This window comes from Aythya marila, assembly GCF_965140915.1.
Source record: "Aythya marila genome assembly, chromosome: 2".
NCBI classification, from domain to species: Eukaryota; Metazoa; Chordata; class Aves; order Anseriformes; family Anatidae; genus Aythya; species Aythya marila.
In genome coordinates, this window is record NC_139043.1 from 90398496 (window position 1) to 90531047 (window position 132552).

Below are 132552 nucleotides of genomic sequence, written 5' to 3' on the forward strand. Positions count from 1 at the left end.
GGAAGTTGAAGTCCCCCACGAGTACAAGAGCTGATGATTTTGCAACCTCTGTCAGCTGCCTGTAGAATTCCTCATCCATCTCCTCATCCTGGTTCGGCGGTCTATAGCAGACCCCGACCATTTTGAAATATACTTCAAAATAAAAGAAAAAATTAATAAAGTAAAATAAGAAACCAACATTTGAACTGGAAAATCATTATGGACAGCCAGAGAGATCTGATGTGGAGCATCAAGTCTGCAGCAAACAAGAGAAACTCAGAAACAAGAAACTCAGGCCAGCCGTCAGCCCTGTCAGTGTTTCCCCGTGCTGGCACAATTGTTACTTTCCAGGTGAGGGATTGGAGTTGCTGCACTCATTTCCTCAGCAGCTATTTTCCTGGAACTCAGCAGAGTATTTCTTTCTCTTTCTCCCCAACAGAAAAGCATGTGATGTTATTCAACGTGACAAGCCAGCTTTCCCATCATTTTAATTTCTTTCACGGCGAACCACCCCGCGCAGAAACACACAATGCCACACAATAGCATGTCAAAGGGCCTAACTGGGGTGCGGGCAACTCCTTCAGAGCGTGCCTAAGAGGGTGACATGTAATGCAGCTTTTTCATCATTTTCTTTTATTTCCCCCTCCTCGTGAGGCTTCCAGTCAAGTGACATTTTGTTTGATATTCACATCATTTCCCAATTACAGTTCTTCTAAATTCTTGTGAACAGCTGAATAATTCCTGGCATGGCTTTGTTACAGCTCATTTCACTGCATTAGCTTCCACTACCTTTCCTCTTTAGAGGCTGGATCTGGAGATTTAGTTCAAATCTCCCTCTCGCACGCAACCTTTCCTCTTCACTCCTGCTTTTACTGGAGCAGGTCTCTCATCTCAACTTCCATTTCACAATGTTTCTATCATGAGCCAGCTCAGTCTAATTCTCCCAGCACACGATAGCTAAGAGAAAGGTTAAGAGACACCCTTGTGATATAATTGTCACAGCTGCTCAGCACTGCTTACCTGAGGCACTCCTGAACAGGCAGAATCCTTACCAAGAAGAAGGATCAAGAGCAATAAAAATACTCTTAAGTTCAGGACTCTGCAGCACACATCCACAGCTGAAGGAGAGTAGTATGCTCAGGGCAATTCTTCTGGATCAACACATTTTTTATGCCTTTGAGAGGATGGATACTTGTTGAATGTTAGTCCTTCAAATATTAGTACTCACCAGTACCTTTATGCATATATCATAACCCACTGGACTCCACTGAGGCCCCTCTTTTGGGTTAAGACATTTACATGGAGTTGTTTTCTCTCCACACAGAGTTTGTTAGCCTAGAGGCCAACCTAAATGGATTCAGGAGCCAAGAATCTCTGCAGACCAAGTGCTCATCAATCCGATTTCTCAGCCTTCCCTCCCTCCAAACTAAGAAAATTTGAGCTGGGCAAAAACAGAGGGGAAAATGACAAGCTCATGGAGAAGCTTGTGGTCACGCAAGAGTTCACTAACGTTATGCCCACCCAACACAGGATTTTGTGACTGTCAGCCACAATCCTATGAGCTGTTTCCATTACAAGTGAAAACCAGTTTTGCATGCCAGGACATCACTGATGCTCAGTGGGGCTTTCTGGATCACCTCCACTTTAAACATGGCTTATGGCACAGAAGCAGAGATGGATACTCTCTACACATACACCCTCTATCTCATTGAAAAGGGAAACCAGGGAAGAGCCTCCTGCGGTGTTGATCCTGAAGGTCTCACCTCCATAGAAGACCTTCCATTTGAAAACCAGCTGCAGTTACGTGTCCTGGGTCCCTGCTAACATCCAAAAAGCAGTCACACGTGTACAAACAAGCAGAAATTAGAGTACTATAGCAGAACAAACAAGACAGAGGAGATCTTCAGCTATTTGCTTGTGTTTTTTTTTCATACCTCCAAATTCAAACCTGTCCCCAGCCCACCTGTGTGATCTGCAGCAGCACAAGGTATCCCAATTTGTGCTGCATGAACTATGTGTGGATGGGAACATTCCCTGAGAAGCAGATCAGGAGAAAACTGGGGCTGCCTCGCTAAGCCAGGCTACCAGCACCTGCACTCAGGTGATTTATTTTTTTTCCTGAGGAGATTGTGAAGAGCTTATTTGCCACCTGGGCCCAATGGAAAAGGCCCCAGGTTTGGGAGTTAGGAGCCTTCAGTTGCCATCTCAGCTGCACCATTACTGCTGTGCAATGATGCGCAAGCAGGATCCTGCAACTGTGAAGCTGAAGAACTGCAAAGACTGAGGTTCACACCAGATCTCCCACTCATCCCTCCCTCACTGCCCTCACAAAATGAGTCCCTCCTCCCAGAGCTTATGGCCCAGCTCACACCTGGCTGAGCAGTGGAGATCTCCTTCCTTCCCCAGCCCAGAAGCTAAGCAAGGGCTGAGCTCTATCACGAGGTCACCTTTGCAGCCGGAGGCACATTTCTGAGAATGCCCCTGACCACAGAGTCCCCCCCGTGCCTCGCTTCTGCTGCGCCGAGCCAAGAGCCTATAGATTTCCTGCTCTTAAAATACATTAACGTAATAAAAGTCAGAATTACACAGCCTGGAATTTGTGATTTACAGCCCTAGGCTAAACACAAGAAGAAATAAGAACATCCTGTGGCAACTCAAACAATCCGAGTCTATTATGCAGGGAGGTGAACTTTTTACCCTCAATGGAGGAGAAGAGCTATTGTGTCTATTAGAGCCAAAACAAAATTGACAGAGAAACATCTGCAATACTTTTCTTTTTCAAGAGAGGATAGATCAACATTACTAATGACTGGCCTCAGCAGCTGTCCTGTCTAATTACCAGCTGCTCTTAGATATTATTGTCTAATATTAATACCAGCGGAATCCTTTATTACATTCAGCGTATCATGATGTCATGTCTGGCTTCTCGTCTGTCTTCTCCACGTCTGCGTGGTTAACCTGGAGCAATATCAGTCCCTGCCTCCAGACTGAGGTGGAATAGTCAGAGGCTCTGTGCTGAAAATGGTTTTGAGAAAAGCACCACAGGGCAAGCCAGGCATTGTAGACGTTCAGTGTTCACTCTATGATCAGCTTTATTCTGTCCACAGTCTCTCCTTTTTTCACATCCACAACAGTATTTAATCTTTAATCAAGCACAACCCCAGTGACCACCTAATGAAGTCGAATTTTTATGGGGTTTGGCCTGAAGAAAATTGCTCTCACTGTCACTGACTCAAAGACTTAGATCAACATCCAGATCTAACAGCTGGGTAATGAACCTTTAGCACCCAAGAGAAGTAATGCAGGCAGAAGACCTCCTTTCAAGCCTACGTATCATCGTGGCAGGGCTGTGCTTTCCTGTTAGCCTCAACAAGGGAAAACAGGAGGGAATCTCACTGCATTTAAATGGACGTTTCTAACAATGTTTCTGAAGTGAGACCTAGGAGCAGTCCCATTCAGGGAGAGGTCTGAGGCTAAAGATTACACTGTACTATCTGTTTGAGGTATAAAAACAACAGGGAATTGTGCGCTGGGGTGTTAACTCAAGGTCTATGTGCTGTCTTGAAGGCAATGTAGGCTTTAAGTATTGCCTCAAGACTATATAAAAATAAAATATTGTACTAATCTCTAGATTAAACAAAAGGCAGACAATGGGAGCTTGTCTTTTCTTGCCAGCATGTTTCAGCAGTCAAATACCCTTACAGGTGCGTTCATCTGGGTGAGAGGGGAGCCGGGTCTTGTCTTTGAGGCTGAGTCACATTTTGTCTTCCTGCTGGTATCAGAGTCCTTGTAAAGCTTCTAGGAAACACGTCCTGTTTCCACAAATGTAGATATAAATGGGCACCCTTGGCTTGTTGCCACTGCTCATGGGTTTCTTTTTTGGAGAGATTAGCCCTTCATCCCTTCACCCATGCCACCTCAGCCCTCCTTCATCACACTTACAGCAGCTGCTGCTGCATCACTTCAGACACCAGGTCTTTCTCCCCCAGGGTACAAAATCCACGACCACCTCCCCCATCAGATAGGGCCACTTTAGTCACAGAAAGTGCTTCCAGGAAGACTAATGACAGGAAATGGGCCCAAGCAATGATGCTTTGCATATAGAGCAGCTCTTATTTTAAGGATCTCCTCAGCTCATCAACCAAATAATATTTGGAGGAAGTACTGCTCACAAACATACTCCACCAAAACTGGTAAAACAGTCACATTTACACTATTTGTGGTTTGTGTGTTTGTTTGTTTGTTTTTAAGTGGATTAAGCAGTAACAAGCAAAGAACAACTAAGTATTAAGACTGATCAAGAGCATATATGCATCTGAATGTTTCCTTTAGCTGATTTTTCCTTGCACAAAAAAAAAAAAAAAAAAAAAAAAAAAAAAAAAAAGCACTAAGATTCCTGCCAAACAACATAGAGCATGGGCATCATGGAAAGTAAAATGGGGAAGACAAATAGAAATTGTTTTATATCAACTCTCACATTTCAGTTCTTCTTAGGAAGCACAACAATCCCCCAGAAAGCAGAAGGTAAGGGTTTTCGTAACATTTAACTGTTTTCTGAAGCATGGTACCTAGACAAGAAGTACTGTACAGTGGTGAAAGAAAACTAAACCATGAAGCTGGTAGCAGCTGGAAAGTTCAACAAACCTGGCAAGGATTTGAGTTCAGCCAAAGCTCAAAGGGACTTTACACAATACTGGAGGCTGCTGGGTCTCCAGCCAGCACGTGGCAGCAGCACGGAGCTCCCTGCTCTCCCTGGTCCTGCATTTCTGAGGCAGCCACTGCACTTTTCTGCCTTGGTTCGTGGTCTTCCACACACCTCTGAGAGGATGTACTTTTAAAATGTTTACAGCTACTGAAGTAGTATTACAGAAGTAATAAATACCATTTGTTCTTTCCAATGATTTTCCTTAAATTTCTGAGTTCAGGACAGCAGCTGCAAGGCAGAGTGGCAATTATATATTTTTTTTTTTAAGGAGCAAAAGAACTGAATATCTCTGCAATTACTGAAGTCCCCATCACTAGTGTTTTACACTAATTTCAGTCCATCTTAACCACACTCAGATTTGTCATCTCCTTTCAGCACAAGAACAACGTGTGCCCCATTTGCTGAGGAGGGAGCACACCAGCAGTGCGAAGGGGAGCAAGATGCCAAGGTGGGATCAGCCATTTCATCCCCCTGAGCCCAGCCGACTCTGACCAAGGCCTCATGGCGGGTCTCAGGAGGTGAGGCCTGAGGAGCAGTGCTGCTTTTCTTCCCCCAGGGCTTCTCTGCAGGCTGGCAATCCTTCCCTGCAAGCTTCTGTGTTTGCTCCTGATAGCTGTGAGGAAAATCTGAGCAGGTGGGGCCGCTTACGGAGAGCTAAGGTATCAGCAATTTTCTGTCCTTGTGGATCAGGAAACTTTCCAAGGCAAAACCACCAGAAAGGCCATGAGCACAACTCATCTCAGCCACAGAGGAACATGCCAAAAAAAGCCACATCCCCTTCATGGTGGTTGGGTTTGCAGTCTTACACACAGCTACCAGACCTGGAAGGTGGCAGCAGTGCTGTCTGGATGGACCAGAAAGCATCCTGCTAAGGCCCATAAATCTGGGGAGGGAGAGCAGGTTCCTCCCTCCCAGCTCTAGGGCCCTAGCTGACCTCCCTCCCCACTCAAAAAACCTTGGCATGAAGAAGTCCCCTCTCCCCAACACAGCACTGTACTGCAGGTGTCTCTTTTGCTGTTATTCTCAATATTAGTTCCTCATATTAGGCCACCACATGAAACACCAAATGAGATCATAAAAAGCAGCCATGTGTGTGCAGCACAGCTAAAGGTCACTGCTGCATGCGAATTCACTTTTTAAAAATAATTAATTGAACAACAGCCTGACATTTACCCTGCGAGGGGATTTTTGAGGGTTTGCTTGCTGAAGCCTGATGTTCGCAGGCTGCAATGTTTACTGCTGGGGGAGCGGAGGATCATTGTTATTCTAGAGCAAATAAAAGAAAACTGATCAAATTCAACTCTGAGTAAAGGGGAAAAAAACAACACTATAGGCAAACCTTGCACTGGATTCACTCAGCTTTGTTCTTTTCCCCCCTCTGTGTTTCACAGGACTAGTGACTGCTATTAAAACTGAACAAACATTTCCAATGCAAAAAGTAATTTCAGTTTGCATATATCTTTCTTCAGAGCTAAAGCTTCAAACACCTTTTCCTACCTTAAAAAAAATTTAATTAACGTTAGTTGCAGGAACATGGAGTCTAGATAACGGTCAGGCAGTTTTTTTCAAGGATATGGAGAAAGGAGAAGTAGAAGAAAGGAAATTGTGTTCTCCTTCTTCTTTTTAATTGGTATCTTGGTTGTAAGTGTCTCGTTTCTCTGTTTCACAGGTGGGTTGAGCTGGGTTGGCTTAATCAATGTCAGCTGTGAGGTGCCAACAACCTAAAATGATTCTTTCCACATACGTGGTTTCTGCATGCCCATGGGCCACCAATTTCCAGCTGACTATGTGTGCCATTTCAAGCCCTGGGAGGAGCTGGCTACAGGCTCATTATCAGTGATGTAGAACACAGCAGTTGTTCACTCAGAATTTTGTTCAAGACAATGTTCACTAAGTATTTTGTCTCGCAGGGAAGCTAAAATGTGAATTTTCATTGTGGACTTGGGCCAGACTCCATTTTCAAAGCCTCTGAAATGTGAATGGTGAGTGCATCAGAGCATCTCATCTTTTAAACTGCTTTCAGTACATTTAAAAAAAAAATCCTCCAGCCCCACAACAACCCAATTTCTTTACTAAACTCTGGTGTGGAGCCTTGCATGGTGCTGTTTGGAAACCCACACACGTCCCCTCTACTGGACCCTCCTTATCCATGTACTTACTGGCACTCCATGGGACTCCAGGAGGCAACTCAGGTAGGGTTTCCCTTTAAAAAAGCTGTGCTGACTGCTTCCCACAGGCTGTGTTTATATCTATGTGATCTTCATAGATCACATGTGTGATCTATGCACATTGATATGTGATATCAATGATCTTCTTTACTATCAATTCTACCATCTTACCACTGCTGGGAGTCAGACCCACCAGGCTGTAGTTCCCAGGATGCCCTCTAAAACCTCTTTTATTGAGGGAGCTTACAACAGGGATTTCAACTCTCCTATAAAGAAAGAAGCTCTTCATGTACAATGATACTGATTTTAAGTTTTGGCAATGAAAATCTCAGTTCTGGGGTATGTTCTTTTAGTCATCACCAAGTCTGTGATTCTCAGCATGGTAGCAACTGTAAGTAAAAACTTTATTTTTCTTCATGTACCACGTATCTTGCCCAATCACCTGCTGTTTGTTGGGTAACACACAGTTTTAAAGGAAATTCATACATAGACTACCACATTGTAGCAATTGGCATTAGAGTATGTATGTAGAGACAACTTCTCCCAAATGTCAATATAAAGCATTTTTCTTTAAACAGCATATGATGTATTTGACATATTTGCATAATTAGCTTTTGTATGATTCATCGCATAAGTTTTAACTTCAGTCTGCTTTGTGAAGACACATCAATACACACAATGTCTTACTACAGACTGTGCAATGCAAAGATACCAATACCAGAGCTGGAAAGTCTCGTTTGGGTATCACGTGGTTACCAGGGAAGTCACAGGGGTACTAGTGGGACAGGGTGGTCCCTGCAGACATGAGATCTACTGGAAAATTGACCTTATTAGTTTGCAGCTAGCTCCAAAATTAATGGTGCAATTCTTATTGCAGCCTAACAGGCCAAGCTTTAGAAGCAGGTAGATTTGCAAATGTATTGCAAGTGCTTTTAGGTCAATTATTTTAAAAAAAATCATCCTGTTTTCTTAAAGATACCTTATGGACTAGCATGCCAGATGTACAAGAGGTCCCCAGCCACATCTTGACTTTGGATCCCTGTTCCTTTGCCTGTTGGCCAGAGTCATTTGTGCTCAGCCTCTGTGCAGGTGACAAACTTGGGTGCAGTCCCCAGTCATCAGGGCTGGGGACCTTCACAGGACATTTGCTTCTCAAGCATGGCTGAGGCACTGGCATAGCTGGCAAGTTTCTCAACCTTCAGAACTAAGATTTTGCAATCCCTTTATCTACACACTTCATCAGCAGAGCTCCTCTTGTTTATAGACTTGGATCCATCAAGTCAAGACAAGTTTACTGCCACGCATTTCTTACTGCTGGTTGTTCTGGTGGTGCTGTTTTGAATGCCAGCTGGCTGCTTTGACTCTGTCTTAGCTCAGCAGAACAAAACGTGGTGCTGATGTTCTGGTGCTTGAAAGGGCTGCACAGACCTCCTGTACAAGAGAGCTTCCAGGCTTCCTGCAGATGGTGGTGCTGACCACAGTGGTCAGACACAGCATGGGAAGCAGCACATCCCTCCCTCTATCTCAGCAGGGGAGATTGTGCTGGTCACCTTCACCGGATTTCCAGATTTAATTATCCATAACAAAGCTTCCTAAAGAAAGAGAGCTCACCTGAAACTGGGAAAAAGGCTCTGGTATGAAAACAGATGAAGGGCTGGGAAGGAAAGGGTAGGTCTTCGCTGTCAGTTTTGAAAACAGAGAAAAGTCAGCATAGAGGTTTCCCAGGAATCAGCGCTGAAAGTAGTCATAGACAACATCTTTCTCAAAAAAGGGAGCAAATAGTGGAACAGCCACCTTTTTACACAACATCGAGCTCCTTTTTCATTTGTCAATGCCAAAAAATTCAGAAGGACCCAAATAGAACTGAGCAGGCAGAAAGGCACCAGGTGAGCTTTGGTGCCAGTTTCAGCCAGGAAACACATCTAGGGAAAAAATAGCCTACCTGTGTCTACGTGATGCGAAACTTGGAAGAGGCAGTTACAATTCAGGAAAGATCTTAGAGTCATCACTGATAGCTCTCAGAAACTGCCAGATCAGCATGCAGAAGCAGGCAAAAAGAAAATATTAACACGCACTGAGCATCATCGTCAGGAAGGGTAATGGGAGCAAGACAGAAAGGACCATTTTGCCACCACTTAAGAAGCTGACGATCTACGTCTTGAAAATGGCGTGTTGGCTTGTGTCGCTGCATCTCAAGAAGGACATAGTGAAACTGAAGAAAGCTACAGAGAAGGACAGCTAAAGTGATCAAGAGGACAGTGCGGCTGATCTATGAGAAGAGATTGTAAGAGACAGGGACTCTTGAGCTTTCAAGCACTGTATCTCAAGAATCAGAACTAAAATTATAAGTTTATTCCACTTAAAAAGCTTGTTTATAATTGCAACACAAATAAACAGAAGTAAACACCTCCATGATCCTGTTAAATTGACTGTCCCAGTTAACATCTTGTGCCATCAAATCTGTTTAGATTCCTACAGATCAACTTTATTTTAGAGCGGTAGCAATAACAATAGTTACTTCACAGTTATCTGACATGGTAATCACAGGTACTGAATACGCATAAAATCGTATTGATGTTTAGTTCCAGAAGCAATAACCTTTCACAAAGACACCTTTTATTCCATTTGAACTTGTGACTTCTGAAAAAAAAAACAAAAAAACAAAACCTGTTTGCTTCATTCCAACAACCTTTGCACAAGTTAATTAGCGTTAATGATTGTCTAACAAAACACCTCACCTCCATACCACAATGATGCATTTGTGTGGGAGCAATATCGTGATTCCTCTTTAAGCTTCAAATTACACAAACTCCCCTTTACTCAGCCGCCAAAATATTTTCTGAGGAATTTCTTCAGAGATGAACGAACAGGTCAAAACAGGCTGCTGTCCAATGCTATCTGAGATAAACCCTTCTGCACATTCTTACCTAGAAACCTAGGCAGAAAAGGTCTGTTTGTATCATCGGGGCTGTTTGATGTGGTTGTGCACTACAGCATCCTTAACACACTTTCTATTTCAAAGCCTCAGAAGCCGTGAGGCTGAGCTGCAACCTTCTGCTCCTTTGATGGAAATTTGGATCTATGGGTTGTGTTTGGGGCCAAAAGAGTATGAATTGTTAAATTAAAAAATAAATAAATTAAAAATACACCTATAGCAACAGATATTTTCCATCCACAAGCCAAGAGTCTTTTCATCATTTCACTTTCTTGAACAGATTAGCTCTGATTAACTACCTTTTTTAGCAGCCTGTATTAGCACATCACCCTCTGGAGAAACAGGACCCTTCTGAAACAAATTCTGGACTATTTGAGCTGAGAAAAGCCAAAATGCACTAATCCTGCATTAAACACTCACTTTCATCCATAAGCACATGGGCACAATTGGCTGGTATAAATATCCACATGATATACGAACACCAAATTACCTCCAGCATGATGCACAGTGCTGGTTCAGAAAACAAGCTGGTTTGTTTAAACAACACTGACCTCAGAGCATGGCAACTGCTCTCAGGGATGTCCATCCTTTTTTCTATTTCCAGAAGCATTTTTTTGCCAGTCTGTTAAGCTTCCTTTCTCCCTTTATGCCTCTTGCCCTCTAAAGGACTTGGCCAAATACCTGGACAGGCTACGTATCAGCGTGCCAAGAAAAGAAAATCCCCAAACAAGGCGAAGAATTTGCAAAATGCAGAAAAAGGCCTTGGAGAGGAGGGTAAAAGGAAGACCATGCAAAGAAGTGCCATTTTCCCTCAATAACTTACTGTTACCAACTTTCAAAGAACAAAACTCATGGAGATTCATGGACGCCCTCCAAGGAAGAGGATGGGAGAAAAGATATGGTGGTTGAACGTTGTCTAAACAGATGCATGCTGACAGCCACATACATTCACACCACGGTCTGCACAAGGCAGATGATGTGTATTTGAGACAACCACCTGCTTCACCTGCTGGCATGTGTTGATGTGCATACACTCCTACTTGCCTTCATGGAGGCGATATAACCCAAACTGCCTTTTAATAAAACAACTCCGCTCTCATAAAGCTATTGATAACCTTCAGTGTTCTTACTATTCAAAACCTGTGCCATCTCTGGACACTTTCATTTAACGGGAGGCCAGAGCTGATTGTGAAGCAACTTCATTCTCTTCATGTCAAGCCAAGATGCCTTATCTAGTTAAAAGATGATCTACCTCCAGAACTAGCCATCTGATTTCATTAAGACTTCTGAAAGCATTTAATTAAGGATTCTTCCTCTTTCCACATTCCTGTGATCACAAAATATTGAAGACACCAGGTGATTCTCTCCTTTTAATTTTGTCCCCCGTAGCTTTCAACAACTGCTCGCTGAGCTGGCAGTCTTTCTGCTGGGTAATACCATAACCATGGCAATGCAATGTATGACAAGTGCACTTGTCTCTGGCACATAACCAGAAGGAGAAACTGCAGCTCCAGGGCTTTGGGGCACAATAAATAGGAAAAAGCCACCCAGGACCAGTGCCTACCTCCAATAGGCAGCATTTCTTCTGAGGCTTTGAGAGCGATGTAAAGGAGGTAATTGGAGGAAAGGCAGCAATCAAAGGAAAGATTTGATTTCGGCTCAATGTAGTAAACATCTGAACACAAACCTATAGACAAAGAGAACAAACACAAAGAAACTAATATCCAGATGACACCTGATTTAATCCAGTAGTTTGCTTTTCCGATTTTTTAAGGGCTACTTATAAATCTGACAAAGCTAACACCATTTCTGACTTAGCATTAATTCAAGAGAAACAGAAACAAACAAACAAACAAACAAACAAAAAAAAAACCCACGAGTTACAAGGTCCAGGACAAAGAAAGAATTAAGCCTGCAGGCCGTCCCTTAGCCTTCACTCCAGGATGCTCTCATCTCCAGATTCCTTATACCCCACCAAAAAATTGTGTGGCAGCAGCTGCAAATTCCAGGGTAGAGTGAAGGGGAATAAGGGCAGGGTGAAGGCATTGGAGCAAGAAGGTTTCCTGGGCCATTTAATGACAGGGACTACCTATGGAGTCTACCAAGAGACACACAGTTGTCCCTTGGAAAGGCAAATCAATTGCAGCCAAGTTGCACACAATCTTAAAGTCAAGATGAGGGAACACACATAGGACTTCAACACTAAAAAAAAAAAAAAAAAAAAAAAAAAAAAAGAAGTCTGTTAATTTATGAAATCTTTCATTGTTGCTGGACCCCAGAGGACCTGCCAAACTCTCTCACCTTTTACTTCTCAGTGTTTGTGCAAAATGCAGCAGATATATATATATATATATATATATATATATATATCACTATATAAATAGTGATATTTCAAAGCTCAGCATTGACATCACACCATCTTAACGTAAACTTTGCAAAATGAGGCACCTGCCCCATATTCCTCAATGTACAACAGACCAAAATGTATCAACCCATTACCTTCTTGAGAAAACACAGATGTACTTGGCCAAAAAAAAAAATAAAAATCCATCAAACTTGGTATATGCTCTGGAGATAAAGGTCTGTGCTGGGTGAGTTGGCCACACAATCAGAGGGCTGCTCGCTCCCCAGCCTCACTGCTGGCTCTGCAGCGCCCAGCCACTGACCACAGAGGACAGCTGGCTCCTCCAAGCAGCACACCTCACTCTGCCCAACGGATAAAAAGTCGCTGCTAAAACCTACAGCTGAGTCAACTATACATGCAGCATTGAATTGCATAGGAAATTGGCAAAGTAAATGGTGAAAAGATTATTCTTGATCCATTTGCATGCATGCGTGTTCACTTGCATGTGTGTGAACAGCAACCAAACACAGCTCCTGTTTAATCAGGGCAACAGATACAAGTGGACTAACAAGGGTTGCAACTAAATGTGTCAAATGCATTCAGTTAATAGAGCAATCTGCCAGTATGGATATACTTCGTTTTACAGGCTATTAATCTACACCCTTATAATAACCCTATTTGCAAACATACAGTTCCCATCAATAAATATGAACAGTGATTCAATTTTCTTTTTCTGCACGGAAAAGATGTTCCATGTGATACTAATCCATCTGTAAAAATACTCACCATTCATACCATATAGACACACATTATATATTTATATTTTTATAAATGTGCTATACACATATACACACACATACACACACTATATATGCATATATATATATATATTTAACATGCACACAGAAAAAAGCTTATACTGAGCATCCTTCAGCCATTCACCATCACAACTCCTCTTCAGGCTTTCCTGTGCACAAAATAACAGCTTTGTAACTCACACAAGAGACACTTTTCCAAGCACGTTCTGCCCCATGCTTTTCTCAAACATCAGACACTAACAAGAGCTGATGACAGGAACAGCTTGGGCTTGGACACCCTGGGAAAAATGAAGGAGTTGAAAGTCCCTCTGGTGTTGGGTCCCTCTGGAACAGAAGTGTTTAAGCAGGGTTTCACCCCATATGAAATGAGAACATGCTAGCAACAAGGAAGGGCCTAATTTGGCCAAGCAAATGACATTCTTTTGTGTATGTGGGGCATTTGACCACTGTAAGATGGCTTGGGGAGAAGAATATGACAGGAAGGAAGTCTCCACGAAGAGAAGATGAGAAGAACAATGTTGTGTTGAGTTTGTGACTGGTCTGGGGCTGATCTTTACCAGCCTCCCTGAAACTGCCAGGGCCTGGAAAGCAATGAGGCTGCAGCAGGAGCATCCTCCAGGAGGATGTGTTTATCCCTTGGTAGCTTGATTAAATTTTTGGAGGCTGCCCACGACCCCAAATGAAACTTAGGCTCCAGTGCTGCAATCAGGGCTGTCTGCCTCCAAAATCCTGCATTAGGAAGTCGTGCTGAGCTTAAAACAAGTCAAGCAAGCTACAGTGAGCTCCACAGGTCAAGACAATTTTACCATATGGAGGGGGGGGAGGGAAGAATTAAAAAAAAAAAAAAAAAAGTGCATGCAAAGGCTTACTTCATTTTTTGGCAAATGCAGAGTGGACAGAAATGATCGTCTCAAGCCCTGCTAGCTAAGGGGAATTGACAATCTGTCCGTAGCCTGCTGCAGAGAAATATGAAAAGCAAATAATATTAACTTTCAGTTGGACACTGTTACACAATTACGAGTTGGATGCCAGAAACAACACTAGTAAGTTGCAGGGGGAAGTTTCAAGCACTGAAAATTTATCAGGGAGCCCAGGGTTTATTGTCAGGAGTCTGTCCTGTAAAAGGAGAAAGGAAACTTGACACGGTGCTGAGTGAACCACCGTGAACATTAACAAAGCAGAAAATATCTGTAACCGTGCTTGGGAAAACAGTACCTTATCTTTACTGGCTTAAAGTAAGGATAGGAATGCTTGCTCATCAAGGCAAAAAGGAAGCCAAACGCCAAGTGCTTGAAGATAGAGGCCCCAAATACCTGATCGAGTTACAAAACGATGGCTACAAAATTACATCTTGCAAAGCTTTACCCTCCAAGTATTTCCCTACTAGGATGACCACTTGACTCAGTTAAAGACGTTGGAAAGCACAAGGAGTGACAATCAGCACCTCCGGAAAGAGCCAGAACACACAAAAACCAAGGCAAGTTTCATATGACAGGAACTGCATTAAATAACGAGGCAGCAACTGATAATGTGTGTTAGGCTAAACTGTGTTTGGTACAGCTAAATTTGGAGTGGATCTATGATATAACTCTGGTTTCTGGTAAACAGAGCACTTTCAGATGAAGGTCTGTGGTGGCCGTGATGCTGGAAGCTGATACGAGAGGAAATGAGGTTTTATGGATATGTGAGAGGTAGATAAAACCACATGGAAAGCTCTCTGATTTTTGGCTCCGGGTCCTGCCTCCGGTTTCCAGCACTGGAGGTATCGGTGGCTTCAGACAGCGGTCAGCACGTGAGCTTGCCACCCCAGAGAGGCAGTGAGAGGGAGCCATCCCCAGCTTATTTGAACACAGATGGTAGATTTAAATTTGTGGTCAGGAGCTTGTGTCATACCACAGCAGCCTGCAGGGCTGGGTTTAGCTGGGAAGAGATGGGTGTGCTATGGGAACACTGTCCTGGGGAGCCTGGGCACCTGCTTCAGGGCCCTGAGATAACAGCACTCCATGCATTTCACCTCTGCATCGTACACTGCTGTCTCCCCTGTAATGAAATATGGGAAATAGGGCAAGGGAGGAGAAAAGAGTCAGCAAGCGCATCCTGCCTGTTAGAAAAAGACAACTCCCTCACCAAATCCCTCATGCAAAACCATCGATAGCCCGATGACAGCACTGCCTGACAGTGGGAGGCTCACGGGGAGCACACTGCCGGTATCAGCATAACACCAACAGATGAAGAAGCTAAGCGAAAGCACTGCTCGTAAACAGAGGAACAAAAATGCAAGTTCATGTCGTAGCCAGTGCTAAGACCTCTTCTGGGAAGTTAGCTACTCTGAGTGGCTTGCGACCAAATACCCCAAGCACTCCCATAAGTCTTCTCTCTCTTTCTCTCTCTTTTTAAAATATTAGACATCCAGTCTTGCTTTAAAAAAAATCCAGTAAGAGCACAGCCATTACACTCCAGATTATTTCCATATGAAAGCTTAATTTCAAACAGATGATGGTCGTTATGTGAAGCAAACAAGGGTAAAAATCCTGAGTAATGGACTCTGAAATCTAATTATTTTAAACAACCTACTTAAATAACAGCTAGCCTACTAAATCCACACATGTGAGCTTAAGAAAGGGAAGGATGAAGGCTGAACACTCACACTCCTTAGTGCGGTGGTCACACTGCCACATCCAATGCACTGGGGGCACGTGCTCTGCTCCTCACCTCTCCTGTGTGAACTTTGGCATCATACAAACGTAGGTTCTCACCTCTCCTGTGTGAACTTTGGCATCATACAAACGTAGGTTTTGTTCTTGCAACAAAAGCCATATTGAACTTAAAAAGTCCAAGTCATGATCTGGAACAGCCTCCTGTCTCAGCTCCTTGGCAGAAATATACCACTGACAAACGATAGCATTTACAGCCATTTAGTCTTAGCTTACGACTTCGTAGCAGTATTATTATTTCTGGGTTAGCAGTGAACCGTGCTATTTTATTCAAATCCTTCTCCCTCTCTCTCAAAATATATTCAGCATTCTTGGTTCATCAGAAATAACTGGAAATGTACTTGCCTTCAGCTCAGAGATACAAAAGGTCACGTCAATTTTAGGCCAGTTCCTGATGTACAGAAGACCAACAGTGATGCTTCTAATTTACTTATCCACACAAGCAGAGGAGAGACTGCTTGACTGCTCGTCCACAGCACAAATTAAACCTGGAACCAGCTCTGCTCTTTAAATTAGGGCACTTGCCAGGCAAAATCTGCAAACTAGCTAAAAGCCAAAATTGCCATCTTGAAAGTTTTGTGTTCTCAATCAAAACATGGGGCCAGTTGCAGGCTGGTTTTGTGTAGCCAGATGCAAAGGTTTTGGTGTCACCTGGACAGCTGCTTGATACAAGCTTGAAAGACCTGCTTCCTCGTTGTTTGTATTCCTCTGCTTTTTGGACAGGGAATGGAGCTGAGTTCTTTGGACGACGCCGGTCCTGTACTCACCCCAGCACTTTAAGGCAGCTATGACAACGTTGACAGGACAACTGGTAGTTGCTTCCAAGCCAACAAGATCCTAAAATTTCATATCACAGAACTTACAGTGTTATTAGGCACAGGAAAGAGGCTGTAATTTCTTGTGTATATTTTACAGCTGCCTCTGGCCTCACATGGTTGTACTCACAGTAACAGATGCACCTGGCTATAACGACAAAAATAAATAAATAAATAAAAGAGGGGGGAGAAGCCAAAAATCTCTCCAACACAACCCCTTCCAACCTGTTTAAAACTATAAAATAGTTTTCTCTGAGATGGGACCACTTGTTGCTATGCAGAAGGTTTCGCTTGTGGTGCCCAGGAGTTTTCAGAAAGGTTTTCATTACACAGAGAAAAATAGAGTGTGCATCTTGGGAGAGAACCACGTTTCTATTAGGAAATTGCTAGAGACAGAGGTTTGACCAGTCCATGTTGGCCAATTTTTGAGTTTGCTCTTGACAGGCACTACTAGCTGGACAAAAAATATGCTGCTGGTCATCAGTGAGATCACTATCACCCTTACGAGCACCAAACCAAAAGGCACTTTTTTTTTTTTTCACTTGAAACTCTCTCAAGGCACATAACAACCCGTCTGTATCCAGTGCTGGCCTTGACCTACACCGCCCCTTTGCTCCAAGCTGTTGCTTTGGGAAGCAACGTGTGCCACAGGCAGGCACAGCAGAGCCAGCTCACACCAAGAAGGAGCAGACACGTGGCACGTGCAGGACTCCTGTGGTGGATACACGATGCTTGTCACTGCAGCAAGGAGGGAAGGTGGGGAGCCCACGTCGGGGATGCATGGCCAGCATTGGTGAGGTTTAGAAATGCAATGGTGCCGTTGGTTCCTGGCTGGAAGTCAGAAGGAGAGGGTGGGCAGCTGCTCCGATTTGCTGAGTGCAAACCACATGAAGCAACCGTCTGTAATGGTGCAAACAGCGGGAGGCAGAATTGCCGGAGTAATTACAAGTGAGGAAAGCGCAGAGCAGTGGAAGAGCAGCAGGACACCACACCTGCTTACCTCCTGCTCTGCCCTGGGATTAATCCTCTGATGTAACCACAGAGCTACATTTTTGGCATTCAAGACAAGGGGGGAAGGGAGGAGTGGGAAGAAAAGACATGTTGCAATGCCCACAAAACTGGGCTGGACCCAAAAAGGAAAAAGTTCAGTTGTCATCGTCTTCAAAATGCTTTGCTGATTCTTTACAAAATGAAGTGTTATATATTCTTCTTTAAGGGTAAACATTTCTAAATACTCAGCCATAAAGGCCTTTTCTTTTTTCTTTTTTTCTTTTAGAAAGCTGCTCTATGTATTTTTTTTCTTCCCATGCTAGATATTCATGCTGACAGCTGCAGAATCCTGACTAGCTAGGATTTCTGTCCAGATCAGTGGAGACATTTAAGACTAAACAGTGTCTCAGACTCTCTTCTTCCCATACCTGTACCTTCCCTTCCTACACAATGTTTTTCCTTTGACTGTTAGGCAAACCTACTAACCCACTCTATGCATGAGGGGAAAAGGGATTTTATATTGGTAAGCTCCATCAAGAGAAAGAAGAGCACTAGAGAAAGATGGCTTTGGGGGACATTTTCCCTTCTGCCGATGAAAATCGACTAGGAATGAGCAATGACCATAGTTGTTCTGGAGCAAATCCCTTTAGGAAATAAATGAAATACCATAACTTCAGTTCTGGAGCTTGTGTGCTGTGACCCTAGTGGTACACACTCCCAGCATTGGTGTGCCCACCTCTATGAGGATAACCCCCACACACAAATGATGCCATGGGAGTTACAAGGAGTCACAAGGAGCAAATCTTCAGTGGGATGTCTCTTCAGTTCACAGTGTTTCCTGCTCTTTTCCAGTTGTCATCGTGTCCTCTCAGGACAATCACCTGCCCTGGTGCCTGCAGGAGCACTCTGGAGCCCAGATGCCTGGGCTGGGCTCAGCAGCAGCCCAAAGCAAAAGTGTCCTGTGTTTGTGGCAACAACACAGAGCTGGTCTTTTTCACTGAGCAGATTATTGCTCACAGGGTTGACAGGCTTTACTTGCCTGTAAGCAGCATGTGAGCTCAGTACCCTGTTTCAGAGGAAGTGTTCAAAAGCAATAGGTTTAAGTTTAGATTAAACCTGTAAAGACATACCTTCTTCCAGTAGTGATTCACATATGCCTTTTTTGGCTCTCCTACCTTAAAGGAAAAATAATTTGTCTTTCCTAGGACTTGGATATATCTATTGTAAGTAACCGACAGAATGAATCCTAGGGAAGTGTAACTTGCCCCTGTGCTGAGCCTAAATATTTCTAATTTAGGGTAGTAGCATATACAACAAGAATTGGTTAAGAAGATATTCTGTCTTGGGCTTTAAAAGAAAAAATCCTGCTTTCAGTAAAAAGAGAAACATTAAAAACTAGTATTTGAGAAATCCAGAGAAGCAACATATTTTATTGTTCATCAAGTATTTTCCTCTCCCCTAATTGTGACAAGTTTTTAAAACATGATCTGGTCACTAACAGGGCTGGCTTTTTTTGGCTGGTCTTTTTTTTTTTTTTTTTTTTTTTTTTTTTTTTTTTTGGTGTGCCAGCAAGGAACAAGTCTGTTCGAAGTCATATTTACCCTATTACCTTTCGATCCAAGCCCCATCAGGTAGAACATGAGCTCCTATTCCTTCTCTCCTTGATTATATACAGCTGTCTTAAATCCATTTTAGCTAGTTAACATTCCAAGTCCAGGCACATCCTAAAAGAAACTGAGCAGAAATTTACAATCATCAAGCTACATCACAGGATGCAGGAACAATCACTTCATTAGCCTTTTGCAACAGCTTCATTTTCAATAAGCTTCATGCTCTGAATAATCAAAATGCTCAGAAGTCAAGGCTCACTTCATCAGTCTAAAAAAAAAAAAAAAAAAAGAAAATCATACACAAGTTTGCATTAAAGTGAGATTACCTCTAACTGGAGTTACCCAAGTGGCATAGCCTATGTTAGATTTACATCTTGTTTGTACATACACCAGTTCTTTATTTCTAGTATCCATAGTGGGGAAAATAACTTTCACTCTTTGTGGTGCAGATGTGACTAGAATCATAGAATCACAGAATATCCTGAGTTGGAAGGGAGCAACAAAGATCATCGAGCCCAGCTCCTGGTTTCACACAGGAATACCCAAAAACCAAACCCGACATCTGAGAGCGTTGCCCAACCACTTCCTGAACTCTGGTAGACCTGGTGCCATAACCACTGTCCTGTGGGGCCTGTCCCAGCGCCTTTCCTTATCCCCCAGTGCAGACCCTTTCCCTATCCCCCAACCTGACCCTCCCCTGTCCCAGCTCCATGCCGTCCCCTCGGGTCCTGTCGCTGTCCCCAGAGAGCAGAGCTCAGCGCCTGCCCCTCCGCTCCCCTCCCCTCGTGAGGGAGCTGCAGGCTGCCATGAGGCCTCCCCTCAGCCTGCTCTGCTCGGGGCTGAACAAGCCGAGACCTCAGCTGCTCCTCAAACACCTTTTCTGTCTTTGGGCTGAAGACCTCACTGTCTTTGTAGCACCATCAAAGATCCCTCTGAGCCACTTTGCTGATAAATCACAAAATGTAAGGACTCTTATGGAAATGGAAGGACACAAGGAACATCAGTGCACACATCTGGAGTAATTCCAGTTCTGGGTTTCTAACTGCTCTGTTATCAAAAGAGAGATGTACGGAATCATCTAGTGACTGTGCTAACACAAAGTGCTCCATGACAATAAATCACTTGTAGGAGGGTTTCTTCTCACAAAGTAACGTCACAAATTCCTTACCGGTGCTGTAGTAGCCCTAGGTGCTCACATCATCTGCATGGGAAGTGACAGGAAGGCTTCAACTGTAGTGAAAACCCTGCAGAGGAGGGGGATACTTCTCACTCTCAAAACAACCAGAGGTATGTACACCAAGGTGATCGTTTCCTTAGCCTTTTCAGTTGATATTGCTACCTTGGATGAGCTCATTTAAAGAGTCTTATACCATTGGCAAAGACAAAACCAAAGTGGTAACACTGAAGCACAACTTCCAAGGTGGGCAGTTTAATGAAAAACCCAGGCACCTTTATCTCAAAATTATATTACTCAAATTATTACAGTAAGAAATGTAAGCTGTATTTTTATCTTCTTTACCTTTCTGGCAGAATTTTTCATTTTTATACACAACTTCACAGACAAGTCACATCAAGGAATGGGTAGGATTCACCTAAATTCCTTATGAAGCTTTAGTATTATGGAATGTGAACATAGCAAAGGATAGAGAAACAAAGCAAGCAAACAAACCCCCTTACAGCACCAATGTCCATGAAACTGAAGGACAAAGCAGTTCCTACAGCTTTAACAAGCAACATTAAGGACTGTAGCAGCAACAGTCTGAAAATCATACAGAGATGCACACTGTATCGTCCTTTTTTCCCCATTGATGAGAGCATCCTGCAGGAGGAAGAGATGTACCCCACTAAAAGAGCTGTCTTGCACCTGTGCCCAAGATCAAGCCCAGGAGAACTGATAGGCACAGTGCACCACAGTTTTCCACTAAGAGGTCTGGGAGAAGGGACATCACTGAACAGCTTTGCGAAAGCTATAAGGGCTATCAATACACTCACCACCAAATCACATTGATTTTTAGTAGCGCCAGCATTCCTGTGAGTCTAGTTCTGTCACCTCTTCAACAAATGCAGAGAAGTTGAACATCATTCTTCCTGGTCCTACAACCAGAATCACATCTAATGAACCTCTTATAAATTTCCCACACAACACCAACAGGATTAAAACTAGTGTGTCTTATTGATGTCCAACTGAAACAATTAACAAGCATGCCCCTATTTCTGGGAGAAAGCCCGTTCTTCTTACACGATATATGGGAACTTGAACCCAATCAGCCCACACACCAGGATATTCAGAGCACGAAGTAAATGAACCACAAACAAATTTAAGACTCCATGCGTCAGTATCATTGGTCAATTGCTTCTGCACACAGAGCATTTTGCTGTCTTTTGGCTGTTATACCAGCTGGGTAGATTGCAGTCAGCTGCATGTAACATCCCAGAAGATACTGATGAAGAACTGTGCAAAAGCCATCACCTGTTCACCGTTCAGAATAATGCAGACTCTGCTCTGCCTTCATTAATCTATGAACTGGTTCTCCTCTAAGCAAACGCTTCATGTGGGAGCATCTTTAACTAGCTACCCAGGCAAACATGGGACAGAGGCTCTCACTTTACCAAGTACTAAACCAGTTCAACCACGGAAGGTAACATCTGGTCATCTGTTTGTGACCTTCAAAATGAAATCTTCCAGCCAAGCTATTGCAAGCCAGGTCTGCAAACCTCAGGCCTCTGTCCTGGGATGAGGCAAAGGTGGGCACTGCCACATGCCCACAAATTGTTGCATGGTGGCAGCACAGTGGTGGCAGCAGCAGAGAGGCACTTGTAGGCAGGCAGCTTCCAACAGAGGAGACCGGGAGTGCTGGAGTGATCTGGCAGCTCTGCGATCCACTCTGAGCCACTCTGAGTTCTCTCATTACAGTCCTGAGAAAGAAAAAAAATAAAAATCCCTTCTTTATTGACAAAGGGTAGTGGGTAGATTTTGGGGACCCTAAGGAAAATAATGGATTTTATTTATTTATTTATTTATTTATTTTAAGTGATATCAGGGATTACTTAAGATCAACCCTAACATTTTTCACAAACCTGTGTGAACCAAATGAGTGAATTGGATTACATAGATTACATCCAAATAGCATTTACACGTCCATGAGACTGGAAGATCACAGATCCAGTTGGAATGAAGCTCCAGAGAACCACAGCTTATTTTAGGGGACAGATCTTGATACATTCAAGACATGCAGTGGGCAAGCCCTTAGCCAGAAACAAAACAGACTTTGGGGGCCTGGTGTTTTACAAAACCCATGAATCAAACTAAAATATTACAATTTCCTTCAAGAGGTGTTTCAGCACAGTGGCACATGGCCAAAATGCATTTTTCAAGGCAAGAAACCCCCACAGAAAAGTGGAAATGTCATACAATGACTCCTAGCAGCCCAAAACCATGAAAAGGAGCTAGAACAATGAAGCATTTCAACTCAACAGGGACTTGACTGAGCAGGCTTGAGATGGCACTGACTCCATCGTATGCACCAAGCACGACAGGCAGGGCCAAGCATGCCTGCAACAGATAATGCAGAAGTAAACCAGCCTCTCGAGTGATAGGGAGCCCACTCTCCTGCTTTGGGACTTCGGTGTTAAATAGCTGAGCTGGTTTGGTGTGCTTTCTCTAAACTACTTCACATAAATATGCACCAGTCTGCAATTAAATAATTCTTTGCTTTTTCTTTTAGTAATTCACATTCAAGATCACAAAAAAAAAAAAAAAAAAAAGCCTAGACCAGATCAGAAGAATGATTGGCTTTGACTACAAAGGGTAATTTTTGAGAGCTGCTCCATTCAAGCAAGCCATAAATATGGTTAGTACAGAATTGGTTCCTGTGGTTTTCAGCATCTGGGAAGGAGAGAGAAAATTTGGGGTTTTAAGATTCATCTCTTGTTCATTCACCATATTAATACGGCCACATCTGAATGGAATTACTTGTGCAACTTGATCTCACTGTCTCAAGGATACATTTCTTTCATTGATTTAATTTCATTTCACATAGGGAGAGATTCTCTGCTCTGGTAATGGAAATGACACTTTCCATTCCCACCACTTCCCTGACTTGAAAGGCTACAGGAGTTGTGATGAGTTTATCAGCATTCAACAGGTCATCAATTACCATATCGCAGCAGTAAACCTGTCGTGACAACTGTTATATCCTGAGATCCTAGATCCTAGAATATTTACCACCAAAATGGTCATTTGAGCTGTGTCCATCTAACTGGCATAGAGCACTTTGCTAGTCTATCACACGGTTAGCTTCTTGAAAGCTAAGACGACCAAAAAGATCCATTAGAGACCCAGATGCCCCAATTAATCAATTCACGTACATCAAGACCATGACAGAAAACAGCAGCTAGAAAATTCCTCCCATTTTCGCAGAATTTGAAACACGATTTCTGTTTTGAAACAATCCAGATCTCCCCATTATGCAGCCAAGGCAACTACAAAGCTTGTTCTCAAATTCCTTGGTCTGAATATTTCCAATTCTGAAGTCGCCACACCAGCGAGGACTGGGCTTCCTTCCCACTTCCCATGGACTGGATGCAAACCCAACAGTTTTTCTTGGACCACTTAACAGCATAGGTGCCTTTCTTTGCCAAAATTAAGGTTTATTTCTAGAGGAAAAACTTATTTCTAGAGTTTAGAGGAAGCAGTGGTGGAGTTTCTTAAAAGAAAAACAGTGGTTTAATCTCATTTCTATCAGTAGTTCACTTCCAGTATGCAAACCATCCATGGCCAAGTGTTTCTTGCCCAGAACCAGGGAAGTGACATAGCACACTGTATCTGAATGGTACAGATTCATGAATAATTTGAGTCATGAATTTGGGCTAGATCTGAAGTTAAAGTTGGATTCTTATAGAAAAAAAAATGGGTTGTTTTTTCTTCACCCTCTCCTTCCCCGAGCTCTTACGGGGGAAAAACAAAAAACAAAAACCAAAAAACTGTCCCTGAAGTGGGTCCATGAATTAGTGAGTTAAGAAAAGGAAGTAGGTACTCATTTTCGTTAGAAGTTATTTGAGAAATTAGCCTGCAATGAAAAATATTGTGTGTGAAAAGATGAAGTCATTTCATAGAAGAAATGGAGCCACACTAACTGGTTGGGTAGGACAACTAGCTGGTCTTCCAGGTTTAAAGACGTAGAGAAGACTAGTTTGAAGTCCCTCTGTTTTGTTAAAAGCAGCACTCTTCAGGGGTCAATACTAGGGTCAATACCATTTAACAGCTTCACTAGTGACCAAGGCAGTGGCATGGAATACACCTCCAATAAATTTGTAGATAACAACAAACTTGGGGAAAGAGTAGGAAAAATATGCTCAAGGCCAAAGTTGTCACTCAGAGATCTCAACAAGTTTGAAAAATGCCCTGATAAACTTCCTGAAATTTAACAAAAGCATGTGCAATGTCCTGTATCCATAATAAATGCCATGCAGCTTCAGAGGCTGGGTACAAAGTCGTTCTTCAGAGAAGCACCTGAGGGTGCAAGGGTGAAAAACAAAGACAAACTGAAGTGATACCAGCAGAGGATGGTTTGGGAGTCAGAGCATGTGGCATGAGGAAAGGTTCATTTATTCAGTATTCAGAAGGATAATGAGGGAATGTCTACTAACCAACGGGTGGCTACAGAGGAGGCTGACTAAGCAAAACTCTTCTCAGAAATGAACAGTGTAAGGAGGAGAAGCAACAGAAATTGCAGGACAGGAGATTCCCAGCAGGTATCAGGGAAAAATCTTCACCATTAGCGATGTCAAATATAAACAGGTGGGCCAGAAGCAACCTGCTCCAACTTTGAAGTCAATTTTACACAGGTGTTTGGACCAGATGACCTGCAGAGGCCCACTCCAACCACAGGTATGAGTTTTATAGACAAGTAACAGTGGGCTCATCAGAAATCCATTAGTTAACCAGTATCGTTTAGTACTGAAGAAGTCGACATTATTTAAGATACCAAAGCTAGGTGATTAGACAGCATTGCAAGAAAAAAAAGTAAAAATCTATAAATTCACCTTAATGCAAAATGGGACAACGAATTAAGTCTACAGTCTAGTTTTATAAGTGGAATATTCAGAAGCCTAAAATACCACTATCACTTCATGAAAACATTTACTTAATGCACTGTCAGAGGGTGTAATGGATAACAGAAATAGTGTACATCTTTAATGGCAATATATATAGCACCTTCAATACCATCACCTAATCTCTTAAAAAACACACAAAACACTTGGAGAAGGGTGTTAATAAGGAGACAGAACTCCATGAGGTGAAATCAAGAAGTTTTGCTTGAAGAAAATATGAAGAAATATAAAACAGAGAATGAAGAGAATACGAAGAAATAGAAAACATGAATATCATCAAGGTTATTTGAAACTCCAAAAGACAACCATCCACTGAGGGGGAGATGATGCATTTAAGTCAGAATGAAAGGAAGTACTTGTCTTTTATGAGATGCTTTAGAGGCAAAGACAAGGAAACCAGTCACAATTATTTCAGGGGCAGGTTACCATCTATATCCTGAAATGATGCTATGGCAATTATTTGGTTTATTGTCAGAAGTAGCAGCTTGCTTTCATCTCAAAGGTTGCTTTTGACATGGACTAGCACCGCCTTGCTGAATGGCTCAGCATGGTAAGGATCAGTTGACTTGGCATGAAATGTCGGCAGAATGCTTGGGTTCAAGAGAAAAAAAAAAAAAAAAAAGTGAACAGTGTAGTGAGTTAGATTTTCATCTCTATGTCTACATTTTGTGTCTCAAGATAACTTACTAGCTCTTGTTCCCTTTTTGTTTCCTGTATTATTATTTTTTAAACATTTATAAATGCTATTTTATTATTCAAAAGGACTGCACAACACATGTATAACCTTCACAGAATGCCACAGTTATGTTTGGCCAAACAGTTCTCAATTATCAGGGTATTTAAGGGTCAGACATAAACCTAGCAACCTATTTGCCTGAAGATACTTATAAGTAATATTGTTATAGGCCTGAAAACCAACAGCACTCTGAGGCTGACCATTTTAACCTCACATATTCCTGTCGGACCCTAAGTCTCTAGTATTACAAATGAAGTTAAATGAGATATGAGGTAGCCAAAGTTATTAAAAACAAAAATATTCGGTGGCTGTTAAAAATTTCCAGCATTTTTTCCCACCACATTAACAATTCTTCCATGCTTTCAAATTAGGAAAGTTGAGTAACTATTTCCCAGTAAAAGTTATGAAGGTTACTTGCCTCTCCTTACCTGGAAGGGGAAATACATCCGAAGAACGCTGCCAAGGGTTTGCTCATCCCTGTGAATGAATTACATTACTTGAACAAATACAGGAACAAAGAAGCATTCTTCAGAGAGAGAATTTGAATGATTATCTTGCTTTTGCAGCTAGCTTGTAACAGAGAGTCTTTCTTTTGTTAATGATGTATGTCTCAGATTTTGTCCCCTGCTGTGATGATATGAAAAGTGACTGTTAAGCCCTTTTGTATAGTACGACCATAAAAATAAAGCCACTGAAATACAACTTAATTTCATCCTGGAAAAACTGGCAGAACGAGGCAACTTTGGCTGACAAAAACATTCACAGCCGTATGTACATGCAGATAACTGTTTTGTGACTTCCAGTATCTGAACATATTGAATACAATCTAATAAGATCTGGCACAGCACAGCTATCCAAAGGTCATACCGTAATATGCAATACATTTCAACTCAGTTAAAAGGCACTGGTGTTCCTCAATAAATGTCTTCCAAGAGCCAAATGAGAAAAGATGGAGAACAGAACATGATCTTTACAGCATACATTGAAACGTACACTAAACGCATGAAGGGCAGTACAGAAAAAGCAAAAAATAATAATTTACTGATTCTCTCCAACATCTGGCTACTGATCTTTTCACTCACTCTGCTTGTATTTGCTGTCAATGTCAAATAAGACATCAGTGGTCTTTTCTTCCTTCCATATTTGATCCGAACAAAGCAGTCACAATTGCAGAGGTGCTAGAGACCAGAGCGGAAAATCTGCCAGAAATTATCCATGTCCCTAATAACACAGGTATGTAATGCAGTAAGAACGAACGCAATGCTACTTTTCAGAACAGGTTAAATACAAACAGAATCACAGAAACATTCAGGTTGGAAAAGGCCTCTAAGGTGACCCAGTTCAACCTTAAATACTTACAGAGGTTCTAAAAATTCCCACAGGCCATGTCCTAGGCACAACCAGCCACTCACTAGTCAGCCCCACCATGGGCCTGGCAGAGCCAAGTGCTTTGAAGCAAGCACCCAGAGGCTGCAGGTGCGCTCCAGCTGGCTGCTTCCCTCCCTGTGTTCAGCAGGGAAGCATCAGTAGGGTATAGGCTGGAAAGCAGGACTGCTCTTTCAGCTTTCCAAACATGACAGCTTGATGCATGGGCTTTTTGTTGTGCAATGATTTTTTATCACAGTATTATTAACCAACACATGACTTGTTGAATTAATGAGGGTCATTTGGAACCTCTTTTCTAGCAACGTTTTTTTAAAGGGATGTGTTTTGAGCTTGGGAAATTGTTTCTGAACAAATATATAACCCCGTTTTTACACCCCTCCCATGCTCACCCCCCCCAGGCTTCTTTGGTAAGATAAACTAAACTGAAATCCACAACATCACACACTAATAACACAGCAGAAGACTGCAAACAGTATTTTGGTGGGCTGTCATGCAGTCTCAGCCGAACACAAACTGTACTTCAGAAGCAGTATAAAACCAGGAGGGACCACAGAGAATTTAAGGAGCAAGAAAAAGGGTCAGCTACAAGTCAACTACCCATCCCATCCTCTTCACCAACCATACCAAAGGAATAAGTCCCCTCATACAACCATTAGGACAGACTTTTTTGTTTTAGTCCTCTGGGCGCACTTCAATATCTTTCTAATAACCGTACCATGCAATTACTTTCATAAATCTTCTTCTAGCTCATGACATTTGCACAGCTTTCCAAAAAGGAATTTATGAAAAATATCTATATATCTCGATGATTACCTGATTAGCTCCACATCATCTCACCCTATGGATAGATGTATCAATACAACAAAAAAAAACTGCTTTAAAAAAAAAAAAAAATCCCTTGCTTTGCATATGAAAACTCCTGTGTACTGCTGCAGAAATAATGGAGATAACACTGCCTAAAGCAATTTGGAGTAGCTTGGAGTAGCAAATATAAACTGGCAGTAACAGTCAAACATAATTCCACACAACTTTTGCAGGAGTCTAGATTTAATTTGCTTTACAGGACAGTTGGCCAAACAATGACATTTATCATAAAAATATCCTCTCCATTAAGTAAATCTCATTTTTCTTTCCAAAAGAAAATTCAGCATATACTCTGAGCATTCAGTAGCTCATTTTCAACATCAGCCCACACAGATTTTTCTTAACAAAACAAAACAATCCAGCTTAAAAAAATGCAGACCAATGTAATGACACAGTCATATTGCTTTTGGCTAGGTTAACTTTAAAAAACATGCCAATTTAGCTATCTTTCTTTAGGTTTTATTAGAAAAAAGCAGCAGATCAACATTACAATTCAGAGTCTAATCTAAATATGCACTTGACAATGAAGCACATCTGAATATGGAGTGAAAAAGGATTCCAGAAAACCTTCAGTTTTGCCAATCTCCTGCTACCCAGATCATCCTATCTTTTCTTCTGGCTTTCTGATGACTGAAATCAAACAAGGAACAAAAGATTTATTGCTATGAAAACAAAACCATAGTACAGTAGTATGAGTTCTGGGTGCTAAGCATATTCTGTCAAGTTAACTTAAGAATTTCAAAATGTACTTAAATCTTTTGTTTGGCCATGAAAGTCCATAAGCTGACTGACCCAGGTATAAACTGAAATGTCAGGTCTGGACAAAAAGAGTTAGACAGCATGTTAACCTCCAGTTTTCAGACAGTAATAAAAAGATACAATTCCAACAGCCAAGAAATTAAAATAAAAAAACGTTGATCTGACATTCAAGAGCTAAGTTTATTCTTACGCTCATTTTATTTGCACCCAAAATAATTTTAGACCCACCAGGAAAAAAAAAATAGTATTTATGGACTATCACACAATTGAAAAAGAGAAACAATTGTGTTTTGACTTGGTTATTTTTCCCCCACTGAGGTATAAAATCTACATATAAATTTGATACTTCACTATAACAAATTGTACTTCTCGTAGTTCTGATTTAGTTTCCATTAAACCCTGTTTACTTTTTCCTTTTTAAACCACATAATTCTTATTTCATGTTATTGAATCCGTTTTCCAGCTCTCTGTTTATTTGTGGATCTATATTTAGTAGCCTGGTTACCACTACTAACCAGGAAAAAAAAAAAACAGTCTTGGAACTTTCTTCATCTCAACAGCACTTTCAGCAGAGCTTACTGATGTGCAAGCAAACTACAATGATATGCAGCTCTTCAGAAAGAGTATTTCATTGATTATGTTTCCACTGTCCCAATGTTCTCTAAATTATTTGCTGGAAGAAACTCGTTCAATCCTGTAAACATCAGTGGGCGCAGTTTCACTAGTATGTGTGGTAGTTTCACATCCTTATACAGGAAGGCTGCTTCACAGCTACTGAAAAGCTGCAGGAGTTCTAACAGCTGATGAACTGTGGATTCTGCAGAGAAGTTTCCTTCTGTTGCTACTTTAACAGTGTAGCCAAAATATTAGCCGAGGTAGCCCAGTCAATCCTTTCTTTTCTTCAGAACCTCTCAGAATATTTCTGGAAGGGTGACATTGCGAAGTAGCCACTGCTGGGAGCGGCTGCCGTTGCAGTCTCTGATGCTGGGTACCTGGCTGTCCTCTTCGGTGGCTTTGTCCAGGCACTGGTTACTGTTCACATGCAACAGGGTTAATTTCTGGAAGGCAAAATAAAAAGAAATGAGTTTCAGGCAGAAGACAACCTTTTTATTAATAGCCGTCACAATTCCTCTGTAAGCAAATGGGAACTAGACAAGGCCCCCTTGGTTATCAACTCCAGATCCCCATTCTAAAGAGTACGTAAATATGTTGTCCTGTACTGTGGGTACTAAACACACTAAGCTTCACAAAAAAAACAGAATGGCCTGAACCTTTTAAACGACATACTTTCTTAAGCAATATCCACTATCCCATAAATAGGACCGTACTGCTGGGGATTTTCAAGGAGTTTGCAATTAAAGTCTGTTAAGATGTACAACTTTGATTACTAGTTACAAAAGTAGTTTTCAAGAGATCAGAATGAATTCAACTCACGTTGAACCTTTTTTTTCCTCAGTCAGGGACAAAACTAACCTAAAATTATGTTCTTTTAGAACAATGTTCCTTTTAAAAACATGCATGTGTACAAGTGTACATCTGCGTACAAAATGCATATAAAGATGGATACATATCTTTTCCAGCATCTCCTGATCTTCCTTATGCAACCTTCCATACATGACCCCATCTACCTCAGTGCTGTTCTTATGGGAAAGAGGAGGTATTTTGGAAGTTGCATATCCTGCCACTGTACTCCGTATACTCATTAGTCCATCAGCCTGTGTATGGCACTGACTGGCATTAGAATTGGTACTGCTTCTCTCTCAGCAGCACGGCCAGGACACTGCACTGACAAAAAAATGATAAAACATGCCCTATGTGCACAAGCAGCAAGAAGTTTAAAAAAAGAGCAGTTCAGTGTGCTGCACTCATGCAGCAGCTGGAGAATGAAGGGACCTGGAACACATTTAAGCAGACAAATGACTAACACACAACTTGCTTTTTTTTTCCCCCCCCGTAGTATAAACACCTCCTGAACAGAGGCAGAAGGAAAAAATATAGACAAATCACCCAACTATATGAGCATGTGTTCTTGCTAAGTATTCTCTAACTTATTTTTGTGCTTCATTAGCTAGCTTTCAGTAAAGTTCTGAAGATTATTTTATCAGTGGAAAGCCTAGGTACAAAGAGAGAAAACACATACAGTCACGTTTATGGCTAGGGTTAGGCACAGGAGAAGTTTCTTTTATGGGCTGCAGCAATCTCCAAATCTGGGAATTTGGAGAGGTCCCGGTAGACTGGAAGCTGGCAAATGTTGTGCCAATTTTCAAGAAGGGTCAGAAAGAAGACCCTAGCAATTACAGGCCTGTCAGTCTCACGTCAGTGCCTGGTAAAATCATGGAGAAGTTGGTTCTCGGACTTATTGAGGCGCACCTGGGGGACAAAGCAGTCATTGGTCCTAGCCAGCATGGGTTTGTGAAGGGTAGGTCCTGCCTAACTAACCTGATTTCCTTTTATGATAAGATCACCCGTATGGTGGACCAAGGGAAACCAGCTGATGTGATTTTTTTGGACTTCAGCAAGGCTTTTGACACGGTTTCCCATAGGATCCTACTGGACAAAATGTCCACCATACAGCTAAATAAAAACATCATACGATGGGTGAGCAATTGGCTAACGGGCAGGGCCCAAAGGGTTATGGTAAATGGGGCTGTGTCAGGCTGGCGGGTGGTCACCAGTGGGGTCCCTCAAGGCTCCATTTTAGGGCCGGTACTTTTCAATATTTTTATAAACGATCTGGATGTAGGAATAGAGGGTATTTTGAGCAAGTTTGCTGATGACACCAAACTTGGAGGAGTTGTGGACTCAAATGAGGGCGTAAAGGCCTTACAGAGGGATCTGGACAGGTTGGAGAGCTGGGCGATCACCAACCGCATGAAGTTCAATAAGAGCAAGTGCCGGGTCCTGCACCTGGGACGGGGAAACCCTGGCTGCATGTACAGACTGGGCGATGAGACGCTGGAGAGCAGCCTAGAAGAGAGGGATCTGGGGGTCGTGGTAGACAGCAAGTTGAATATGAGCCAGCAGTGTGCCCTGGCAGCCAGGAGGGCCAATCGTGCCCTGGGGTGCATCAAGCACGGCATCGCTAGTAGGTCAAGGGAGGTGATTGTCCCGCTCTACTCTGCGCTGGTGCGGCCTCACCTCGAGTACTGTGTGCAGTTCTGGGCACCACAGTATAAAAAGGGCATGAAACTGTTGGAAAGTGTCCAGAGGAGGGCTACGAAGATGGTGAAAGGCCTGGAGGGGAAGACGTACGAGGAACGGCTGAGGTCACTGGGCCTGTTCAGCCTGGAGAAGAGGAGGCTGAGGGGAGACCTCATCACAGTCTACAACTTCCTCGTAAGGGGGTGTCGAGAGGCAGGAGACCTTTTCTCCATTAACACCAGTGACAGGACCCACGGGAACGGGGTTAAGCTGAGGCAGGGGAAATTTAGGCTTGACGTCAGGAGGGGGTTCTTCACAGAGAGGGTGGTTGCACACTGGAACAGGCTCCCCAGGGAAGTGGTCACTGCACCGAGCCTGTCTGAATTTAAGAAGAGATTGGACTGTGCACTTAGTCACATGGTCTGAACTTTTGGGTAGACCTGTGCGGTGTCAAGAGTTGGACTTGATGATCCTTAAGGGTCCCTTCCAACTCAGGATATTCTATGATTCTATGATTCTATGAATCTTTGCAAGAGAGACTACTTGGTTCCTTCAGCTGAAGGATACATACTTCTGTATTCTCCGCAGAATCTGACAAGCCCTGCTAGTTTTGTTTGGATCAAAATCTAATCTATAATCTAATAGATAAGTGTTAAAAAGCATTCCCCTCTTGAGACACGGAGAGGGAAAACAAACAAACCAACCAAACAAAAAACCCCACACCCTGACCTGGAACTCCTGGGAAATGCTAGTGATTTTTTTTATCGAGATACCATCTTCTCCTTCAAAAAACAAACAATAAAAAACACTTACTCTTGGTATGCGTAGATCACTGCATACAGTAAGTAATACTACTCATGATATTTACTTAAGTCAGGTAAACTGACCATATAAAAAAGAAGGAATGGTTTCTAAGACTCAAATTTAAGCATTCCCATTAACATTTCTACCCAATCACAATACTGTAAAGAGCTTGCAGATCAAACCATTGATCAATGGCCAATGATTTCTAGATCTGGAGTGCGACATAAGAATTTCAAAATCAGTTTGAATGTTATGGAAAAGATGATGAAAATAAAGCTCTTTGAAGCATCTCTACCTTAAACATACCCAGATTAGAAAAGTAAAACTTTTCTTATGATTTTATGATGCTGAATTTTTAGTTACAACAATATTTCTTTTTAATCTTTTGAGACACAAGGTATCAGATGCTGGAATTGAAGAAAGAAAATTATTTCAGGTATCTACAGGACCAATAAGAGATAGTGCTTGCTAAGGATCTTGTTACAGTGTCACCTTAACAGAATAGGCAGTCCTTCAGAGAATCTGGAAGTGTACTGAAAATATTCTTCTTTTTTTTAAGGGCTCCCCAAAACGTTACTAGGTAATTAAATCGATGCAGATGCTCATCAAATGACCATGAATTAATGACAGAGGGAACATAATCGTGACTTATTTCCTTGCTTATTCAACTATCAAATAGTGGTCCCACGAAGGATTTTGTTGCTGTGTAGGCTCACATAAAAACACAAGCTATCTTACTTTAATGTCACAAGTTATTAGAAGACTTACCACTGGGTCATATTCCCAAAGCTGATTTCCTTTTAGATGATGGCACTTGAGCATTGTTACTGGGCCATTAAGTTTGGAGACATCTAAACACAAATCATCTGTTCGAATTTCTTTGTTGGCAGTATATGAGAAAACCTAGACAGAGAAAGAATGAGAGAAATTGAGAAAAAAAAAAAAAAAAAAGCATTCAACCAAAGAATTCCTGGGGATGGAACAGTGTAGGGGGTAGTACTGTCGGGAGGCAGGGGGAAAAGAAGTAAGGAGTGAGAGTTAAGGGGAATATTTGCACACATTACTTCATTAATAACCACTGAACTTTTTTATATTTTAGGGGTACAAACACTATAAAAGTTCTTCAAACAAAAGAGATGTTTTCAAACCTGCATACTGTTTCTTGCACAGGAACAATATGATCCTCAACACAGGTAATCTTTGTATTTAACAGAGTTAATAAAGAATTAACAAAATGAAAAAACAAATGTAAACAGAGTCCAGAATTAGCACACAGCCATGCGCATTAAAAGCAACATGTCAGGAGGAGGCATGTTGTTTTGTTTTTGTTTAACTAACAATGCGAACCAGCAGGTCTAAACACGAGATGGTTCCAGAGAATCTACAGGAGGTAAAGTGTGGCTCATGGCAGTCTCCTCTCCTCATTTCATTTTTGACTTTGTAGTTTACCTAAAACATGTTGCAATCAGTCCTCAAAAACTTACAAATGAGAAACCAACAGATCTTCTCATGCAATCCCTTTTACGGGCTTCTTCTTCAATAAGGTTTCCCTAAACTTTACTGTTCAAGTAAAATGTAATGATCACTATTGGAAGAACTGAAAAGATGTCCTGATGAGTAGCATTCCAAGTAACTCAATTCATTAACATCATTAAGAAAAGTCACCTGATTTCCACCCATTCCATGACAGTTAAAGATTCCAACTTTCTCATTTTCTTTTCTTGCCATGTTATCCAGACATTGGTTTGTCTCCACGTTTCTTATCTTGGATTGAAAAAGAGCACATCACAAAAAGCTGTTATTGTTAGAAAAGAACTAGGCCCATATCAAACCACACTGGCAACAATTCTCTTTTATACATGCAGGGATTATTTGAATGAATTGTAAAATGTATGAATGGTACTACAATGAAAAACACACTCTCTGAGGCTCAAATTCCCAGGCAACTGTTCAAGCTACTAGGTTAAAGATGTTTCTTTGCTTTCATTTGGGGATCTTCCCATATTGCGGACCCTACTTCCACAAAGACTCACCTACAACAGAATGGACACAACTCTGTCTCCAGCCCCAAACTACCAGCAGTTTCAAAACACTCTCCTAGGCACAGTAGGTTTAATTCCCTTTGAAGTCAGGGGAGATTGGGTTCAATTTCCTCACTTCTTGAGTTACAGCCTTAATCCCCATATTACTATACAGTAGACAGCATGAATATCGGTCTGCTGATATCCATGCAGCAGCCTGAACGCCTGCCCTGTTTTGTTAAAAATGTTTTTCTTTTACAAACAAACACAGTATAAAATCACCCTACAAGAGGTGAGATATTTGGCTCAGCATGACTTGTAGCAGGGAGTAGGGCCTACTTATTAAGGACAGCATCATCTGTGCTACCTCTGCAGTCACTGAAACTAAAGGAAGACAAATGTCCAGCAAAGCTTAGGGATCACTGGAATTTGCTGGTCACTGAAGAAGATTCTGGGGGTAAAGTTCAGAGTAATGTTTGATTTGTTTTTTTAAACAAAGTCCTTGCTTGATCTGGTCTAGTTTTATTAAGCAAAACTGTATGTAGAGAAATTTATACACAAAGTTATCCATAACTATGAATTTCTGAAGGACTGTTTCTAAAGGCCTTTTATGTGAAATTTAGCACTGTAATAAAGAAGGGAAAACCTTTCAATTACAGTATTGTATAACAAATTTTGGTCTTCTGTCTGAGAAGCCAGATGTGTCATTTTACAGATGATGGGAATATATGTGCAAGTTACTTGAACTTTGCGGGAGGTTAACTTGTTTATACTATTCCATTCAGAATACAAACAACTTGCTGTGCAACATACTTTTACAAACAGTAGACAAATACGTAGGGTAAAATCTTACCTCCCCCAGAGAAAAGTAATGGCGTGGAATTTGGGAATCGGGATAAACGTTCTCCAGGTACCAGGAAAAAGGCTTGCACTGGAGCTTGCGTCTCAGTCCAAGTCGTGAAGATATGTCCCCATAATCAACTTTAGTAACTCCTAGAGATAAAGGATAAAAAGTTTTATTTAATTGTTAGCAGAGGATTTGTATATAATTCCATTTAATACAAAGGTGATCTGTATAATACATTGCTTGCAATCATCCCTACACACAAAAAAACTTTTTTTTTTTTTTTTTTTTAAATAAGTCCAGCATTATGCTTTCTATACTCACTGTGGACAAGTTGATCAGTACCCCTGACATTTTCTCCTGATAACTATAGAAAAGGTTGAATCAGGCCATCTATAGTATACATGACAACTTCTGAGCTATGGCTTGTGGAAGAATATGAATGCAATTGCTTACTTAGTTAGAGGAAAAGGCTGAAACTGTTACATTCACTAACCCCATTCTATCCCCAATGCCAACTGGAGTGTATATACACTATGCAGCATAACACAGCAATCTCCTTCTGTGGAGTAAAAACTGCATTTTAATTTATTTCTCTAAGCCAGATACTACCTGCTGAACCTTTCATCATCCATCTAACTGCATAAAGAAACAGACAAAATGCAGCCATCACACAGGGAACTAAGCATTTAATAATTTAGTGTTTGTTCAATATAACTGCAGCAGTTGCAGGAACTGTGCTCACCATTAGGCCAGTTACATTTTTTGTGGTATTTTGCCTGCCTTTTTATTCTCTTTTGTTCCTTATTTATTGAAGTGCTATATTCTTCCTGGATCTTCCCACCCCTTTATGGTGGTTTTAATTTCTTCCGAACATTAAATGGTTCAAATCCCATCTGGAAATGGGATGTGAAAGATATGCACGACCAGTAGGTATTTTTAATTCACTAGAATTAAGCATTCATTAATATTCCAATAACATTAATTAAAGGTAGGATAATTTCCAGTTTTCAGGCATCACATTTTACTATCCATACTACACTTCAAATCCCATAGGCCAAAGAAATACATTACCACACACACACAAAACCCAAAAACCACTCAATTTAAATTCCCTCCACAGACAGTTCAGCTGGCCACTACAACTAAAGACCTGCAGTTACATGCATTTTTCAGAAATCCCTGCACCTAGAGGATGGTAAGTTACTTCTAAAATCGTTCACCTTTTGAAATTGAGTTTGAGATATTTTGAAGTTGGTATCCCGTGTTGTTAAATAGAGCTGCCAGTAGATGGTGTATTTCTACTCAATTAAGACAGATGACTGCATTACTTCAGCTGTTTGTAAATATCAATAAAATCATTTGTAATTTCAATATTCTAGAACAAAAACAAATCTGACTAGTATTTTTCTATATTTCTTTAAACTTTAGAGAATACTTTTTTGACTTTTGAAAAGCTATTCTGGAGAACTATACTAATAAGTGAATAAAAGCAAACGAAAGCTTTTCTGTTTTGATAACATTTTCAATAATGTGAATAAAAATAAATATACAACAACAACAAAACACACACACTCAAAAAAAAAAAAAAAAAAAAGCAAAACCACTACCTTTTCTTCGCCAGAGCTAAGATTTATGTACATCAAAAAGAATGCTCTCTCAAGAAATGATGAAGAGAAGACAGGCTGCCTTGCTAAGCCAACCAGAGCTGAAGCACAGAGTCATGAAAATGAAGCTGATGGATAAAAGCTATCATGCCATCCTTGCAACAACCTTGTGGCATTCAAAACTCATTCATCAACAGAATTTGCTACACTGACTTTCAGAAAAAGAAGAAATAGGCTTTGCCATTTTACTGAATGGCATAAGAATTGAAGTCTCAACCATACAGAATTAAGTACCAAGTGACACTTAATGGTGTACAAATGTGTTATTCCTTAAAGTAGTTTTAAATGTCACCACGTACAAGAAACGTGCCAGCTGATTTTCACTCCATTACACTGAAATAAAAGGTGTACATTATATCCACTTAACCATTTTGAGCGTGACAGACCTGAAAAAACAAAACCCCTCTGAAGTCATGTCTGCTCCAAACCATATACTGGCATGCAGATTAGAGTTAGCATCAGCTTTGCAGCTGGACTGGAGAGCAGAAAGAGTACAGTTTGACTTAGTGGTGTTCTTTAACAAGGCTAAGTTACTCTGTTTTCCAGGTAAGCAAGTCAATATCTTCAGTGCTTCTGGTACCTTCTCTATATTACTCAAAAATAGCTTGAGTATCCCTATACTTTTGCACTACACCGTGCAGGCACAGTTACTAATAGGTAACAGTTTGTGGTAGAAGTAGAAGCAAAACTAGGAAAACTGCAATATAGAAATCATACAAACATTTAACGTCATTTCTGAAACATTTTCTGCACACAGTAGTAAAAGATGATGTAAGCACTGAAGTCTTAGATATGTCTTCCAGTGTTTTTATACTTGGTTTTAAAGGTTCAGATAAAAAATAAAATAAAATAAAATAAAAAAAATTAGATTAAGTCTTCCTCCCAGATAGCTATTATGCCAGATTGCACAGGTAGGTATACAATGAGGACAATCATGTCCACCAGTTATTTGTTTTAATACTTGGGTTTTGTTCATGAAAATCAGAAACAGTTTTAACAGCACTTGCTATCCACAGTTTTTCCCTCCCCAAAACAAAAACAGCAAAAAATACAAACCCTATTTTGATTACATTAAACACCTGCATCTTCCTGATGATTCTTCTTGTCACCTGGCTTGCTGTTTGCTGTGTGACAATTGCACGCATTTTTTAAGTGTATTTGTTAAAAAGAAAAAAAAAAAAAAAGTACTCAAAATCCTGATAATGCAAACTCATATCAAATAAACCCAGCACACCATCACCAATCTTTTGTACAAATTTAAGATTCATCTAAGATTCATCTCAGCACTTGCTGGTAGCGTTAGTTTTCTTAAAGAAATCTGGCATGCAGTACCAGGCTACTCCGAACAGAAAAGACCATTACACATTACTAATCAATCAGATCTCTCGGTTATACTTACACTTTTACTCAAAAGTAATCAAATTCTTTAATTTGACAAATGCACACTTCTCACCCAAGCAGCCATTTCTGCAATTTGGCTACTAAGCATCAGAAGAAATGTTTAGAAGCTATTCAATGCTATCACTATTTTCTGAAAAAATTATTCCTCTATTTTTGAGAGATAGTTCTATTAGACTGGGAAGGAACCGTTTCAAAATTACTAAATTCTCCACTCTTTTCGCTATTACAGTACAAATAGCCCACTGCTTTCGCATGCAAATAATGTCTATCAGTAGAATACTCCTTCAGGGGTTTAATTATTAAATTATTACTTATTAGGCTTCCCAGTGGCCATGTTGCAACAATTTTACTGTCCTCGAAATTTCCAAAGAGCTGAAGATTTGCTTGCCAAGTTCAGTGTGGCAATATATTTATGCTAAACTGCTTTGAAAAATGAGAAGCATGATGTTTTCATCATGATTATAAGCCACTCAATCATTTTTCAAAAGCGCTGCATGAAAGCTGTTTCATCCAAAACTGGTCTTCTGTTAAAAAAAAAATCATAGAACTTGTTTTTATTCAGTATTATGACACTTGGTAAGTAATAATCATTAAAATAAATTCAAGCAGTTATGTATTTACATCTCCAGTTAATGCTTACAGGGAGTGCTAGCTGAAACGTGACTGTCTGGAATCTCTCCATATATATTTTGAAGATAGGTTTAGCTACATTGCAAGATCAACTACCATTGACTCAGTGCCTTCTCTGTCCTCCCCACCACCCAGAAATAGAAACGTTATCCTAGACTTACCATGCTTGGCTAGAGACGGGCACCTGCGGTGATAAGAACCTAGGCTTACTGATCCAGTTCTCAGGATAACACACCTCTGTCTGCCTCGGTGGTTTTTGCTTAGATAACGCTACAGTGCTGTCTGTCTTTTCAGGCCTTCTACCTCTTCAGTTCAGCTCCAGTGCAATCAAAGATACATTCTGGGTAAAACTTTTGATCAACAATATAATTAATTTCCATACACACTAGATGAGGCTCTACCCAAGCTCATTAGAGCTGCTTTTTGGGATGCCTGGAGCGTACCAGCTGGGATACGAGAGGCTGCTGAATGAGGGCCATGCATGCTGGCCCAGGAACAGGAGGCTGCACGAAGGAGCTGCAACCCAGACTCACGTGCAGCACGAGGAAACCACAGCGTTTAAAGCATCTTTGCTTCACATTTAGATGGGAGATAGCAGAAAATGCCACTAGGGTCAGTTTACCATTAATTAGTAGTTATAGGAAGGTGCGGGGGAGGGAGCTGTGGTAAGCCGACCTCATGCTCTGCAGCTGCTGCTGCGGAAAGGGGCAGTTTCCCTTGCTCAGCTTCAGATTCCTGCTGCGCTTCCTGTGCTGACACAGGTGCTCGCTTAACCAGTAGAAGGCCAGCCCAGAGAATAAAACATCCCCAGGAGTTTATGTCAGCTGCTTTGACTTGATAAATGGACAATCAACAAGCGAGGGGAGGACCTCAGCCCCTGGCATGACAGGCAAGGTGCTCTCCTTGCAGCAGACTGTTAGATTGACACCATCTCACCTCGGACAATCCCGTCGCAGTATTTTAGACTACAGAAGGAGAGGAAAGAGCTACACTAAAAATCGTAAAGCAGCAGCAAAGCCTGCAGAACAAGCTAACAGGAGCCTGTGCCGGATTCCAGCAGGAAATGGTCTGGGAAACAGCACCCTGCTGAAACACGCAACTGTGAGAAAAACTGTAGACTAATGCAGAAAGACGACAGCTAGTGCCATTACCGTCGTGGAGAACAGCTGTTGTGTGCAATGAGATCGGTTTGATTTTGGCTGAGCACAACCTGCTGCAAAAATTGCCCTGCCCAGCTTCCTGCTGTACCTATCTATTTCTAAGCAGAACGACGGCTTCTAAAACGCATGAAAGCTTAAAAGAGACAAATAATTCCTACTAGGTTGTACTTATTAGAGGAAAAAAGGATTACAGGCTTACTTTTCAAGAGCGCGGCTTTCCATTTAACTACATTATATCGATAGTAAAAAGTCTCCTGAGTTCTTATCAGTCAAACAGTAAGCCATTTTTTTCAGACAATTCAGATTATATGAAGTGGGAAAAGCTACCTGAAAATCTTAGGTTTGCTTTCCCGGACCAATCCCTCTGTAGTTCACTATCTTAAGGGAGCAGAAGAGAAAGGATATAAAGGAGGAAACAAATTTCTTGTTCGCTTGGCTCAATGACGCCTGTCAGTATATTAGCTCCTTCAAAACCCAATTTCCTCATCCATGTCAACTAAGGAGAAAAAACATGGATGCACGGAGGATTGCCTGCTTTCCTTTCTCATCTGCACCCAGGCTTGCAAACCAGCATCAGCCTAAAAATCCTCACCTTGCTCTTTGCAAGAAGTTGTGACACTGTCACAGTAATACTGAAAGTACACACTGCACTAGTAAAGAGTTTCACAGTCTGCATGCTGTAGTCTGCCAGAGGGTCGCTACACCATCATCCTGCAAGAACTAAACATTTAATTTTTACATTAGAAGGATGGCTTGGAAAACCAGAACATGGCTAAGCGAGTCAATGCAGCAGAGATTCACTGAGCTGGCTCAGAAAGACATACTGAAAAGTTACAGTGATATTTGCTGTCAACAGGTAAAAATAAGCAGTTTGCACACCTCGTAAGCCTGGAGATACCAGAATAATAACAGTAAGGGATCTGGGGACTTTCCCAAATAATAATTCATTCTAGATAATACCTACTGGCTCTAATGGTTCACATGGATTTGGAGGAAAGAATGAGCAGCACCGAGTATAAGTTCATTCTTAAACAAATGTTATAGCTAAAAGAGAGCCACCACAGTACTAACCATTTTTTTTTCACATCTCCCAGCAACCAGCCAGTTTCAGAATAACCCAACTTATTCAGGTTCTGTATGATCCTACGGTTCTTAAAACACTTGGAAATTCTAGCATCAAACTTTAGCACAGCATCAGTATGGATATGGGTATACAGAGACTGTGCACCAGTTGGCAGGTGCAGATGCTCTAAGAGCAGCTTAGAGCTCTTGGCAAGAAAACATCCATATCCACGAAATGTCCAGGCTATTAGCATACAACAACCTATGCAGACGTGCATCTTTCAAAAGGAAAGAGAACGTACAGTGCAATTACAGCTAATTGCTGAAGTTACTTTCCCCATTTCAACTTTTACTGATTTTCTAAGTGAAATTCTTACACTCCTTTTCTCCAACAGGAGGATGCATTTATATTCCACAATGCTGCAAACCCATGAAAGCAAGCCCTATCAAAACAGTAATTCTACAAAACGAAAACACTAACTTCCTTTTGTAGCTTATGGTTACCACATGAAATGGGAGCACTACAAAGGTTATATATATATATATATAAAGTAACACAGCCTTACCACTGTGTCGAGTAATTCAGGTTTGTTTTCAAGAGCTTATTTTTATAGTCAGGTGTTCATAGCTGCTTAGTACATCCAAAAATCTAGCTTGACATGGATCTATAAAAGCAATCTTAGCCAAAAATAATTGCAGCTATTTATATACAACTTACCTCAACGATATATTTATACACGTGATGTTTGAACTCATAATGCTTCATTAATAAAAACACAGGGCGGTAACCATAAGCTATTAAGCTTTTGATTTCACCTCAAAGGTTTTGAGTAGTACCAAGATTATTTTTTTTTTTATTATTTAAAAAAAAAAATCTTACATGTCTTAAGTAATGTGTTCTCTTAGGAAAAAAAAAAAAACAGTAAAGAGAAGCATGGTCATTTGTTCTCACGAGTATTCTCAAAACCTGTAATCTAAATTTGACATTGTTCAGACTCATGCTATATTGTGTTATAGGTTTTAAATTTCAACATTTATGCAGGTTTAATAAGCAAGTCATAAGGGAATACTAGTTTTTAAAAGTACTTATTTGAAAAGCAGATTCAGCATATAAAACTACTGCATAGTGTTTGAAGTGGAAAGTCTCTCCATATCTCAGGTAGTTATGGGTGTCTGTTGCTCCCCAAAGTTTGTCTCTCGTTTGCTGGCTTTTTAAACAACAAAACATAACCTGCAGAGGACGGTAATAATTCAGTATTTCCCAGCCTTCCTTTCCTTTACTGAAACTTTCTTTGCACAAAGTTTGAGTTTATGGGAAATCTGCTTTCATATATTCCATTTTCATGTTTTGTTAACATCCATTTTCCAGAAACATCATAAATAACACCACAGTCAAATATATTGGCAACTATCCTACACTCTGGATAGCGAAGCGCAAACGCTACCAAGCAAATGACGTTAAGTTTTGCCGCTCCTGCTACAACAATTCACTTAAATCATTTCTGATCGATGCAGCCTCGAATGCCTACAACACAGAAGCCAGAGGCCAAACACCAGCACATTATGAGATGCATTCGGATGGCTAGCTTTCAGCACCACAATTGAACTCTTTGACGTTCTACTGAGCTTTAATTCCCTTGCACAGGAAGCTCATTCATAAGTCATGTTCATATTTAAAAAATAATAAAAAAAAAAAAATACTTCAAAGACTTCAGGGCACATCTCTGGTTAGGCTAACAAAATTATTTTTTAATTAAGGTCTTCCTTTTTGTACATCTTACATGAGCTTTGTCTTACAAACTTCAAAGCGATAACATTTTTATCTAAATGCTCATAATACTCATGTTCTTTCCCAGTAGTAATTCTCTTAAATTCTTAATAGATTATTTCTCATAACCAAGGGCTTGCTCACCTGGGGAAATGATATAAAAAAAGTTTTTGAATTCATCCATCCAAACTTCTGCAAGCCGTCTGTTATTTTTGTTGATTATTTGCCCCGTACCTCCTGGAAAAGTGTACGGTGTTGCTTTTCTGAACACATGCCCAACATGTGAACAAGTTACAATTTCCAAAGTGCCACCACACTGCCAGATCTGAAAGTGAAAGAACAGTTACTGCATAGCTGCAAATGGATAAAAGATATATATTTAAAATTGCAATTATTTGCTTTTGTTCAAATTGGAGAAATATTAGATAACGTGTAAAACATACACATACAGCTTGGAAGAGGAAAAATAAGTCTGTTTCCTGCTCCACAGGTAAGAATGCTCACAAGTGTGAGTACGATAGCATAAGAAATAGTTTATCAGGCCTCACAGCATGGAATTACTTTAGAGGACTGGGCAAGCTGACAGCAAAGGAAGGAAAAGGCTCACATGAATCACAGAGAAGCAACAGGTAGTAATTTGTCCACACAGTCTACTATAAAATAGAGTCTCCATGTAAAAACAAGATACATTCTGAAAAATTTTACTTGGAAAGTATTTTCAGTTTTATTTTGGACCTCAGATTCAGAAATGGCAGATTCAGAAACTTTTACAGAAGCGCCCATCTACATACTCTGAGATGACAAGCAAAACAAAAGGAAACAGTTCTATTTGGTAGCAATGAAAGTGAAACAACAGCGGTTAGGTCCACATCCAAATGAAAACATGAAATCACTAAGGTAGAGCACAACAAGAAGAGAATAACAAAGCTGCTGCACTGATGTGCTAAACATCACTAACAATATTATTCTTAACTTATGCTTGCCAAGTGGATTTTCTAAGTGAATTCTTTCTTGAAAAAAAAGCACATGTATTTATTCAGGATGAACACTCTGATTCCATTTCTGTCATAAGCCTTTCAACTGCTCATCATACACTTTTCCTCACTGATGGGTACAGTTTTTGCCCATCTCCACTGGAGGAACTTGACAGAAGCATACCACTAACAGCAAAAGGAAAGAAACATGTTGCAGGCATCATATCTGTATTTTGCAGAACTCGAGATGCCCTGACAGTAATAAAACACTGAACAGAGATGAATTTTTACCTACCCTGAAAGAAATTTCTAAGTTTTCTCCACCCCAAATATCCATTCCAGCATCATATGTTCCAATTTCCTGAAAGTAATCTCTATCTATTGAAAAAAGACCTCCTGCCATTGTTGGTGTCCTGAAAGAAAGACAAAAAAAAAATAAAAAAAAATAAGCATCAGTCACTATGAAGACATAATTAAATACATTTCATGCTTACACTGACAAAATGGCTTTTTATTTCTCCAGTAGGTAATTTGTTCCTTCTCAGTAGGTTTCTGTCCAAATTCAGTTACCATTGATGCATTTGCTAGCTCAAAATTTTCCAGAGGAGGAACAGCTAGTGACAGTTGTTCTTGTTTTCTCACTTAAGTTTGACTCTGTATAGAGAAACAGCCCCAAGTAAGCTGCTACCGTTCCTGGAAAAGGAGACTTCTGCCTCCAATGATGGTAACTCTCATGAAAGGGAAAAGTTTCTTACAGGAAATTTATACTTCTGTCAACTACTCTTGAAAAATTACAAAAGGCTGTGAAGTGGCCTGCTTGCTTTCACTAGTATTACTTAACATGAGAAAATTGTACAATCGGAGTTACAACCAGATTTTCTTTTACAACTTCCTTATTGGTAGGAAGTAAAGTAAGACTGTGCTAGTTTCTCCTAACTAGCAACACCTAGTTTCTCACAGCAACACCTCCCAAATTCACTTAAAAAAAAAAACAAACAACGAACTACACGTTCTGTTGCTATAATTTTGTATTTCATGTCTACAAACTGTTTTTCCAACTTTTTTTTTTTTTTTTTTTTTTTAAATGACCAACCATTTTTCTGAAACACTTTAAGCTTTTCCTGGAAAAATGTAATATATAAGCTAGAGTGGTAACAGTCTTTAACTAAAAACCTGTGTGTTTTTCCCCTAAAATGGATACTGGAAAATAATACTCCTTTAAGCACCATCCTGAGAATATGCTTAACTTCTTTAGCCCTCAATTTCATAAATCTTCATAATGAAAAAACAAATAAATAATAATACTGAACCACATCCTCACCTTTTTGGTTAGTATCTTTCTTTTCAGAAAGATAAGGCCAGAAAATGTAAATTTGGGGTTGTTAAAAAGTACATATTACAGACAACTTACCTGCGTTTCTCATTATATTCGTTATAACATCTACATGACATGCTAAAATAAATTTGCCTCCCATCCATGCATTTTGAAGACATTAAGTTTATGTATGCACACAGAAATATATATATACACACATGCAAAAAAAAAAAAGACTCATATTCAAAATAGTGTTTACTTTCTTAGAACAAAAAATAAAAATGAGGCATGATTCAGTAAAAATCCGTGCATCATATAAAAACTAGCAAAGAGCTAGCAGCTAGCTGGTAACTAGCATAACACACAGAAATATTTCCACAGTGACATACTGCTAGCTTCCTTCCCTGTTTCCAGAAGTTACCAGCAACTAATCCATGTAAAATAATCTTCGTGCTATTTCTTCATACAGACCAAAATAATGCTACAACGCAATTCATTAATTACTTATAGACAAGAGTAACCTAGAAAAGACGTGTAAACACCAGGTGAACATTTCACCCAATTTAATCATTACCTAACAGGAAGGGTTCGATCTCCTTTCCGTCGATCCATCTCTCTCTGAGGAACTGGATACCAACGAAAATTCAACTTCCAGTTGAACCCACCATAGGTCATATCAGAACCTGCCATGTATTCAAAGGTGTCATCGCTAATTACATCGATGATGGGACACACTACTGTTCTCCTAGAAAGAGGAAAGAACCAAATCTTATTAATTCAAGTGTTAGGAAAAAAAAAATGTTATTTTCCATTTTTAACAAGTACAGAGTTTAAAATTTCAAATGCTATCTTTTAACAACCTTACTCAACATGCATTCAGACTGTTACCACAAAAGATATCAAGCTCTATCTTGCTAATTAGAAATAATAAAATGTCTTTTTCTGACCCATTTTTGGCACTACTACTTTTTTTTTTTTTTTAAACAGTATTTGAACTATTATCAGTAATAAATAATCATCCTCCTGCAGATGGAAAATGTGATCATAGCATATCTCAATGTCACACAGCAATTGAATGTAAAAGAGAAGAGGTTTTATTTTCTATTTAAGTGCTCAAAGTAAATTTTTGAAGTAACATTTTGAAATTAAGACGCTGACATTAGCCCAGGGGAAGTACTCCAACATGCCATCAGGACTAAGAGACGATGGCCATCACGAACAAAGTATAGCTACTGCAGCAAAGTCAACATGAAGAGGTTTCCTTGTTCACTGTCCTGACATCATTAAGGCATATACTTGGAGATAATAATTCTAATCATCTTAAAGACACTTAAATAACTGTCCTCAAGCAGGCTTCCTCTCACGGAAAGCTCAGTAAAGATTCAAGGATTGAAACTAAATTCAAAGGTTTTATTTTGTTGGGTTATTTGCAGAAATTGTAACAATAATTTACAGTGTCTGACAAAAATTTCTACTGATGATAACAACTTAAAGGTTACCATTGTGCCTTTGCACAGTTCTGTACAGATTCATTAGCTGCAGCTTTGTCATAATGTTGTATTTCATAATGTTAGCATGTAAGTGATTTTCACCTATAGCCTCAAGAACAAAACAGATCTGTAACACTGTGCTTAGCAGCCAGCCTATTTAATATACTGCTTATTAACAGACTAGTCTGCAACTACAGAGTTACTGTTCAGATATACGAATGTTTTATAAAGCAAACCAATTCTCTTTTTATTTTTTTTTCAAAACTCTGAATGCAGTTTCCATCATGCTAACATGGATGCAAGTGTTGTGAGTATAGACTTTAGAAATACAAAGCTATGTTAGTGCAGTGTACGTCAGTGTGATTCCAGTAACTACTCTTTTTCTAACTTTGGAAAACACAACCTTGAGGACCAAAGTCATATCATAGAAATCCACTCATTGACAAGTAATCCACAGCATGAATATATTACAAAATAAAGAAATCACATGGAAAACCTGAAAACAGTAAAATTTGACCGTTCTTGTTTACATTATTTATTTTTGAGATAAGGGCTCCATTTATTTCTTAAGGCTATCTTCCCAATTTCATGAAGGAGATCAGGCAGAAGAGCTCTAATTCCTCTGCTCTTAACCCCATTCTTACTCAGATCTCTCGTGCATTCTAATATAGGTTTAATTTTAAATTATTTACTTTTTAAAAACTGTACTGACTTAGCCTTTTATCCTTACACCAATGAGAAGTACGGGACTTATCTATCCCTTCAGAAAGTAGATACCTTCCTTGTAGGCTACATCGTAATACTTAGAAACTTCTCAATAACCTTAAATAAGAAGAACACGAACCAACAGATAATTACCTGTCAGCTTTGATCCTTGCCAGCAGCGGTTCAAGCCAGCCTACCGTACATTCACAATGAGCATCTAAGAAGGTGATGACCTGGCCTTTCGAAGCAGCAGCCCCCTTTAATCTGGCTCTGATCAATCCAGAACGCTGTTCCATTCGAATCACATGAACAGGAACTTTTAATTTTTTCACATAACTCTCCAGTGGTCTTTTCAAAAAGTCTGCAAAGAAGGATCAAATGCATGGAAACTCTCAGTTACAAAATACAGCTTTTGTGTTTGGTGAGGAGACTTGAATTAAAAGATAATTCCTCGCTTTTCTAACTCTTTCCTCTTTTCTCAGCTAGTTTCCTCTACTGCTTATTCTTCATTTCATACTATGCCCTTTTACACCTCTGTGTTTCTCTTGCTAGAGGAGAAGTTCTTCCTTCTCCTCTACATTTCTTCATTAGGGAAACAAAAATGAAGAGTGTAGGATGCTTACATAGAAACTTGATGAGATAAGACAAGATTTTATTATGGAGTAGATATGACTCTTACTTTCAAAAACCCATGCATAAACATTCTTGGGCATATAATTATCTACCATGAAAGTAATGATAATGAGCTGACTAGCTGAACAGAATGAATTAAATCCTACAGTAATGTAACTTACAGATAATTTCTTTGCAAGCAGAGTTTAAAACCTGACCAAATCCATTTTTCAATTCTGATTTCTCTATATTTGTCTGGCTAAGGTCTTTCTTATTAAGTTATCACTATAACACCCAAAACCAAAAATAGACATAATCAGCTTTATGTAAAATTACACCTGTATCACAAACAAACCTGCTTATTTGATGATCAAGTTAATCAAAATACAATAGCCATAACTAATGACTACCAAATGCCTATACTCATAATTAGTTGCAGTACAAACAGGTGACAATTAACAAAATTTCCAATCACTTAGTACAGCCTTTGTCCATCACAGAAAAAGATAAGTAACACTAAATGAAGAACAACTGAGAGTGAATGCAATTGACGCAATTGATATTGTGTATGTTTATATAAGCTTGTCACATAAGCTTGTGTAATAACATAGTACAGATTTGAAATCAGTAATCATATAGGCAAAATAAATACTCTTATAAACACAGCTACAGAATGTATTACACGATATGCTCAAAGCACACAAGAGTTGTACAACAGCGCACAGCCTATAGTAGGATTTAATCTAAGAATAAGTCCCTCATGCAAGAAAATGTATGATACCAGAGGGAAAGAAGCATGGCATGAACTCTTAGTGGCTGTCTTGTAAATCTCAAGAGGCAGAGCTGACCTGGGGGTGATTACCATTCCTTACTGTTGCTCTGGTTGAACAAGCTAATTCCCCCCTCATTTTTTCCTTTGCATTCTTGGGCTGTCAGTAAAACCCATAGAAATAAGTTGTGACACATCTTGGAAGCTGAACTGTGCTGAAAGAGCCTAACAGTTTGATAGATCTTAAATGTTTGTTTCCAGAGAAACTCAAAACGAGTTAATTTTTGTTGTGCATATTAGCACAGTCGCAAACAAATGGTTAGTAGTGCAAACCAATTTTCTTGCCTGAAAATTTTGCAGGCCTTCTGGGGTTTAGCAGAGTTCATTTGGTTGACTGAGTCTGCAACAAATATAGTCTCACCTGTTTATTACACAGCTATCCAAAGTCCCCAGTTTAAAAGAACTAGCATCATGGTAATGTTTGTAGCTTAATGTGTATGGCCTCCGTGATTGCACTGAATACAAAGGTGAAGCTTTTCTCTCTGTGCTAACCTCACCAAGTCACAGAGATCTACATGTTCCTCTGCACATCTCAGGTGTAGTACTGAATATTTTAAAACAGTCTCGGCTTGAAGATGAATGAGTATGAGCTGTGACATTGGTCCTTGAACACAGTTACATTAACGGAACAATGGTAACATTCTGCCAGGAGGAAGAGAGAGATTTCAGCAATACAACTGCTGTCAATCAAGAACAAGCATGAAAAAAAAATGTTTTAATTACACCACTGGAAGTCATGCTCAACACAATGCATATAAAAGTCTTCAGTCCTACCTACATTTTCTGTAGAGCAGAAGTATTTAATGCTTTTATTAATCCTTTCAAGTACTTTTCAGAAAATTTTCTTTTAAAAGCAATCAGGAAAATGTGTGAAGCGTACTAACTATGGTGGAAATAGGTTTAAGAACAGTCCGTGCCCAATTTTTACCCATGTCCATAGAAAGATTATGAACTAGCACCTTGTTCAAAAAAGTTCTGTTAATAAGATTACTCATTTAAACTGGTAAGTTTCTTTTAAGGGAAGACTTGTTTTTGTTTGTTTTTCTTTTTTTTTTTTTTTTTTTGCTTATCAAAAAAGTATTTAAAGTCTTTTAATGCATATAACAGTTTGGCCTACTAAAAATGCCAGAATTAAGCTTTAGAGATTATTTATTTTCCATGCAAAGCAACTGGCTATATTTATACTAAATCCTATGTTAAATGCTTAAATGAAAAGTTTTATGCATGACAGTGTCAGATGTTTGAAAGTGGCCTTTCAGTGCCAGCTGAGTGTCTAAGTAAGTTTTTAGCATTGCCTCACGCACTTCAGAGAGCAAAATTCTGATAATTCTGATAAAACTAGAAAAAAAAAAGAAAAAGAAAAAAGCCTTCTACTTCCACAATAATTCATATATTTTCAGAGAAATAGGTTTCATTTAACTCTTTCTGCTGGTTATTCCTCTCATAAACTTTCAAATACATCCAGTAAAAGTCAAGTAAGCGTGTAAGTTAAAAAATAACTGGACAATTCTATTACTGAGTCGCACTTGCGTTATTAGAAATGAAACATTAAGTTTCAAAGCATTTTTATTAAGCTGCAATAAAATACAGATTTACCATATATAACCATGCATACACATATATAAGAAATGTGAATTGTTTAGGAAGACATTACTTTCAGAAATTTAGTTTTAGATATATTGTTTTGACATGCATCTGTATAACTAACTTCTCTGGGTATATTCTGTCCTGAAGTGATCTGCCTACCACACTTGGCCATTCGATGCTTGACCTAGTTTGAAGTCCTGACTAATTCTGATTTCTTCCTTTAACCTTTTTTTTGGTGAAGTAGCTAACAGATTAACATTTGAAAACAAAACAAGCAATTCTGATCAGTAACTAGAGAAGAAATGTTAGAGTCATGCCTTGTTTCTCCAAAGCTTTTCTTTGCAGTGTAAATAAGTGTGTGATATTATGTAAATTCACTCTTCTAAGAGCATGACACTGACAGGTACAAAGTGTGCTTCGGGCAGACTGAATGCTTACTTTATTCCAATTAAATCCACTCTGATGCTGGAATTCAAAATACACTACTCAGGCTGAACATTTTATTTTTCTAGAAAAAAAAAAAAAGTCTGCTGTTTTAATTCAACACAAACAGAATACTTAAGTAGCATATGCTAAAGCCTTCATATTTTCAGGCATCACACTCTTCAGCTCTGTTTAATGTAAAAGCACGTTTACTGGAAACATAAGTTTTTGGAAAACAAAGCATAAAAAAACAGCTTTCAAGTAACTGATGAAAATAACTACAAGTAAAAGATGCCTGAGTGATCACAGCCTTCAAAAATAAATATAGGAAAGCATTCAATAACACCAACAAGAAGAAAATCTGAAACGTTATGGCTTTCAGTTTAGAATAAAGCTACCTTAATTTTATTACCTACCTCAAACCAGAAACAGAAAATATATCTCTAAAAAGCCACACACATTTTTAAGTGGACTATAATTCTACTTCATAATGAAGACATAACTAGCCCTATCATAAAACAACTTGATTTTATTTTTAAAAAGAAATTGAAGGCTAGTTATGTCTGTGTTAAAAATAGGATTGTTCCCCAGGAACAACTAAGAGAGGTGAGCAGTTTCACATGTATTAGAAGTGAAGAAATCTAGAACTTTTACATAAGGGTTGATTAACTACAAGAAATTGAAGGGTATGGTTGCAAATTTCCCACAAATGAAAACAGTGGAAATTTGACCCTTCTAAAAAAAGCTAATCACAACTCTCATCTCATTCGGAACACATTCATGGGGTACCTTGCCCTTTGCATGGGCATTCCTCTCCTTCCACCAGATTGCAATTGCTTTTCAGGCCCCTGCTCCTTTTTCCAAATGGCACTGATATTGGCTAAAGAGGTTAAAGTTAGTATCAGGTGAGAGACCAAGAGTGAGTGTGAGTGAGAAGAAAGGAACATGTGCTAATACAAGTGCAAACACAACCTGAGTGCATGAGCTCCTTAGGTAAACAGGTTGGTCACGGCTCAGTTAACTGCCATGATCTTTCTTTGCTCAGCTCCACAACCAGTTCGACTCTAGAGCTATGTGGCCTGGAATAGGTCAGTCAATATGCTAAAGCATCGTACATACATAAATACATGCAACCTGAAGAAGAAACTCATAGTAGAAAGTATATGAGGTAAGAAGTGCCAGACTCCAGCCCATAAATTCGTCCTCATCTATGAAGTTCTTCAGCTAAACATGCACTAAAACCCTCATTAACTATTGCAATCCATGCACCATAATGCTTCTTATACCATATGACCTGCAATCCAGTGTCTCTTTTCATACACATATCATTTGGACATGTGTTCAGACAGTCACCCATCTTTTTCTAAAGTTGGAATTAACATAATAAGCAGAACATGGATTTTGCAGTATTGGAATTGGAAGCATCAAGCTGAGATGTCAGCATACGGGGTGCAAAACACCTCTAAGTTCTCCAACGAAGGCAGGGGAATTATTGCTGCTACAGGTAACAGCCTATAACTGGTGGCTGCCAAGATTTTTCTAGGGGCCTAACAGCTTTCAACATGGAAATTTATTTGAAAACGATGGCTTTAACATATAAATATAGAAATACTTTCGGTAAGAAAGACATTTCTCATTCCCATATGTAAACACAAGAAAACAATATCCCTCAAGTTACACTTTATAATCCACCCCGAGAAAAATCAATCAAGAAACAAAACAGCTATAAAACAAGATGAACTATCAACTAACGTCTAGAACATTCGTTTTATTTCTACTATACTGGAATTTACAAAAATATTTGAAAAGCAAAATCTAAATGAAGCTATTGTAAGAAAATCAGCTTCAAGTTTTGTCCATTAATTTCATTAACATATGTAAAGTTCTATTCTGCATGGAGTTTTCAATAGCCAGTGCTCCAGATGAAAAGGGAAATCTCTCATAGCCTAGAAACTGAAATGCAGTTTCCCACGAACTGAAAAATCAAGATTGATCACTCTGAGCACCAAGTTTGATGGTGGTACTGATAGGAAATCTGGGTATGTGTGAAGAATACAATTGCCTTTGCTATTATTCATCCGGTGACTCAAGTTTTCAATGCCCTCCAGCCTTAGGAATGTGTTAAAAGTCCAAATGCAAAACATGGAAGCTGTAAATGGGACAAACCCACTGGAAACCACAAACTCTACAATGCCAACAGAAAAGATAACAGACACATAAATTTGCATTAGTTTTCAGAGCAGAATGGCTCCCCTACAACTGAGAATGGGCATTGCTTACCATCTCTCCACCCCGTCCCACCTCACTATCGTTTTTTGTTGAGCAGAGGTAAGCCCGTAGAAAGCCAGCTTCAATTTTTGAAGTAAAAGGACTGCAAGCTACAATATCTGTAAGGTACCAACATTTGTCCTTACCTCTTTCACTGGCATCATCGACGAGTACAATTTCTTCCAGCATATGCCGCGGTGACCGGTTTATCACACTATGAACAGTTCGTAGAAGTGTGCTCCAAGCCTCATTGTGAAAAACAATGACAACACTTGTTGTGGGAAGGTTGTCTGCATACACCTTTGTTTTACACCTGTGAGCCAAAAAAAAAAAATAATAAATGTGTATTTTGTAAAGGTCAAGCCTTCAGTTAGAACTGCAAGTTTGATGTTAACTTCTAAGTAACAAAAATAACAGTATGCATGCAAAGTGTGACAAAGGAAGAAGTGGTACACAAATTAATATTTACACATTAAAACCCCCTTTGTTTATTTATGTCTATACATTTATGTATTCCATCTTAACACTCAGAAAAGAGAACCTTCATACAATAACCAATACTGGAAATGAAAGGGATATCCATACTACTAACATGCACAGATGACAGCAAAGTATTTATTTCCTACTATTTATTTCCACTACCTCTATTTTATGAAGAGTAGCATGTCCAAATGCTAATTCAGGCCACTAATTTAGGCCTGCATTCCCTTAGAGGGCAAGAGAGAAACTCTAGTACTATTACGGGGATAGAAGCGAAAAGGGAAAGAAATACACGAGATGAGAAATGGCAAACTTAAGAAATTATGAAAGAAAGAGTAGATATTGAACAAAACCCAGGTGATTCACAACTAAAAGAGGTAAAGAATTGTGGACACGCTCGATGTTTGGGAAAAGCCAAGAGTACATGCATGCTACCTATAATACTGGTGACTGAAGTATATTATGTGATTTAATGGGTATAGATATATTACACAGAGTGCTTTTTTTCCCTTCCCCTTCTTATACATGTTAAGAATGCTATAAAAGTTGATGAAATTAAAGAATTATATTCACATTGTAAAGTTAGCATGGGAGACCACAGGTTGAACTCTCCTAAAAGCATACACAGGACGTGCAAAACATACACACTCATTGAGTAACCTCACATGCAGTCAGTATTTTACACACTGCAACACTACTCTAAGTGATATTTTCAGTATCTCATAGAAAAAAAAAAAAAAAAAACAATTTGAACATAAAGTGCTTGTAACAATTCTGGAGGCATGATTCTGCTCTACAAAACAACCACACCAATTTGTGGGTTCCTTGCACAGACCTGTTCTCCCCACCTATTCAAAATCAGACAGACACTCAAGATGCGATGCTACTGACTCCCTTAAGATTCAAAGTTAGAGACGCATACAGATCTCAAACTGAAGGAGCAGCCTGTCAACACAGGATCACAGTATCAGCATCTATTCCCACCCTTTGGAAAAACCGGTGACACCATGAATGTCAGCCAAAAGCAAGCTCCCAGCATTAATATTTTATTTGCTGGATAACTTCGTTAGCCAGAGAGCTCTAAGCAAGAGCAGCTTTCGTAACACACAGGCATTTCAGCTCTGAGGTACTGACAAAACCCCAACGTAAGCCAAGATCCCAGAAAAGATTAATAAGTCCAGGTGTAATTTTGAAAGTATCTGGAAGATCCTCTGTGGAATTGCGCTTCCCTTCTGAGAACTGAAACAGCAATATCTTTGAAACAGCCACTGTCCTCAATATTATACTTGTCTACAATCACCACCGAATTTAATTATTCATCACACTGAAGTGAGTGTCAAAATCTTTAGAGAAAGTGCTCTCAGATCCCTGTGATTCTCAATTTAATTCATGTATTAAGAAAATTTGTGAAGTACTGCGACAGATAAAGTATTATTTCTTTAGTATCACTTGAGAAGTACAATAGCTTTTGGCAAAGATGCTATGACTTTCAGATGAAAAATTCAATACATAGGACTTTTTTTTTTTTTTTTGTCTTTTTCACTTCTTCACCCTATTTTGCTACTCTAAAACCAAATTCTCAATATTTTATTCTTTCTGCAGCATTGTTCCCTAGACCAGAAAATTAAGTTTCCAATTGTAGACCTTCAGCCTCAGTAGAAATGCAAATCTGCCAGTTGTTCCTGCAGCTTTTGACAGAATATTTGTAGAGAAGTTGAGAGAAATCTGTTGGCTGTTCTCTGTGAAAAAGCATAACAATGTCTCATTCAACAGGACTACCCTCCTGGGGTGGGCACAGGCTCTGCCATCGCCATACTAATATTAAATCTCAAATCTTCAGCCTTGCCTAATTTGCTTTTACACAAGATTTTATTTTACTGAGCTCCAGACCAATGAATTCGTATAATAGAAACTAGCCGAGTGATGAGGCATTACCATGCTAATAAGCCACTCCATCATTTTTTCAGAATAAATATATTGAAACATTTAAGAGCCATCCTTGAAGGGAAACCTTTTAGCACTAACAGGCCTGAAAGATGTGGAGGAGGTTTACAAGAACACCCTCTCAGGCAGCCCCATTGCCCGAGAAGTGCAAAAGGTGAACACCCTCACTGCCCCTATCCTCAGCCAGAGATCAGCCCTTTCTGAATAACACTTTCAGAGTGACCTAGACTGCTTTGTCTACCAATAGGTAAAAAGACTAGCACAGGTGGCAACAGAAGCATGTTTCATAAAAACTGGTTTGGAAGTTTTTGCTTGCTAGTTTAAATAAATTGTGTTTGGGTTAAAGCTATTCTGAGATGATTCATTAATGCGAGCAGGACAAAGGAAAGAACAAATAGCGTGGCATCTGGTTTTTAATACTTCTTTCGCCCACTTTCCTATATATATGCTTTTTCTATGTATTTGTACGTATTTGTATGTATTCACAACAATTAAAGCCTGCTTTTAATTTTGAAAATATTGTCATACACTGCTTCCCTGCGGGAACATCTTGCTGCAGAACATAGGACAGAAATAGAACAGTTGACACCTGTGATTAGAGCATTAGCCTTCTATGCAAAACTCACATCTTCTCCTTACTAACATTTAAATTAAGAATCCCTTTTGTCTCTCATTTAAAAACAAATTACTCCAGAAAGGGATTACTACAGATTTTAAAGTACAGCGTTAGTTTCAACCAACTGTTAAGCAATATTACTAACCATCAAGGGTGTGACACATAGGGAATGAAACAAGGGAAATCTGAATTTTAATTCACTACTAATACATTACATTCCTTTCGTCAGATCATTCCTCAAATAATTTTAAAATTGAGTGCATAATGTTAGGAAGGCATGCCATCTCCAGCAATTTAATGAAGAATTCAAACAGCAGCTGAGAATGTCTACTTCATATGAAACGCATCCTCCTTTCCTTAATCTATGGCATGCACCATGCAAGCTCCTGGCTAATGCAACTCCATACATTATTTAGGTTGTGGAAACTCCCTCAAAATGCCAGATATTTTAAATGCAAGCAATGACTTACCGCCGTATCACCCAAAACCACAAAAAGAGTAGGCCAGACTACTACAACATGATCAAGACAAAAATCCTGATCAATCTCATTTGTTGACATACACATTCCAACGCTCAAAATAGTAAGGATGTTCTTTATTCCACATCTAGGCTCTTTCTCAGAGCTAGAATCCCCAACTTCAGCTACACTAGGTCTCATATTCCTCCCCAACGTTTGGTTTGTTGCTCTTGTGTAATTAGTAAAAAGGAGAAAATTAATTAGGAAACAAAATGAGAATTATCCAAGGTTTTTAATGTCCACATCAAAATCAGATTTGAAATAATAATAATAATAATAATAATAATAATAATAATAATAATAATAATAATAAGCTTACAAGCTACACTTTTGAAAGTTGTTTTTACAAAGAAGCCACAGGTCAATACTAGACATGACTCAGCTCTGATCCCTGAAAGATGCATACACATAAGCATTGTTCATTGAACTTTTTGCAATTTTGTGCCATATATTAGAATTCTTTGGTCTGGTCCCTTTTAATTAGTTGGTTACTCTTAGGTCTGTATCTCCTCAAGAGCACAAGGCAGTGCAACAGATCCATATCCCTCATTAACTTGAAGTTTAACATACTAAAAGCAAAGGAAGGAAGACAGACCATAGTGCATGTGTGTACAACATTGCTAAAGAGCAAGAATAACATAGAAACAAAGGTTGTCCCTAACACCCTGTAGCATGATTTCAAAAATTTTAAACCCATTATGCAAGTTTTCATAGTGGAAGACTGAAAACAACTATCAGTTGTGTTATTCTTCTCTATTGCCACAACTTTTTGTGAAGGTGTTGAGTCATACATAGAAGATACACGCTTTAGATAGGGAGATGTATCTAAAAAAAATCCTAGAAAATATTTATTTAGTAGATTGTGTGTAGCCACTTGATAACAACCTGATACTATTCCAAATGCATCTGAAGAGCTTCTGAATACGCCTCTTTCCTCTTTTCGCTTTCAGTTCAAGCTACAAATAGTCTGCAGGAGACATGACAAAAATAGCCTCAAAGTGCCATCAATTTTATTTGGACAGAATTGCCTTACTTCAGTTGTTAAATCTCAGAACTTAAAGGCTGTTTTGGCATAATCTTCCAAGGAAAGAAAAGACAAGTCCTATTAATTGAAATAAATTTCCCGTTCCACCTGCCAAAACAACTTTGGTCAAGGACTAAGTGTCCACCACAACACTTTGAGAAACTGTGTAACACAGGACTACAATTAAAACTTCTACTTGATGGTTAAAAATAACAGCCAACGAGGACATTTCTGTTAAAAAGTATCAATGGTGCAAAGCTTTGGAAGATTTTTGTTTGTTTTAGCTTTTCATTCTATACTAACAAATATTCAGTATACTAAATCTACAGTTTACTAACATCTAATCCATCAACAAAAACATCCTTTCAACTCAGAGGAGTATTTGTATGCTCCATGCCCACTTCTGTGGGATAAAAGATAAAAGAAACAAGCAACAACAAACACAACTTATTTCTACCTTCAATTAAATGTAAAAAGGACTATTCAGAATAGTTCAAGACCTTATAAAATGCAGGTTTTCCACAGTATCCAATCTGCGCCTGTCAGATTACAGACTGAAGCATCTCAACGTTACCTCTTCTCTGATGCCACTGAATAAATGAGGAGAACATACTTCACCACTGGGGCAGAAGAAATCTACTAGAGCATCTTAGACAACCCTTCATTCGCATTCCTAGGAAGATGAAATTCTTCTGATAACTATATCCTGCTCTGCTCAGTGCCTGACCCCAAGATCAACAAGGCCTTTGCTGTCCTAATACCACCTCTTTCATGTTACTGTTGGGACTTTCACAAATACTTCAAATATTATCTTAGCAATGCAACTCTGCAACCATCTCCTTGGCATTTTATCAATACTATAAAATTGGACAATTTATCTAGAAATTATCCCTAAACCTCAAGATTGAGTTCTAAATGTGCTATACTGTCGTATCTCAAAAGACAAATATTTACGACGTTAGCAATGATCTGCTTGTATACCCTTGAAAGTCATGCCAAATCTTTTCAGAAAGTAATGCAATAAAAGGAATTTAATATCCTAATTAAACTTATGTGTTTGTGTTTCATAGACTAAAGAATTGCAGCCAAAAAAAAGCTACAAACATGGTCTTTTATGGAATCAGTTATGTACTACTATGATGGATTAAGAGGCAATGAAGAAAGCCTCCTTCAGGGAGGCAGAACATTACAGGTTTTGGTCATTTTCTAGACAGATATCATACCTCTATTTTCATTAGAAATGCATGTTAAATACTATAGGTCAGATCTCTACCTCTTCTGACCTGCCAATATGCTATTCTCCACAGAAGAGCAAAGAGAGGGCAAATAACAACAGAATATACATTTTTTAAAATTTGGAAATGTCAAAAATTAACTAAAAACAAAGAAGGTCATAGACTCAGATGTTACCCAAGCCGCTATTCACTATACCTGGCATCAATTTTATGCCCAGATTTCACCATCTTTCCATTAGAAAAAGACATGACCAATAAAATAATTTTCAGTAGGTCAATAACATTAACAGCAGTTAGAACACTTGTGCAATCCTCATTTTCCAAACCCAGCACACACAACCCAGAGCACGCTGACGAAGGACAGAGATGGGATGCAAGCAAAAGTATCTGTCGCACACTGAGCAGCCCCTACTAGAGCTCTGAGCAGAGCTCTCATGTGCACTACACTAAGGCAGTGCCAAAGCATTTTTGCAAGTTGCACTAGAAACAAAAGAGGGAATTAGGGGGAGATGTATTTAGTCATCCTACAGACTTAGTGCAATCTTTTATCTTGCACACTACAAGCAACAGTTATGGATAAAAACCGCGGTTTGAAATCAATTGTCTCTCAGAACTTAAATTTGACAAAGGAACAGAATCACACAATCATCTGAGTTGGAAAATGCCTTCAAGATCACCAAGTCCACCCTTCAGCCTGGCCTACTGAATCCCGTCACTAAACCATATCCCTTACTCACACATCCCCAGGCCCCTTAAATGCCTCCAGGGATGGGGATTCCACCTTATGTTCCCTGGGCAGCCCATTCCAATGCCTGACCAAATGGTAAGCCTTATGCTAAAGGCCAAAATTTGCAAACATCTTGTGCTGAAAATCACGTTAGAGCAGAGTTTTTGAGGAAATGCTACACAATACAGCCCCTAGAATAAATCTGTTTAATATTACTGGTGCAGTATGAAGAGCATAATCTTTAGTACTGAAATCAACTGGAATCTCTGGGAAGTAAACATCAGTATCCTTAGGCTTTAAAATGCACTTCTTTTCTATTGAGGTTACCAAAGTTAACGACAGATCACTAGAGAAGAAAATATGAGTTCCTGTCATAAAACCCCAGGCTTTAATTAATATCCACCCCATCTTGCTGCAGTGCTGTAAAAATATCAACGCTCAGTTGTTTATTGGTCCATTTGCCTTAAGTTATGCTCTGCAACAAGTTAAGGTAACAAAGCTGAGGCACAGCTCTGCACAATGCAAAGAATACCTGCTTAAATCACAGGTGAAAACCGGTTTGAAAAAAGATTCGGCCTCACCCTGAAGCTGCTGATACTGACCTACATTTCCAGCAGAGAATAACACCCCTGCAAGCAGAGGCAGCAGCAGAAGTGCCAAAACACTACAGAGATCGAGAGTCCTGTTTCTGGTAAACAATGACTTACTCTTTCCTGAATATAAGCAGCAGCCTCATGACATCACCAAAAACAAGGGCATTAATAAATCTGCTTCCAACATAAATTTTACGAATACCCCAAGTCCCCAGACTACAGACAACTGAGTTGGATAAAGGTCTAATTTTCACACAGAGGCAACACAGCTAGAAGGGTTAAAAGAAATCACTATCAGAAGACACCACACCTCTTTTCAACACAGAGTTTGCATACAACCACAGCTTTAACTTGTGGCTGCACAAAGAAAAAGCACTGCAGACAGGTTTGCAACAGATCTTCTCACTTCTCCCGAAGAAAGCTGCTTCTTCCAATTAAATCAGAACAATTTGTTTTAAAATTAGATCGTAATTTCTGTAATTCATATCACGACTCCAATTAGTCTCTCTTAATAGGTGCCTTGAATGCAGGCAAATCCCTTACTCTTATTTAAGCATTTCCATCCAGCCTGCTTAAGTGTCTGCCTTCAATAGTATTACATAATTTACCTGACATCAAGAGTATGAAATTTTCCTTTCTTCTGATTTCAAAGATTTGGATATAAGAAAGGTCGCATTATCTCATGATTCAAGTAGAAATCTTCTTTAGACCCTGGAAACAAAATCCAAAATGGTCCTTAAAACCATTGTGGTTACAGAATTCAAGCAGAAGTTCACAAAAAGAATTACCTGCAAGTGACTATTTTTTCTGATCTTGAAGTGACCACAGGAAAGCACTTTTTGAAATAAGAAAAAAAAGAGTTCTGTCCTCAAAGACTGAAATTAAACCTTAAATTCCCTAGCCAAGTTATTTTTTGTACTTAACCTATCCACTGGCATAAAGCTCACAATTGTAATCCACAAATGGAAGACACCTGTAACTATGAATGAGATTGTCAAGTTTGCATAGATAAGCATGCACCTGCATAAATGTGTGTGCATATGTATATGTCTATGGATATAAACAACAGTTTACACAATGCAAGCACATTTTTAGCATTTTTTTTTTTTTTAACTTCATCTAAGAAAAAGATTTATAGGTAATTTATCCAGCTAACTCATTAAATCGGTGTGAACAAGAACATTTCCAAATGTTGATTCTGCACTAGGCCAGTAACAAACTAAGGGCAACGCAAGAGCCAGATGAAAATTGTCCCTGCTTTGAAAGACAACTGTTAAGTCTTTAATGCCTCATGTGCTTTCAGAGTTTCAGCATCACTTTGCTGAAACTTACACAATTTTTCAACAGATCAGCAGATTTCCTTTGCAGACGCCAGGTTAATTAACAGTCCGGATTTCTAGCTTGTAACAAAACATAGGGCAAGTTTCTGAAGTTTTCCACCACCTATCTTCACAACTTTGCTCTTTTTGATTCCCTTTTATGTCAGTATTACCTGAGTTAAACGAATACCGAAAATTCACAAAGCATATAATTTATGAGACTATTTAAATCCCTGTTTTAATACACATTTTTTATTTTTTTTCCCTCAGTGTTCCACCTAAAAAAGGTGGAACTGTAGGCCACAGCTAAAGCAGTAATCCCCCTTTTCTTCATCACAGCTCCATCCCATCCCCTTCTTTGCAAGGGATCTGGCAACCCTACAGGGGCTGGGCGTGTTGCTGCAGTTTGCTGACCAACAAACACACACGCACACACATACCACCCCCGCTGGAGTGCAGGCCTCCATTCAGTCAGTGAATTGTTAGGCCACACAATTGCTGGATCGGTATCAAGAGAAGCAGTGAGAAGACTTCTTTTGGCCACAATCCACGTTTATACCCGATTATATAGAATATAAAGCTACTCCCTTAGCTCTCCTCCTCAACTGAATTAAAAGAGAGCACACCTTCACAAGCCTCACATAGTCAATACTCAAGTGCTACCATTAAAAAAACACATAAAACTTAATACACGTGACTTCCAAGAGCATACTACTGCATGTATGACTTTACTGGTTTTACCAGAAATAGGTGTAATCAAATAAACTGTTTTCCTCTCACAATGATTGTGTAAGTTTAAGAACTTGTGTCCTGCTATGAGTCAACTAGAGCAACTTAAAGTATACAGCAAAGCCCTGTAGTCAGGCCAATTCGTGTTTTGAGAAGTTAAAAAACTGAACACTGGTATATTCTCAAATGTCTGTTTCAGCCTTCAAATCGACAAATTTTTAAAGCATATGTATGAAAACCAGACCGCAGTCTCATAACTGAAAGCATTATATTGCATCACACAATAACCAGGACCTGATGCACCCGAAAGCCTAGATATATACAGGTCTTTCCAGGCAGAGAGATGAAGGACGAGAATTAGCTGTAAGAGTGACTTGCTCAGAAGTGAGCCCAGAATAATGGCTATGAACTCCACAACATTCATGCAAGTTAGATTTAGAAGAGCAGTTTTTAACTACAGTGGAAAAAAAGAGTCAACTTCCTCCAGTTTGTAAAAGTAAAGCTTGAAAGCAGGAACTGAGCAGGGTAGTTTGAGCAAAAATGGCCTTCAATAGTAACTTACTCACCACAGAAGTGTACTGATTAAACATTAAGGTCTTAAGAGATCTGCATCTTAATTTTTTAAAATAAATTACTAAAGACAGATTTTGTATGAAAGGGTGCTAAGGTGCCCAAGGCTATCCACACTCCTCTCCTTGCTGCTGGTGTGCCTGAGGGAGCCCATCATCTTTCCAGGAAACCTCAAGCTGCACAATATGACACCCTTCTAGCACCGCAATGTCATCTCCGGGGGGGACCAGAGCTTAATGACACTACACGACATCGTTCTGTCCAGCTATGCCTCCACTGCTGCCAGCCTGGACCACTTGCACCTGGAAAAGAAGGGAGTTTTATGGATGCTCATTTCTAGAGCAAAGAGGTCAGAATTGGGATTAAACTCTCAAGCCAGGGACACAAGTGTCTCCGTAAAAGCTTTATACACTCCACAAACCTTTAAATACACGACTACAGGCCTGGAAACCTCAGCCTTAGAACACAGTACTCATTTTTCAGTTTACAAAGCAGCTTCAAAACCACCTCAAACAGAACTGAGACCAAAACCAAGTCACAGGACACACACTGCATGCATCTAACCGCACCGCTTTCCAGCCAGAACACCCATCTAAAACATGCAGGCACAGCTGAACGCCTGCTTTAGTCATCACCACCTATTTTAGCTGTTGCCTCCCTAATCTGCAGCAAAACCAAGGCAAGGCTCCGGTGTTCCTCATCACCCATCATTTCACTCTTTGCTGTCATGTCAAGCCCACAGCTGCGTGATTTCCTGGCAAGTGTGAACCAACTCCCACTTTGATGACTGATTCACAGACCCGAATAAGACATGCTTACAAGAAATATTCTATTAACTTAAAACCAATCTGCCCACCCCAGCTGCTTGTTCCCCCACAACATCCCTCCAGAGGCTGCGGCCCTGCTGGTTACATCAGTTCGTCAAACTAACGTGCTCTGGTGCAGAGTCATGGAAATACCCAGGTTAATAAAGATGACTTTTCATTTACCTCCTGCCCCCTTAACCAACTCCTTTAGTTGGGTCAACGAGAAGAATAAGTAGAAAAACGTTCCCTCTTGCAGACATAAGACGACTACCGATTCAGGCATATCTTAATTATCTTATAATTTAATGATTTTATCTATTTCACAGAATTTCACAGAATTTCTAGGTTGGAAGAGACCTCAAGGTCATCGAGTCCAACCTCCAACCTAACGCTAACAGCCCTCCACTAAACCATATCCCTAAGCTCTACATCTAAACGTCTTTTGAAGACTTCCAAGGATGGTGACTCCACCACTTCCCTGGGCAGCCTGTTCCAATGCCTCACAACCCTTTCAGTGAAGAAGTTCTTCCTAACATCTAGCCTAAAACTCCCCTGGCTCAACTTAAACCCATTCCCCCTCGTCCTGTCACCAGGCACGTGGGAGAACAGGCCAACCCCCACCTCGCTACAGCCTCCCTTGAGGTACCTAAAAAGAGCGATAAGGTCGCCCCTGAGCCTCCTCTTCTCCAGGCTGAACAAGCCCAGCTCCCTCAGCCGCTCCTCGTAGGACTTGTTCTCCAGGCCCCTCACCAGCTTCGTCGCCCTTCTCTGCACCCGCTCAAGCACCTCGATGTCCTTCTTGTAGCGAGGGGCCCAAAACTGAACACAGTACTCGAGGTGCGGCCTCACCAGAGCTGAGTACAGGGGGAGTACTTGGCCTCAGTAATTTGGGGCCAAGTAGTAAAAGTAAATATCAGCCTATTAATATGACTGGGGCGCAGCTCAGCACAACACAGATTTTAATTTCTGTAGGCATCTGATACCGAGGAGTTCCCTTGAGCTGGCTGAGTGCCTAGACGTTATTAAGAGAGCCCACATTTTCTCTCTTCAAAATGTCTTTGCCAAAACACAAACAAGTTGCCCCCAGTGGGTCCTGTACAGAGATGAAACGATCAACACCCAGCCGCAGAAGCGCAAGACAGAACACGGAGCCCATTCGGGTACGAGATGCCTCAAGGCACCAGGGGACAGGGCAGGTATAGATATATGGATATATAGATATATATAAACCATGCTTGCCTTTGTACACAGTACAGGGGGGGTTGGCAGAACTAGAAATTAATGTAAATGCCAATGTAGATTTGTGCAGAAGCTGCTCTCTGGCTGATAGGTTAAGCTGTGCTCTGGCTGATAGGGTATGCCATTAAATTCATGCAGTAAATTGGTCGCGGCACACCTAATCTCACCAGCTTTTCAATGATTAGCTGTTAGGCAATCCTTTACAGATTTCTGTATTTCAGAAGAACTGACATGGCCAGAGAGTTATAGGACTTGAAATGGTCACATCTTCCCCGCATACCACATTAAAGGAAGCAACCCACAAAACCTGTGAATAAGCAAATTACATGAACAGCTCAATTTGAACATATCCTGCGGTTTCAAAACCTTGATTAAAAGTATTATTAACAGCTGTTCTGTAAGCACACAAATGCGGCAAGGCATGATTAGGAATTACACTCTTTCCTTCTCCCCAAACTATCTCCGTAATAGCGGGGATATAGACAGAACGAGTTACAGCAGAAGCAACTCCACCAACACAGCAGAAAGCATTCCTGACCGTGTGAATGTTCTGATTGAACAGATAAACACTTTTATAAAACAAATACTTTTACAAGACATATATACAACATCTGTGCATATTTATAGGTTTCTCAATTCTGGAAGTGGCTAGTGTTCTTGAAAAGAAGTATTACACACACACAGATTAAGATGCCCTTGCACTGCAAACACCATGTTCCAAACTTTGCTCAAAAATTTGAACACTCCCCAACTTCTTATCTAGCATGACCTTATAGAGTACATGCTGAAAAGATCACAAAAGGAAGAGTTTTGAGGGACCATTTTTCTGTCAAAAGCTACTCACACATCAAGTGAACATTAGCAATTTATGAAAACAGAAAAGTACAGCTCTGTTCCGAGACCTTGCCTACTAAGATCTCACTCTCACACACAAAGTGTTGCAGTAGGGTGTGGATTTTTTTTGACCATCAAAATGTAAAAGGTGAACAAATGACCAGACAACATGACTAAGTTTATAATGCATATATTACTGCAAAACACTGTAATTACAGAGCACGGCCAAGCATATAAAAAACACTTGTATAGCTGAACTTGATTTTAAAATTGTAATTTTACTTGTCTGCAAAAGGCTGAATGGTGCTTATGTAAGAAGCACAAGGTATCATATTAGTTTACTCACAATTTTTTTTCCATTTTTTGTTAATTCGAAGTCTAGACTTCAAAACTTACAATCAAGTCAATTCTTTTTAGATCCACACGGAAGGAATTATTTTTCTTAACTTTGTACTTACACTATAAAAATGGTAGAATATATACAAGCAAGTTTTCCGATTTGAATCCTGATAACAGAAGATGTTGCTGAATTTTCTCCTTAATTCCATGGTAGTAATGCTAAAATTGCCAATGTTTAACTTCTAAATTAACCAACTGTTTTAACTTATATTTCCCCAAAGTTTTGTTAATTCCTTCTATTCTGTTCTTCCAGAAAAAAAACAATAAAACCAAAAACATACCGAAGTCACACCAAACTAGCATTCCAGCTGTGACAAAAATCTCCAGAGAAGCTCATAATTTTCCTTGCAGCTAAAATCAGTTTAGAATGTTAACCAGAAGTTCTTAACCAGAGCTAGTTACTGCTTCACAAAGAGACAATTTCTTTTCTGATAGTAGGTGTGATATAAGGCTCATACACCACATATGAAACTGCGTGAACATCAGGAGAGATCCACTGGCAAGTTCGAACCATGATTAGAGCAATAAAGTGACAAAAGAAACGGATATCACCCCCACAAATAAATAAAGAAAGAAAAAGCCAGTTTCAAAAGGAGAACCTGCAAGTTCATGCTTTGCATTCTTCCACTATACTGAGAAACACACAAGTGATGACCATAAAACCTGACCAATAATATAATTGAAAATCAATCAAAAAGTTAGATAAGTTCAAACTTAGGAAATCTTATTTAAAAATACCTTAATTATTAAAATGATCTGTACTACCAATAACTCGTATGCTACACAGAACCACATTCATTACTATAGGTGAAAGTACATACAACACAGCTATTTATCACCCATTAAAAATGAGAATCAGTTAGAGCTTCAAGTCACTCCCAATATCACCTTGCAAGGCAGGAAATGATAAACAAATTAATCCAGCAGTTCGGTTTTGTGCACACAGAAGCAAGAGCTGAGCTTCTACAGAAAAAGAGTTTCCCTAACATCTGATTTTTGCAGAAGACTACAGATAATTGATTGGGAAAATCTTATTTATGAGCTCTATTTACCTTGAGAGTTCCTTTCCTAACTAAAGCAGGTTAGAGGTGGGGGGAAGTCATCAGCTACCCGTAGAGAGTATCCCCAGGAGAGTAAAGCAATCTTAGCTTTATTTAAAACAAGGCTACAATTTTCTTTTTAATTACTCAAATAGCTTTGAAAGAATCAATATTTCAGATGCAAGATCAAAAATAAACCAGATGGATATGAGAAAACATTATAATGCAATCTAAATGAGGCTTTGCACATTTCATTAGGTAAGAAATGTTTAAAGTATTTAGTTCTCATCATCAGATCTTTTCAATTTCATATAATGCAGAATTTTAGTCTGCCTCATTAAAAGCAAAGCATGAATTTTTCAAATAAGTCATTTTTTCCTTGAAACACCAAATCTTAAATTAATCTGGTTGAGGGAAAACAAAGTTAGTTTCTATTCCCTGAATGGGGTTGATACTTGTAGTCAGATTCATACTTAAATAACAATGGAAAAAAAACTGGTCTCTGCTGTTCAAACATATTTTGCAACTAAGTACCATACACACAGGAAATCCTCCTACTTTTCAGTGTTAATATCTTACAGAACTGAAATCTTGGTTTGGATCACTTGTTTGCACCTTCTCCATTACAGCAGAGTATATTTTTAACATAACATAAAGCACTTACCCTTCTAACCGGACATCAGGTAAAGATCTGTTGAGTGCAATCATTTCACTTGCCATTAAGTTAAATTGATTTATTTTAAACATTTCTTTCATTTTTTCTTGCTCCTCTTTTGGAATGACCACAGGCTTCCCCATCTCTCCAGGTCCTTCATGTGGTTTTTGTATGGGTTCTGGAACTAAAAACAAATAAAACACTGGTAGCTACTTTTATATTTATTTACTTTTTTTTTTTTTCCACACTGTAGACTGTTCTTGTTTTGAAATGGAGTTGTAAAGACACCGTGTTTTGGAAGTGAAAACAAATCTTTGTGTATGGGAGTTTAACAGATGTAGTTAGATGCGACTCAGAAACCACAATTAATTAAAAAAAAAAAAAAAAAGTAAGGGTTTATGTCAATCTATCAACATATTCTGGAACAACAGACATTTATGTAAGTAAGTATTCAATCTTCAGAGTCTATAACACTTGACATGTTTAAAACATAGAAAATTTAATATCAAACATCTGACCAAGCTGGAAGAAAGGGAGGAGGAGGAAAGGAAACCAAACTTTTAAAATAAGTTTTAAAAGTTTGTTTAAAAAAAATAAGTTTTATTGGTTTTGTTTGGTTTGTCTTTTTTTTTTCTTCCAATTAAAAAACCAACAACAAACATTTAAAACAACTATTTGTTAATTTTTCTTTTTAAGTATTCATTCACTTTTCTCATGAACTAAAATACTTTAAATGTTCAAATACTGGATTTGAGATATATTACTACCTTACAAGTTCAGCACAAGCTTTAATTTAAAAAATAGTAAGTTAAAACCTAAACAGAAGAGCAGGAAATATTTTAAAAATTAAGTCACCCAAGCCATCAGTAATGGGCCTAGCTTGAAATTATCTTCAATTAGTTGCTAGGACAGCACACTAAAATTATATCTTATGCCAAGAGCAAACAAGCATGTAAAGGATAAAAATAATAAAAAAAATAAATAAAGTAAAAGCCCAAGGCTTCCATCCTTGCTGAAACACTGAAGAACTGAAATATAAACATGCCAATAGTTAAAACATGCACACACACTAGTGAAACACGTTGCTGGTTTGCATTTAGCATTAATCAGTTACAGCCATAATGCGTTCCATATGAGAAATTTTCAAGTCTCTTAAGCAACTACACTGAAGCAGTAGCATTTAGCAGAGAAGGTCCTCTGACCACAATGGTGATTTTTTTTCTACCATACTCCCTTTGACTGTGAGTTGAGCTATACAATGCTGGAAGTTGCCAGCCATCCAGTTGTACACTGAAAATTGATGGAGTCATTATGTCCGAGTATATCCTGAGAAGACTGGATTTAGGCATGTGCTTTAACCATGGTCTAACCTGAACAAGCAGCTTGTTTTGTCTTGTTACTTCTTAAGAAAGTACAGGTTTAACTTCATTGCTTCAAAAACATCTAAACTTGCTCATTTGCAATTGTATAAACTTTTAAACTGGAATTTATGCTTTCTTAGGTGGCAATTAAGATAAAATAATATACAATTAGGCAATTAGTTGGGCTTAAGCTTATGTACTCAGCTTTTTTATTATGTAAATATTAGGCAATTATGTTGTCATAATTGTATTTTTATTAACTCTACAGAACTTTATTTCCTGTTCAGATGAACCTATATACTGAGTGCTTAACACACCCTATTAGCTTTTGTTTAATCATTTTAAGTATCGTTACATAAAAATATGTTTTAAAGTACCAACAGTATCTTTCAGCATTCTCAGGAGTGAACCTTATCTGAGCACATCTGTGATTTCGCATTAGAAAAATAAAAATAAAAAAAAAAATCTTGTTTCATTTACACTTTCACTTGTTTCTTAACTTTGACTAAACCAGCCCAACTGAGCAGCTAGCTTAACTGAGAACTCTGATCTCTCACATCTGCAGATCTTGCAGTCAGATGCTAATTTAACACTTCAGTGACCTGGATCCAGGCGCACAAATCTGTCAAATTCTTCAGTCCAATTCTTAAGTTTCATTAGCGAATACATACAACTGAACGACACATTTTACCTAAAAATTTTTCCCTTTTCTTTCCCTGGAGAAAAAGCCAGCACCACGGTGTGCAAGCACGGAGATGACTTTCCAAGGAGAGCTTGCCATGGGCTCTTTCACGTTTCTGCATTTACAGTCACCTGTTTTCTTACAAAAGCATGTAGTACGTATAAATACAAGCCAGCAACATTCTCCCACAATGACTAACAGGTGTTGTTAAAAAAAAAAAATCCAAACTGAAGGGCTCTTTTGTCAGTTAACTATGAAAAAAGCCTTTCCTTCAAAGGAATACAGACACATACTAATGACATACTGCCAACAGACCATTAGGCTATAGTTACAAGTTTCAGCCATGGTGGAAGGGATGAGCAAAGGCTTAAACCTATGACTACGTCATCCCATGCTATTCCAGTCATAGATGCCCTCCTGCAGGAGCGAAGTAGCTCCCAGTACACCCCAGACCCACCCCAGCTCCCTTTCCCCTCAGCATCTCCACACGCTCCTCTTACAGGCTGGCAAGGGCCCGTCCCCGTTGGGCTTCACCTTTTGGGCCCTCATCTCCACATCTGCACCATTTCAACTACCAGCCCTTTGTGTCTCCAGTCATGTAGACCACTACATGGTCTACAGTCACGTTGCAGGTCCCCGTAACCATCTGCACTGACTTTCCACAGACCCGCCAGTCAGCACCCCAGAGCCCAAGGCGATATATCCAGCGACACTACAGACACGTTCTCGGTTGCCCTTTGACTCTGACAGACTGAGAAGGAAAGCAGGCAGGGCCCTCTCACTAAATCACCTCAATTCATCTGCTCTTCTGACCAGCAACAACTGCAGTTACCGACAAAAATACCCACATTCATTTACTGCTTCTTATTTTGAGCAGTTTGCAAAATACAGCAGTGGTATACATATGACCCAGTATTAGACACATCGGGTGAAGCTCATAATTTAAGATGCTAATATCTTATGCCATCAGTACCAAGGGGAAAGTTTGTTCCTCAATGACAACTTAGAGCGTGTTTTTAAGCCTTATTCAGGAAAATAAACTCTTTCCATTTTCTGCATTAGAAACCAAAGGAAAACATCCTTCTAACTTCTTGAAAGCCTGAGCTGGCCAAAATTGTCCTCAAAATCCCCTGCTCCTACTGAAATATCTAAAGATTAAATTTTCCAACGAAGCAAGCACAGCTTAAAATAAACCTACACTCTCTTCAGAAGAACTTACTCATATGTTCTGTAGGTTCATTAAATGCCATACAATTCTTCCACAAACTGCTAAAAGAAACTATGTCGTAGGCATAAACAACAAGACTATCAAATTCAGAACACTTCAGTAATTTATGCTGAATCAAGAAAACTAAATCCACTATGGAAATTAATAGGATAAAAAAAAAAATAGTGAGAAAGTAGATTTTTATAAAAGCTTCACAGAAGAAGTAGTTCCAGTGTTATTCGAGGATCTTCTAGGCACTGAGTGAGAATAAATCCACTAGACTCTAAGTCAGTAACCTACTGGAACATAGGAGTATCAAAAATCAAGCATGCAAGTAGGTAAAATAGAAGTGTCACAGTATCAACTGCAACCACTATTTCCAGCAGACTTATTTCTGCACATAACTTAGTAAAATTTAGTTGTTAAAAAAAAAAAAAAAGAAAAAGAAACATGAAAAAAAAAATTTATACAAGGCAATCTAAGAAAATACAAAGATATGAAGAACTCTAACATACGAAAGTTAGGGAAAGGCCAGAATGAAGACTTTACTCAACTAAGTAAAATTAACATTGCATAGGTAAAGTCGCAATGATAAGCTTTAAAAACTGCAGATTTTTCCGTCATCTGATGGATTCCTTTTAATTCACTGGAAGAAAAATATGCTCTGGAGAGAATTGTAAGATTCTCAGTGTGTCATCTGGTGCATACTGCTCAAACCTAGCTCAGCATTCACTAGATGTTTAACCTGAAGCCAAGGTATCTTAATTTTACTGTTGATGTTGGAATACTTACTGGAAGACTTGAATTTATATTATATACATATAGCCCCAATGGGTAAACTCATCTGAACTTTCATCATCATCAATATATCAAAAACAGGTCTGATGATATACATCAACTTCAACTGCTGTTGGTCAACAGACAAAAAAAATCCTGTTTGCATGACAACTCTAAAGAACCCTGCTAAAATTTATATGCTTAGCATCACATAGAAACTGTGTGTGAATCCAAAATGTGGATCAATTCCTTAAAAACACAGTATCAGTCTTGTTCTCAAGAAAATTTCCCAACTTCCCAAAGCAATGACTGAGTTCCGAAAAAGGACATGCTTTCTACATAACCCTAATTCATTTACTGAAAAAGAAATCCAAAAGATACAGCGTAAGCAATAAGTCCCTTCTGAAAAAGCTGGATGAACTAAAACCTCTGAAATGTTTGCATGCAGTTGTGGAAACAACAGTTCAGCGTTACTAAGCACGGAAATTCTACATTCCTATACATTACTATTCTCTGTGGACATTTACCAGCCTCTTTTGAACATGGGGGAGTAGGGATGAAGAACATTTCCTTAACATTTCCCTAATGTTATTCTGTAATAGAGAAACATTGTATTTAAAATATTTCAGAAAATTTCACAGGGAGGTCAAAGTTGTCCATACCAGACGTCAACGGTGGAAAAAGCTTTTGTGGCAGAAATCACTAATTATCTTTAATACACTTGGCTGACTAGACTAAACATTCAGCATCACCGCATCAGTTCCTATAGCTGCGGTGAGACATACAGACATAGCCTTTCCAGTGAAAGAGAGACCATACTACAAATGCAGATGTTTCACAAATAAACTGGAGGTGGTAGCTGCCTGCAGTTCTAAATGCCTATGCTAAGACATTGCAGAGGTGAAATCTGCTTGCACAAACCCTTTTACCCTACATAATCAACAATGACATCCCTAAAACAAAGTTGGCAAGATGAATGGCACTGGTATTCAAAACAAAACAAAACAAAACACACAGCTGGTACCTGAAAACTAAGATGACAGGAGCAAAACAGAAAACTGATATGAAGAGCTTTAGTAGTGAGTAACACAGCTCACTTCCAAAAAAATAAAAAGGATGAATGTGCATTTGTACATGCATATATACTCACACAAGCTCCCCTCATATTTATCACTTTTATATCCACTTTTATTTTAGTTGTGTAATAAATTCTTTTTCATTACAAAATAATTTGGTAAGAGGATCACTGTCCTTTATTACTACCTTTACTGACCATATTTTTATTTTTTTCTGTGTGTTTTTGTTTTGTTCATTTGCTTTTGAGGTGGGGAAGGTGATTTGTTTTATTGGTTTACCACCAAGTCTAGTGCAGTTAACAAAGCTTTGTTTCACTCATAGAAATGTGGAACATGCTTTTTATTACGTTAACATTAGCTGGTATTTCTGAACTGCTTGTTGCTTAATTTCATTATTATTTTTTATATACCTTTATGCTTAAAATTTTACATCTTAAGTAAGCATTTGAGTCTGCAATCTAAACCTGAGACAGAATGTGCTTGTTTCCCCAGTCATTAGAAAAACACTGAACATTCTGCAACACCTAAATGCTTATGATACTATATTGATGTGATACAAACATAAAATGGTTAAAATGAATGTAACAACCATATTTTAAAGATTACTTCAGCAGAAAACTTACCATCTCCAGCAGGCAGCCCTCGTTCTTTTTTCTCATCACATTTGTTGCATTCGCTGAAGTAGAGCAATAGGAACATATCCAGAAGGACCCAAACCAAAGAGGTGGCAAGGACCACCTTGCAATATGCAAATTTTTTCATGGCACTTTAAGTCAAATACAAAAATTAAAAAAAAAAAAAAAAGTATAAATAAAAATATCAACAGGTTGCTTTAATCCAGTTTGAGAGACCACGTTCTATATCTGGAAAGAAAAAAAAAGAAAAAAAAGAAGTAAGTCACAAAACGTTACCTGAGGACAGAAGCTAAAAGCAGAAATTTAAACTACATTTTAGAGGTAACCTAAGTTAATTACCAAATGCTGTATGTATCAAAATGAACGCTTTGGGACAATGAAGGCAATAATACTCCAGTCTTTTACTATGGCAACACTCAGAGCACAAACCATTAAAATGAGTATCCAAAACAAAGTGCTCTGCTGAGTCACTGAAAAGGAGAGTAACCATCTAAAGAAAATTAAAATGAACCCTCTGGACCCTTCAGAAATCTGAACAAGATGAATGAATGAAAACTAGGCACACCTGAGGAAGCAACGTACCAACCAGGGCTGAGCTAAAATCTCTGGTGCTTCCCTAATGTAGTACGTGCTGACTTTCTGTGCCCATAACTAGGAATTCTTGTCTACAAACGTCAGCATTTTACATACACCCCCATGGCACATTGGACCTTAATTGTGAAGACAAATGCTTTGCTTTCAGCAAGTCAAAAATAAACCTCCTTTTTAGTAAAATGAACAGAAAGCAAAGTGAAGAGAGTACCCACCAGCTGCTGTGTTCACTTACTAGATGTTCAAAGCTAAAGACTTCAGCTGGTAGCTTTGACAATTAAAATTACTTTAATGCTCAAGTATAGAACAAACTGCTATGCATTTTTCATTACATATTAAAATTTTAGAATTCAACCTTGGAAATTGTTTTGTCCGACTTGAATTACAACAACATTTTGTTACAAAAACTGATTATTTTCATAAGTGACTTTTCTGGGAGGAAAATAAAGAACAACTTTATACATGATTTCTATTTATGTAAGTGAATAAGTATGGCTTTTTTTATTATGATTGTTTTTTTCAATCAACATTGTTATTGTTTGTTAAACCGGGAGGTTCCATATCGGTGCTGAGATGTTTCAATATAAAGTACTCCCAAAGTTATTTCCACTGGGAATACTTTACTAGTTAAACCCTGAATTACAGATATTCTTAACTTGTGGAATAATAAACTGAAAGTAAGTCTCCAGAAATAGACTAGAATTTAAGCTTATTAACATAAGCACATCGTTTCTCATATTCTTTCAGCATAAACTGAATAATTTATCAGAAATAAGAACTTTAAATGTAAGCCATAATCATGGAAATACCTCACCAAAAAATCTATATCAAAATCTGTATCCCTTCCTTCAGTATTTCATGATCATGATTTGGTTCCTGTTCCCACCCACCCCCTCTTCTTCCTCAGGGTCAGTGCTGCAGTAACTCTTTTCTAAATCATTTATATTCTCCTTGTATTGGCTGCAGACATATCCATGTCTACATCCATCCCTATACTCTTAAATGGCGTAAGTTTCAATGTCACAGCAATGTAGGAGCATCTAGTCTTTTGCACAAGTACAAGGGCATATATCCCTTTTCTTCCCGCACAGATGTGCAAACGCCAAGAAAGGGTTTTGTTTGGGATAATCTCAATTGTTTGGGATAATCTCCATTTACATCTACACAGTTTTGGTAATACTGGGAGGGCTACTTAACGTGAATGTATCTGCAAGTAATAACTTGATGATAAAGAGTAGATGAAATATATCATTTAATGTTTTGGTTACGTTAAGAAAAAAAATATATACTTTTTTGCAGATGCAAAGATGGGCCTAAACTCTGGATTACAGAGTTGCACTATAAAGTTCTATAAAATCATCAGCATGGTGATTAGCAGAGGTGAAATCAAAACTGTTATCAGTTAGTAAGAAAGCAGAACCCAAAACCATCATGCCATTACATAGTATCTGTCTTCTCATCTTGAGCGCTGTATGAACATCCAGTCGTGTAAAATCAAAAAAGAATATAGAAAAGACAAACAAGAGCAAAAAGGCAATGACCACAAGAAATAGTTGCATTACAAGATGTAAGTGGAGAGACCTGGATGTAAAAGAGGTAAACCTAAACAGGTAACAAGCCTATAAAATCCAAAGCCGTATAGAGATGGTACACAGAGAAATCTGTTACCCATTTCTTTCAGCACAAGGAGGAGGATGAGTCAGGTGAGTTTAGCAGTAAGAGGCTAAAAACCAAGAAGGTATCCAGTGGAACTCCCTGCAGCAGTTCCCTGCCAGTGCTGCAAGTCTATTAATCAACTATTAAATACCAAATCTTCACCCCTAGTTGAGGGGCTTCCTGACTTCACATCACTGCACACTAGGAGACTGCAGTGAGGAAATAACAGTACAAGTTCCCCTGTTTCTTCCCTAGACAGACACTATCAATCACTGTCAGAAACAAAATACTGTATATAGAGACAAATCTGTCTGACATGATATGACTGCAGCTAAACTCTCCATGGGACGGGTTTCTTCTTCAGCTCTAATTTGGGACACCATAGAAATAGTCTGGAAGAAGAATCAAGTTATACTATTACCCTACTTACACCTAAAGAAAAAAATGCTAATTAAACTAACGCACTTTAAAGAAAATACATTCTTATAGTCTCAGACTATAAAAAGATATTAGGCTACAAAGGAAAAGTATAAAATGGGCAAGAGCACAGTGCTTATGGGTCCTCATTTTGGACACGTGGCACCAGATGGGCGGTATCTGGGAACGCTGAAGGAGCAGGCTGAAGCATGACCTGAAGAAGCAGACTGTCAGGTGGCTGAACTGCAGGCCGGACCACCAGGCCCTGGGGGTTTTGACCAGCAATATGAAGTCCAGATGACAAACACTCACTCCTGGTGTCCTTCAAGGATCAGAACTGGAGCTAAGACTGGATAACGCCTTCACCACAAGGCTTTGGGGTGGGACAGTGTCCCCTCAGCAAGGCCGCTGGTGACACCCAACAGGGTGTCCTGGGACCTTGGAGGGGTACCCCGGCAGACAGCAACTTTAACACAGATCAGCATTGCACCCTTACAGCAAAGGTAGCCAACTGCATCGATGGCTATTTTAAGCAAGAATAAAACTAGCAGGTTGGGAAAAGTGCCTCCTCCCCTCTGTTTGGCACGTGTGAGCTGAAAGCGAAGTACTGTGCCCATCTGGGGCTCCCCAGGCAATCCTGCAGTGTAATTTACCTCTCTTGCAAGTTTGGCAGTGAGCCACGGAGACTATTAGATGGGGTTAAATGATGTAGTAGAAGGTTGATAGAACGAGTTTTCTTTTTTTATACTTTTAAAGGAGAAGACTAAAGCAGGTATTTAAAGGTTCTGAAGGTCCACAGCTACCCAGCAGGAGGATGCGGAGAAAATGAATGCAGACTTCGTGAAACTACAGACAATGACCACAAGCTGGAACATGGGAAATACAGAAAAAGTCTTTTTCAAGGGAAAGGGAAGATGCCTGATCCCACTGGACCTGCTTTAAGCAGAAGGCTGGACGACATAACCTCCAGTCATCCCTTCCAAACCCAATTATTCCATGATTTTAATGAGGTTAATCAGGGTCATAAAGGCATGAAAACCCCCAGAGAAGCAGGGTCGATAGCTTCTCCGCATAACTTTCCAGTGTTTGACCGACCTTGTGGTGAAACATTGGTCCTTTAGGACAAGGTGGAACCTCCCTTGTTTTAGTTTATAATTACTGTCTCGTTCCCCTGCCACACACCTCAGAGAAGTGCTAGGCTGTGCCTTCCCAACACCCTTCTAATACCTAAGAGAAGATTAAGTCCTCCTGAAATGAGCTCTTCTCCAGACTAAAAAAGCCCAATTCCCTCAAACTCTGCTCAACACCCTCAGTCCAAGCCTCAGCCATCTCAGCGGCCTTTGCCTGAATCCCTTTATGTTAAGAATAGCTGGGGGAAGGGGAGGGTGGACACAGGATTTAAGATGTAGCTGGTGGAAAAAATTGTGCTATCATATGACAAAGCGGATTGAGGAACTGAAGTGGATTAAATATAATCTCCCCCCCCAGAATAGTTATAAGTTTCCTGAAGTTTTTAACTTTTTACTTTGTTGGGTTCACAATGCACTCTACACAGCAATTCTGTCAAGAAGTGACAGGGAAATGATTTACAAGCTTAATAACTCAAAATCGTTCTTTTTGTCAAAAAAAAAAAAAAATGCTGGCTTAAACAATTTAAACAAATTACCACATCAATAATACCAAACTGTTTTAGTTTAATAACTGCATTTGCTACTGTGTGATCCAATAAATGGAAGAATTTTGCAAAAGCAGGTATTTTTCCTCCCTTCGAAACACTGGATAATGTTCACATGAAGTGCATTGTTTCACATTGCCACCTATTTTTTTCCAACACAGCTGGCATGAGAGGAAATGGTTACTCTTCTCAGTATAATGACTGCTGCATAGTCATGTATTTTTAGCTTCAGACCATCTTCATTTTTGTTTATACTAGCGATCAGTCTTCAACACAACTCTTGGTAACGGAGACTTGACAAAGGACTTCATTGCCTTTATTGAACTAAGTCAGGATTCTGCACTAGATGCAGCATCTAAGCCAAAACAAAGCTGATCTAAAGTTTGTATTCCAAACTTTCAGATACGAATAAACAGAAGTTGGCACAAAGTAAGGGCTCATCAAAATTGTGACACAATATTTGATATTTCAAATCACATAAGGCATCAGTATTGATTCAAATCACATGGAAAGTGATTAACTGAAATAATTTTCCTTATAAGATTGATAGCTACACAAAACTGAATGCTCAGTTTTTAAATATATTTAGTAATGTGGTAGAAAAGACTGACATACTCTAGGTAACATATAGTAGGCTTATGTACAGGTTTTTAAGCAAAATTTAAAAAATGAACCAAGTGCAAATTGGCAGCATGATTGTCTAAAATTCCATGCATCTGAACTATTAATGAGGTCTATCCACTTGAGTGCATCTATATTTGGAAACAGAAGCGATGCCAACAAGAGCCTCAAGTTTTAGGATTTTATCTCCCGTGCCAATACATTTTTTTCTTTGTTACTGTTCCATGCACAAAGTGTTAGTGGCAATACTATTAAAAGGAAAGGTAAAAAACATTCAGATCAAAGGGGCAGCCCATCACCTGTGGAAAACAGGTGTATTTACGTGAAGTGTCATCTTCACAGAAACATAAGTGAATTTAATCAGAAAAGAAAAAAAAAAAAAAAAAAGATAGCGTATGCCAGAACTCCCTTCTGCTCATACAAAGAGCTACTGATCAGTGGACTATACTCATTTGATGGATTTTGAAAGGTTTTAGTATTCAAGTCATCTGTTCTGTACAATTCAGCAACAGCAAGTTTTGAAGAAGTGATGAGAGAAAACAGATCATACTAGTCTGAGCAGTAAGAGAAACATTCTTTAAAAACAAACCTAGTCTTCAGAAAAGTCTGAGAAATGTAGGTCTGCATAAAATCAATTTGTCTTTGCTTTGTGTAGAAAGATTACATTTAATTCAGACAAGAATTTTCAATTCAGAAGTCAATTTTTTTAAATTAGCCATTTGCATAAAAACAGTTTCTAAAACTGGCAGTGCTTGGACTGAAGGAAGAATAAAAAGGAAACATAGGAGTAGGCGATTACACTTTTGCCAAGAATGAACTTAATACACAAAGGCAGAAGTTACTACTTCAAAAAGGCTTTCCTACAAATAAATTAGAAGGTACTAATATGCTTATAAAAATAGATGCTCTCAAGAGATGAAGATCCGGCTCATCATACAGAAAAGCAATGTCATAAATGGAGCAACAGATAATGCACTCAATCCACAGTTTTGTCAAAGTTTGCAACTAAGTCACTGTGTACTTGAACTCTAATTCTCCAAATTATCTAAAGGGTCTTTACCTCACCTCTAAACCTTTATGATAAGTTCAAAAGGCTTCCAGAAATATATATATGGAAATAACATTCCTAGATTGAATAGAAAGTTTTCAAAACCAAGCTCTTTCTGTTACAAGAAAAATCATTTGAAAGACATAACTATTGTGGTACTTATCCTTTTCAGAAACGTTTTACAATTATTTTCCTTCTGAAAAGAGTTTATGGTTTTTCAAATTAGAGCACTTAACAGTTTCTCAGATAAGTTTGTAAGCAGCACATATTATCTTGATTAAAGCTCAGTATTTGAGAAATCAAGCAAGCATTTGGTCAACACTTCCAAGTAGCTCACAGCACTATAACAGATCCTCCTGATTCTCTTCCTAATCAGTGCTATTCAAACAAAAATACCATTTGCAGATTAGGAATAATATGGTATAGCCTAAATATTAATTATGCAAGAAATATAGTTTACCTATCTAAGAAAGATGAAATACATTTTTTTCCAACAAGGGTAGCGAAATAGAAGTGATCAAACGCCAAATGGAATAAGAACAACTGTGATTACCTAATCTAATAAAAGCAGGATGGCCTCTGTAATCCCTTCTGTAGCATTCTGAGACAACCACTTTGTGAAATTTTAAAGCGTGATAGCAGCAAAGTCTCATAGTACATGAATATAAGATGTAATAACCAAATGATCTGAAACAGGCATAAATGCAAGAATATTCAAAAGGACAGCAAGTTGTCCAGGCATACAGTTTAATAACATATAGTGTATATTAATACTGCATTAACAATTTTCTTTCTGAGAGCTAATTCTATTTAAGGTGAGGATGATGAGGATTAATAAAGGAACTGATGTAGATAATGTGATCACAAGAAAAGCTGTAAAGGTTTATAAAAGGACTTATTAGGCTGATGAGAATATTGCTCAGACAATCTGGGGAAAAACTATTGAGTAACCTTGGTCCTAGATCTAGACGGACAATCTTGACACTTTTACTGTTAAAAATGACAAGTGATAAGGTAGGAAGAAAGAGATGATCTTGTGAATTGGAGTAAATGAATCAAGATGACATTTAATAAAACGTGTGTAATAAAATAGCATGTATTTGTGTATGAACCACAGTAGCTCTGCTTTCAGCTGGAGTTTCAATAAAGGTAAGAGTCAAGAGGGACACTGTGAACTGCCACTGTCACCCAGCCACATATAAAAGAGAAACAAGATTCCTGGATGTATCATGTAAATTATTCTCTTTCAATAAAAAAAATAAATAAACAAACCAAACTTGACCAAACCACTGTATAAGCACCAGTATTTTGAAAGGGAAGGGAAGGAGAATTATGAAGTAGATGTTGCAAAGTAGAGCCCCATGGCTCTATAAGGGACCGCTGCAAGGGACTGGACACAGTGAACCAGGCAATTCTTTCCCCTCCCAGTCTTCCAGCCTGGAATTCATAGAACAATTATGAACAGAAATGAAAAGGCCTGTATCAATTGCTGCCAGTAGCAAAGCAGATGCTGGATCTTTGTCATAAGGCTCTTCCATACCAGATCATTGTTTGTGGGGCATTTATTTTTTTCTTGGTCATTTAAAATGGAAAAAAACCAGCACGCTCCCACATAACCACACTCATGGATTCCCCTAATACCAGATGCTCCCAATAGATGGTTTTTTTTGAGCATAAAATAAAAGGTTGTTTACAGAACTCCTCAAACTAAAGTCTTTGAAAGGCTTTCTTAAAGTTACTTCTTTTCCCCATGCCAACAGATATTTGTTAGACTGACTTCAAGAAAGCTCCATCTTGCTTACAGAAAGAAAGTGCAACAGACAAGGTTTCAAAGGACTGCATGAACAATATTTTAATCAGATAAAAGTTCAAAACCAATTTATTCAACTTTCGGAGTTGCATTCTCTTCTACAACAAACTTTGCTACACCAGAAAAAAAAAGAATAGACCCAATGGGGAGACAAAATATTCCCTATCAGAACATCACTGTAAATATTACAAGAGCTCAAGAGGATTGCTAGAATTTGGAAATCAAGAATGCAATAAAAGTACAAAGACTACTGCTGTCATTCGAACAGCTGAGATTCACTAGACTCCTATGATTTTAAAGTAGCTTTCAAATGACTGAGCCAACAATTGCTCTAATTTTTCTGTCTGCTCTCCAGGTTGAAGGAAAATTAACTAAAAATAGACAGATTTATTCAGGAACCCTTCAGACATTTCCATTCTCTCCTCAACTGCTTTGTGATTTAAAATGTGCTTCTATTATGCCCAGTGAACAATCAGTATACATTACTTCATATGCCAATCCTACACACAAAAAAAAAAATTACACATATAAATCTTTTTACAGTACAGCTTCAAGCATCAGGAGCACATAATTAGTCCAATTTAATTACAACACATAACAACTTGAATACAAAGATCTGTAATACCTTGAAGCTCATAGCAGTAACTTTTTGCACAGGCATTCAGCTCTTAGGTATTACAGTACTGGCAGGTAAATTCAAACCACCATCATTCAAAGCTTTTCCTTCCTAGGTCGAACACAGCCTGTCCTGACAGCTACAGAATAGGCAATCCTTTTAGGAAAGCAGATTTATAAGCCAACAGACAGTTGTTTCCTTTCCCTGCAACAACCACAGTCTTAAATTGGGCTACTGACAGCTCAGATGCTAACAGAGAGGCAACGTGCCTCGTCAGAGCCGGAGCTACTTCGCATGCACGCTCTGGGAGGGCTACTGAGTGCGCTTGACTTGGAGTAACAACCAGCCAGAGAATACGGGCAGTGTCTTCATCAGTGAGCACCGCAGGCAGCACGAAGACAATAAGTAATTCACGAGTGAAAAGCTTTTGTAGGCAGCAGCAGCAAGTGAGGATTTCCACCTCAGTGCTAGGAACGCACAGAGCTCATAAATCCCTGGCACACACCAGTCAGTGCCTGAAGATGTATCAGTGAGATTTATCTACCTGTCCGAGCCTTCTGCTCCCCTTTACCTCGTACTTGGCTTTTCCACTAAAGCAACACCCCTCCTCATCAGCATCCCAGAGCTATAAACTGACTCCAGCCTTTGAGAAATCCCTAGAGAGCTGCAGTGGATGGTATTCCAACCCCAAAACTGCAGAACTAACAGAGGAAAATCCAGTTCCCATCACCTCAGGTGTTACAGGTGACCACCTCCATTTCCTCAAGAAAATGAATCTTGTCCTGTGGGCTACAGACCTTGCAAGTTTACCATTAGTCAGAAGACAGAATTACTTAAAAGAAAGTAATTTTGGTTTCACTATCTGAGTCCCTGAAGGTCTTTAAAAGACGTTTAGATGTAGAGCTTAGTGATATGGTTTAGTGGAGGACTGGTTAGTGTTAGGTCAGAGGTTGGACTCGGTGATCTTGGAGGTCTCTTCCAACCTAGAAATTCTGTGATTCTCTGACAAATGCAGGCTTCAAGGTTCTTTGCAGAAAAAAGCTTCACTATCCAGAATTGATCGTACAAAGCTGTAGTCTCACAGTAGTAGGTAGAGATGAGGCCATTAGTATATTCACCGTTTACTGTCTGCTACAGAAGTTTGTAAACCTTTCTACCTGTTTTAGATCCTCAGACTTGTGACACGATGTAACCACAGCATGAAGGCTTCTAGCCAAAAGAAGCGTCACTTGGCCTTACAGAGTGTATGTTCATTAAGACCAAATGTATGCAAGCACTCAGGGATTTCTAAGAATCGAGAAGCTGAGTCACACAATCCAAAGCAACTATTTTAAATCATCTGACAGGTGCACGATGAACTATAAAGTAGAACTAGCTAGCTGACAGGACTTTTTTTAAAAGTTGAAATTCCCGCTTAAAAAATGAGATTTTCTATTGAAAACAACCTTCTTTAAGAAATCACATGCACAAGACTAGACTACGTAGTAGGAAAAAACACAGAAAGCTGTTCCGCATTCTCAATGCTCATATCTTCCATTTTCCTTTACAGTGTTTCTGCAGTCTGGAAAAATCAAATTGTATTCAAAAATTTTTTTTAAGTTCTACGTTAAAGCATCAATCTGAAAATTCAGTTTTTTACCAGCTGAGACTGAGCTAAAGTGAATACTCTCCTCTTCAATAGATCACTCTTCGTACAGATGTGTCAGATACTCAACAATTTTCTGCAGATGATTTTCTTCAGTTTGCAGATGTCAACAGTTACAAATGTCAGGTAATATTCGCTTCTGAAGTATTTTGAGGAAATACGCGGAATTCTTCTCGACGCTGACAAACACAAAGCAGGGTGTTATTTACTCTATATTCTGCTATTAAGGTAGAAGTTATAAGGGAAGAAAACTAAAACACCCAGCTCAGCTGTTAGCAGTGAAGAATCACAAATTTCAAGGCGAAATTTTTGACTGCTGTCAGGTCAGAACTCACTGTCACCAAGCTAGCTATACATGTTTAAAAGATGGCCAAAGACCTAAGCAGACTATGAAAAATCAAGTGAGCAAAGCTTTTACAAGACCTTGAAATCACCCTCGCATGTTAAGAGAAAGTGTTAAATCTTACAAGTCTCAAATGGTTTAAAATATCCAGCCTCTATAAGGCTTACGATTATTTAGATATGTATCGAAAACAAAGCTAGAGTGGAATAAAATTGTTCATTAATTCTTCAAAAGCTTTTAAAGATAGCATAAAATTACATTGGCAAATAGTCATTAAGGATGAATCACTAATGGCCAAGAATTTGAGTGAAAGAAAAGCAGAGTCAGCTGATTAGAAGAAAAGATTATCGAGGAGATTTCTGGAAAGATAGGGTAAAATGCAGAGAACAGAACCAAGTGCCTTTATGTGACTAACTGTAGAAACCTTTAACCCTGAAAAGTTTCTGTTGTAGACTAATAACCCCGCAGGGGAACCTGAAAAAATACAAAATATACTTGAACATTTTCCCTCTGCACGCAATATTTGTGGAAAATACACAAAAATATGCAAGTATTGTAAAATAAATGAAGATTTGAAAACAATACAGATAAAGAAAAATTGATGTTACACATAGGGTCAACAGTGTTCATCTTAGAGCAGCTAGCTGAATTCTGCTTAGAGTAACTGTAGAACTTACTAACAAATTACATGCATGCAAATAACAAGTTAATAAGTGATGAATAGTATGATGCAAGTGGCTAGGCATCAGGATTTGAAGAATTAGGAGATATAATTTGCCAAAAAACAATCATTTAAAATACAGTAGATTAGATTATCTTAAATAAAATGAAGAATGGTACAAAATTCAAATGTTTTGTTAACATTTTACTTCCCACCCCTTTAACAGTGATGCCAGAGATGCTCTAACAAAAAAAAAAAATACACATTTATGCCTAGAAAAAACACCAGAGTTCTAACAAAGTAGTTCAGCAGGATTGCAGGGCTGAACATTTTTTGAAATATAGAGAAAACAGTTCTCCATACCAAAGAAAAAATCTGAAGAAAAATTTTTAAAGATTTTTTTCTCTCTAGAGACAATGCCTGATCACACATGGCAAAAAAAAAAAAAAAAAAAAAAAAATCTATCATTTTCCAGCTTCATGCAATCCTTGCAGTGTTTCTCACTAAGCCTGTTATCCTTTGCTACATCCACATGCAAATATAAATTCTACATGGAAAGCAAATGGCTGCACTTATGCAGACAGGCCATACAGCTTTTAAGCATATATTAACACATAGAAATCAATTTTCACATCATAAAGCTGTCCACTCAGCAGGTAACTTCTGCTGACAGCAACTATTTTATAATTTTATACTTTTTTTTTTACAAGCACAGTATTGCACTAAGGTCAAGGTTCTTCTCATCTGCCCTTCTCTTTCCCTCTTATTCATAGTGGCTTTAGATTTAATTTCTCCCAATTCTGTCTTCCCAGACATCTCTGGCAACACACAGCATGATATTCCTCCGGATTAAGTTCTTCATTTTGTCTGTCAACCCAAGAGGATGCACATGTGGTATAAAAAGAACAGCCACAAGATTTTCTTCAAGGACTCATGAAATTGTCCACAGAAAGTCTGTCTCTGAGGTAGGCAGTCTTTGTATCAAGGGGTTCTACCTTGGATAGTTAAACAAGGAAAGAACTGTCAGATGAAAAGCAAAACAGGCAGATTGATAAAGCAGAGTTATGGAAGTCCTTTAAAATTTAGAATTGTTTGTAAATGTGGACAAGCAAAAAAAAAAAAAAAGATACTGAAAGGGAGAAGCAGCTAGAATAGTTTGCAAACAGCCTGATATAGCAATGGGTTGTGTTCAGGACTAGAGTCCTGGATACTTTTTTGTCCCCATGGCACCCTGGTCTTCAGCACAGGGACTGACATTTCTACAGGACCAGAGCTTAAACTCCACAATTCAGACTTCAGGTGAGCAAAACGGGATTACATGATGAAGCACTTGTGATCCCTAACAGTACAAAGGAGTTTACAGAAGTATCAGCATCATTTTGAACAGTTGCAAAGGCTACTTTGAAGTCTGGGGACATTCACAACGAGTCTACTCTTCCTTTCCATTGCCGAGCTTTTTCTCTCTCCTTGGACATTCAAGCAAACTACCCCTAACTCTCAGGCAGGCAGCAGCTCTGACCAACGCTATTTCAAGCAAGCTGACGCTCTCCTTTCCCCTCTGCTCTTCCACCTACATCTCCTAGGTTGCTACCATACAAAAAAGCATGAAGATAACAGGCAAAGTAGAGCCCAGATGAAAAAGTGCCCTTCTGTTGCTGCCAGAACCAGGACTGTTTAACGTGAGAAAGAGGAAGGGGGAATGGGAAGAAAGGAGTTTAGACGCCACCCATCTAAGAAATATACAGCTTCCCATGTGATTCAAAAAGCCCTAACCACACAGTATTCAGCTATCCACTGAATATGCCTTTCTGTAAGGGCTTAAAGAGGTAATTTTAAATGATGGAAGCTCATAAATTACCAGCAGGCACAGCTTCCATGTTCCCTTAAGCGGAAGGGAGAGAACTTGCTTTAGGCCAGGTCATATGCTAATGCTAATAAATCAACCAGTTTTTACATTAGTAGTCCCTACAAATATGAACATGTGAAGAGCTGAATTGACAGACAAGAAAAAAAAAAAGCCCAACAGAATAGCCACGAAGGCTGGCAGAAGCTTGATGGCAAATAAGAGGCGATGTATGGCCAGCCAGCAGCATCAAACCACTTTTAATTGGGGAATACAGAGACTTCATAGGAAAAAAACTCAGACTAAGAAGGACAAGAAATCCAGCCTGCTAATTTCATTGTGAACTGCTTTGTCTTTCCTCCTCCAACCAGCCTGATTTATTAGATAACCTCAGGAAAAAATAAAAAATAGACAGCAAGATTTCATTTGCTGGTCTTTCCACCAGACAAGCTAAATGCTGGCTACACTGAAGACTCTTCTTAGACATCTCCAATACCACAGTAAATATTTTAAACCTCTTTATATTCATTAGAGCAGTATTTCCAAATAATTAATCAAAAATATCCACTAGTTAAACTTGATTTGCTGAAATTTAAAAACATGAAGGACAAGAGCATGCAGCATTTAAAAATCAGACAAGTATGACAAAAAAATGCATTTTTTCATTGTCAGAATGAACGTTCTTCTGCACTCTGGACACTCCATCATAAAAAGCATACCACTGTTGATGAGGGACAATGTAACAAGAAGGAAAGAAGCCTACATCACACATGGATGTTATATATAAGAAGCTCTTGGGTATCATGATTAAGTCATTGCAATCGTGTTTGTGGAGGGAATTCCAGTTTGGAAATCCAAAGGTTAAACTGATCCACTGAGCAGACTTTCCGACTTTTATTTCATCAAAAAATACAAAAAGTTAGCATTCAAGGTCACAATTGATTGAAAGCAGTAGCATGGAAATGTTGAGTTTTAAGGAAAATAGCAAATCTGATTTGTTAACTGCTTCAAAAATATGTTTTTTTGTTGTTGTTTTTAAACAGGAACAAAACCCTTATATTTTGAACTCCTTTGAGACAGGAAGTGCTAGAAAAATTTTTACTAGTGCAAAACATTAATTTGGACATAAATCTGGGAAAGTATTTAATCAAAGCCATTTTCAGAGGCTTTGAAGACAACTACATCTTCAGCATTCTGTAACAAACATTTTTCTAATATTTCTGATTTTTTTTTTTTTCTTAATTGTCCAGAATAAAAAGAGCAGATTCACTCACATGTTAAATTTCAAGACTTATTTCAAGTAAGTTGTTGCTACTCCGTCTTTTCTCTCATCATAGCATGCTGGCCAACAAACACACATGCAGCAATGCAACAAAGTCAATCAAGGAACTGACACAGCAGAAGAATGACCAAAGAACGCAGACTGATCGAGTATCTCCCCCCAGCAGCAACTTCCACTCATTCCTGTTACCCAACTGAACACACCATTAGAGCCAACAACCACAGAACAAGTGCCTAGGCTACAGGGAACAAAACAGCAGTGGAGACACCTCTTGAGACACAATAAGCAGTAAATTCAGAGATAAGAAACGTACTCTGCTTTTTTATTTTTTATGCTAAATTTTTATTCTATGTAGCTACTAATATTCAACAGTATTAGGAAGTAACTTTGGACAAATTTTTCCCTCTCTTCTAACGTGATGTCTGTTCAAGGGATACTTTTTAAGCATTAGGAGCACATGTTGGATCATGGTATTTTGAAGTTGTCTGGAAAAGGATCCACTTAGACCTGAAACAGGACTTTTCCTTTTTGTCCCCACTGAACCTGAACTTCAAAGTTGGCCCAGATAAATTCTTCAGGCTAAGTCAATGAAAATTACCTTTATGAAAAACCCTGACAGGTTTGTAAGAAGAAAAAAAATAAAAATCAAGGCGAAACGAATAAGCACAAAACGTTAATACCAAGGATAGCAATGGAAGACATTTGATGCACTAAATCCAAGTCAACTAGTTCATTTTTTCTGCCAAGAAAACAGAGCTGTCTCATCACAGTTTTGCCTGTTTGCTCTTTTAAATTTTGGTTCTTCATCTTGTTTCAATCGAGATTAAAAAAGCAGTAGCAAGAGGGAAATGCACACAGACAGAAGGATTGGCAAGAACGTCGCTGTTAAACGCTGCATCGGGCAGGCAGCAACTGCACAGCTGTACTTTAATAACTCATCTCTTGTACAACAAGGATGCTTTAAGGAAAACTGTGCTTATGTAGAAAAAAAACAAAACAAACAACAAAAAAAAAAACGACAACAAACAAACAAACAAAGGTTTAGTTGCTATTCCCAGAGAAGTATGTTTCTGTTAGAAGCTACAGCACAGTTCTCTGTCTGGAGGACTGATCTGAATGCTGGCTCACTGGCCTAGATTGCTTTTCAAGATGATACCATACTGTGGGAGTAGGGTTTAGGAGAGCTAAAAATGGGGTGCTTGGACTCACTTGGACGTGGAATTTTCCTTTACCAGCAGACAACTGCAGTAACCGATGAATTAGGTTTGTGCAATTATCTAATTATCTATTATCTAGGTTCAGACAACTGAACGGGTCCACCAGGACCCTGAGTGAACAGAACTAAGGAATACGGAATGGCAAATTAGCAGCACACATGCATTCTCTAACTGCCTCCTTCACTCTAAGGTTCATCCAAACCAGAAAAACCTGACCAAAGTATAAAAAAAAAATCCTGGATTACGTTTTGCACTAACCTCCTCTGCAGATTTACAGCCATCTGGATGGTCCACAAGCACTGGTGGTGAAATCCCACTGCATTGCTGTAGAGCACCCGTGGTAGGAACCATAGAGCAACAGACTGGTCTAGGCCATTCTGCCATCAACAGAGAAGCCACAGAGGTCTTCCATCCACAATGTCTTAAGGCTGTCCTAAAAGAAGAACAGAAATTCAGATAAGTTCCAAATTCAACTCTGGCAAAGCTTGAGGTGAAAGGGGAAGGTCGGGAAAGTTTCCCAACTATTTAAGACTGCAAAATCCTGAATACTGTGCAAGGGAGAAGGAGCCAAAAGACTGCTGCTAAAAAGAGCCTGTGAGGAAAACAACATATGCAGGGTAGAGTAGAGAGGTAGAACAAGTCATCAACATTTTGTAGCCTTTCAGATTATATGATTTGAGTAGGAGGACTGCCTGTCCTCCTAAATAAGCAGTTATCTATTTTTGAGTTCTATATATGTCGCCCTCTATCCAATCATGAGCACTTAGCACAACAAACTGGGAACTGTTCCCCATAAGGCTAGAAAACAGCCTCTTCATGGCACACATGCACACGAGCAGCTCTCTAGAAGATCATTCTTTTGGGCTACATTTTTCCATATGTATTGTGGTCTGCAGATGTATTTTCCTACGTTCTTTCATCTCTCACCCACAGTTTAAACATTAGCATTCATAATGGCAGCTCGGGGGGAAAGCGTTATTAAACTAACCCCGACGTGATGCTTAAGAGCTGATGATTTTTCAAATCTAAAAATGTGACACCTGAAAAATGATCTCTGAGGCTCTCCAAGTGTAAGCTGTTAAAAATTTAGCAACATCGCATGGAGCAATTCTTTCTAATCTCTTCCTTGGCTCGGTTAATGCGCCAACACCTGAAGGAAATTCTAAGCAGCTGAAAAGAAAACAAAACATCTTAACAGAGGCAAGAAAGCAGATTTTTCAATTTTTAATACACGCGTAACTCACCTACACTTAGGTAATACTAGCCATGTGTTATGAGCTTATCTGTGTTTGTTGTATATGTGAACACAAAAAAATAAACTTGAATAACTTACTATCTGTTTAAACTGATAATTTTCTGTATTCCCAGCCAGATAAAAAAAACAGGTACGACAGAAAAAAAAAAAAAAGATGCTGTAAGCACTATGATAACATAACAGCATGGATGAAATACATGGTAAGGAAAGGTAAGATTGGCAGTGAAAGAAAAGGTGTTTGTCAACTGCTTATTCCAAAACAAATTATTACTTTACCTGCCTCAGTATAGGGACAACTATAATACTTGACAGTTTCCTATTTTTTTTGCGTATCAAAGAAGAAAAGGCAAATGTATCAACTCAAATTTTGTCTGCATTTCAGAATAAATTACCACAATATCGGTACTATTCCTATTCTATCTGCATGCATTAAGCAGATCTGCATTCACAGAAGTAGCTTGCAGTCCGAGTTTTAAAAGAACTGATTCCAGATCTTCTGGGAGTAAAAAGAATACCAATGATCCTTTAAAAAAAAAATAATAATAATTCAAAGAGCCAGAAGAATAAGCTTCCCAAGATGGCACAAGGCACACCCAACAGGACAATCAATAACAACCGGTACCTTTCTGAAAGCATTTGCTTTAAGAGATCATGACATAAATCCAGAGAGACTTAACCATCTTTGTTAAAGCAAATTAGTCACAGCCTTCAAGAAGGTTAAATACAAAGACTAGGTTCTATACATCACTATAATTTACACCCTGCTTTCAGCTAGGTTGGAGTTAATTTTCTTCCTAGTAGCTGGTAGGGTGCTATGTTTGGGATTTAGGACGAGAAGAGTGCTGATATCACACTGATGTTTTAATTGTCACAGAGCAGTGCTTACACCAAGCCAAGGACGTTTCAGCTTCTTGCTCTGTCCTGCCAACAGGCAGGCTGGGGGTGCAGCAGGAGCTGGGAGGGGACAGACCCAGGACAGGTGACCCCAACTGGCCAAAGGGGTATTCCAAACCATATGGGGTCATCCTAAACCCCATGGTTTAGGGGGGGCTGGCTGGGGTGGGGGTCTGACTGCTCGGGGTTAGGCTGGGCATCAGTTAGCGGGTGGTGAGCAATTGCACTGTGCATCACTTGTTTTGTGCACATTATTAGTAGTAGTACTATTATTATTATTATTTTATTTTCTGTCCTAATAAACTGCCTCTACCTCAACCCACAGGCTTAATTTTCCTGATTCTCTCCCCCATCCCAGAGAGGGAGGGAGGAGGGTGAGCGAACGGCTGTGTGGTGCTTTGCCGCCAGCCAGGTTAAACCACAACACATACAATACAAAAATCAGTGTCATTCACAAGAAGTTAGCTTTTTTATATCACTTTTTGCAGTAAAACCTAGGTGCCTTACACAGGTGGAGAATACAATCCATCCTTAGAGATGGGGAAACTGGGAAGAGATATTAGCTGCTGTCCATTACAGGATAAGCCTTTGGCCGTGCTGGGATCAAGCTTTCTCTCTGGTCAGAAGTTTTAACCTAAGTATTTATCTATATGTCTATCTGGTTAGATCAATATTCATCTTTTAGGGACATGGCTGATTTATGTATTTCTTCAGAGGATCTGGAGATGACACGCTCTTTGTTCAGTGCTGTCCAGTATCAGCCCATCAATAACTGGACAGAAACAGCTCTTACAAAACAAGCAAGCAAACAAGAAGCTAGCAAGGAGAGCAGAACACACAAAGAATGGGTTGTGTCGGCATTACCAAGCACGGCACACCTACCAGGGCAAATGTTTGCCTTCTTGCAGCGAACTTCCACGTGCTTAAAAGCTTAGTTTCCCTTGATCTTCTCCTTGAGTTACAAAAATACCAGTTCAATCATTCCTTCCGCACGCTATCTTTTCTAAATCTCCAGTCATTAGCTTTGGTCTCCTGAGGCAAATTAACCGTGCCTCCAACCTTCCTCAAGTACAATGGCCAAAACCCATACAGCACTTTAACCTTGCAATAAACGACAGAGCAGGAGATCCAGCTACACACATCCTACAGATTATACCACCCTATATTCGTGCTAATACACACACACCTCTCCTCCTGAGCAACGCTGCATTGTTAACACTCATTAATTCTTAATCCACAGGTTGTCCTAGGCTGGTGTAGATGATGTAGTGGCAGGAACTACTTCAACAGTCGTTTCCCGTCTTCTACTTTTATGTTATTTTTACCTAAAACTGAAACAGTTCACTTATTCTTCTAAACCACATCCTATTCTCTCAGGCCATCTTTCCAACACTCGAGATTCTTCTGAATTGTCATCTTGACTTCAGATGTACCCGAATTTATTCCCAAAGGCCAGTTCTCAAGTTTCATTACCCAGTTCACCAACAAGAACAATGAACTGCAAGAGCTACACAACCCCCCACAGAAAATCCTTTCCCCCCTCTGAAAGCGAACCACTGACAAAGAACCCCGGCTACTGCTAACCAAACGATTTTGCACACATCCTAAAATAGCCTTTTTTTTTTTTTTTTATCTAGGCCATGTTTCCTTAGCTTGCTCTGTAAGAGCATCACATGTGGCTTTCTCCAGTCCACAAGCTTCCTGCTGTGGAGGAAGTTAGATTGGTTTGATCATGTGCCTCTGAGACTCACAATAAGGCTTCCAAGTTTTCTTCCCCAAACTGCACAGTCAAAGAGAAGACTGTCTTACCTGCCACTGTGCCTCTTCCCTATCTCTCTGGATTCCCCAATACATTCTGCCAAGAACAAAAATTAAGGCACAGTAAAACTAGCTGATGATTTTCGCATGGTTTAGGCTTAAAACAAAAGCAATCTCAGCCCGAAATGGGTAAAAAGAAACCAGTCTGAAGAAGCTGCACTGTGACTTTCCATTTCTTTGATGTAAAACCTAAGTAACCCAGAAAATAGTCACAACCTATACCCACTGTTGATGTAGGCAGGCAAGTGTCTTAGGAGACCTAGAAGCGAGAATATACAGGTGAGCAAAAAGAATAAAGCTCCTACTGCCCCAGCAGTCACAAGTACTTACGCTAGGGTTACCCGTAAGCACAAGTTTTCAATGCTCTGTACCATGTTATACTGCTGCACCATTCGAAGTGAAGACTTCTTGCTCTTCAAACTGTGCTTAAAAGCAGTCTACAGAATAAAACCAAGTTTTTGGAGCTGGGATGTTAGAATCTGGAAAGATGGCACCCGAGCAACTTCTGCTTGTAAGAAGTTCCCACATGAGGTCCAAGTGCTTGGCAGAATGAAAAGTAGATAAGGATGACTCGTGGCAGTGATCTCCCTTACCAGTCACGTTTACTGCCCTGTTTTATACCCCATTACTACCAGCTAAACCTTCTGCCAGCCCATGCACAAGCCCCTCTGCAGAACAGCTAGGGCACCCGCTGGAAAGGGCACCCATCGCTGAAGAAAGGTTATTTTGGGCAACGAGAATTGGTGTGTCAGGGAATCCAGTACTTGGAGCTTTTATTTAAGCCTCAACAAATTTCAGCCAGACATTTCAATGCGCTGGCCTGATGCAGACAGCAGAAGGCACGGTGTTTGCAGACCACAAGAAATAATTGTCTCCCATTCAAGCGTCTATACTACACAGCCTCAATATTTGCATTGCTATTATTCAGAAAACATTAACTGTGCCAGAAGGAAGTTAATAACAGCAACAATCATGCCGAGCTACTTCTGCACAACGAGATGTCTGTTCCTAACCATCACTCGTTATCCCACTTTCACCTCTGCCTAAACACAATACGCATCACTAAAAAACACAGGCACTCCATTATCCTTGCAGTCAGTACAGCCAATTTATGTTTATTCAATGACATTTCTCCCTCCCCCCCCAAAAAAAAAAAAAATAATCACACAGCTGCCATGAAGAACATAACCAAGTCTATTTTGTCAGCTTATTTTTCTACAAGCTCAGGCCAGTGGCACTGCCCTGCACACAGTCCGAAACACCAGAGCAAGGGAGTGAAAAGGAAAGTACGAAAAGAGAAAAATTATTAGCCTGCCATGAAACTCCAGAGAGGGACCAGATTTATAACGCTGAGAAAATTGCATCTTCTACCTGTTGGTCTAGAAGTGACCGACAATACAAATAAAAGCAGAACGTACAGCACAAACAGCGTGGTTTAGTTCCATAATTCTCCGTGGCTTCATCTTATATAGAAAGAGGGCAAGGAAAATAATCAGCTGAGTAAGCCTTTCTTAGGGGAGACAACACAAGCACTTATTTTGCATGCAGTTTGTCAGGAAAAAAAAGTTAAGATTCAGAGGCATCGTTTAAATTACAATCAACAAATCATGAATACTGGTGTGTTTTTAGGAGATGTAAAGTACATGCTGCTATCACGCTACCTCCCCCAAACTCGTACGAAATTGTCAAGGTAACCGTCATTTTACTCAGGCTGGTATCTGAAGCGTATGCCCTTACTTCTCTTGGCCATCCACAGTAGGTTGGTCACCAAGAAAGCAAGAATTTGGGCAAGCAGAGCCGCGCAGAGCGCAGCAGCGCCTTCCTCTCACAGGCCTCCTGCCTTCTCCTGTTGTCTGGGGACACTGACTCAAAGCAACACAAGCCAACCCACAGATTCCTCTGTAAGTAAATATTATTTTTTAGAAGTCAACTGTAAAATACTCCCCCATCCCCAATCAGGACTAGAGCAAAGCTCATTTTCACGCTGCTGAGAGTACTACGCTCCTGGAAAGCACAAGAAAAAAAAAAAAAAAACACACCAGACAATCTACTGTTCTCAGCATTAAGGCATCTGCTATCACATTCACCATCGTTACTAGCAAATCTCTTGGGAAATACCTATTTTCTTAACTGCAACAGTACCCAGGCAGAATTGCACAACAATTAAAACAATAAAAGGTATCTTTCCAAACCCCACAACCGCTCTCCAAAAAAAAAAAAAAATCTGAATTATTTGCAGGTCCGGAGAAGCGCTGCAGCCTGTGAAGGTGACGGAAGGCTTCCTCAACTTTCAGGACACAAAAAGGCGAGCAAAGCAATGAGCATAGCCAGTTTGTTTTGATAGCACTAACGTATATGAGCCTGAAGCACGAGCCTGGAGCATCGAGGGCCCCGGCCTGCCTGTTCTCAGCAGGGCCATCAACAAAGAGCTGTGTGTTGGCTGCCGGGAGCTGGCAGACACCCCCTGCACCTTTTCTTCAGCCACCAGGAAACACTGCCCGCATTGTTCCGCCAGCAGGCAAAACAACCAGCCCGGATTCATATGGAGGACGTGAGCCAGAGAGCAAAACGCAACCGGCACCTCTCGGCCCCTCCAGCTGACACAGCGGCCGCGAGGACGGGCCGGAGGAGTGAGGAAGTAAGATTTGCACTGCCACTGCGAGAAGGGATAAGATTTACAGTACAGCCACACGCTTTCTGGCTTCTTGGTTTGTTTTGGTGATGGTGGTGGTGTTTTGTCTGTTTTTAAGAGTCAGCAATTCAGTTTTTCAGTGATATTTCTATTGTAAAGGGCTACTGAAAACTTAACTAAGCTGCGCTTACCTCCCCAAATCTCCGCCTTCTTATGCCACTCTGCAGCAGCCTCAGCGCTGGTCTTGTCCTCCTACTTGTGAGAGCTCAGGTGGGACTGGCAGCAGACACCAAATTTCTCGTATACCAGCCACTGACAGCACCTCGCTGGCAGCTCCTTCACCACAAGAGTCACATGCGGCTTAGGAGGCACCAGATAAACATCATTTATGTAAGAACCCAAGAAGTCCCCTTCCAGCAGGGGGGGGGGAAAAAAAGCCAGAAAAGCCAGAATGGCAACAGCATTAAACCAAGCAGCAGCAACCAGGGAGAACCTCAACCCCTTCCTGCATGCCAGCTGTATTAAAATCACTCGCGGCCGACCTCGCAAGTGACCGGCAAAATTGCGTGTCCTGTGGTGATCAGTGCTTTGTGCAACTCAGCAGAGCTTCAGGAAAGCCGTGTGCTCTATTCTCAGGTTGAATAACCAACCAAATAATTTGTAACATCTTGTATTCCGATCCGATCCAAGTGAAAAACAGACAAACAAAACCAACAGAATAAAAACCTACAGGGGAATGATGTGGGAGAAGAGCTTTGGGAAAAAAAAAAAATGTACTCTAGTTGTTGTCATACCCAAGGTCTCCATTCCCACTGATGATTTGTTTTTTTAAATTGAACTAGAGAGAATGAGGTAATTACAAACATTTCCTGTTACGTCAGGGATGACCGGGGGGATGCAAAATTACAGAAGTTGAACCAACTATGTCACAACATGCTGCCTGGAAGATCACAGCCTCAGCCTTCCACAGACCAAGAAGTCAGCTTGCATTAGCAACAGGCAATAATGGGATAATAAAATGATATCAACTCTATCTTATCAGTAGGGAAAGGGAACAACTGAGCTGTTCTACTTCTAACCAAAAGCTTATTTTTCCAAAATCCCCCCCAATCCAATTTTAGTGTAGACTATAGCACACTAATGAAAGCAAAAAAGAGTGGGAGGGGGGGATACCTAAGCGAGACCCTAAGACTTAGCACTCACAACAATCAGCACTTGAGATAAATCGACTGCTAATCTCGTACAAGCAAATGTCAGATTTACACAACGCTTCTCAACATTTACAAAGGATCTCAACAACATAATATTTTCTCATGAAGATCATAAACGGAGCGCTAAGTGGTATAAAGTCCCCAATGTAAAGCCACTGCTCCACACATCTAATTGTCTGCTTAGATGCTGAGAAATCATTTCCCCCAGCACATGGGCATAAAAGTCACTACTTTCTATCCAGCTCTCTACCTTAATTGCGAAAGAAATATTAATAGCAGAGTGCTCATTCCAAACTATATAATTTATGGCTGTGTACAGAGCTAAGAAAGGCTGCTTACATATTTACTAACTTAGGAACTAAATCTAACCATAAAAGACTCGTATATAAAATAGGAAGTATTCTCTTGGAAGGTATAATTAGCAGTTGTTAATCAAGAGGAAAAGGAGAAAATAGTATTCTTGTCCACAAGCTTTTATGAAGCCCTAAATTATCACACATTGGAGCATTAATATTTCCATTACATACTGGGGGACTGGAGTCAGCTGTTGAAGAGGTGAACAAGAAGATCATAACTCCGAAGTCCAAAATAACTTACTGGTTGTTAGAAGGACTTTAACTCAGGGAATGGTAAGCTTACAGAACATGAAAGTAAACCTCAAAAAAAAATAAAACTTGGCACAGAACACAAAAATAATATCTAGAATCTCCAATACCAAAAAAAAGTCTGGGCTGTGGATCCAGCTCTTTGAAAAGATTGATGCTTCAGCGGAACATTTTGTGGGAGGGAAATCCATGGGAGTGGAGGAAGGAATGGTTTGCTGCCTTCTGTCGGATTTTAAAAATTTCAGTAGGGCTGTCTGTCAGTGTCAACAGCAGTCTGCATGCCCTAAAACAACAAACTGCTTAAGCGAGCATATGTCTTCAGACACATAAATACTAACCCTCCCACAGAAACTCTAGTTTGGGATATCTTCATCTGTCTCCCGGCAAAGCCCTGCTGCCTGCGACGGGATCGGAAATTTGGCTGAGCTGACAAATGGCTATCATTTCTCATTTGCGAGAGCAGGGAGATCACTTTAAAAACGCTCCTCCGTTCCTCTAAGTGCAGGCAGGCAGGCAGGCAAACGTTTTCTGGCTTCAGGTGAGATAATGGTCCCTATGTCAGGAAGCTGTGTTTGCTGCAAAGGAACACAGGAAGCGTTACGTTATCAAGTTCCAGAAACAATGGATTCACTCGGTAATACCCATCCCAGCTCCTTTCTCGCCCTGTTCTATAAAATCAGGAGCAGGCAGCTGAAACAGAAGACTTGGAGCTATTAGCGCTGTCATAACAAGGATGAGGGAACTGTAACAACAAAGCAGTGAATTAGCTCTCCTACAAAAAAGAAGGAAGAAAAAAAAAAGCCCTGCTGTTTTAACGTAGCCTTTGGCAACGCAGCAATGCAGGCTATAGTTTCCCAAATCATGCTGCAAATCTTAAGGTTTCTTCCTAGAAATACCCTATTTTCACTTAGCTTACTAGTTGCTGAGCCAGGCAGCCAGCTGTTCGCAGTGCATTTCTGTTTCACACACACAAACCCGAAAGATATTTCAGTATCCAGGAAGGAAGGCGTGCAGTTTATATACACATCATGCCTAAAATTAAGTTTTTAAAAAAAAAAAAAAAAAGAAAATCAGCAGTGCGGCTCAAGGAAAGCACTGTAATGTCCCACAGCCCCTCAGCATTTGTTTATTGTCCCCACAATGCTTCCTCCTTTCTGGAAACTCCCCCTCTGGATACAGGTTAAAGGTAGTTTAATGTGGAAATGACCTGTAATCCAGAAACCCCCACCATCTCTGTCACCATACAGGCTTAAGGAAGGGAAAGAGTGGCCACATTCATTTCTCTGTTCACTTGGGACGGGTTGCCCAGAGAGGTGGTGGAGTCACCGTCCCTGGGGGTGCTCAAGGAGAGGTTGGACGTGGTGCTCAGGGACATGGTTAGTGGGTGACATTGGTGGTAGGGATGGTTGGACCAGGTTGACTTGGAGGTCTCTTCCAACCTGACTGATTCTGTGATTCAGCAGCAATGCCCAAGTGACATGCTCATGAAGCAACATCTTCAATTGTGTGATCTCCCACTGTTTCTTTCACTAAATTTCAACACACTTGTTGCTTGGTGATTCTGTCTTCTCTAAACGTTTCTTTCTTCAGTTATTCCTTATCTGAGCTCATCTTCTTTCAGATGCTCTTCAGCAGCTGCTGTGGGCGAGGCAGGCTGTGAATTAGATCCGAACAGCGAGAGGGAAGCACCATTAATCTGATACCTGGTAGGCTGCTTCAGGCTCTGAGAAACTTCCCCTGTTGGCAATCCTCATCAACTATTCTGACAACTCCAACCATTTAGCATTTTCCACAGCTGGAAAGACGCCAGTTTTATCAACGCCCACTTCACCAAAACACCTGGGCTTGTTCAAGGGTAAGGAATGATTTGGGTTTGAATGCTCTAGAAAGGGATTAAACAGGATCCTTCCGTACAGAAACCTGCCCTAAGGTACAGCAAAAGTTAAGTTGTAATGTGGATGCAGAACGTTTAAGTTTCAAATCAACCCCTAAAAAATAAAGATCCTAAAGCTAAAAGAACCAGCATCTCAGCTAGGATAGGTACCTGCTATTTTGTAAGGAGAGACAAGGACAGTGAGAACTACCACAAAAATAAAATCTGAACATTTTATTTTATAAGTAGGTATTTCTGCTACACAACACTTCAGCTTCCAGAAACTGAATTATAAACGAACTCTAAATAAAAAGATGAATTAAATATAATCCTTTCAGCAATACCCTTGAGCACCTTTCATACTCATGGGAAAATGGCATACAGACTAGAAATTTTCATTCTGTTTTTCATACTATTTCAACAATATTCTGCTTATCAAGAAGGAACACAGCAAGTAAGATTGCAAAAGGCTGAAATTCAGTGATATCTTCAGCACGTGTATGAGACAGAAAACTCCAATTATTTAGAGAGCACGAACGTTTCACTTCTTACATAATTACCTTGTCTGTCTGGTTGGGACTAACGTGTAATTTTTTGCTAAGGAGACATCATCTCTTATCCAAACAGATCACCTCTCTCACCCATCTCCTCAAAGACTACTCCAACCTACCCCAGGGCTGTAACGATGTGCCCCGTGCTGTAAATGAAGGCAGATGGTATGATCCCTGTACCACATTTCACTGGAGTGTACAAGTTCCTCCCATCTTTTGCAAAGATCCCACTGATACTTTCCTCAACATCACAGCTCACCATCTTGGGCTGGAATTATATCAAATTCTCTAGCATTTAGAGTAATTACCTCTACTTTTTGTTGCATTTCCAGAAAGCACGAGCAAGCGCTAAAAGGAAACCAAGTCCTCCAGCTAGTAAATTTTGGACTTTTGTCAGAGAGTCAGGAGGGGTGAGAAAGGAGGTCAAAGTGATTTTCTTTCTACCTGACATTGTCCAGACAGGTTAATTATACCAGCCAAAACTTTCATCTGCCAACAGGGAGATTCTCCCCACTGCCTACAGTCTCTTAATAGTTTGGGGATTTGCAAATTCTCTTTTACTAATTAGTTTGCTATACAACGATAGCTGTTGCTCTTTGACAAAACAGCTATTGACATCCTATTTATCCATTTAAGTACTTGTGGTATCCTCTAGAGCAGGAGATTTACATTTTATTTCCTTTCAGTTCTTCTGTTTCCTCCTCTGCCTGGTTTTCTGCCGCCTGCCTCCTGTTCAGTTGCAATTGGAGCCTGCAACTTCAGACGACGAGAAGCGAGATGTCATTGCTCCTTTCACATTGCTCACTGCAGTCATCCAAGGAAGCCTGGAGATCATGGTTTTAGTCTCATCAGTGCAATCTTCCTTTTTATTTTATTTTTTTGACCGGAGTTCCAGCATTTGACCATTTACAGCTTGAGGAGCCAACAGACCAGTATTTCAGTATCCTGTGACCCTGTCATATACTTTACAAGGCCCCGAAAAGCGTGTTAACAACCCACAAACACTACCAGAATGAAGGGAAGTTTGAACGTAACAGAATGTAAGAACACCTTAGGACAACCTATGCTTTTCCTTATGATTTGCTTATTTCATGGCTTGAAACTACCAACTCCTTTGGTGATAAGCTTTTTGATGACAAGGAAGTTATGTTATGTAGTATATGTAGAAATAGCAGAGAATTCAAGTAAAAACAGAAAGTAAGGGTAAGAACACTTAAAAATATGCCCACTCTTATGTTAACATTGGGTTTCTCAATACCAAAGAAGCCCCTAAAAAATAACATCATCTAGCCACACTCTTTCAGGAAAGTGAGAGAACATTATAAACAGTTAAACTTATTTGTAATATGGGATGTAAAAGTGTTCCCTAATAGTTTCTGGGACACCGATGTGCAGAACATTCACCCACCAGAGAAACTAGTTCATAATTAAATATCTAATAATTGAATTTAAAGAAAGTCCAAGCAGTTTCTTTATTCATTTTCTCATGCCTCCTTTCTGTGCAAGTAGCTCCCCCAGTTAAAAAGTCAGCTTCAGTTCTCCTAATGCTGTAAGGTACCCCGTTTACTCTTAATGAAGGAAATACTAGTACAGAGATGGTGAATTGAGCTTCAAACATTTCTTTTCCTCGTGGTATTCAGAAAGTAAATAATCTAGGTTATCATGATCCCTAACTGCATCACCTTATGTTCAGGTATGAACAGTACATTAGTCTTGTCTACATCTTGCTACAGTCTGCTTTCCTGCCTTTTTTTTTTTCCTCTCAAAAGCAGAACAGGAGATAGCATACCCACCAAATAGCCAGGTTATAGACCAATTACCTCTTCAAAGAGCAAACTATTCCCATTTAAACATGTATGTCTGCAGTAAATTCAGGTTTAAAGGTTCATAAGCAAACTATGGAAGCTTTGTGTTGGGGAGAAGAAACAGGACCAACTATTCATTAAACCAAGCAGTGCGTTAACTTGTAGCACTGTGATCTTCTAAAAAAGTTCCCTGTAGCAACAGCTGGCTGGCCCTTTTTTAAAAAAAAATAATTTAAAAGGACCAGCTGCAAAAAGAGCAGCAGCATGCTGAAAAGTATCTTGTGGAATGCTGATGCTCAGAAATAAATTAGTGTATCCACAAGCAGCCCTTGCTAAAAAAAAAAAAAAAAACTATCCTGCCTTGTGAAACACAGAATTAGTGACCTGATCTCCCACAGACTGCAGCCTCCAGTGATAACCTCAGCCCCTTGTGAGCTCTTCCTCTACTCCTCAGCTCCCCGGACCTCCGTTCCCCACGTGATGCTGTCATCTCTCTCATGTGTTGCTTAATTACCAGCTCGGCAGGAGGTACCGCATGCTATGGTTTGTTCCAAGGTTTACGTGTGCCATCTGGTCAGTCAAAACAAAACAATATGAAACAAAATTGGTGAACTTGCAGACCAGAAGAGAACAGGCAACTGTTGAGCTCACCCTACGGCCTCTGTAGAGAGTGCAAAATGTGGTTTTCTTCTGCTGAAGCACCAATTTTCTCCAGACCTCTGGCAACTTAATATTTTTGTCACATAACATGACTAAAAGCATCCTAACAAACTGGGGGTGAGGGGACAGCCCATGGGGAAAGAGTGATGGGGGACCAAAGGTGAACACAGCAGATCACACTGTATCAAATGGCTTTGGCACAAGAAGAGCTGCCATTTTAATGCCTTCACGTTTTCCCAAACATCCTTTAAAACTCTGTGTATAAAGTTCTTCTTCTGAAATTCTGCTCTCTCCTGAAAGTACCAATGTACTTTCTCCAGAAAGCTTCATTTACAGCAGATAAAGATTTTCAGACACAGAGGTTTAGCAGTCAGAAGCCCCTTCAGATTTATTTTCCTAACCTATACGCATTTGACTCCCTAAATTTTGAGTTTTTTCAGTAGTGTTCTTCTATAAGCATTCAAGCTTTTATTTATAAATACTTCACTCCCCCTCTCCCTTGGAACAAATATGCCTTTTGGAAAAGCAAGATCATTATTCAACAACTATTTGCATAAGACTGGCTAAACTTTCTCCTTCTTGTGCCTGAAAGAGACTGCTCAGCCCACAACAAGTTTCATGATGCCAAAGCAGCAGTCGCAGTTGATTTCAATTTACTTCAAGTGATACTGGTCATCACTTCTCCCTTAAGTGAGTATTGGCTTCCTCCCCTGGCATATCTTTGTTTATCTTTTATGTAATGGCTTAATACATTGTTAAGACACAAAAGAACTCATTAAGTCATTCAAAATACACTGAAATATCTCCAGTAAATTAAATCATGTCAAGAACTCGTATACAAAGGAAAATGTAAGGCATTTTCTGAATACTCTCCAAGGACAACCAGTATAGTAAGATGGACATTCTCCCTAACTTGACTTTAAGGTAATTTCCTTTCTTTCTCCCCAGTGAAAACCTCAAGTCATTCTAAAAAAGTGATGGTTTTTCCAAAAAATGGATGAGCTCAGTTTCAGATAGCCAGGTCTACGATGCATAAAACTAGATATAAAAAAAAAAAAAACAACAACAACAACAACAAAAAAACACCATTTTTATTATTTTGACTTCTTTCAGATGCATTTCCCCGCTGCCAATCTTGAATCCACATCTTTCTGAATAAAAACTAGTGACACATCCAACCACACATTACAGACCCATACAAATGGAAGAAGTGGAGAAATAACAACTTATGGGAATCTAAAACTGTTAAGCTGGCATGCCACAACAGTAATTGATAAGAGCTGTTTTAAACTACCAATTAACCAGCATGGGTTATAAGTGTTGGACGCAGCAGCAAGCAGTCTCTTAGAATAACAAGAAATTGTTCTCGTTTCTGCTCCATAGAAATAGATTGCACAGCTCATCCCTGCAAACACAAGTGGTGGTGAATCATAATTTCATTAGCCTCCACAACAAAAGATGGTTTGATTATAAGAAATTAGGCATCAAACATATTTACAGCCTCCATGTTGCAAATTCGGCTCGGAAGATCCCAAGGTCAAACATTTGATTTAGAAATCAGTGCCTGACTCGCATGCTATTGAAGTCTGGGCTCTTCTGCGTGGAAGTGGCAATACAGAAAGCCTGTTCGTTTAAATAAACATCCCATCGTGGTTTCTTTGTTTAAAAACACTAGTAATCCAAACTAGTGGATTAGCGAAGACTAGTGACTGCAGCTCAGTGCTATTCATTAACTCCAATAACATGAGGTATGCTGCAAAAAAAAAATAAAAGGCATTGTTTTCCTGGCAGAAGCTGAGATGTTTTATGACATTTCCAACAAAGAGGAAAATGTGATTAAAACAAAAGTCTCTAGATGTCTTTCAAATATACATAACACTCATGAAATGTAGAGAAACCATTGTTTCAGCCCTGAGTTCTTACTGTGTTTGGAAAAGCACAATTTGGGGGAAAAAAGGAATAGTCATGAAAGTCTAACGCTGTGTAAGAAAGCTTTGATATAATCCAGAGCAAGAAAATTACACATTATTGTACTTCTGTGAATCAGATCACAGCTGAGACTGGGACAATTGGTTTCTCTCACACAGCAGATTTCAAGCATCAACTGGTTGCAGCAAAGTGATTAGTTTTCCTGGACATGGGAAGACAAAATAGAGGATGTGATTTGACAACTCTGCAAAATTCAAAAGCAACTAAAAGAAAGAAACATTATGGGGTTGCTTTCTAAAAAGACTTCACAAATTTCCTGTGGTAGTCTGCTGGCGCTGCTGGACAGTCTCAGTACAAATTCGGTCTCACTCTTTAAGCTAACATTTTTCTGCAAGTACTTCAACTAGAAACATACAAATGGTTTTAGAATTGATAAAATATTAATGCAGTTCCCAGCAATTCAATGAATCTATTCACAGCTGAACATCAAACACAGATTTTAGAGCATGTAAAACCCCTAATGAACACTAGTTTTTCTAACGCCATATGACCAATGCTCCTTCAGCCCTGAGCCCATCAGAATTACTCCGAAGGCTAGATTAGCAGCCATTCGCTTTGGGACTCTGCTCAGTCACAGGAGCCCTGAAGTGGACCTATACTCTTTCAAAATATTTTAGCCCAACATTCATAAAATCACTGATGTCATGTTCAAATTAAATGGAAGGTGGGGAAAAAAAAAAAAAAAAAAAAAAAAAAGCATTTCTGATGAGTATGTTGTCTAATGTGTCAGCAGCTATTCCATTTTGTGGTGCTTTAGCATGGAGCCTGAGCTCTTACAATGAATCAAGAAGCCCTGAGCATCCTTCCTACCATGTTGCTCTCTCTGTTCACTCCAGCACCCAAATACACCGCAGCAGAAGTTGAAGAAGAGACCACAGAGCAGCTTGGAGTTGTTTTCCTCAGCCTGTTCTTTAAAGAGGCCACAAACAGGCAGAATGAAGCCGAATCCCAAGCAAATGCAAGCTTTACGTAGTGTACTTCTCTATCCCATCTGTAACCCTTTTTACACATGAAATGATAACGTAGAAAGTGCTTAGCACTGGAGCAAGTTGTGATAAGAACCTAAAGGTTTGCTAAAGTTTGGAGAAAGATACAAAGCACATACTATTTCGGCCCACATTAGGGCTCCTGAAGGTAGCACTGTCCCTTCCCACTCCCTAACGTTACCCAGCTGCATGACTTAGCCCTCCACACGCTGTTCCCATGAGTTTCACTTCAGGAAATTTTCCACAAAATCAAACGCTCAGCAATGTCAGTCTGACAAAGGGCTTCAACTTCAGAGCCTTTCTTTGCAGGCAAAGAGCTTTCAGTGGCAGATCCATTTTTCCTCAAAACGTTTGTTTCAAATAAATGTACTTAAACTGTAGTACCTCTGCTGCACTTTAAGGAGCTTAATATCTTCTAGCGTGGACATGCATACATCGTGCTATCTCCAGAATTTGAAAACTGGAAATAAAAGAGGTTTACTAAGCTATTAAAAAATGCAGGTACTTCAATTAGTAAACTTAAGATCTGGGAGCTCTTTAAGAAAAAAGTGTAAGAGTGTATTGGAAAAGGCATGAACAAAGACAACGGTTTCCATCAGGTTTTTTGGCTATTCTGCATGAATCTATTATTCCAAACACTTCTTTGGTACAGGGCTGTTGTGGTATGCAGCCTTCAGCCATTTTTAAGAGATAAAGATAGCAGACGTTCACTTCCCTCACACGACATTAAGAGTTTAAAACCACTAAATGGCCTTTTTTAAAAAAAGTTCTGTGGACGCATGCCCTTAATATCTTAACACCAGTCACTACCTCACAAACTGGACATGCAAAGCAGCATTCCAGTCAGCACAAATTGCAGTAGTTTCTTGCAGAAGTACTGTCTGGAGACAGGAGTCAAAGCTGAGCTTTGCGCTTCGAATTAGGATTCAGCTTCTGCGTTTGAGAAGTGTATCAATCCCAATTACTCTGAGTACATAATGAACAGAAAATTAAATAAATCCATTAGCTTAATCTTAACCTAAATGAGTCCTTAAAGATGCTTAAAAATTGCCTCTATACTGAATGCTCGCTCTTTGATGTATTTAATCCAGAAGTGTCACGAGCAGGATATGGGCATAAGATCCCAGGTTGTTCTGAATGCTAAATTATTCATCATGGCAATCAAACCCTTGAACATCAGAGTGAAAGCACAACTCTGACCAATCACAACTAATTTGCACTTGAACCCTCGCAAGACTCAGAAGTCTATCGTACTTGTAAAAAGAAAAAAGAAAAACAAAACGCATGCACCATTAGCTAGCAAAGCTAAGAAATGACCAGATGAGATTGCATCAGCTTGTCATCCACTTTTGGCAGGGGTGGGAGATGACTTTTTGGTCAGTCTTAGTCATTGCTCATCCTGGCCACTACAGGTATACTCATTTCAGAATCCTTTGTGGAGACACCTGATTAAGACCAGTAATAGATACCTCTTTCTCTTCATATAGGTCCATGGACATTTGATTAATTTTTCATTCTGTTTTTCAGTCAGCCCCTTCGCTCATGAGTGCTTCCAAACCTCCCTTCACCTGCTGGCAGTCAATTCCAACCTGTTGCCAACACTCTCCTCCCCAGTTTGCTCCTCACAGGACCTTCCAAAAAGCCTAAGCCTTGCTTCCCTCTCCCTGCGAGAAGCCTGGTATTAACACACCCTTTCTAATTCTCCGTGTAATTCTGGTTGTCATTTACAGCCTGCACCACGGTATTGCTAGCATGCGTGCAATCTCAGATGGCATGAAGAAAGATAAGATAATGAAGACCTGTGGCTGTGGAAAAGTAAACAGACTCGGATTCAAATTCTGCAGGCTCTGCTGGCCTCGACCATGCTGTGCCTGTAAAATGAGGCTAGCATTGCCGTCTCTTGTGGCAGTCCTTAACACGAGGTATTTATGCGCTGTGATACTCCCATAACTCCCGCGGCTGATGGGAGGCACCAGCTGAAGCTCCGGAGCCTTTTCTGATGCAGCACAAGAAGAATCAAAGACCGGGACACAGCCTCTCGCTTGCCTGCAACAAATTTTCCACGGGGAACTCGGATGCTGTGTATCATCCCGATTCAGCTGTTCCACAAAACTGCGATGGCAAACTTTGTCGCGTGACTTCAGCGGCAATTCAGGAGCTGCTGGAACTTAGCATGAAAACAGCACTGCATCCTGTTACAGGGGAATGCTGAGTAAGTTTTCTAACTCAGCGAGGTTTCTGAGAGTTGATGCCAGCATGGCAGAGGAAAACATGGGAAAACACTTCTCCCCTTACCTAGGGATGAGTTTCCCATCAGCTGATCCTACAGCCTGAACTTCCACAGCAGCACACTGTCTGCTGCTGCTGCTTTATCTGCTCTTCACTGACCTTAACTTCTCACGGAGGAATAAGCACAGGCTCGAGGAGCATCAGATTAGGCAGGACAGCAGCCTGCAACACAGATAGCGCTCAAAACCCCTACCTGCGTGTATCTTCAAAGTGCTGGAAGAGAGCTGATAGCAAAGGAAGAATACACAAGCTGAAACCATCAATGAGAGTTGCAGCGGTCATTAAACTCAAATTTCAGTGAGAAAGCACCATTATAGAGCTCTGACTATTCAGGATAACTTCCATTTCCCCAGAAATAAAGCGAAACACTCTACTACCAAAATCAAATACCTTGGCAAAAAAAAGTTTTGAAGCCACTTCACAGTCATGTTGCATTAACATAGTTCCATACCTACCGTTTAAAGGCAGAAAAGAGAACAAATATATTCTTTTAATGCTTCAAAATAAAGCTCTGGGTAACAGGAGCAATGGTGACAGGTGACACCAGGAGACCCCCTGTGGAGATGGCCTTGCCTAGGGTGCCTTTTCTTAACCAGCCAGGTCAAACCTCCCTGCACGCTTGCTTTCAGTGACACCTGAGGTTTTATCAGCTAAATGCAACTTCTTACACTGGCTCCACGGGCCCTTCAGACAAAGGCACAAGAAACCCGAGTCACATTTCCCACAAGAAAGTAGGAACCAGCGCTGGGTGATCTGCAGAGCTTTAACAATTCAAGTTCCTTCTCCTTGGCGGATCACGCCTCGAGGAGCTGGGGGGGGAGTTAGCACAACACACACGCGAGGTATTTATGCAGTGCTCAAAGTCACAAGCCTCTAATTCAACTGAAAGTAAATGCCCCTTAAGAGTATCCGTATTTCATTGCGCAAAAACGTATTTAAGCGATCAAAAAGTGAATAATAGAGCAGTTAGCCAGCTCTTTAATACATTAGCTAAAAGTATATCAATTGCATTGATTTTTATGATGGGCTGATTTCACATAATGGACTAAGCTGGCTAGAAAGACTGTAAAAGGGGAAAAATGCTTTGCTAGAATTAGTGGGAGGTGGCGTCAAAATGCTTTTAAGACACGCATACAGTTAAAACATTTTATTTGGGGATGTTAAATTTAGAATACTACTGTCAAGAACAGGTTTGGTGCTCAAGTCGAGTAAAAGCCACGATCACAACTCTGCGGAGATAAAGCAAAATATCATGGAAATCTGGAAATTAAGTTTTATCTTTATTCTTTTATTCCTAGCTACGAAGCAGAAAGCTTGGACTACAAGCACATCATCAAAGCTCAGCACAGCAAAAGGTTAACAGGATGCCTCAAGGATCCATAAAGCAAGCTGCACGTAAAGGCAGTTATTAATGACCTGAGAAGTTAAAAACGTTCACAGTGATGGGAGCTCAGGCAAGCACAAAAGAACGAAAACGTAACTAACTGGGAGCTAATCAACCACAATGTACAAGCAACACGGCAGCAGATAAAACTCGGTGGTAATAAACGCAGAAGAAGTGGCCCTGAAAATTGAAGACGGAATAACCAGTATGGTCAGCAACTTACGAATTAAGTAGACCTAGCATAAACAAGAGGATTATGAGCATCCCTGTGGAAAGTGAAAAAGACCTGTGCTTGATATGAGAGTGGAGCTGTTGGAAATGAAAAACGTCAGGACTCCAGAGGAGCTAGCAAGTGCTAGCAAAACTGGGATATCTTCATAAAAGTAGTGGGTCAGCCTCAGTGTCTCAGAAAAGCTGCTCTAGTTTTAAATTGTGTGGCTGAAGAAAACTTTTATGAAGAGATTAGAAATTAGTACTGGTAATATAAAGAATAATGAAGCAAGACGTGAAAATATGAGCAGTTATTAGCAGACTAAGCAACAAACAGACTGGAAATTTACACCTGAAAGACTAAGAGGCAGGTCAGAGCTACCATTCTGGGATAGACAATGCGTAAATTTCTGAAGTGATTTCTACAGCGTGCCTTTGTAACCCAGAATCTGCCAGCAGGGAAAGAAGGGCAGTAAGGTGTGGGGAGCACCAAGTAAGGATTCACCTCTGCTGCTGTCAGGTATCAGTGTAAGGCCCTACCACAACAGAAGTGCTCAGCACTGCTCCAGATTTCAGTTCATAGTTTAACACAAATAAAAAAAAAATAATAAAATAAAATAAAAAAACACTCAGGAATTCTTGTTCAAAGCAAATGGCCTATAAGCATGAAAGCGCCCCATGCTCAGCAGCAACACTCCAGGTGCTAAAAGGTGTTTTCATGTAACCTGCACCCCCCAAAAAGTGCCGTCAGTTTGTAGGCCACACTGAAAGAAACAGGCTGAGGATGGCAGCAGCACCAAGACCATAACATTTCAGTCCGGTGAATCAAACTTCTGTCCCAGGTGGATATTCTGGGACTTACCACGTGCACTTGAGATCTCTAAAAATACAAAATGCAAGATCTTGCAAGAATCTCTTGTCTCTCGAGCTACACTTAATTCAAATTACATTCAACCGCGTTAAGTGTTTGGAAGGATCCTATTTTTAGGCGAGTGTCCCTGGAGCTACTTTTTGTTCTCAACCCAAAGATAAACACCACGCTATTTCTGTGACAGAAGAAAGAAAAATATTTCACGAGTTTACAGCCAGCGTGCAGCTTGACCAGCACGCATGCAACAAAGAAAGGACGGCAGCAGAGACGAGGAAGGAAGTTCTTCCAGCAAGAAGACAGCAGGGTACTATTTTACCCAGGCAGCAGCTTGGCACCCAAATTCATGCTGAAGCACCTCCGTTCTTCCCCCGTATAGCTGATATATAGCTGATAGCTGATTCCTGAACGAGCTCTAACAAACCCAGCCCGCGATGACTGAGGGCAGGGGGAAGAAGGGAGCTAGATGTTTGTCCGGGAGCAGCACCAGGCAGGCAATGGCTGTCACATGCTGCTTGTAAAACATTTCCACGCCAGTTTTTGAACCGGCACGCTCCAAATTAAGGAAGAAGGCGTCTTCCTTCACAGAGCCACAGTTGGGAAAAGCCAGGCAGCGTCCTACAACAGCCCGGGTGTTATCACCTTGATCTCAAGGGTGGCTCGTCTGCGGCGTCCTTGCCAGGTGCCAGCTGTGTCACCTCCTGGAGACGATCACAGCGCACCAGCTCCCCACCGACACTCACCTCAGGGAGATTTCTCCCCGACGTGCTCCCACCAACACGGTGGGAAGCCGGAGGAGACACAGCGAGCTCGGCGCTACCCGCACCGCTCCGGGGAGGACAGGAACCCAATCCCAAGCCACGGAAAGCGACGAGGCTGGCACCAGCAAAGCCCAACGCTTTCTCCAGCATAAGCAGCCCTTTGTATCTGGGAGAAAGACGAGTCCTGAGGTGCTCCAGGCGTGCACGGTCCCCTCCGCCGCTGCAGCGGGCGGCACGGCTTGGGTTTTGCATAGCTCCTGCGCTGCCAGCACCGCTCCCACAGGCACCAGGTGCCGGCTCGCTCGCCATAAAAGTTATTTCTCCCGGCAGCTGCCGCCCCAAACCCGCTTTGTGCCTCCACACCCGCACTCCACAAGCCCACAGCCTGACAGCTCCTGGGGCACGACCCCAGGCAGGGAAGGAGGAAGGGAGGGGGACAGGGGCATACCCCGGGGGATGCGGGACGCGGAGGGGACAGCGGACGGCTTTTAGGGTGTTTTTGGGGCAGGAACTCACCTCGGCGAGGCGGGAGGGACGCGGGTTGCCCGGCGCTGCCCTGCCTGCGGCCAGCAGCAGCGGCAGCAGCGGCGGCGGCGGCGGCGGCGGCGGCGTGGGGGAGGCGCCGCCGCCGCCGTGGCGCAGCCGGGGCTGGGGCTGGAGCTGGGGCTGGGGCCGCCTCGGCCCCGCTCTTCCTGCGGCGCGGTCAGACGGAGCCCGGCGGAGGGGCAGCAGCAGCAGGAGGAGAAGGAGAAGGAGAAGCAGCAGCAGCCGCCGCCGCCTCCTCCTCGTCCTCCCTCAGCACCCCGGAGCCGGCAGCTGCGGAGCCCCGGCGGCGCCCGCTCCGCATCCCCCAAGCCCTGCGCGCAGCAGAAGCAGCAGCGGCGGCGGCGGCGGCGGTGCCCGTGGCCGAGCCCCGCTCAGCGCCGCGCCTCCATCACCGGCGGCAGGGAAGGGGGCGGCCGGCAGGAGGAGCCCGCCCGGCCCCGCTCCGCCCCGCCGCCGGGCCCGGATGTGGCGGAGGGAGAGGGAGGGAGGGAGGGAGGCAGGAGCCCCGCGGGGCCATGAGGCGCCGAGCCCCGTGTGAGGGGAAGCACACCCTCCCCCCCCCCAGGCTGTGTAATGCCGCTGGTTTTGGGAACGGCAGTAATAAAATATTTTGAGGCTGGAGTTGTGTGGGGTGTGTTGTCGCGAATCGTAAGGTTTGGAGGTCAAAGTTGGTGTGCCTTGGCCGGCAGAGTTTCTCCGCTGGGTCTCCTCCACAAGCAGAGCTCCATCTCTGAGGTATCACTGTCACATCCTTAAAGACTTGCTTACAGAGCCCAGGAACCACGCTGTGCTCTTCACAAACAAACCCGACCCTGTGTTTTAGGCACAATTTAAACCTAGAAAGGCAAAAAGCGAAGGTGTGCAGGCAAACACATAGCTGAGCGCTGAAACATTGCCGCGCTGCTGCCACGGCCCTGCAGGGAACGGGGCTGATGCCCTCACCGATTGCTCCCCTTTGGGATCCTTCTCTTCAGCCACTGACCGGTTCTCGTCCTTCACCCAACAAGCATTTACAGCAGCCACCGTGCATACAGGATTTTTTATATCTAACCATAAGATTTATTACCAACTCTCCTTGCATACATGCTACTTGCTCTCGCCACCCCTGAAAACACCTTCACAGAATGACAGAATCATCTAGGTTGGAAGAGACCTCAGGATCATTGAGTCCAACCTCTGACCTAACACTAACAAGTCCTCCACTAAACCATATCCCTAAGCTCCACACCTAAACATCTTTTAAAGACCTCCAGGGATGGTGACTCCACCACTTCCCTGGGCAGCCTGTTCCAGTGCCTCACAACCCTTTCAGTGAAGAAGTTCTTCCTAACATCCAGACCTAAAACTCCCCTAGCTTGAGCCTTTATAAAGACACTCAGACTTCCCAGGCACCCATCTAGGATACTCTTTCTCCAAGACAAAACCAGTGACACAATTCTTCAGAGACAGACACAGACGGAGGGTTCCTGGGGAGGGGAAATGGGGAAAATGTCTTGCCCAGATAAGCCGGGCATTACACCAGGAGCGGCTTTGCCGAACGTTGGTTGAAACAGATGCCCATTCATGGTAAGATAAAGTGTGTTTCGACAAATGCTTAAAACTGCAGTCAGGTGACAGAGGCAACACGCATGTAGAAAATACCAAGCGGGACGAAGAGGCACACACATCCACTGGGGACCATGCGTTACGACAGGCCACTTCCCCCGCAGAGGGAATGCACACCCGTGCAAGAGCCATAGAGCTGCCTTCATTTAGCATTTATAGGCTGAGGGATGAGCCTGCGTGTGTTTATACACAGCCGGATAATATAAGAAGTATCAGGCTTTCCTGTGCCAAAACTGCGTGTTTCCAATTTACGCTCACAGTTTTAGCAAGAATGATTTATTGTATGCAAGCAGTTTACCATATGCAAGCAGCTTAACACTTGTTCCTTGATGGCTGCTGATGCCGTAGGATGTAGCCCAAATCCCTCTGGTGGAATGTCTTTATGCCACCCTGATTATCTGTGCTATTGCACTGCGACCAAGTCTGTGAAACTCCCTCAGCAAAAATGTTATCAGCTTCATGAAAAAGAAAAGTCGATGCAAAACCTCTAGATACAGCCAAAGACACTTTGAGAAGTGAAATGAATTCACTAAACCATGCAGATGAAAAGATGTAATTTTGGAGTAAGCGTACATTCAAAAATGCAGTCTATAATTTAAGGACTAGGTTTATGGCTTTTGTATTAAGAGAAGTGCATTGAGATTCAGGTTTATGGATTGTGCAGCACTAGTAAATCAACTCTGTAAAATTATTATTGGAGGGATCTTTTCATACATGTACAAATTCAAGTCACAAGAATGAATAAACAGATTTTTAAAATCTTTGTGCTGTTTTGTAATTATAGTCAGTGCTATCCTTCTGATTTCATGAGACGCAAATTATTCTGGGTAACGTACATACTGCACAATGCCTGGGGAGGAAAAAAAATAAATTAGATTTTTCTCGCTTTGGTTTCGTGTTTGTTGAGTCAGCTTAAGGCCGAGCTGTGCCACTCCTCTCGTGTGCCCAGAAGACCGCAAAAGACCAGGGACAAACAGCTTGTATGCTGCAGAGGGAAACCCGCCGGCAGCTGCAGGAAGGTGAACTGAAGGGGACAAAATGGCCCATGAGCTTTCCTAGGAAAGTCCCAGAGCCGCCAGGTTAAGGGCAGATGAGGAACTCAAGTTCAGGCTACCTGAAACGAAAACGGAGGCAGCTGGGGCCAGGGTACCCCCGACAGGGTACGTGTAACTGGAAATCACGCCGAAAGAGTGGTTGAGTGTCATGATGACAGCTCCTGGAAGCTGCCATCGTGACAGGACTGGCATTAAATTGTGCTTCAGCTGAAGCGGGTAACTGTGTCAGGGTCTGGCAATTTGCTGCCTCAGAACCTGAAGCAGCATCCCATTTCAGCTGAATGCAAGCAAGTGACCAAAATTGCCATAATGGAGGTCATTTTGCACTTATTCGGCGTTTAAGTGGTGCTCTTAAAAGGCAACCTTAGAAATAAAAAGTGTATTTACATACCAGATACAATCACCTCTGGAAAAAGAAGAATGTAAACACGGCCTTCACGTCAACATTGGGGAAGTGTTTGTCCCTCTAGAACTAATTGCCAATGAAGAAACTGGTGTTTATTGTTGAGTTTGTTACAAAGAGGGTCATAAACTAACTTTATTATAGCAAACATTGTACTGTATTTGCATTATTTCCATCAGATTGTCTTTGTTTTACAAGCTGTCTGCAATAGCTGTTCTTGGAAGGTCTCCAACAAAGCATTCTCTTTGGGGCTACTAACTGCAAATAAGATTAAAGCTTAATATGTCTGGTAATCAGTTTTCTTTTAAAGCAATTTGATTTCTCATGGTCAGCTGGGATCCCCCGTATCCTCTTCGCTTCTATTTTTTCAACTTGCTGCTCTCAATAACCCAAAAAACAATCGCCAACACAAGTACTTTCACTACCTTTCCTGAACTGAAGTGCCATCTCAGAGGTAGTCATACATGACTTCCACTCCAGAATCCAAGACTATTAAACTCCTTTTTTTTTTCTCCTCCAGCCAAGACAAGAAGAAAGTGTTTTATGTCCTCCATTTCTTCCAATGACATGAAACGAGTAAAAATGGGTAAAGGTCATGTGCTCAAACCTGGCAAACATGAGCAGGTAATCTCTCTACTCCTCACCTATACCACCGATTTGCTCCAACAGAGCTGCAGCTGTACTGGGTGAATTTTTCTTGACAGTGATGAAAATACTCTTTTGGATGAATGGCAAGTAAGAAGGAAAGAAAAACACAAGAACCTGACTTTCGAGAACCAGATTTTATCCTCAAGGCTGCTCTGATCTCACTTCACTTGTAAGGGTGGGAGGTAGGAATAGTTGGGATCTGTTCTGGTTCCCCAGAGAAGAAGGTAGAGCACCTTGTCATTTCTCAGGGTACAAGGATCCCAGCACACTCGCTTCCCATAGATTCTCCTGAAGCCCAAGAGTGCACTGCTCTTTTCTGCTTTGCTCCATTTCTTTGGAAAAGAGGGAGGAAGAACTGCTCTCCTTCGCCCTGTTCCTTTCCCAGTATCAGACTGGAACTAGGACACTGTTAAATACATGGGGAGAAAGCTAAGGAAAGAAAAACAGTGAAACTGGACTGGGTAAGCCTAGCCCTATGGATATCCCACCAGTGTGACAACCTAGTAATTACTGAATTTGGTACTATGTCCGAACAGAACACCAGTCACACCGTGCTACTGCCATCCAAGCTCTCTATTGTACCAGAGAAGAAGGGTTGGGAGTTGCACCAGACCATGAACCATTAAGGAAAGCGTCTGGTGAAAGAGGATGCTGTTGTTGACTCTTGAACTTTACTTTTTTCTTTTTAATATTCCTAAAATCCATCTTGACTGATACTATTCTTTCCCTATTTGACCTACTGAGGCAAAGCACTGGAGCCCACCATTTTCAGTGTGTTAGTTCCTCATCGTGAGTTAGCTTCTCAAATCCCAGTCCTCAGCCTTTACTTTTGTTCATTCTCCTACCGAAAACAAGCTTTAGGACAACATCAGAGCATTGGTGAATTTGTCAGTTTGGTCATCAGGGATCCAGGAGGACTTAAACCAAGTTTGCCAACAAACAAGGTTGCTTCCAAATAGAAACATTTCACAGACTAAACAGCAATATTCAAAATGTTTTATACCTGAAAAAAAAAATTTAAAAGTGCTTCCATCTCCATCTATGTTAAATCTGGAGCATATTCTTACAGGTTCTTACACAGCCTGCTGTTATTCCATATGTCATAATTTGTTTTGATACCTCTAAGATTGTATTACAGGAGAAAAAAAGAAGAGTGCTGTGTTTCTAGGATATTTCTGGCACAACAATGAAATGTTTCAGTATATTACAAAATATTTAATCCAATGTGAATATCCACAGCTACAAAGTGTGGGCATTTAGACCACAAAACAACTATTACATTTCAGTCAAACGTACATGTGACCTGAAGGTCTGGGGATTTATCACAAACAGCTCCAGCCTTTACAAAGAGAAAAGGATTGGTCTTATGCTGGAAGAAATATGAATGAGCTTTCTTCCAAGAAAAATAGAAGCGGCCTGAAGGCAACATAAAGGTACAGTAAACCTCTAAAAGATGAAGTCCCTATTTTATTTTTATCAGGGTAGCTTTATGCTATGGATAAACAAAGATGAGATATAATTTTATGTAGCCATTAGAAAGTTTATAAGCCCGGTTAAAGCAACTTTTCTCAAGCAGTCTTAAAAACAACAGTAAAACCAGCAAATAATATGTTTGCTTGGTACTCTATTGAGTCTACATGATAGTAAGGCCTGTCTAATAACATTCGTTCTTCCTGCAGATGGGATCCCAGCGTTCCTGTTTCAGCAGGATGTTTTTGTCACTGGCTTGAAAAACAGTAAGTGATTAAAGCGAGAGCAGATACTAAATGTTTTCACATCAGAGCCCGTCGCAGGTTTATCTCCCAGCTGGTTCCATCTAGCTCTCATTATTTTCCAGCACTGCTAACACAGTGGGTCAGCGATCTTGGTTTTTGCTAAACGTGAAACAGGGCAAATTTGTGGGGGGTGCCGAAGGCCACTTTGAAAGCAGTTGCTTGATAGAGATGGGGACCTTGTGAAAAAGGACTGCAAAAGTGTCACCGACAGGCTCCAACCTTGTATCCGGTTGGTGTCTGCAATAAATAGACCTATATGCAGAAGAGCAAAGGAGGGGAAGTGAGCTTCCCACAGACAGGTCTGCAAAACGAAGGCGCTGTCTTCTCCGCACACCGTAGATTAACCACAATAAAAAAGGCTGAATTCATCAGCGCAGAGACACACTGCATCACTGAGTTATGCCTTCGGTGACAACTGAATAGACCATTTGCCTTCAGCGAGTTCCTATCGGAGGCAGCGATTGGAACTTAATAAACAGTTGTGTTAAAAAAAAAAAAAAAAAAGCACTATTTATTATATATATGGCTTGTGAAGCACAAGCAGCAGAAGAGAGCAGCAACATTTCTTTTTTCAGTTACAAGCTTCAGAAGAAATTGCTGGCAGATAAAGGAAGTGGATTGATGTGGTAAAAACGCACTACTTACCCACTTACTTCTCAGGTGGAACAAGCCCTTAATAAGTACCCGGTAGGTTTTCCCATTAGGCTGACATTCCTGCAGCAAAGCATGCATCACTTAGCATTTCCACATATTACTGCCAGCCAGAGGACTGCACCCATAAGCCAGATTCCAGTTTTATTGCCCAATTAAGGTTTTAAAATGGTCAACGCCCTCTGCAACTCAATGACTTATTCATATTTACCACGTACCTAAAGGACATTACAAATGAGTTTCGCCTGCATGACTGGCTGGCCTGGGTCAGAGCAAAGGTCCTTCTAGCCTCGTATCCTATCCACAGCCCCACCAGTGGGTGCCCAGGGAGAGATTACAGGGGCCAGGACAAACACAGGGTGGCACCTCCCCTGCTTCCAGCTGAACTTCGGGTTGGTTTCTCTTTCCAATGCAGAGGTGATTTGCAGTTCACTTCTCTTCTGTGAGGTCTGCAGGGGCAGTAATCCTGTAGGCTATTCTCAGCTGTGTCTCCAGGTAGGCACGTGTTTAATAGGAATGCACCGGCCATAGTTGCTGCAGATGAGCTCTGTAGGCACACAGGCTGCTGGCAAAAGCAAAAGGCAAGCGTCACCGCTATGTCTTAATTCAGTTCCTCCCTTATGGTCCCGTCCAGACTATATGGATTTGTAGACTTTCCCCAGGGTTTTGATTTCTGGAACCAGCTGGATGACGTGTGCGGGGTCTAATAATTTATCTGAAGTATACAGAGGCTTTTCTGTAAAACCGAGGAGTAATCCACCGGGCAGGCTTCTTGTTCACAATTTTCAAGTACTATGAGATCACCTAACGTTCTTACAGCTCTGCTCTTACTCTTAAACCCTTCTACACCCCAGTCTCAAAGCATAGGCAAGCATAAAATCCTTCACCCACCCACCCACCAGATATTTGGGTAATAAGGGGAGTTGGACAAGTCTTCGCTCGCCTTGCTGTGCCGCCAGGATCTCTGCTGCTCGCACATTCACTGCTTCCCTTCCAGGGATGCGCTGGTTTTAGACAAAGTGGATAAAAACCGCTCCATCTGGAACAGTTTTAACGCTCGCTGTCCGATTCCTAAATCCCACACCGGAGCCGACTGCACCAGAGCAGAGCACGAGGCCAACACGGAGGGATCAGAGGCACAAAATCCAGCACCTCGAGGCAGCGCTCAGCAGCTGCCGCTTCAGCCCTGGAGCTACAGCAGCTGCCGCAGCCTGAGCAGCACCGCTTGGAAGGGACAAAACAAGCAAGGGCTGCCTGGGCTGTCGAGCTGCTTCTCCTTTGCCACCTTGTGACTTGCCTGCACCTTTTTTTTTTTTTTTAACCCTTCCTTTATGCCGTGCAAATAGTTCTGCCTGGGTGGTAACGCTGTGGACCCAGGAGAAAACCTTTCTTCCCTCTTACACAGCCACAGCAACGTCCCCTCCCTTTCCCCCAGCTCCCTTTGATGCTAAATTAAGACTAAGCCACGATCTTTTTTAGGTACTTGCTCAGAGGACCCAGCACAGGTGGACAGTACAGAGAGATTATTTCATCAAATGTAGCAAGCAAAGAGACTGTGCAAGCAGGGAGCTATACCCTTAGGAGCAGCGGAGAAAAAGCCGGAGCGTATGCTCTAGGACAAGCACGGCAGCATTTAAAGTAAATGCATGTATTTAATTTGATACGAATCTATTTTCATACCTTTCTTTTCCTCCAGCCCACTCTAAAAAAAGGCTTAACTCTCCAGAGTGCCATTTCGGAGATGGTTTCCCATCATGCAAAAGGGAAAAGCCTACGAGCTTCTCGGCATGCACGAGCAGCAGATGTGTGTGAGCAAAGAGCTGGGCAAAGTCGGTATTTCCAGGGAGCTTAAAGTGCTTAATGCAGCACCCAAACGCCACGAGCCCCACTGGGGCCTTGAAGCTATGGTGAGGATAAAATCGGGGGACGTCAGCAGCGTGGGATGAGGAAGGGACCCGTGGGTCTGACCAAGCCAGGCGTTGCCTCTCTGCTCATCGCTTCCCTCAGGGTCGAAGGGTAAGCACAGCGGCAGCATTTCCAAAATAGTGAGAGATACCCTTCTTTGGACAAAGAGAAGGCTCTGTGAAACCCTATTTCTTCTAAGATATACTCCTGCCTTGCAAAGTGTTAAATCTCCCTGGCTGCAGGACTGCCCGTGGTCTGCTCGGTTACCCTTGCAGCGCCTGACATCATCCCCGCACACGCTCAGCCCAGAATACAGTAAATTGTGCCCCCTGAACATTGCTTTCATTACTCTCAGATGGTTAAACTTCACCTAATGGCAGATTGGTAACTGATGCTTGTTGTCAAACTGATTTGCATGCTGATTTCTTTCGTCACACGCTGAGATCTCTTACCTTTAGTGTCTGCAATGCTACTAAAGGTGTAAATATTTTAGGATGCAGACAGTAAATCCTGCCAGCCTATTTGCTTTTTTTTTTTTTTCTAAATCTGTATTTATTTACTCTTAAAAAGAGCTGCTTCTTTTATATTGCAAACAATATTTATTCACACACTGTTACACATCCTCTGGTATTACCTCAGCTGCAAAATACAATTTTCCACTCAACCTTTGATGTGGGACTTCAGCCTCGTGTGCAGCCAACTTCTGCAAACGGCCACCCTCTCTGCCTTTGCAGAGGGGTGACCTTTTCAAGTTGCCTGGTTTTATTCATTCGCTACCATCGCCACCCCATCTAGCTGAAGCCTATCGGTGCGATCTGAGGTCTCTGAAAGCGGAAGGTTTAATCAGAGCCCCCCATTCAGTCTTCGGGAGTATTTACCAGAAAGACAATGCAGGCTTAAAATTGATTTCTTGCAGGACCCCTGGGTGGCTGCTGTAAAGGATAAGGAGAGGGCATCGCTCCGTGTCCCACGAGGAGAACCACGTTAACCTGAAGGACGTTGGAGTTCCCTGAAGCTGAGCGGTCATGAAAGCTATTACCTGAAAACACAGGCAGTGCATTGCTGCTTTTTTTTTTTTCTTTTTTTCCCTGGGTTTTGGAGTTCTCTGTTCCGACAGAAAAGCGAGCACCTGTAGCTTGGTGCTGTCTACTCAGCTAAGCAAATATTACACTTTGGTTATGGTGGACAAGGCCCTTAATCTGAATAGGGCTGCCTGTGATGAATCAAATAACCTCCAGGGCATTTCTCTTTCACAGTTATTTACTTCCATACAGACCGTGCTTTTTAAGGCATAAAGCACAGCACTTCTAACGCGCAAAGAGCAGCGAGTTCCTGCCCACATATGCAAACAAAGGAGGAAATGCCTCCCTTTCTAAGTTTCTTCTGCTGTCAATCAACCACAGCTTGTATTTTTACTAAATAAGCAGCTTTTCCTTCCCTAATGGGGCCAATATATATTTTTGCTTGGGCTCTCACTTCTCACGGTTGCTCACCTTGCTCATCCCAAACAACAGCTCCTGATGTCCTGAACTGCACATTGATTAGGGTTGTTGTTCCAGGGGCACTTCCCTGGAAATGTGGTTATATTTTTAGATGAATACAGATACAGAGGTGAAGAAAGGAAACATACAAAACTGATTATTTTTCCATTTGAAAACTAGTTTTCCTGCTGTTCTAGACAGATGGAGAGGAAAAAGATGATACTTAATGAGGTGGGACATACTGTACTTCTTGACAGCACTGCTGAGCCAGAATACGATTTTTTTAACATGAAAACCAATGCAGTAGGTAACGTGCCTTTCAAACACTGTTTTAAAGTGAAAACCAATGCACAAATCAACTCATCTCACCTTATTTTCTCATTGCAATAACAGACCAGCTTGGGTTTATTGGCTACGTTCATATTTATTACTGCTGTCTCTTCCTCCTATCTCCTACCCCTCTCTTTTTTTTTGTTTTCTAAGAAGAGAAAATAATCAGAGGGTGAGATGCTAGCAGAGCAACCCTCAGGATAAAAATACCTAAAAAAGCATGCACCATTTCCCAGGGATTCTTCCCAAGCGTGCTGCTAAAGCGATACGGTCGCGCGGTGTCGGCCCCACGCTGAGCTCTGGGCCGTGCGGGTCATCGTTTTACAGCACCAGAATAGAAATGCAGTTCTGACTAAATCGCTGTACTTACAGAGTTTACAAACTCTCTTCTGGCAAGGTTAAACTGTCCTCTGCCCTAAAATTAAACATTGAAACCATCTGGGAAGAAAAAATGATGTCTCAGTTATCTGGAAATGAGATTTCGCTTCAAGTATACATACGTTAATAAATATACAGTCAGGCTTCACCAGGTCTACCGACCAAATCCAGCCTGCAGGAAGCTCATTGTAGGAGTGTGATTTGGGAAGCATGCAGAAGACAAGGCCAATCCAAAGCTGGTGAAGTTAGTTGGAAGAACACCATTGACTTGGACGGATTTCAGGGGACCCCGGTGGGAAAAGGTCAGATACCTTTGGTCATCGCCACTGGAGCTAGCAAAAGCTGCATTTCTCTGCATTTACTCTCAACACAAGCCATAGTTACCTTGACTATCGGTGTTCATCAGCAGGTTGGAGTACTTACTATCCACGGTCCACAATCCTTCCCCTCTCTTAACTCCCCGTGGCTTTAAGACTTTTTTTCCAAATCAGACGAGCCCTGCAGCAACACAAAAAAGTACCTCTCAAAATTTCACAGAGGCAACTCTGATTATTCAAAAGTAATTTTGGAATAATTCTAATTTAACTGTTGTCTTTTGCCACGTGGATTTTGAGCCTATGTGTTTGAATTATCATTTTCAAGCCAAAACCTGAAAGCATTTCACTGTAAGTAACAGTAGATGTTAATGTAAAAGCTAATGGAGGTTGCGCTTACCACTGAATAAGGCAGAAAGGAAAATAAAAGCCCCAAAGAATTTACCATCTAAGGGATCATTAAATTCAGTGGGACTACATCCAAGATTAAATGAACACTTCTGGGCTAAGTATTTGCGAGATCAAGTTCATTTTGCAGACACAAGACACAAAATTGCCCCTGGAGACTGGGAGAATAATACCGCCTAACAGGAGGCACGTACCCAGCCTTACTGTGGGCAACAGCAAAACTTCAATGGTAGCAGGAGAGCCCTCTGGGTTACTTTTCATATACACTCACTCACACACACCTATAAAAATGTATATAGGACTTTTATCTTTCTTTTTTTAAATACATGTATGTTTGTGTGTGCATATATGTGACTTCCAGTTAAATAAATCCACATTAAAATCTCTCTCTATCAAAATTCCCTCTTGCTAACCTATGTACAGTGTTAACCAGCTAGTGCTTTATGAAAGTGGGAAAACTGACATTGACTACTGCTTCAGGATTAGGTGGGTTAACACTCTGGCTAGGTATTCAAACCTATATTTTGATATTGATATTGAGCTCCTACCAGGTAGGGGTTTTGTTTGTTTGTTTTTGTTTGTTTTAACACTAAACTGAGGTTTATGCAAACATTCCTCAAAGAGGATGGAGCTATTACACCTTTTAAGTAGGAGATTGAAAACTGCCTACACGCCTACGAAATCATCATTGCTCCGCCAGTTAAAACTGCATCCCGAATTGCTCTCATTTAATCAAAAGCCAATCTTCTTAAGTTATTAAAAAGAACTGGCTTCTTGACATTAGCTAATACCAACATTAAACAAAAAAACAACAACAAAAAAATAGCTCGACAAAATTTAAGACAAGTGTGAAAAGCAATAATATTTTAATATAACTGGAGCAGAGTCCTTAGTCAAAGAAATAAAAAGAAAAAAAAATGGCAATTTTCAATATTGGCAGGGTGCACATTAAGAAAATCACTTAAGATTTCATCATGGTAAAAGTAAGATAGCATCAATATTTTAGGTTTTGTAACATCTGTTTACAGTCAAGATTATTTTATTTGAAGCACTATAAATTGGCAATTGTTTATCTACAGTAATGGACTCAATTACTGCTTCCCCAGATTATGCAATGAGCATATTCAGTAACTGAGATAATTAAGCAATAAACATATACTTTGAGCTACAGCAAAGCCTTGCCAGCATTCATTCTGCCAAATCAGAAGACATGCACACATTGCAATGTCATTTATTTGCACTTCATTTTCCAGTACTTTGTCCTTCGCTACTCACTTCTGTAATGCTAATGTACTATTGCTTTGAAAATAATTAAAATTATGGCCTGACCACATGCAGTTTGAAGAAAATAGTGGGTGACCTTCAGCGTGACACTGAAACACACACACGTCAGAGGAGGTTATGCAGCACCAGAGAAACCACCCTGTGCAAACTTGCACACAAATCCTAATCACAATTTTGACAGACATGTTCGATTACACAAAGATGTGTGCAGTACAGGCTTACATTCCAGAGATTTAATTAAAAAAAACAACATTCTCCCTCAAAACCTCAGTTTAAAAACCATCACTTGTCCCCAGCCTTTAAAGCTGCCTGGGAATATTCTTTATTTCCATTAATTGTTCATGCTTTTTTTTTTTTTTTTTTTTTTTTTTTTTTTTTTTTTGGAAGGCCAGACACTTAAGTTGCTGATGGTTGCCTTTGAAGGCCTAAACCTCCTTAACTTTACCAAAATCCGTGGGAGAACAGAACTGCTCCACGCAATCCAACTCGCAGTATCTGACGTCTCTCAGCACCCGCTAATTGGGAGAGACAGAATGCCACTGTGGATTAATGCACCTTCTTTCACTCTGCGCACCTGAGCTGAATCTAATCTGCACAAAAGTGACTAAAAATCAATCTAATCTGACAGTGGTGAAATTATTAGGTATAATTGTATGCATTCCCAGATCCTTAGGTGGAGGAGACAGATTCCTTAAATCCTTTCAGGAGAGGAATTTAAATGATTTACTTTTTTTTTTTTTTTTTTTTTTTTTTTTAAATCAAAATAGTAAAGAAAACATTTGCTTACAATCATAAAAGATGAAAGGTGATAAAGACATTATCTTGTGTTCGTATCAGCACTTAGTATTTGCGACAGGAAGCAACACACCCCCATGCCAGAAGTGTGGTGGAGGAAGGAAGGAATTGGGGGAAGGGAAAAACCTTGAGAAGTACTCAGATGCACCATGTTTAATTACACAATACCGTGCGTTGCATTTTCAGTGATGGGCTCCTCTTCATTCAGAGGAGCAGAGATCTTAGACTGCTCACACGATGAAATCAGTTGCAAAATTCCCTGTTTGCAAAGGGCTGTATATGCCCACCTAATGCAGAGACGAGCACAATTCTGACTTGCAGCTACTTTTTCTCTTTGCTCTCACTCCCGTTTGCTGAGCTGTACTCAACTACAAATTAGGAGATGAAAAAGGCATGGCAACAGGCTGACATAACCTACTTTTTTGGTCAATAATCTCAGCGATAAAACACTAAACAGTGCTGCAAAAGAATCTGGTTTGCTTAAATACTAATCATGCCTATTGAAAAGTTTCAAATGCATTTGCAAATATGTTTACTCTCTGACATGACTTACTCAACAGTACATTGTTAACAATGTTCTTCATCAAACTCTTTCTTCAAGCAGGAAAATGCATTCATTTCAGTATTCCAAGAACGAAGACACGGATGATGAAATCATTGTATTCTGAACATCTAAAAGCACAGCAAATCTGTGGGTCAGAACTAGAAAGGTATTGCTGTGATTAAATTAAAAAAAAAAAAAAAAAAGTGTTTGGTGAAGGAAATAGAGTTTCTCATGTGAAAGAGAATCATCATTCTCTCCTGCAGTCATATTTTTTGAAGATGCCCACAAGCATGTGGACAGTGGAGATCTAATTGATACAGTATATCTGGATTTCCAGAAGGCTTAAAGAAACTAAGCACCGGCCAAAATATAAGGAGGGTTCTCACACAGATAGGTAACTTGTCAACATAAATAAATAAATGCATATTTTAAATTATATAGATGGCTACAGAAGTTAGGAAAGTAAATATTACCCTTAGAGATCTGTGCTGGGACTTATGCTGCTCATTGTGTCCATAAACAAGAAAGGGCAACAAAAGCTGCTCTTGTTACTGCATCCCCTCCTAAATAATGATTTAGGGTAGTGGAGGTGAGGGCTTGTAATGAGGAACTGCATAGAGACCTTACGTGACTTAGTAATTAGGCAAGAGGAAATTCGATGTAGATAAGCATAAAAAAGATACACAGGAGAACAAAGCTGTCCAAATTTCAAAAATACAGCGAGTTGACCAGTACTACCTTGGTAGAGAGACCTTGAGGTCACGACGGACAGATTATAGAAACATAAGCTGAAGTGCTCAACAGCGGTCAAAAAGAAAAACAATTATTGGAAAAGGAATTGGCAGTACAACAGAGAACATTGCTTTGCAACTTATGGGGTGCCTGCATCTTAAACGCTGTGTGCAGTTTGTGCCCTCCATCCCGAAGATAAAGTAGAGCTGGAAATGATCCAAGCAGGGCAACAAGGAGAGCCCAAGTACCATCTTCTGTGTAAGAAATGGCTGAGTAAGCTACAGCTCTTGAGTCTAAGAAGAGGAGATATTTAAGATTGAATGGCAAGGGTGGGTCTCTCGAAAAAACAGCAACCAAAAAGCATCACATTAAGCTAGAAGGGAGTCGGGTTCAAAACAAGGAGAAAGAGGCGGGTCCTCGCACACGAGATTCAGCTGCAAGAACTTCTGGTTGTGGGGCGCTGTGACTTATTCAAGGGGCACTGAATTCACAGAGTCTACCAAGATCTACTCAGTACCCAGAAATCATCTGCAGCTCACCGACAGCCTGAGCCACAGGTGGATGAGGGCTGGGAGAAAACCGCGAGGCAGCATCCTGTGCAGTTGCCCCGCTCGCAGCCTTCCCCGCACACTTGCTTTCAGCTCCCGCTGAGGGTGGCGCGTGGAGTTAAACAGCCTGACCCCTGCAGCCAGCCTCACGTCTCCTCCTTGGTGGGAAAGCACATGCTTGTATGGGTGAGGAAGGAATTGACAGAATCGCAGAAAACCGAGCTGGAGAAATTCTTGAGAGGTCATCTAATCAACCCGCCTGTCTCCTGGCAGAAGCGGCTGCGCTTGATCCTTTGTGGCAGGTGTCTCACCTGTTTTTCAAAGCTTTCAAAAGCAAGCTATTCTGCGGCGAGGCTGGCCTCCTCTGAGAAAAAGCTCTATGGAATATAACCCACGCTGCAAAGTTAATCCCTTTATTTCTTCATCATTGCAGGCATGGAGAGAGACGGGCCCAGCGGAGGGCAAGGCAGCAGGTGGAAGGCCTGGAAGGCCTGTCCTGTGAGGGGGCTGAGGGCATCTGGGTTGTCTCGTCTGGAGAAGAGGACACTAAGAGGTGACCCCGTGGATCTCTGCAGCGTCCTGAGGAGGGGATGCAGAGGGCAGTGAGGGTCCCTGCTCCTCGTCGCCGATAGCAGGGCACAGGGAACGGCACAATGCTGGGCCAGGGGACGGTCACGGAAATCAGAACAGATTCTTCTAGTGGGGTCATTGCCAGTAAAAATAGCACGCAGATTATGGCTAGTCTCAAAAGAACAGCCTATACTGCTTAGTAAAACTGTCTCTGATGGGCACAGAGAACAGTTTGCTCCCTCCTTTTCTGCAGAAATCTCCCCCAGCCACCTTTCCACTCCTCATGCCACACACATAACTTGGCTTCTCCACCTCTCCTCACAGTCCGTGCTCCCTGCACCTCAGATCATCCCATCCCTCGCTTCAAGAAAGGCACAAAAGGTTGAGAGAGAGTCCAGAAATGTAATGCCCAAAGCAAGACACAGCATTCAAATCGAGCCTCAGCAAAGCTTTGACAAGCAAAAGGATTACAGCCTGTGCCTCGCAGGCTCCCTGTCGCACGCCTCAAGGCGCTGCAACGCCGGCGATTCACATTCTGCTCAGAGCGCACCCGGGCTCTGCGGCGCCTTCTGCCGCAACTCTTATCCTCCTGCTTTCACCAGCCCATGATTTATGGAGTGCCCATCGTTGTCAGTTTTTTTTTTTTTCCTGTCTTTTTTCTTCCCCTCCAAAAGAGAGATGACCATTTTAGGAATTTCACAAAAACGGCGCTGATGCTTCTCTTGGTGACCCCACACACGGACCCTGCAGCCTTCCCACTACCAACAAGCTGGACTCTTAAACCACTGACTGCAAAATGAAGTATGAGTTTGTGCTTGTCAAAATAAACAACCAACCAAACAAAAGCCTTCTCTAGGCTTGGTATCATCTGCAAATTTAGATTTTATTTTTTAAAATTTTTCAGTCTATCCTGTCCCCTGCGTTGCACAGTAGCACTCAGCAGAGTCTCAAAGCCCTTGGTGTCTCGGTACAGTTCCAGTAGCTTTGCACACCCATGAGACCCATCAGTTTTTTCTAGCAGTTGAATTCGTACTTTGCATTTGGAGAAAAAGAAAAAAACAAGACTAGCAACCAACCACCAAAACAAGATGTTATCAAGCAGATGCCATCTTCCGCTTTTGTTCTGTTTTTCCTTGTTTGTTTTCTTGGTTTGGTGGTTTGGTTTGTTTGGTTGGTGTTTTGCTTTTGTTTTTGTTTTTTTTTTGGGGGGGGGCGATACTACAAAAATATTGGTAAGTGTACAAAGCAAATACCATTCACAGACTGCCCACTAACACTTACTGTTGGCAATATGAACTTATTTAAATTTATATCCTACTAGCAATAAAAGCACCACAGCCTTGCCATACCAGCAAATGCAATGTTATACTATAGAACTAGAAGTGCTAGGACGCTGGAAGGCTTGCTCTAACAAACAGAGATGTGTGTGAGCTAATTCCTGTGAACAATTTATTCAGAGACTTCAACTCCTGCTCTGCTAATGAATTCCAGAGGACGTTTATATTGCTGTGAATTTATTCTTTATTTAAAATTATTAATAAATTAGTTATATGACCATACTCAGTCTCCAGATTGCTTGCAAACCATTTTCCATCCCATCAAGATCTTATGTTAGTAAATCAGGTTACTCAGCTAATCCACATTTTCTTCAGTCCACAAACCTGCAGCGGTTTCAAGGTGGCTACTGCATTAAAGATTATGCAGATGAGCATCATGACACTTCTATCTTTCTCAGCTGCGTATTTCAGAAATCAGGAGCTTGTTCACATGCACCGCTACAGAAAGCCCTCATCATGCTTCCTGAATGCAAACTAAATAAGGAAATTCTTAAGCGATTTTCACTTTCAAAAAGAAAAGATTAAATCTAACTGGATAAATCATTTCATAAAGCCTTTGAGACAGTGGGTAAATACACTAAACATGGCATAATAAATAATTACCTGGGATATACAGGGTATAAGCTTCCAGTGACTGCACAATGCCAAGCTTCCTCATTTCACAGCCTTAAGTAAACAGAACAATGTTTCAACTCAAAATCAAACACTATATCATCTTTTCTTTCTTTTTTCTTTTTTTTCCCCACTCTTTTACCATAGTGAAGGCTGCATTTAACATAACCTCTTGGTTTAGGTGTCTCCTGCCTACACAGCATTTTGGTTAAGCCTGCCAGACGCAGCAGGGATGCAATTTTTGGTCAGAAGTCCACATTTCAGGTAACACCACTGTTGTTGCCACAAGCTTGCGGCCAACGTAGCTTTGCCAAGCTACAAGCAACAATTTCAGATGAAGTGCAACTCAAATCTATCCAGAACAGCATTTTGAGCCGCCTCTTACTGCTCGTTTCTGATATGTCAAATTCATCAAATTTTAAAATAAACTGAGAGAAGGAGAAGATACTAGGAAAATGGCACAAAAGGCATTTCTAAAGAACCTGTTTCTCTTTTTGTGTTACTACGAATATAGAAATGGCTTTTTCAAAGCTTCTAACAGGAAGATTGCATTGAATGTTAGATATTTGATGTGTGCAGAAAAAGGCCTTTAATATTACAGAAGTAGTCTCCTTAATCCAAGGTTCAAATGCCTATTTTAAAGGCATTCGGCATTATATTTAAACAAAGCTAGTGCAGTGCCTGCAGCTGCAAATTGCAGGGAACAAATGCAAATCACAAGAGTTCACACTGCAGGCTCTGAAAAGTCATCAAAGCCTCCAAGTACTTTTAAAGAATAACGTACAAAATGCCACAAGACCTCACAAAGTACCCTGCAGGAATCCATCGCTTTTTACCTGATGGAGCGGTGAAGCTAAGAACTTCAATCCTTTCTTTACCCAGAACCTCTATAAAAATGCAAATAGCACCCAGCAGACATACGTGCAATTAAGAGAAAAAATAAAAAATAAAGCTTCTTTTAAAAATTTAAATGAAACTTAACTAATTTTAAAGAGTTGGGAACTTGGAAATTGTAGCACAAATTGCATCTGGGCAATGCCACTTGAAGATGGATAACTTAACAGCAAAGTTGTCTGACACCATTGCTAGGCAATGTTAATGGTAAGAAGTAACTATCATCACCAGATGTTTCTCAACTGCCACTACTTCTTACAGTGAATTCAACTTTAAGTAATACCTACCATCTAGCAAAAAGTTGTCCCTATTTTGTAGACACAAAAATACGCGCAGAAAGAGGTTACACATTAATTTTTACTACCTTCTTTTTAATTCAATAGATTATGTACATTCTCTTGCACCATTTTAGACCCTTATTCATTTTATAAAGTGTAGCATACTTTTTAAAATAAAATAATGTGAGATAAAAGGGTGAGTGAATGACTGAAGCCACAGATGATTTCATTCAAAGGCCTCATTTTTCTAGTTGTACAGAAGTAAGACCAGTCGGAACGCTTCAAGCCAAGCGGCCAGGTGGGATATAAATTAAGGACTGAAAAATAATTGATTTCAAAGTTTGGAATAGAATAAAGTAACAGTTGTGAAGCCGGCCTTTTCCTTTTGATAGAGCGGAAGGGTACCAAGGCAAGTGGCTCTGAGGCAGGCTGTGTTTTCCCCATGGCTTCTGCCTATGGATCTGCTCCATCATGTGTCTCTGCACCTCAGGTACATGCTTATTTAATTTTCTTATTAGCTAGGCAGCAAATAAAAAAGACAGACCTTGCAGTACGAGTGCAGGAGATGGTGTTCACCTTGAGCCAGGTTCAAAATGAACAGCAGGAAGAGCCACATCTCACTCAGCTAAACCATCGACTGCAATTTGCACTTCTTCAGGCGAGCCCTGGTCTTCAGGACAACGCAGCTGCCCACTGACGCATGTGATAGGAGCCCAGCCAGGTACACATTGCACTTCATCACCAGAACAGCACCTCTTCGTCTTCTGTGGGGCCAGGTATGGCAGGAACTCAGCCTTACAATCTCACAGCCCTCCCAGCATCCCTAATTCTTTCCCACATCCCCTGCAGACACTCTCAACGTTGACATTGCCATTACTGCTATTTTCCAATGAGTTGTAGGTCTTCTGGGATTTTGTAGTGTTTGGCTCCCTATAACATCGCATTGCACTCAGTATTTCTGAAATACCCATGGGCCTTCTGATTTTGCTGTTAGTAAACTGCTTGATAAAATGGGTACAGATAAGAAAATGCCTGGCTGCATGCTATTTAAAAACGTTCACAGATGCAGCATGCTAATCCCCTGCGTGATTCACATGCAACATCTGCTCTACAGGAGCATCAGAGATGGTCCTCCCCATTAAAGCACTCCTGCCATAAGGTATGCCCTCTTTTAAAAAGGCCATGCCTGGGAGCTGAGCACAGGGAAGAGGTGGGACCCAGCCCCAGGAACGGAAAAAGACTGACCAAGATGAGAGCAGCACTTTGAGCAGACAGCAGAGCAGGTTTGGCTTTGTCAGGGGATACAGATCTTGGGCAATTCTCAGTGCCTCCGCTAACTTCAAACTCAGGTCACCATCTTGAGCACCTGATGGGTGTCTGTCACTTGAAGAGGGAAGAAATGCAAATGGCGTAGCACCTAAAACGATCCCCAGCAATAAGGACAAATACAGTGATATCCGCCAGTTTGCTCTAAATGCTGCTGGCAGCTCAGGAAGACAGCAGCTATGGTTGGGAAGGAGAAGATGGGACTTGGATGTATTTGCAGAGCCTTGCTTACACTCCTGGAAAGCAAATCCTGCCCCGCTTTTCTGTTGTATACACAGGTGCCTGGAGCACAGCCTGGAAGACCAGGCCTTTGTCCTCAACCCTCTTTCAGGCCACCTTCAAAGCTTTTGTTTCACACAGCATGGCCTGGCACCCCTACTGTGACCAAGATCAGGCCTCATTACAGCACCGTCTAAAAACGTGACCTAATTTTTACGCTCGAGTGTCAACTTCTTGGACCTCTGCCTCTTCCATGAGGCATGTATTGGGTCACGATCTCACACAGCTGCAGCTAAAAGACAAATGGTCAGCCATTGCGGAGAGGTAGCTAAAAAAAAATTATGGTAAGGCATTGACCAGTATGTTGAAGGCAGGTGCATAGAGAGGCTAAAAACAGTTTTATCAGTCATGTAGTTTGAGAGTTGTCTGCAACCCCACCATTGCCACCAAGCAGTGTTTTGGGGTTGGGTACTGAATAGCACAGAGAGCAGGAGAGCTGTCAAAGCACTCGGGGACACAGTCTGAAGCTCTGCAAACCTATTCGGACACGTCACTGCAGTGCAAAGTCACCGCAGGCTCCAAAGGCGAGGGCAC

At 40.5% G+C, this 132552-nt stretch overlaps 1 protein-coding gene across 3 annotated transcripts; it reads right to left on the bottom strand.

Moving 5' to 3' along the window:
- Positions 1 to 28315: 28315 nt before the first annotated feature.
- Positions 28316 to 112278, bottom strand: GALNT1 (polypeptide N-acetylgalactosaminyltransferase 1). Of its 3 annotated transcripts, none has more exons than XM_082752932.1 (13): positions 111837 to 112277; positions 89788 to 89957; positions 74093 to 74332; positions 68376 to 68550; positions 53785 to 53951; positions 48073 to 48280; positions 46299 to 46469; positions 44705 to 44822; positions 43580 to 43760; positions 35757 to 35896; positions 34548 to 34646; positions 33651 to 33785; positions 28316 to 29995 (listed from the first exon to the last, which is right to left on the bottom strand). In XM_082752932.1, exons 3-13 carry the CDS (start codon positions 74229 to 74231, stop codon positions 29849 to 29851), a joined length of 1680 nt encoding a protein of 559 aa, XP_082609058.1. In that variant the 5' UTR covers positions 74232 to 74332; positions 89788 to 89957; positions 111837 to 112277; the 3' UTR covers positions 28316 to 29848. The 3 variants fall into 3 exon arrangements, with proteins under 3 accessions (XP_082609058.1, XP_082609057.1, XP_082609059.1); XM_082752931.1 differs by having other exon boundaries at positions 89788 to 89962; XM_082752933.1 differs by lacking the exon at positions 89788 to 89957 and having other exon boundaries at positions 111837 to 112278.
- Positions 112279 to 132552: the final 20274 nt, after the last annotated feature.

Excerpts from the sequence above, each read along its gene's own strand:
- GALNT1 (XM_082752933.1), bottom strand. The coding sequence starts at position 74,231 with ATGAAAAAATTTGCATATTGCAAGGTGGTCCTTGCCACCTCTTTGGTT. Across the intron at positions 53,952-68,375 it reads CCTGATGTCCGGTTAGAAGG|GTGTAAAACAAAGGTGTATG; the intron begins GTAAGTGCTTTA and ends TTTGGCTCACAG. Across the intron at positions 44,823-46,298 it reads GATCGAACCCTTCCTGTTAG|GACACCAACAATGGCAGGAG; the intron begins GTAATGATTAAA and ends TCTTTCTTTCAG.